Source organism: Hyperolius riggenbachi, chromosome 11 (genome assembly GCF_040937935.1).
Source record: "Hyperolius riggenbachi isolate aHypRig1 chromosome 11, aHypRig1.pri, whole genome shotgun sequence".
NCBI classification, from domain to species: domain Eukaryota; kingdom Metazoa; phylum Chordata; class Amphibia; order Anura; family Hyperoliidae; genus Hyperolius; species Hyperolius riggenbachi.
In genome coordinates this window covers 2914773-3042272 of record NC_090656.1, presented here as the reverse complement: position 1 = coordinate 3042272, position 127500 = coordinate 2914773, and the positions used below count along the sequence as shown (strand labels likewise).

The 127500-nt window shown below is 48.8% G+C and overlaps 2 protein-coding genes across 3 annotated transcripts in view; both read left to right on the top strand.

The window, feature by feature from the left end:
- Window positions 1-24300, top strand: part of CFAP263 (cilia and flagella associated protein 263) — a 28857-nt gene extending 4557 nt beyond the window's left edge. The window contains exons 3-9 of one of the 2 annotated variants that reach the window (XM_068259424.1): window positions 5322-5486; window positions 8629-8787; window positions 12775-12855; window positions 14360-14515; window positions 16554-16661; window positions 22479-22634; window positions 23902-24300. In XM_068259424.1, coding sequence (XP_068115525.1) covers window positions 5322-5486; window positions 8629-8787; window positions 12775-12855; window positions 14360-14515; window positions 16554-16661; window positions 22479-22634; window positions 23902-23961 — 885 coding nt within the window. In that variant the 3' untranslated portion in view covers window positions 23962-24300. The remainder of the gene's footprint in view (window positions 1-5321; window positions 5487-8628; window positions 8788-12774; window positions 12856-14359; window positions 14516-16553; window positions 16662-22478; window positions 22635-23901) is intronic. The other variant, XM_068259425.1, reaches the window with a different exon arrangement.
- A 27349-nt stretch (window positions 24301-51649) lies between these two features.
- On the top strand, window positions 51650-113842 carry CSNK2A2 (casein kinase 2 alpha 2). Its single transcript, XM_068259565.1, has 12 exons — window positions 51650-51900; window positions 54522-54633; window positions 75580-75681; window positions 80980-81030; window positions 86422-86481; window positions 87964-88047; window positions 89413-89523; window positions 95370-95471; window positions 97322-97422; window positions 97507-97655; window positions 104321-104410; window positions 112502-113842. Exons 1-11 carry the CDS (start codon window positions 51797-51799, stop codon window positions 104392-104394), a joined length of 1050 nt encoding a protein of 349 aa, XP_068115666.1. The 5' UTR covers window positions 51650-51796; the 3' UTR covers window positions 104395-104410; window positions 112502-113842.
- The last annotated feature ends 13658 nt before the right edge of the window (window positions 113843-127500 follow it).

Sequence of the window (127500 nt, the reverse complement as noted above, 5' to 3'; positions counted from 1 at the left end):
CGTGTTTACCAGCTAGGCATTCGGTGCCGACCTCAGTTCTACATATACATCTACAGGGGCGTAGCAATAGGGGGTACAGAGGTAGCAACCACATCGGGACCCTTGAGCCAGAGGGGCCCCGAAGGGCCCTCCCCCAACTACAGTATTAGCTCTTTATTGGTCCTGTGCTCATAATAATAATCACTTCTATAGATACATTGAATAGTGATAATCAGTAACAAGCTGCTCCCCATCCCCTTCTTGCACCTCTGACACTGTAGTTGCCATTGGCAGGGATTGCTATGTATAGAGTGCTTGGGGGTAATCAGTAACAAGCTGCTCCCCATCCCCTTCTTGCACCTCTGACACTGTAGTTGCCATTGGCAGGGATTGCTATGTATAGAGTGCTTGGGGGTAATCAGTAACAAGCTGTTCCCCCATCCCCTTCTTGCACCTCTGACACTGTAGTTGCCATTGGCAGGGATTGCTATGTATAGAGTGCTTGGGGGTAATCAGTAACAAGCTGCTTCCCATCCCCTTCTTGCACCTCTGACACTGTAGTTGCCATTGGCAGGGATTGCTATGTATAGAGTGCTTGGGGGTAATCAGTAACAAGCTGCTCCCCATCCCCTTCTTGCACCTCTGACACTGTAGTTGCCATTGGCAGGGATTGCTATGTATAGAGTGCTTGGGGGTAATCAGTAACAAGCTGCTCCCCATCCCCTTCTTGCACCTCTGACACTGTAGTTGCCATTGGTAGGGATTGCTATGTATAGGGTGCTTGGGGGTAATCAGTAACAAGCTGCTCCCCATCCCCTTCTTGCACCTCTGACACTGTAGTTGCCATTGGCAGGGATTGCTATGTATAGAGTGCTTGGGGGTAATCAGTAACAAGCTGTTCCCATCCCCTTCTTGCTCCTCTGACACTGTAGTTGCCATTGGCAGGGATTGCTATGTATAGAGTGCTTGGGGGGTAATCAGTAACAAGCTGCTCCCCATCCCCTTCTTGTACCTCTGACACTGTAGTTGCCATTGGCAGGGATTGCTATGTATAGAGTGCTTGGTGGTAATCAGTAACAAGCTGCTCCCCATCCCCTTCTTGTACCTCTGACACTGTAGTTGCCATTGGCAGGGATTGCTATGTATAGAGTGCTTGGGGGTAATCAGTAACAAACTGTTCCCCATCCCCTTCTTGCACCTCTGACACTGTAGCTGCCATTGGCAGGGATTGCTATGTATAGAGTGCTTGGGGGTAATCAGTAACAAGCTGCTCCCCATCCCCTCCCTGCACCTCTGACACTGTAGTTGCCATTGGCAGGGATTGTTATGTATAGAGTGCTTGGGGGTAATCAGTAACAAGCTGTTCCCCATCCCCTTCTTGTACCTCTGACACTGTAGTTGCCATTGGCAGGGATTGCTATGTATAGAGTGCTTGGGGGTAATCAGTAACAAGCTGTTCCCCATCCCCTTCTTGCACCTCTGACACTGTAGTTGCCATTGGCAGGGATTGCTATGTATAGAGTGCTTGGGGGTAATCAGTAACAAGCTGTTCCCCATCCCCTTCTTGCACCTCTGACACTGTAGTTGCCATTGGCAGGGATTGCTGTGTATAGAGTGCTTGGAGGTAATCAGTAACAAGCTGTTCCCCATCCCCTTCTTGTACCTCTGACACTGTAGCTGCCATTGGCAGGGATTGCTATGTATAGAGTGCTTGGGGGTAATCAGTAACAAGCTGCTCCCCATCCCCTTCTTGCACCTCTGACACTGTAGTTGCCATTGGCAGGGATTGCTATGTATAGAGTGCTTGGGGGTAATCAGTAACAAGCTGTTCCCCATCCCCTTCTTGCACCTCTGACACTGTAGTTGCCATTGGCAGGGATTGCTATGTATAGAGTGCTTGGGGGTAATCAGTAACAAGCTGTTCCCCATCCCCTTCTTGCACCTCTGACACTGTAGTTGCCATTGGCAGGGATTGCTGTGTATAGAGTGCTTGGGGGTAATCAGTAACAAGCTGTTCCCCATCCCCTTCTTGTACCTCTGACACTGTAGCTGCCATTGGCAGGGATTGCTATGTATAGAGTGCTTGGGGGTAATCAGTAACAAGCTGCTCCCCATCCCCTTCTTGCACCTCTGACACTGTAGTTGCCATTGGCAGGGATTGCTATGTATAGAGTGCTTGGGGGTAATCAGTAACAAGCTGTTCCCCATCCCCTTCTTGCACCTCTGACACTGTAGTTGCCATTGGCAGGGATTGCTATGTATAGAGTGCTTGGGGGTAATCAGTAACAAGCTGCTCCCCATCCCCTTCTTGTACCTCTGACACTGTAGTTGCCATTGGCAGGGATTGCTATGTATAGAGGGCTTGGGGGTAATCAGTAACAAGCTGTTCCCCATCCCCTTCTTGCACCTCTGACACTGTAGTTGCCATTGGCAGGGATTGCTATGTATAGAGGGCTTGGGGGTAATCAGTAACACGCTGCTCCCCGCCCCCTTCTTGCACCTCTGACACTGTAGTTGCCATTGGCAGGGATTGCTATGTATAGAGTGCTTGGGGGTAATCAGTAACAAGCTGCTCCCCACCCCCTTCTTGCACTTCTGACACTGTAGTTGCCATTGGCAGGGATTGCTATGTATAGAGTGCTTGGGGGTAATCAGTAACAAGCTGCTCCCCATCCCCTTCTTGTACCTCTGACACTGTAGTTGCCATTGGCAGGGATTGCTATGTATAGAGTGCTTGGGGGTAATCAGTAACAAGCTGCTCCCCATCCCCCTCTTGCTCCTCTGACACTGTAGTTGCCATTGGCAGGGATTGCTATGTATAGAGGGCTTGGGGGTAATCAGTAACACGCTGCTCCCCGCCCCCTTCTTGCACCTCTGACACTGTAGTTGCCATTGGCAGGGATTGCTATGTATAGAGTGCTTGGGGGTAATCAGTAACAAGCTGCTCCCCATCCCCTTCTTGTACCTCTGACACTGTAGTTGCCATTGGCAGGGATTGCTATGTATAGAGTGCTTGGGGGTAATCAGTGACAAGCTGCTCCCCATCCCCTTCTTGTACCTCTGACACTGTAGTTGCCATTGGCAGGGATTGCTATGTATAGAGTGCTTGGGGGTAATCAGTAACAAGCTGTTCCCCATCCCCCTCTTGCACCTCTGACACTGTAGTTGCCATTGGCAGGGATTGCTGTGTATAGAGTGCTTGGGGGTAATCAGTAACAAGCTGCTCCCCATCCCCTTCTTGCACCTCTGACACTGTAGTTGCCATTGGCAGGGATTGCTATGTATAGAGTGCTTGGGGGTAATCAGTAACAAGCTGCTCCCCATCCCCTTCTTGCACCTCTGACACTGTAGTTGCCATTGGCAGGGATTGCTATGTATAGAGTGCTTGGGGGTAATCAGTAACAAGCTGCTCCCCATCCCCTTCTTGCACCTCTGACACTGTAGTTGCCATTGGCAGGGATTGCTATGTATAGAGTGCTTGGGGGTAATCAGTAACAAGCTGCTCCCCATCCCCTTCTTGCACCTCTGACACTGTAGTTGCCATTGGCAGGGATTGCCATGTATAAAGTGCTTGGGGGTAATCAGTAACAAGCTGCTCCCCATCCCCTTCTTGCACCTCTGACACTGTAGCTGCCATTGGCAGGGATTGCTATGTATAGAGTGCTTGGGGGTAATCAGTAACAAGCTCCTCCCCATCCCCTTCTTGCACCTCTGACACTGTAGTTGCCATTGGCAGGGATTGCTATGTATAGAGTGCTTGGGGGTAATCAGTAACAAGCTGCTCCCCATCCCCTTCTTGCTCCTCTGACACTGTAGTTGCCATTGGCAGGGATTGCCATGTATAGAGTGCTTGGGGGTAATCAGTAACAAGCTGTTCCCATCCCCTTCTTGTACCTCTGACACTGTAGTTGCCATTGGCAGGGATTGCTATGTATAGAGTGCTTGGGGGTAATCAGTAACAAGCTGCTCCCCATCCCCTTCTTGCACCTCTGACACTGTAGTTGCCATTGGCAGGGATTGCTATGTATAAAGTGCTTGGGGGTAATCAGTAGCAAGCTGCTCCCCATCCCCTTCTTGCACCTCTGACCTCCGACACTGTAGTTGCCATTGGCAGGGATTGCTATGTATAGAGTGCTTGGGGGTAATCAGTAACAAGCTGCTCCCCATCCCCTTCTTGCACCTCTGACACTGTAGTTGCCATTGGCAGGGATTGCTATGTATAGAGTGCTTGGGGGTAATCAGTAACAAGCTGCTCCCCATCCCCTTCTTGCACCTCTGACACTGTAGTTGCCATTGGCAGGGATTGCCATGTATAGAGTGCTTGGGGGTAATCAGTAACAAGCTGTTCCCATCCCCTTCTTGTACCTCTGACACTGTAGTTGCCATTGGCAGGGATTGCTATGTATAGAGTGCTTGGGGGTAATCAGTAACAAGCTGCTCCCCATCCCCTTCTTGCACCTCTGACACTGTAGTTGCCATTGGCAGGGATTGCTATGTATAAAGTGCTTGGGGGTAATCAGTAACAAGCTGCTCCCCATCCCCTTCTTGCACCTCTGACCTCCGACACTGTAGTTGCCATTGGCAGGGATTGCTATGTATAGAGTGCTTGGGGGTAATCAGTAACAAGCTGTTCCCCATCCCCTTCTTGTACCTCTGACACTGTAGTTGCCATTGGCAGGGATTACTATGTATAGAGTGCTTGGGGGTAATCAGTAACAAGCTGTTCCCCATCCCCTTCTTGCACCTCTGACACTGTAGTTGCCATTGGCAGGGATTGCTATGTATAGAGTGCTTGGGGGTAATCAGTAACAAGCTGCTCCCCATCCCCTTCTTGCACCTCTGACACTGTAGTTGTCCTTGATTGGTTTTGGTGCACCATATAAGTTGTTATATACATAGCACTTGGGGGGCCCCGTGTAAAACTTGCACCGGGGCCCACAGCTTCTTAGCTATGCCACTGTACATCTAAAAAATATTATTATTCAGTATTTATATAGCGCTGACATCTTCTGCAGCGTTGTACAGAGTATACAGTCACAATCTAGTCCCTACCATAGTCCTATATCTATGTCTGTATCATGTAGTGTATGTATCATAGTCTAGTGCCAACTTAGGGGGAAGCCAATTAACTTGTGGCAGGAAACCGTAGTGACCAGAGGAATCCCATGGGGAGGACCTACAAACTCCTTGCAGATAGTGCCGTGTCTGGGAAATAGACGTGTGTACGCCCAGCATAAAGGTTACATCCTTAGAGAAAGTAGTGTTGGATAACAGGGAGGTAACAGGGAAATCCTCTGCAGGGTCTTTCCTTGTTTAACCCTCTCTGAACCCTCCTCCATCAGATGCGTCTCCGCCGCAGGTCGAAGTCGCGCAGCACAATCTCCGAGCGTTTGTATAGTCTGAGTGTGGAACAGAAGAGTGAGCTGGTTCAGCGGGAACTGGAAGATTCCAAAGAAGAGGCGCAGAGGGACGCCGAGAGCACTGAGCGCACCCTGCAAGGCTACAAGGTACGATCCGCTGACCGCCACCGCTAAAGCTGCCCATACACCTATAAACGGCCACCCAATGGCAAACCAATCAACTCCTCCCTCATTGGAATCAATACAGAGAGGAACTGAGCATGCATGGAAAAAGGACGTGCGGTGATTTGTACGCCGGGTATAGCTGCTAGTATATAGGTAACATTACTGATATTCTGCTATTGGGCTCTATGTAATTATTTTACTAAAATATCGGTCATTTTTAACTGATCCCCAATGTCATAATCTCGCCCTCCGCTCATATTCACACTGCCTAATTACAATAATTATCAGGCACCAGCGGCGCTCAGATTACCACCTGTGTGCCGGCAGAGCGCTCCATGGGGCGTTCATGATACCGAAGCGCTGCCAGGCTGCCCAAATTACCTGCTGCTGAAATCGATTCCTGGCACACTCAGCAGGGAATCTATTGAAGATTGATCGAACCAATGCAGAGCTATAGGCCGTCGATCTACCGCTGCTCACACCCAGCCCCTGATCTATGCAAATCTTCCAGCCTGTCCGACCGATACAATTGATCAATTCCAAGTAACAACAATTGATCGAAATTCAAACAATTAGACATGTTGGAGAAATAGAGTCTACAAGAAATCAAACAGGAAAATTGATAAGTGTATGGCCACCTTTAGGTTTTATATCTGTCTGCTGTATCTAGACATTATTTATTATTATTATCTGAGGCCTCATTCCTTTAAAGGGGGATTGTCACAATAGAAATCACATTTCAACAGAAACTGAGTGTATTAAGTGATAAAGATGCTAATCCTGCATTCAAAACTTTCAAAACTTTGTCTGCTGTTATGGTTTGGAGTTATCACATACTTTAGGAGCACTGGCCCTTTAGTAGTCAGTGCCAAACAGTTGCATGCTGGGGATTCTTTTTATCTATAATATATTCCTCCTCTTCCCTTTATTTCCCCCTACTTCTAGTGACATAAGGCAGTGCACTTCCTAGTATAGGCCTCAGTGGGAGTGTCTGAAGACTCTGGGAGGAGGGCGGGTAACGAATACACAATTAGCAAGAGGAGAAAAGCAAGTAAGGGAGGAAATGATGTCAGGATTAGCTTCATTCAAAGGTAACCAAGATGGAAACTGTCTAGAATAGGATTCTCTGCTTTTCCTTTATAAAATTCACAGGAATCATAACGTGGATAGCACAATACATGTGTTATGTAAGTAGAACTAGTATTTATCTACTTATATATGTGTTTTTTATTTCTAGGTTAGCATGGGTGTCACTTGTTCTTTAAAGAGGAGCTGTCAGCTATACTATCTCAGAAAAACACACATATAAGTAGATAAATACTTGCTCTACTTACATAACACATGTATTGCACTGTCCACATTTTGATTTTAGTGATTTCTCTACATTAATAAAAAGAGAAAATCATTCTTAGCATTTCCCATTTTAACTGTGGCTATTTTGAAGCCAATCCTGATGTCATTTCCTTCCTTACTCTCCTCTGACTGTCCCAGCCGCGCACCTCCCTGTCCCAGCCGCGCACCTCCCTGTCCCAGCCGCGCACCTCCCTGTCCCAGCCACGCACCTCCTTGATAGCACTCCCAAGGCCATGAACGCCATTGAGGGGGACCGCAGCCCGCAACATCGAATGCGCAGTAGCCTCTGGGTCGAGGCCTTTAATTTTTTCTGCAGCAGCACAATGCATCAGAGCAGGAGGACACAGAGGGAGCTGGAAGAAGCCCCCGCCTAAGGATTACTTTAGGTTTCCATAACTTATACATCACCTCGGAAATATTAGCGGCTCATTTTACCATCTCTAGTAATGTGTGGAGTAGTGGGGGTGTCTCTAGTGAAACAGACACAGGAGACAAAAAATCGTGAGCCCAATAGCGCAATATGTTTTCATATACGGGATATCAACAGGTCTGGTAATTGTACTACTCACAAAGGCGGGTTGCAGAGGGGCAAGCGATCACAGGAAGTAGGCGGAGACAACAAACCCGACTCCACTCGGGGTAGTCCGGCCGGACCTGGCTGTGGTCGCTCCCCTTGGTAACAGTGACAGATTATCTCTGTGGATTAAACCATGTGTGGTCTGTCTAGACCACACATGTCAAACTCCGGGCCCGCCGGCCAAATTTGGCCCTCAAGTGATTTCCCCACTTTGCATTGTGTTTGGCCCACTCTAGACCACCAGGGAAGCTATATTGGAGGTGAAGCCCTAGACCACCAGGGGAGCCATATGGGGGAGATAAGAGGAAATCTCTAGACACCAGGGACCTGTATAGGGGAGGGAGGACCACTAGACACCAGGGAAACTATATGGGGAGGTAAGGGAGAAGTGCTAAACACCAGGGAACTGTATAGGAGAGGGAGGACCACTAGACACCAGGGAACTGTATAGGGGAGGGAGGACCACTAGACACCAGGGAACTGTATAGGGGAGGGAGGACCACTAGACACCTGAGAACTTAATAAGGGAGGAAGGTGGCCAGTAGACATTGAGATTGGCCTGCGACTAGGTCCCAGTATACAGTCTTCCGCCCACTTTATATTTCAGTTTGACACCCCTTGTCTAGACCCCTCCAACAGGGTGTGTTGGGGGTATGTAAAGCACAATTTGGGTAAAGAGGCAGTGTGAATAAAATTGGATTAAAAAAGATAAGATAAAAAAAAAAATGAGGTGTCTAAAGGTCCGTACACACTCCGGACTGGAGGCAACGACGGGTTTGTCGTCACCTCCCGCTGGGTGGGCGTTCCAACGACAGTCCGGCGTATGTACGCACTGTCTGCAGACTGATAAGGCTGGTAGATCCGCCGGGCGGATCGCTCAGAAACAGCCGTATCAGTCCGCCGACAGTGCGTACACACGCCGGACTGTCGTTGGAACGCCCACCCAGCGGGAGGTGACGACGGACCCGTCGTTGCCTCCAGTCCGGCGTGTGTACGGACCTTTAGACCCGTGAAACGCGTTGTCTGTGCTAAATAAATATCTCTGTGTCTGTACAAAGATCTCGTCATTGAGATAAGCCACCTCATTTTTTTTATTTTCTCTTGTTTTTAATCCAATTTTACTCACACCGGGGCGCCTCTTTACCCAAATTGTATCTCTATTGATGAGCTGACATCTCCTCCTCGGTTTATCAGGCCACCATGGAAGAAGCTGAGATCCGCAGCGCAGAGATTAAGAAAGCCGTGTATGAATTTGAGCGAGACATCGTGAAACCAGCTCTGGGTAGTAAGAAGGGGGCTGGACTCTCCCCGGAGAAGGTTCTGCGCTACTTGGAGGAAAAGACCCGAGCGAGGGTGAGTCTCCGCATTCTCTGTATACATTTGTAGAGTATATTTAATTATTCATTGTGTTTATAAAGCGCCAACATATTACGCAGCTCTGGACATTAATTTAGGTTACAGACAATATTTAGGGGTGACATACAGCAATATGACAATACAGGAATACATGAAAACCAGATCACACAGCACAGTATGAGGTAATGCTTAGTCACTGGAGGGGAGCATGGAGATCACACAGCACAGTATGAGTACAAGGTAATGCTTAGTCACTGGAGGGGAGCATGGAGATCACACAGCACAGTATGAGTACAAGGTAATGCTTAGTCACTGGATGGAGCATGGAGGTCACACAGCACAGTATGTGTACAAGGTAATGCTTAGTCACTGGATGGAGCATGGAGATCACACAGCACAGTATGAGTACAAGGTAATGCTTAGTCACTGGAGGGGAGCATGGAGATCACACAGTACAGTATGAGTACAAGGTAATGCTTAGTCACTGGATGGAGCATGGAGATCACACAGCACAGTATGAGTACAAGGTAATGCTTAGTCACTGGATGGGAGCATGGAGATCACACAGCACAGTATGAGTACCAGGTAATGCTTAGTCACTGGATGGAGCATGGAGATCACACAGCACAGTATGAGTGCAAGGTAATGCTTAGTCACTGGATGGAGCATGGAGATCACACAGCACAGTATGAGTACAAGGAAATGCTTAGTCACTGGAGGGGAGCATGGAGATCACACAGCACAGTATGAGTACAAGGTAATGCTCAGTCACTGGATGGAGCATGGGGATCACACAGCACAGTATGAGTACAAGGTAATGCTTAGTCACTGGATGCAGCATGGAGATCACACAGCACAGTATGAGTACAAGGTAATGCTTAGTCACTGGAGGGGAGAATGGAGATCACACAGCACAGTATGAGTACAAGGTAATGCTCAGTCACTGGATGGAGCATGGGGATCACACAGCACAGTATGAGTACAAGGTAATGCTTAGTCACTGGATGCAGCATGGAGATCACACAGCACAGTATGAGTACAAGGTAATGCTTAGTCACTGGATGGAGCATGGAGATCACACAGCACAGTATGAGTACAAGGTAATGCTTAGTCAGTCACTGGATGGAGCATGGAGATCACACAGCACAGTATGAGTACAAGGTAATGCTTAGTCACTGGAGGGGAGCATGGAGATCACACAGCACAGTATGAGTACAAGGTAATGCTTAGTCACTGGAGGGGAGCATGGAGAACACACTGCACAGTATGAGTACCAGGTAATGCTTAGTCACTGGATGGAGCATGGAGATCACACAGCACAGTATGAGTACAAGGTAATGCTTAGTCACTGGAGGGGAGCATGGAGATTACACAGCACAGTATGAGTACAAGGTAATGCTTAGTCACTGGAGGGGAGCATGGAGATCACACAGCACAGTATGAATACAAGGTAATGCTTAGTCACTGGATGGGAGCATGGAGATCACACAGCACAGTATGAGTACAAGGTAATGCTTAGTCACTGGATGGGAGCATGGAGATCACACAGCACAGTATGAGTACCAGGTAATGCTTAGTCACTGGATGGGAGCATGGAGATCACACAGCACAGTATGAGTACAAGGTAATGCTTAGTCACTGGATGGAGCATGGAGATCACACAGCACAGTATGAGTACAAGGTAATGCTTAGTCACTGGAGGGGAGCATGGAGATCACACAGCACAGTATGAGTACAAGGTAATGCTTAGTCACTGGAGGGGAGCATGGAGATCACACAGCACAGTATGAGTACAAGGTAATGCTTAGTCACTGGAGGGGAGCATGGAGATCACACAGCACAGTATGAGTACAAGGTAATGCTTAGTCACGGGATGGAGCATGGAGATCACACAGCACAGTATGAGTACAAGGTAATGCTTAGTCACTGGAGGGGCGCATGGAGAACACACAGCACAGTATGAGTACAAGGTAATGCTTAGTCACTGGATGGGAGCATGGAGATCACACAGCACAGTATGAGTACAAGGTAATGCTTAGTCACTGGATGGGAGCATGGAGATCACGCAGCACAGTATGAGTACAAGGTAATGCTTAGTCACTGGAGGGGAGCATGGAGATCACACAGCACAGTATGAGTACAAGGTAATGCTTAGTCACGGGATGGAGCATGGAGATCACACAGCACAGTATGAGTACAAGGTAATGCTTAGTCACTGGAGGGGCGCATGGAGATCACACAGCACAGTATGAGTACAAGGTAATGCTTAGTCACTGGATGGAGCATGGAGATCACACAGTACAGTATGAGTACAAGGTAATGCTTAGTCACTGGAGGGGAGCATGGAGATCACACAGCACAGTATGAGTACAAGGTAATGCTTAGTCACTGGAGGGGAGCATGGAGATCACACAGCACAGTATGAGTACAAGGTAATGCTTAGTCACTGGAGGGGAGCATGGAGATCACACAGCACAGTATGAGTACAAGGTAATGCTTAGTCACTGGAGGGGCGCATGGAGAACACACAGCACAGTATGAGTACAAGGTAATGCTTAGTCACTGGATGGGAGCATGGAGATCACACAGCACAGTATGAGTACAAGGTAATGCTTAGTCACTGGATGGGAGCATGGAGTTCACGCAGCACAGTATGAGTACAAGGTAATGCTTAGTCACTGGAGGGGAGCATGGAGATCACACAGCACAGTATGAGTACAAGGTAATGCTTAGTCACGGGATGGAGCATGGAGATCACACAGCACAGTATGAGTACAAGGTAATGCTTAGTCACTGGAGGGGCGCATGGAGATCACACAGCACAGTATGAGTACAAGGTAATGCTTAGTCACTGGATGGAGCATGGAGATCACACAGTACAGTATGAGTACAAGGTAATGCTTAGTCACTGGAGGGGAGCATGGAGATCACACAGCACAGTATGAGTACAAGGTAATGCTTAGTCACTGGAGGGGAGCATGGAGATCACACAGCACAGTATGAGTACAAGGTAATGCTTAGTCACTGGAGGGGAGCATGGAGATCACACAGCACAGTATGAGTACAAGGTAATGCTTAGTTAGTCACTGGATGGAGCATGGAGATTAGGCCAGTCAAGCTCACTCAGATCCATAGGATGGGTGTACGGTAATGGAGGTGCATGATCAGGTAGGAGACACAAGGAGGAGCCTGCCCGAAGGCTTACAATCTAGAGGGAGAGGTAGGGACACGAAAGGTAGGGGACCAGAGCTCTGCTATGGGTTTAGAGCACTTGGGGGGGGGGGGGGGGGGGTAGGCCAGAGTAAAAAGGTGAGTTTTGAGGGCTTTCTTGAAGATGTTGAAGGAGGGGGCCGCCCTAATGGGTGGAGGTAGGGAGTTCCATAGTGTTGGAGCAGCTCTTGAGAAGTCCTGGAGGCGTGCATGGGACTGGGTGATGTGGGGGGCGGTCAGGCGAAGTTCATTGGAGGAGCGGAGTGAGCGGCTAGATGTGTACCTTTGAGTTAGATCGGAAATGTAGGCTGGGCAGGTTTTGTGGACAGATTTGTAGGCCAGACTATATGCGCAGTAATCCGGGATTAAAGGCTCTCTCTAGGTTTTAATGTTATCCTAAACCTGTGCAGCACTTAGTGGCAGAGCTTGTTTGTGTCTATGTATGAACTTTTTGATGATCTGATATCAAATAAATCACCTGGCCACTTCCTGCCTCACAGACTGTCTGTGCTATAGGCTGCAATATTCTCAGACAAACTCAGTCTGTGCCTTCCCCCTTGAACAATTCAGGTATTAGCAGCAATATATCCCTCATGCCTGCCTGTGATACCCGCTTCCTTTTACTGCACCAGCAGCTGTTGCTTTATTGTATCTTATACTGTAATGATTTTATCTTATTTACTGGCGCGAGTTGACAACGGTTTCCTATATGTGACATCACAACCGGCTGTGGGATTGTTCTGGTCCTGAAATATGTCCTTCTCCATCTGACAGGACAGCTTGGTAGATAAACTGCGACTCAAAAACGCAGCATTAAAGATTCAGAAGAAGAAACTGCAAATGCAGCTGAAGCAGGTAAGAAACAGGCTGTACTCCAGGCCAGATCTGTTTGAAGGCGATATACCTGGGGGCACTATGAGGAGAGCGATGTGCCTGGGGGCACTATGAGGAGAGTGTTATACCTGGGGGCACTATGAGGAGAGTGATATACCTGGGGGCACTATGAGGAGAGTGATATACCTGGGGGCACTATGAGGAGAGTGATATACCTGGGGGCACTATGAGGAGAGTGATATACCTGGGGGCACTATGAGGAGAGTGATATACCTGGGGGCACTATGAGGAGAGTGATATACCTGGGGGCACGATGAGGAGAGTGATATACCTGGGGGCACTATGAGGAGAACGTTATACCTGGGGGCAGTATAAGGAGAGTGATATACCTGAGGGCACTGTGAGGAGAGTGATATACCTGGGGGCATCATGAGGAGAATAATATACCTGGGGGCACTATGAGGAGAGTGATATACCTGGGGGCATCATGAGGAGAATAATATACCTGGGGGCACTATGAGGCGAGTGATATACCTGGGGGCACTATGAGGAGAGCGATATACCTGGGGGCACTATGAGGAGAGCGATATACCTGGGGGCAATATGAGGAGAATGATATACCTGGGGCACTATGAGGAGAGTGATATACCTGGAGGCACTGTGAGGAGAACGTTATACCTGGGGGCACTATGAGGAGAACGTTATACCTGGGGGCACTATGAGGAGAACGTTATACCTGGGGGCACTATGAGGAGAACGTTATACCTGGGGGCACTATGAGGAGAACGTTATACCTGGGGGCACTATGAGGAGAACGTTATACCTGGGGGCACTGTGAGGAGAACGTTATACCTTGGGGCACTGTGAGGAGAACGTTATACCTGGGGGCACTGTGAGGAGAGTGATATACCTGGGGGCACTATAAGGAGAGTGATATACCTGGGGACACTGAGGAGAGTGATATACCTGGGGGCACTATGAGGAGAGTGATATACCTGGGGGCACTATGAGGAGGGCGATATACCTGGGGGCACTATGAGGAGAGTGATATACCTGGGGGCACTATGAGGAGAGTGATATACCTGGGGGCACTATGAGGAGAGTGATATACCTGGGGGCACTATGAGGAGAGTGATATACCTGGGGGCACTATGAGGAGGGCGATATACCTGGGGGCACTATGAGGAGGGCGAAATACCTGGGTGCACTATGAGGAGAGTGATATACCTGGGGGCACTGTGAGGAGAGCGATATACCTGGGCGCACTATGAGGAGAGTGATATACCTGGGGGCACTGTGAGGAGAACGTTATACCTGGGGGCAGTATAAGGGGAGGGCTATCGCCAGGGATGCTGTAAGAGAAGCCCTATAGCTGCTGATCGCATGCTTCTCCATGAGCTCAGCTACACATGAGCACCTATCTCTACATGTACATAAGCGTCCCGTGTTTGAGTGTATACTGAAGGCCAGGACTATGCACAGAATCTGCCATGGTGGAATTGGTTGGAGTTTTTTTCTCTTGCAGAAGGAAGAGATGGGCGAGGTTCTAAACGAAGTGGATTTCCAGCAGCTGAAGATAGAAAATGCCCAATTCCTGGAGAGAATCGATGAGAGGAATCAGGATCTGCTTCAGCTGAAGTTAACCACAGGAGAGACCCTGCAGGTCCTCAACTCCTACAAAGTAAGGCCAAGAGACGGCGGGACGGGCCTTGTGCTGTACTCAGGTGCAATGATATGGTGGTGAAGGCCTCAGTGTCCTTCCTGCAAAGTAAGGCCAAGAGACGGCGGGGCGGGCCTTGTGCTGTACTCAGGTGCAATGATATGGTGGTGAAGGCCTCAGTGTCCTTCCTACAAAGTAAGGCCAAGAGATGGTGGGGCGGGGCTTCTGCTGTACTCGGGTGCAATGATATGGTGGTGAAGGCCTCAGTGTCCTTCCTACAAAGTAAGGCCAAGAGAGGGGGGGCGGGCCTTGTGCTGTACTCAGGTGCAATGATATGGTGGTGAAGGCCTCAGTGTCTTTCCTACAAAGTAAGGCCAAGAGACGGCGGGGCGGGCCTTGTGCTGTACTCGGGTGCAATGATATGGTGGTGAAGGCCTCAGTGTCCTTCCTACAAAGTAAGGCCAAGAGACGGTGGGGCGGGCCTTGTGCTGTACTGAGGTGCAATGATATGGTGGTGAAGGCCTCAGTGTCCTTCCTACAAAGTAAGGCCAAGAGATGGTGGGGCGGGGCTTGTGCTGTACTGAGGTGCAATGATATGGTGGTGAAGGCCTCCGTGTCCTTCCTACAAAGTAAGGCCAAGAGATGGTGGGGCGGGGCTTGTGCTGTACTCGGGTGCAATGATATGGTGGTGAAGGCCTCAGTGTCCTTCCTACAAAGTAAGGCCAAGAGACGGCGGGGCGGGGCTTGTGCTGTACTCAGGTGCAATGATATGGTGGTGAAGGCCTCAGTGTCCTTCCTACAAAGTAAGGCCAAGAGACGGCGGGGCGGGCCTTCTGCTGTACTGAGGTGCAATGATATGGTGGTGAAGGCCTCAGTGTCCTTCCTACAAAGTAAGGCCAAGAGACGGCGGGGCGGGGCTTGTGCTGTACTCAGGTGCAATGATATGGTGGTGAAGGCCTCAGTGTCCTTCCTACAAAGTAAGGCCAAGAGACGGCGGGGCGGGCCTTGTGCTGTACTCGGGTGCAATGATATGGTGGTGAAGGCCTCAGTGTCCTTCCTACAAAGTAAGGCCAAGAGACGGCGGGGCGGGCCTTCTGCTGTACTGAGGTCAGGTGCAATGATATGGTGGTGAAGGCCTCAGTGTCCTTCCTACAAAGTAAGGCCAAGAGACGGCGGGGCGGGCCTTCTGCTGTACTGAGGTCAGGTGCAATGATATGGTGGTGAAGGCCTCAGTGTCCTTCCTACAAAGTAAGGCCAAGAGACGGCGGGGCGGGCCTTGTGCTGTACTGAGGTGCAATGATATGGTGGTGAAGGCTTCAGTGTCCTTCCTACAAAGTAAGGCCGGGAGACGGCGGGGCGGGGCTTGTGCTGTACTCAGCTGCAATGATATGGTGGTGAAGGCCTCAGTGTCCTTCCTACAAAGTAAGGCCAAGAGACGGCGGGGCGGGGCTTGTGCTGTACTGAGGTGCAATGATATGGTGGTGAAGGCCTCCGTGTCCTTCCTACAAAGTAAGGCCAAGAGATGGTGGGGCGGGGCTTGTGCTGTACTCAGCTGCAATGATATGGTGGTGAAGGCCTCAGTGTCCTTCCTACAAAGTAAGGCCAAGAGACGGCGGGGGCGGGCCTTGTGCTGTACTCATGTGCAATGATATGGTGGTGAAGGCCTCAGTGTCCTTCCTACAAAGTAAGGCCGGGAGACGGCAGGGCGGGGCTTGTGCTGTACTGAGGTCAGGTGCAATGATATGGTGGTGAAGGCCTCAGTGTCCTTCCTACAAAGTAAGGCCAAGAGATGGTGGGGCGGGGCTTGTGCTGTACTGAGGTGCAATGATATGGTGGTGAAGGCCTCCGTGTCCTTCCTACAAAGTAAGGCCAAGAGATGGTGGGGCGGGGCTTGTGCTGTACTGAGGTGCAATGATATGGTGGTGAAGGCCTCAGTGTCCTTCCTACAAAGTAAGACCAAGAGACGGCGGGGCGGGGCTTGTGCTGTACTGAGGTGCAATGATATGGTGGTGAAGGCCTTAGTGTCCTCTCTCATAACAGCCTCTGGTCTAATTAACAGAAAAAGCTCCAGAACACGATGGCGGAGGCCCTTCATCTGACCAAAGAGATCTCTACAAGGAACGAGATGCTGCAGAAGATCGAGCAGGAGACAGAACTGGTGGAGCAGGTACTGAACCTCACAGGAGAATATGAGAGGTTCTGCTATTGCTGGGCGGACATCATTGGCTTTTCATGTTACAACTTGTTCATGAGCAGAGGTGTAACTAGAAATCACTGCCCCCATGGGAAACTTTGCAGACCCCCCCCCCCCCCCCCCCCCCCCTTCTACCCCCTCATCACAGAAATTGGAAAGGCAGGCCAGGCATGCAAGACACAAACCATTAAAAATGCCAATCCTATACAGTACAATATTATAACACCAAGTTCAAGTCTAATATATCCCATTCAACATGAACATTAATGTGAGCCAACAGCTGTGGACCTGTTTTTTAAATTACCTGTGCAAAATGCAAATTATACAGTGCTGCCCATAATTATTCAAACCCCTGGAAAATTTTGCTTTTAAGTTACTTTTATTCAACCATTTAGTAACTTTTTGACAGGAAATGACAGAGTTGTCTCCCAAAAGATAATAAGACCATGTACAAGAGGCATTATTGTGGGAAAATAACATTTCTCAGCTTTTATTTACATTTGAGCAAACAGTGTCTAGTCTAAGAATTTTCATACCCTTCTCAAACTGTCACATTCTGTGAGAAAATCCAAAGTTCTATACCATTCCAAATAGTCCAAGCTGTTCTAAAGCATCCTAATTACCGTGATTCTTTCGGAACAGCTGTTTTTAATCAACATAATAGGTACTGTATGTGAGACAATGCAAGAATTTTTGAATCAGGAATGATGCCATTTATTGGCTAACTTAAAAGAATAAAAGTAAGCTTTTGGCTGTGCAGCCTTCTTCAGAGTTCAATCAATTGATTGAAGTCTGAAGAAGGCTGCACAGCTGAAAGATTACTATTATTATTTTAAGTTAGCGAATAAATAGTATCATCCTAACTCAAAACTTCTTGCTTTTACTTCATAGGCAAAAGCAGCGGGGGGGGGGGGGGGGATTACAGCTGCCCAGAATGCCCCCCTCAGACCAGGGCCGGTGCAGTGTCTGGGGACAGGCACAAGTTGCGACACCAGAATATCTGCAGGCATCCTGCAGCTCACAGCACTGCCCCCTTTCTTTCTCTGCTACAGTTGACTTTGGATGGAGTAGCAACATGTGTACAGAGCATGGAGCAGCAGGGTGTGTACAGAGCATGGAGCAGCAGGGTGTGTACAGAGCATGGAGCAGCAGTGTGTGTACAGAGCATGGAGCAGCAGTGTGTACAGAGCATGGAGCAGCAGCGTGTGTACAGAGCATGGAGCAGCAGTGTGTGTACAGAGCATGGAGCAGCAGTGTGTGTACAGAGCATGGAGTAGTAGCGTGTGTACAGAGCATGGAGCAGCAGCGTGTGTACAGAGCATGGAGCAGCAGCGTGTGTACAGAGCATGGAGCAGCAGCGTGTGTGCAGAGCATGGAGCAGCAGTGTGTGTACCGAGCATGGAGCAGCAGCGTGTGTACAGAGCATGGAGCAGCAGCGTGTGTGCAGAGCATGGAGCAGCAGCGTGTGTACACGGCATGGAGCAGCAGCGTGTGTACACGGCATGGAGCAGCAGCGTGTGTACAGGGCATGGAGCAGCAGCGTGTGTACAGAGCATGGAGCAGCAGTGTGTGTACAGAGCATGAAGCAGCAGTGTGTGTACAGAGCATGGAGCAGCAGTGTGTGTACAGAGCATGGAGCAGCAGCGTGTGTACAGAGCATGGAGCAGCAGCGTGTGTACAGAGCATGGAGCAGCAGCGTGTGTACAGAGCATGGAGCAGCAGCGTGTGTACAGAGCATGGAGCAGCAGCGTGTGTACAGAGCATGGAGCAGCAGTGTGTGTACAGAGCATGGAGCAGCAGTGTGTGTACAGAGCATGGAGCAGCAGTGTGTGTACCGAGCATGGAGCAGCAGCGTGTGTACAGAGCATGGAGCAGCCGCGTGTGTACAGAGCATGGAGCAGCCGCGTGTGTACAGAGCATGGAGCAGCCGCGTGTGTACAGAGCATGGAGCAGCCGCGTGTGTACAGAGCATGGAGCAGCCGCGTGTGTACAGAGCATGGAGCAGCCGCGTGTGTACAGAGCATGGAGCAGCCGCGTGTGTACAGAGCATGGAGCAGCCGCGTGTGTACCGAGCATGGAGCGGCAGTGTGTGTACCGAGCATGAAGCGGCAGTGTGTGTACCGAGCATGGAGCAGCAGCGTGTGTACAGAGCATGGAGCAGCAGCGTGTGTACAGAGCATGGAGCAGCAGTGTGTGTACAGAGCATGGAGCAGCAGGTTGTGTACAGAGCATGGAGCGGCAGTGTGTGTACAGAGCATGGAGCAGCAGCGTGTGTACAAAGCATGGAGCAGCAGCATGTGTACAGAGCATGGAGCAGCAGCATGTGTACAGAGCATGGAGCAGCAGCGTGTGTACAGAGCATGGAGCAGCAGTGTGTGTACAGAGCATGGAGCAGCAGCGTGTGTACCGAGCATGGAGCAGCAGCGTGTGTACAGAGCATGGAGCAGCAGCGTGTGTACAGAGCATGGAGCAGCAGCGTGTGTACAGAGCATGGAGCAGCAGTGTGTGCAGAGCATGGAGCAGCAGCGTGTGTACAGAGCATGGAGCAGCAGTGTGTGCAGAGCATGGAGCAGCTCTGGGGAACTTAACAGAGTCAGGTATGAGCAGAGCCCTGTGCCTTGCTGTGTGAATGTTTCACTTTCCCCTTCATTAGCAATGTTGGCTGTCCTCATTATTATCTGTATCCAAACTGCTCCTGATCGATCCCCTTGTTGATCGGGAGCAGATCGGACATTTAGGAAATAATTGTCAGATTCTGTCAGTCGGATGGGAAATTGCATTGTGCATTGTACCCAGCATGATGTCCTACCATATTGGGCAGCACGGTGGCGTAGTGGTTAGCGCTCTCGCCTTGCAGCACTGGGTCCCTGGTTCGAATCCCAGCCAGGTCAACATCTGCAAGGAGTTTGTATGTTCTCCCTGTGTCTGTGTGGGTTTCCTCCGGGTACTTCGGTTTCCTCCCACATTCCAAAAACATACAGATAAGTTAATTGGCTTCCCCTAAATCGGCCCTAGACTATAATACATGCACTGCATGATACTTACGTAGACATATGACTATGGTACGGATTAGATTGTGAGCCCCTCTGAGGGACAGTTAGCGACAAGACAATATATACTCTGTACAGCGTTGCGTAATATGTCGGTGCTATATAAATACTTAAAATAAATAATATTATTACACTGTCTTGTGCCTGGCTGAGGGAGACCTTTCAGGAATCCCCGCCCCCCTTGAAAAGCCTGGGTTTGCCCCTGTACTTATGGCTGACACGGTACAATGCTCTAATGCTACTACTATGTGAGACAATATTATACTAACACCAAATGCAAGTCTAACAACAACAAATCTCCTCCCAAATGGCTCAATGCAAAATGACCTAAACATCAACAACTGGTGTGCACGATAAGCCAAAAATGGTAGAAAACGACCGTGCTGTCCAGCGATTGTGATACACAGCGCACCTGAGAGTAAGATCCCCGGCACCAAACTGCACCGGCCACCCTCGGGCCTAAGATAGGATTTGCATTTTGCACAGGACACTTTACAAAGAGGTTTACAGCTGCTGGTCCACATTTTTGCTTATGTTGGATGTGTCCTGATTTTGTATTACCTTGCTGAGTCCCAGTAATCAGCCCATTGCCCCCTCTCCCCTGTCCCATTTCTCTAGTTTTCAATGTTTTGTGTCTTGCATTTGTTGTTCAATAATAAATGTCTGCATGTTTGAAATTTAGTGCAACATCCTTGCTTCTTTTTCCTTGAGGTTTAATGTTAATTTATTTTACCTGTTGACCCTCAACAAATCTAATCGGTAACCTTCTAATTGATTTCCGTCAGTTTTTCAGTCTGGTGCGGCAGCAGATTTTGATTGAGCAGGCGAGTGGACGAGTGGCGAGAGATCATCAGTGAGCAGCTGTTCAACAAAAGTCCCGTTTCCACTGTTTGTGGATTCCAAACGCTAAACGTGCACAAAACGCCTTACAACTGACAGCCCACTCAAAAATCATTGGATTGGTTCAACCTGATGTATTTGGCGCGCATGTTAGTGTCTGGAGAAAGGTGACAACGTTTAGCAACTTTCCACACAGTGCACGGATTCGTACATACACAACAGCACGGTGGCGTAGTGGTTAGCGCTCTCGCCTTGCAGCGCTGGGTCCCCGGTTCATATCCCAGCCAGGTCAACATCTGCAAGGAGTTTGTATGTCCTCCCCGTGTCTTTGTGGGTTTCCTCCAGGCACTCCGGTTTCCTCCCACATCCCAAAAACATACAGATAAGTTAATTGGCTCACCCCTAAATTGGCCCTAGACTACAGTACTTACACTACATAATACAAACATAGACATATGATAATAGTAGGGATTAGATTGTTAGCTCCTTTGAGGGACAGTTAGTGTCAAGACAATATACAGTATATATATACTGTACAGCGCTGCGTAAGATGTCGGCGCTATATAAATACTAAATAATAATAATAATAATAACACTGCACCACCCTGGACAACGCACACGTGTATCGCACGTGAACGTATACATTAACCGGAAAACATGGCCGCATCCGAAACCACTGCCACAAGTGGAAACAAGCCCTGATTCTCTTCTGAAATTATTGAGATCAAGTGGAGGAGGTGATAGTATTGATCACTACTACCTGATGGATTTCCCATTGGAGGGTGAACGACTGTCCCTTGCATGGGGCTGCTATAGATTATTATTATTGATTTAAAGCACCAACGTATTCCATGGAGCTGTACAGAGTAAGAACTGTGGATCTGTGTGCGGCTATTGGATAACTTTACTTCTCTATGTTGTATCCTTAGTAAGTCCGGCCCAATGTTTCTGCTTCAGCTGTGCCCAGCAGTGATGTCAGCGATACATTATTTTTATTTTATTTAAGTATTTATATAGCGCAGACATATTACGCAGCGCTGTACAGAGGATAATGGCTCGTCACTAACTGTCCCTCAGAGGGGCTCACAATCTAATCCCTACCAGAGTCCTATGTCTATGTATCATGTAGTGTATGTATAGTCTAGGGCCAATTTGGGTGGAAGCAAATTAACTTATCTGTATGTTTTTGGGATGTGGGAGGACACCAGAGTGCCCGGAGGAAACCCACGCAGATATGGGGATAACATACAAACTCCTTGCAGATGTTTACCTGGCTGGCGAAGGAATCGGGGACCCAGCGCTGCAAGGCGAGAGCGCTAACCACTACACCATCGCGCTGCCCACTACATTACCGTGCTGCCCACTACGCCACCGTGCTGCCCACTACGCCACCGTGCTGCCCACTACGCCACCGTGCTGCCCACTACACCACCGTGCTGCCCACTACGCCACCGTGCTGCCCACTATGCCACCGTGCTGCCCACTACGCCACCGTGCTGCCCACTATGCCACCGTGCTGCCCACTATGCCACCGTGCTGCCCACTATGCCACCGTGCTGCCCACTACGCCACCGTGCTGCCCACTACGCCACCGTGCTGCCCACTACGCCACCGTGCTGCCCACTACACCACCGTGCTGCCCTACATCATTAGAAGCCTCTACTCTGCAGTATCCTCCGGCCTTATTCAATGAGCCCCTTTGCATCAGCCTCAGAGATGGATTAAGATGTAACGGGGCCCCAGGCAAGGTAGTAGATTTGGGTCCCCCTAGTGGTCTTTTTGGTAAGCTGAAGTGCAGAGAGGTCAGAGAAGGTGGCAGGTGGGCCCCTTGAGACCCGGTATGCCCCAAGCATCTGCCTAGGTTGCCTGGTGAACCATCTATGTACACTTGTCTCTGCAGGAACGGGCGAAGGCTGAAAGCCTGAACAAGAAGCTGAGGAAGCAGCTGAGTGATTACCGGGTCCCGGAAGTCCTGCAATATGTGCAGGAGAAGATGGAGCAAGAGGAGCTGGAAAAGAGTATCCGAGCCTGGGAGAGGAAGGTGGAGATTGCAGAGGTAACCAGCACTGACTGCTGCCACTAACATGGAGAAACCCGCCCTCCTCCCTCCCAGCTCCCAATCCCTCCCAGCTCCACCCTGGAGCACTCAAAGAGAGACTGTAACCAAGGACTGAACTTCACCCCAATCAGTAGCTGATACCCCCTTTCCCATGAGAAATGTATTTCTTTTCACAAACGGACCATCGGGGGCGCTGTATGGCTGATATTGTGGTGAAACCCCTCCCACAGTGTGATGTCAGGACCATGGTGCTGACATCACACTGTGGGAGCCTTGTTGCATTGTGGGAAATAACAGCTGTTTCCAACTGCCAAAGAAACAATCAGCATCTCCTTCCAGTGACATCACCTGCCAGCAGTAAAAATGTCACCATTTGATAAATGTCAGAATGTAAATCAGGGAGAGGAAAAATTTTACAATGGGCTAACACTGACTAAATCATTTATAGCTAATTATTGTAAAAACGAAGCACTTTTTTATTACATTATTTTCACTGGAGTTCCTCTTTAAGTGTTCCATTGCAATAAATACGGTGCCAGAGCTAAGACCCTGAGATTAAAGCAATCCTGTAGAGTTCTGTATGACTGATGGGAAGGCTCTGTACTATACAGCACTCTATACAGGACATTCCCCTAGCAGGAAACCAGGCAAAGCACCAATCTTCTACTTAGGCAATTAATTAAGTTAATCGACCCTGGAAGCCACATGTAGCATCCGGGGTCACCAGAAACAAAGGGGGAAATTGGGATGGGAACTCCGCGCGATACCCGCCTGATACATATTTACCAATGAGTTCCGGACGCTGGCGGTAAACGCCCACCAAGCGTCCGTGTGAACCGGCCCTTATGCGGATATGCTGACATATTCCAGTTAAAATCGTTCAATGCCATTCTCGATTCAATAAATCTTTTTTAAAATTGATGTGAACTATAGATTAATTATGATCAGCTTCGATTGGATACAGTTTTTATTATTGAATAGATGAAATGGAAAATCTAGATATGATTAAACTGAATGTATTGTCTTCAAACACTTGGTGGACAGCTATACAGAGACCCATTGCCATATTTCATTCTTACAGGCCGTGCTTCAGTTCAGCTTGGACACAACAAATTCAAATTAAGGGCTATACCCTCTACACCTTAAACTTGTTGAAGGGTGCATCCACCTCTACACAATGGGTGCTGTAAAACAGTGTTTGCCATAGGCGGTGTTTTCTCCAGTTGTGCCGCTGCTAAAGCTTATGTTTGTGTCTCACCCGCAGCTCTCTCTGAAGACACAGCGCAGGTCCTGGGAGCAACTGAAGACCTCTAGCGTGATGTAGAACCAGTCCCAGGTCTGTGGAGTGAGCTGTAGACCTCCAAGATTATGTATAACCTTTCCCAGGTCTGTGGAGTGAGCTGTAGACCTCCAGGATGATGTATAACCTTTCCCAGGTCTGTGGAGTGAGCTGTAGACCTCCAAGATGTTGTCAAACCATCTCCAGCTCTGTGGAGTGATCTGTAGACCTCCAAAAGGATGTAGAACCTTTATCAGTTTTTTGGAGGAATTTGAAGACCTCCAGGATGATGTATAACCTTTCCCAGGTCTGTGGGGGGATCTGATCACTGCTTCTCTATGGAACAGGAGATGTGTCATCCTCTGAATAAAGATTACAATACCAGTCTCTTGTGTGTTTTATCCAGTACTGGTCACACTGTTCAGAATATTAAGCATGATTTTACAAAGGTGGAGGGATATGAAGGTCTCCAGAATGATGTAGAACATGTTCCAGGTCTGTGGAGTCATCTGTAGTCCTCTAGGACTATGTAGAACCTTTCCCAGGTCTATGGAGTGATCTATAGACCACCATGATTATATAGAACCTTCTCCAGGTCTGTGGAGGGATCTGTAGGCCTCTAGGATGATGTAGAACCTTTGCCAGGTCTGTGGAGTGATCTATAAACCTCCATGTTTATATATAACCTTCTCCAGCTCTGTGGAGTCATCTGTAGTCCTCTAGGATTATGTAGAACCTTTGGCAGGTGTGTGGAGGGATCTGTAGACCTCCAGAAACTTTTTGTCAGTATAACAAAACTTGCATGTCAAATAGTAAGCATAAACTCAGCACCTGATGACATATGCATTTGTGGAAACAAATTTAAAAGTGAGCAGAGAGTGGGTCCACGGTCTCTTCTCCTGAAGCCAAAAGGTCACACAGTAGCAGGTTATGCAAATTGTGTGACTTTGAAGGAAGCAAACATGACCAGTGATGAAAGAGAAGAAGGGAGTACCAACCTGTTATTTGACTGCTTTATTACTAATCAAGCAAAGCTTCAGCCACCTTGGACCTCCACCTGACTGGGGCTCTCGGCTCTTCACCTGTAACCCCTGGTCTGGAGGTAATAAAGCAGTTAAAGGGACTCCGAGCAGTGCAGAAACTATGGAAAGATGCATATCATTTTAAAGCTCTCTTTCCAATGATATATAAAAGAACTGGCAAATATAATTTACGATTTTTTCCAGGGGCACAGATGGCCACAAGAACATATCCTACAAGCTCTTGTTGGTTATGTTGAGAGGGTCCGTGCACAGCAATGGTGGAGGTGAGGAGGACATGGGAAGCCCCTGGCCTTCCCTGGGGAGTCCCCCTACCTAGGAAAGTTTAGGTTCACTTTAAAAACAACCACAGATTAACCACTTCTGGATCTTGGTAATTGAAATCTACGCCATGTGCCGGACCTGTTATTCCTGCCAGGGCGTTCAGTTACCACACCGCTCTCCTGTCACTGCAGCCCACTCACCTCCTGACCGGCTCACATAGCTCTGCTGTCATGCAGACAGCAGAGCGACTGGGCTGCAGCGACAGGAGAGAGACGGGTCCGTGCGGAGTGACGTCGGTGAGCCACGTTTTTTAACCGAAAAGTCTCTGGTTAAGGGGCCAGAGTCTACTGGTACGGAAGGGGTTTGAATGCCAACAGACCTGAGAGCGAGTGATATGGATTGCTGTTTTCCTTTTAGCCACTCCACCCCAAGGCGGTTTTTACCCCAACGGACAAGAGCGATTTTCACCTTTCAGTGCTCATCCCTTTCATTTGCCAATAGCTTAATCACTACTAATCACAATGAAATGATCTATATCTTGTTTTTTTCACCACCAATTAGGCTTTTTGGGGTTGATATTTGTTCTCAGTAATTACTTTATTTTCTATGCATTTTAAAGGGAACAAACAAGGAAAAAACAATGAAAAAAATAATGTCTCCAATTTCATCCCCTATAGTTTAATATAAACACAGCTACTGTACATAAAACCCACACATTTTATCTGCCCATTTGTCCTGGTTATCACATGATTCTAATTATGTCCCTAGTACAAAGTATAGTGACAATATAGTATTTGGAAATAAAGGTGTATTTTTTCTGTTGTGTTGTTTTTTGTTTTTTTTTGTAATTGATCTCACGTACACTTGCACGGGAAGCACGGGCACGTGTGGGGGTGAGTGGGAGCGCGCGCGCGCAGATGGTACACAGCGGCAGCAGCGCTGCTTGACTTATAAAAACCTCCTGGAGCCTTTAAGAGGCTCTAGCAGGACGGTTTAATACGCCGCCTTGTCTTTAAGTGGTTAAACAATACCAGTTGCCTGGCATCCTGCTGATCTCTCATAAATCAGTAGTGTGTGGATCCCACATGTGAAACAAGCATGCAGCAAATGCAGTCAAATTTCAATCAAACCTCTGATCTGCTGCATGCTTGTTCAGGGGCAATGACTAAATGTATTAAAGGCAGAGGATCATCAGGGCAGCCAGGCACTTTGCATTGTTTAAAAGGAAATAAATATGGCAGCCTCCATATCCTTCTCAGGTCAGTTGTCCTTTAGTGGCCACCCGAGGTGAAAATAAACAAATGAAATAAACAATTGTATCTATCCTCCCTCTCCTAAAAATGTTTTTTTTAAAGATATTCTACAGTTTTATATTTAATTTACTTTTTTAAGTTTTATTGTTTTTGCTCAATGACACATTCATTGAAGTATGACAGAGCTAAAATCTATGAACTATTAGCCTTTTTATCTCTTTCCTGCTCTCCGAAGCATTTTCTTCTAGGAAAGTGGTTTATAGTTGGAATTTCTTATCAGTGAGAGTTACACTGTAGTCTGACTCAGTCCTGACTCGGACAGAAACTGCCACTTAAATACCTGATGTTTTTTTAAAAATTATTTTTTTTTTATCAACAAGAATAGAAAAATTGTACAAACAGTACGGCTCCTGCACATTGCAAATCCATTTTGCGATTCTGATTTGCAATTCCGATTTTCCCTGAATGCAATCAACAGAATAACAGAGGAAAATATGCAGCATGCATTAACGATTAAAAATCGTAATCGCATGCAGTGTGCAGGGAGCCTCAGGGGAATTTTGCACAAACAATCCAGAACGAAACATACAATCTCTGGTCTTGCATACAGAAAAAGCTCATACATCAAAAGGAGGACACTTTTTTTGTGGTGCCAAACCAGCGTCACCAACTGCAGAACAAAAGGTAACATAAGGTAATAAGGTATACTGACAGCAATATGGAACAAGCTGTGTGTTGATGGGCTATCCTGTTCCCCTTGCCCTGGTAAGCAGGTTTTATAAATCATAGGACTCTTGAGCCCAGAGGGATCATACATCCAGAGGCCTAACTACAGCAGCAATTGGTCTCAGGAGAGGGGGGCAGGAAAACTTTCTAAGGGGGCTTGCCTAAGCACTCCAACTGCTATGCCATCAATCATACAGCACCAGAGACTGTTAGCATCAAGATTACATTAAATCCCATAGTATAGAGAGTCATATTTAAAGCAGTAGGATTAGCTATACTATGCCAGGAAAAAAACACATATAAAAGTAGATAAATACTTGATCTACTTATTTAACGTATTGCAATGTCCACGTTTTGATTTCAGTGAATGTTATGTAGTAAATGGCGAGAATTCTGTTCCTGATGGGAACCATGTCTTTTGCCCACAGTTTACTCTAAATCCTGATGTCATTTCTGCCCTTTACTTTTTTTTTCTCTTCTCCTCCAATCGCTGAGTCACCTCAGCAGAGAACAGAACACATTGGTGTCCATATAGTCAATACAATTCTATGACAATTATTAATACAACATGCAATATCCAATGTGACAAATATGTCCCAGCACCACACATACAATGGCATAAATAAAATGCAAACACCGCCTCAGCTCACTTTAACGGATCACTATAGCGAAAAAAGTAACCATTTGAAATCTGACAGAACCAGCAGGTTTTGGATTAGTCCATCACCTCATGGGGGATTCTCAGGGTTTTCTTTGTCCCTGAACAGCAAGATACTAGCCAGCCTCCCTACTCACTTGTGGGGAGGTGTGTAGTCCAGAGGAGTCCCAAGACTTCCTACGCATACAGGAAAAGCGCAGAGCGAGACCAGGAGCCCCTTATGGTGGAGTATATTAGCGTCAGGTTCTGGATAAATACAATGTGATGAGGTACTCACAAAGGTGGGTTGCAAGACCAGCAACCACAGTATAAAAACCAGTGAGGAAATCCCGTCCCCACTCGGGCTCTTTGTCTTCAAATGTATGGGTCACACGCCAGAAAAAACGATTGTTCAGTTACACAAAACAAACAATTGACAGCAACCTCTAATAGCTAGGGGGTGTAAACAATATCACTGGGAGGGAGAAGGCGTCCCAAAAAATAACCATGGATGTAATAAATGTAAAATGGCTTACCTCTAAGAAGAAGGGGCAACGCCAATATAGGAAAGAAATTTTAATCATCAGACACAAAAACGATAACGCATTTTGCGGAGCACAGTCCGCTTCCTCAGATCAAATAAACCAGTGCCTGGGTAGCCAAGGTGCAAAGCTTGGAGCGCCTAAAAGGACCTACTCACTTGCACACTATTTTGTCACTTAGGGTCCTTTTACACTTAAAGGATACCCGAGGTGACATGATGAGATAGACATGGGTATGAACAGTGCCTAGCACACAAATAACTATGCTGTGTTCCTTTTTTTCTTTCTCTGCCTGAAAGAGTTAAATATCAGGTATGTAAGAGACAGTTCCTGTCTGAGTAAGGACTGGGTCAGACTACAGTGTGACCCTCACTGATAAGAAATTACAGCCATAAAACACTTTCCTAGCAGAAAATGGCTTCTGAGAGCAGGAAAGAGATAAAAGAGGGGTTGGGGGTGTGGCTGATGGGCGTGGCTGGTTTCAGGGGGAGGGGCTTTGGTCGGATGCAGCAAAGGTAGCCAGGTACAGGTATGGTTTTATCTAGGTATAGTTTCCCCAGTGTAGGGAGTATAGTTACCCCAGTATAGGTAGTATAGTTACCCCAGTATAGGGAATGTAGTTACCCCAGTATAGGGAGTATAGTTACCCCAGTATAGGGAGTATAGTTACCCCAGTGTAGGGAGTATAGTTACGTCAGTATAAGGAGTATAGTTACCCCAGTATAGGGAATGTAGTTACCCCAGTATAGGGAGTATAGTTACCCCAGTATAGGGAATGTAGTTACCCCAGTATAGGGAGTATAGTTACCCCAGTGTAGGGAGTATAGTTACGTCAGTATAAGGAGTATAGTTACCCCAGTATAGGTAGTATAGTTACCCCAGTATAGGGAGTATATTTACCCCAGTATAGGTAGTATAGTTACCCCAGTATAGGCAGTCTAGCTGCCCCAGCATAGGGAGTATATTTACCCCAGTATAGGGAGTATAGTTACCCCAGTATAGGGAGTATAGTTACCCCAGTATAGGTAGTATAGTTACGTCAGTATAAGGAGTATAGTTACCCCAGTATAGGGAGTATAGTTACCCCAGTATAGGGAGTATAGTTACCCCAGTATAGGTAGTATAGTTACCCCAGTATAGGTAGTATAGTTACCCCAGTATAGGGAGTATAGTTACCCCAGTGTAGGGAGTATAGTTACGTCAGTATAAGGAGTATAGTTACCCCAGTATAGGTAGTATAGTTACCCCAGTATAGGGAGTATATTTACCCCAGTATAGGTAGTATAGTTACCCCAGTATAGGCAGTCTAGCTGCCCCAGCATAGGGAGTATATTTACCCCAGTATAGCTGCCCCAGTATGGCAGCATAGTTACCCCAGTATAGGTAGAATATGCCCCAGTATAGCTAGTACAGTTGCACCAGTATGGGGATTATAGTTGCCCCAGTATAGGTAGTTACCCCCCGCAGGCACCGCTGTTATACTTTAGCTGGCGGCCGCTTCCTCTTTGATATTGCGCTGTCCGCTCCTCTCCTCCTTGCCTGTATTCTTCATTCACGCGTCTCCCGGCTGCTGTGCACAAGCAGGAAGCAGGCAGCGGTTCCCCTGGTAATGGCGATATACATCACTGCTGCAGGAAGCCACTTCCTGCTTGTTCCCAGCAGCCGGGAGACGCGTGAATGAAGAATACAGACATGGAGGACAGGGAGCGGACAGCGCAATATCAAAGAGGAAGCGGCCGCCAGCTAAGGCAACACAGCGGCGGCCGCGGGGGGAGCGAGAGGCCCGCAGCCCAGCCAGAAACTGCCCACGGACCGGCAGTGGGCCGCGGCCCGGTGGTTGGGGACCCCTGCTTCTAACCGGCATGCAGCCACACCAGCACTTCTCAAATCAGAATGCATCCAAATACTCAGGGCCGGATTTACCATAGGCACTGTAGGCACGTGCCTACAGGCGCCTGATGATGGAGGGGCATCTCACTCCTCTCCCCCAGTGCCTCCCTCCCTCCTTCCCTATGCAGAGCCCCGAGCAGAGTGTAAATGAGAGGTTACTTACCCTGCTCTCTGCATTCCACTGATCAGATCTCCCTTCAGTCAGGGGCACATCTAACTACCTAATACTGAGGGTGCCTCTGGCTACCTAATGCTAAGGGGCAGCTGTAGCTACCTATGACTGGCAAGGGATGTAAGGGAGAGAGGTGACAGCTGGGACAGCCAGTACACTTGCGGTGCGGTTTGGTGGGGTTTTTTTAGGTTTATGGAGGGTGGAGTCTAAGGTGCCAGGACATCTGTGCCTATAGGCTCCTGGGAGGTAAATCTGGGCCTGCATGCATGGAGGGCAGAGTCTAGGGTGGCAGGACATCTGTGCCTATAGGCTCCTGTGAGGTAAATCCGGGCCTGCATGCATGGAGGGCGGAGTCTAGGGTACCAGGACATCTGTGCCTATAGGCTCCTGTGATGTAAATCCGGGCCTGCATGCATGGAGGGCGGAGTCTAAGGTGCCAGGACATCTGTGCCTATAGGCTCCTGTGATGTAAATCCGGGCCTGCATGCATGGAGGGCGGAGTCTAGGGTGCCAGGACATCTGTGCCTATAGGCTCCTGTGATGTAAATCCAGGCCTGCATGCATGGAGGGCGGAGTCTAGGGTGGCAGGACATCTGTGCCTATAGGCTCCTGTGATGTAAATCCAGGCCTGCATGCATGGAGGGCGGAGTCTAGGGTACCAGGACATCTGTGCCTATAGACTCCTGTGATGTAAATCCGGGCCTGCATGCATGGAGGGCGGAGTCTAAGGTGCCAGGACATCTGTGCCTATAGGCTCCTGTGATGTAAATCCAGGCCTGCATGCATGGAGGGCGGACTCTAGGGTGCCAGGACATCTGTGCCTATAGGCTCCTGTGATGTATATCTGGGCCTGCATGCATGGAGGGCGGAGTCTAGGGTGCCAGGACATCTGTCTCTATAGGCTCCTGTGATGTAAATCCAGGCCTGCATGCATGGAGGGCGGAGTCTACGGTGCCAGGACATCTGTGCCTATAGGCTCCCGTGATGTAAATCCAGGCCTGCATGCATGGAGGGCGGAGTCTAGGGTGCCAGGACATCTGTGCCTATAGGCTCCTGTGAGGTAAGTCCGGGCCTGCATGCATAGAGGGCGGAGTCTAGGGTGCCAGGACATCTGTGCCTATAGGCTCCTGTGATGTAAATCCGGGCCTGCATGCATGGAGTGCGGAGTCTAGGGTGCCAGGACATCAGTGCCTATAGGCTGCTGTGATGTAAATCCGGGCCTGCATGCATGGAGGGTGGAGTCTAGAGTGCCAGGACATCTGTGTCTATAGGCTCCTGTGATGTAAATCCGGGCCTGCATGCATGGAGGGCGGAGTCTAGGGTGCCAGGACATCTGTGCCTATAGGCTCCTGTGAGGTAAGTCCGGGCCTGCATGCATGGAGGGCGGAGTCTAGGGTGCCAGGACATCTGTGCCTATAGGCTCCTGTGATGTAAATCCGGGGCTGCATGCATGGAGGGCGGAGTCTAGGGTGCCAGGACATCTGTGCCTGTAGGCTCCTGTGATGTAAATCCGGGCCTGCATGCATGGAGGGTGGAGTCTAGAGTGCCAGGACATCTGTGCCTATAGGCTCCTGTGAGGTAAATCCGGGCCTGCATGCATGGAGGGCGGAGTCTAGGGTGCCAGGACATCAGTGCCTATAGGCTGCTGTGATGTAAATCCAGGCCTGCATGCATGGAGGGTGGAGTCTAGGGTGCCAGGACATCTGTGCCTATAGGCTCCTGTGATGTAAATCCGGGCCTGCATGCATGGAGGGCGGAGTCTAGGGTGCCAGGACATCTGTGCCTATAGGCTCCTGTGAGGTAAATCTGGGCATGCATGCATGGAGGGCGGAGTCTAGGGTGCCAGGACATCTGTGCCTATAGGCTCCTGTGATGTAAATCCGGGCCTGCATGCATGGAGGGCGGAGTCTAGGGTGCCAGGACATCTGTGCCTATAGGCTCCTGTGAGGTAAGTCCGGGCCTGCATGCATGGAGGGCGGAGTCTAGGGTGCCAGGACATCTGTGCCTATAGGCTCCTGTGATGTAAATCCTGGCCTGCATGCATGGAGGGCGGAGTCTAGGGTGCCAGGACATCTGTGCCTATAGGCTCCTGTGATGTATATCTGGGCCTGCATGCATGGAGGGCGGACTCTAGGGTGCCAGGACATCTGTGCCTATAGGCTCCTGTGATGTATATCTGGGCCTGCATGCATGGAGGGCGGAGTCTAGGGTGCCAGGACATCTGTCTCTATAGGCTCCTGTGATGTAAATCCAGGCCTGCATGCATGGAGGGCGGAGTCTACGGTGCCAGGACATCTGTGCCTATAGGCTCCTGTGATGTAAATCCAGGCCTGCATGCATGGAGGGCGGAGTCTAGGGTGCCAGGACATCTGTGCCTATAGGCTCCTGTGAGGTAAGTCCTGGCCTGCATGCATAGAGGGCGGAGTCTAGGGTGCCAGGACATCTGTGCCTATAGGCTCCTGTGATGTAAATCCGGGCCTGCATGCATGGAGTGCGGAGTCTAGGGTGCCAGGACATCAGTGCCTATAGGCTGCTGTGATGTAAATCCCGGCCTGCATGCATGGAGGGTGGAGTCTAGAGTGCCAGGACATCTGTGTCTATAGGCTCCTGTGATGTAAATCCGGGCCTGCATGCATGGAGGGCGGAGTCTAGGGTGCCAGGACATCTGTGCCTATAGGCTCCTGTGAGGTAAGTCCAGGCCTGCATGCATGGAGGGCGGAGTCTAGGGTGCCAGGACATCTGTGCCTATAGGCTCCTGTGATGTAAATCCGGGGCTGCATGCATGGAGGGCGGAGTCTAGGGTGCCAGGACATCTGTGCCTGTAGGCTCCTGTGATGTAAATCCGGGCCTGCATGCATGGAGGGTGGAGTCTAGAGTGCCAGGACATCTGTGCCTATAGGCTCCTGTGAGGTAAATCCGGGCCTGCATGCATGGAGGGCGGAGTCTAGGGTGCCAGGACATCAGTGCCTATAGGCTGCTGTGATGTAAATCCAGGCCTGCATGCATGGAGGGTGGAGTCTAGGGTGCCAGGACATCTGTGCCTATAGGCTCCTGTGATGTAAATCCGGGCCTGCATGCATGGAGGGCGGAGTCTAGGGTGCCAGGACATCTGTGCCTATAGGCTCCTGTGAGGTAAATCTGGGCATGCATGCATGGAGGGCGGAGTCTAGGGTGCCAGGACATCTGTGCCTATAGGCTCCTGTGATGTAAATCCGGGCCTGCATGCATGGAGGGCGGAGTCTAGGGTGCCAGGACATCTGTGCCTATAGGCTCCTGTGAGGTAAGTCCGGGCCTGCATGCATGGAGGGCGGAGTCTAGGGTGCCAGGACATCTGTGCCTATAGGCTCCTGTGATGTAAATCCTGGCCTGCATGCATGGAGGGCGGAGTCTAGGGTGCCAGGACATCTGTGCCTATAGGCTCCTGTGAGGTAAATCCTGGCCTGCATGCATGGAGGGCGGAGTCTAGGGTGCCAGGACATCTGTGCCTATAGGCTCCTGTGATGTAAATCCGGGCCTGCATGCATGGAGGGCGGAGTCTAGGGTGCCAGGACATCTGTGCCTATAGGCTCCTGTGATGTAAACCTGGGCCTGCATGCATGGAGGGCGGAGTCTAGGGTGCCAGGACATCTGTGCCTATAGGCTCCTGTGATGTAAATCTGGGCCTGCATGCATGGAGGGCGGAGTCTAGGGTGCCAGGACATCTGTGCCTATAGGCTCCTGTGATGTAAATCTGGGCCTGCATGCATGGAGGGCGGAGTCTAGGGTGCCAGGACATCTGTGCCTATAGGCTCCTGTGATGTAAATCCAGGCCTTCATGCATAGAGGGCGGAGTCTAGGGTGTCAGGACATCTGTGCCTATAGGCTTCTGTGATGTAAATCCGGGCCTGCATGCATGGAGGGCGGAGTCTAGGGTGTCCGGACATCTGTGCCTATAGGCTCCTGTGAGGTAAATCCGGGCCTGCATGCATGAAGGGCGGAGTCTAGGGTGCCAGGACATCTGTGCCTATAGGCTCCTGTGATGTAAATCCGGGCCTGCATGCATGGAGGGCGGAGTCTAGGGTGCCAGGACATCTGTGCCTATAGGCTCCTGTGATGTAAATCCGGGCCTGCATGCATGGAGTGCGGAGTCTAGGGTGCCAGGACATCTGTGCCTATAGGCTCCTGTGAGATAAATCCGGGCCTGCATGCATGGAGGGCAGAGTCTAGGGTGCCAGGACATCTGTGCCTATAGGCTCCTGTGATGTAAATCCTGGCCTGCATGCATGGAGGGTGGAGTCTAGGGTGCTAGGACATCTGTGCCTATAGGCTCCTGTGATGTAAATCCGGGCCTGCATGCATGGAGGGTGGAGTCTAGGGTGCTAGGACATCTGTGCCTATAGGCTCCTGTGAGGTAAATCCGGGCCTGCATGCATGGAGGGCGGAGTCTAGGGTGCCAGGACATCTGTGCCTATAGGCTCCTGTGAGGTAAATCCAGGCCTGCATGCATGGAGGGCGGAGTCTAGGGTGCCAGGACATCTGTGCCTATAGGCTCCTGTGATGTAAATCCTGGCCTGCATGCATGGAGGGTGGAGTCTAGGGTGCTAGGACATCTGTGCCTATAGGCTCCTGTGAGGTAAATCCGGGCCTGCATGCATGGAGGGCGGAGTCTAGGGTGCCAGGACATCTGTGCCTATAGGCTCCTGTGAGGTAAATCCAGGCCTGCATGCATGGAGGGCGGAGTCTAGGGTGCCAGGACATCTGTGCCTATAGGCTCCTGTGATGTAAATCCGGGCCTGCATGCATGGAGTGCGGAGTCTAGGGTGCCAGGACATCTGTGCCTATAGGCTCCTGTGATGTAAATCCAGGCCTGAAAATAGCTCTAGCCGTGCTATGCATGTGTGGGGCGATTTTTTGCAGCTGACCATCCATCCTTTTCCTTGCACATGCAGCATATTGATTTTAATAGGCTGCATTTCCCCGCCCAAATTCGCATAATCATGCAGGAAATGTTGCAAATCGCCCCTAGTGGAAACATGCCCATAGACTTGCATGTTTTTTCTGCTATGATTAAAATAAAGGTTCTTTTCCACTGGGCACAATGCGATCCGAAGATTAGATCGCACCCGTTTTACTGATAGGAACCGCACTGCGATTAACAAGTAAATCATGGTGCTGTTTTTGCCCTAATTGCAATCGCCGGCCTGCATGATTTTTGTGTGTTTCATACGTGACGGAGAGCGATTAGCGACACAGCTGCAGGTAGTAGAAAATGGCGGAAATGCCATCGCATTGCAGTGCAAGGCCGTATGCAATCTCGTTTCCTAGTGTAGAGGGAGCCTAAATGTGCTCCCAGTCACAGTACATGTGCAGCAAAAGAATTTACAGCGGACTGAACTCAGAACTTCCTCTCTCCTCTAAAAGATAAGCAACAGCATAATGACCTTTACAGAAAAACATTTATCTGTTACAGCTGATACAAATCCTGCAATAACTCTGCAGTGTGTATACTTCCTGCTTTCATGGAAGCAGACATATTGTTAACATCCTGTGCTTTAAATGAGCTTATCTGCCTTGTCAGTCAGCTGACACAGGGAAGAGATTAAATTGCAATTTGTGATTAGCCACAGATGAGGGGGGATTAGACAGGCTACACTCTTTAAATACACACAAGGTGTATGTCTGTATGTTTTCCTTCTGTCCTGTGCAAGAGTTCCGCTCCACAATGGGCTGCCTTTCCTGAGTACATGTGAAATCGGCGCCGGTAGACTTGGGCGCAGGATACAGCTGTTATATGGCTGGTCCTGCTTCTGCACAAGTCCCAGAGGCATATATGGGAGATCAGTGCCGGTAGACTTGGGCGCAGGATACAGCCGGTATATGGCTGATCCTGCTTCTGCACAAGTCCCAGAGGCATATATGGGAGATCAGTGCCGGTAGACTTGGGTGCAGGATACAGCCGGTATATGGCTGATCCTGCTGCTGCACAAGTCCCAGAGGCATGTATGGGAGATCAGTGCCGGTAGACTTGGGTGCAGGATACAGCCGGTATATGGCTGATCCAGCTTCTGCACAAGTCCCAGAGGCATATATGGGAGATCAGTGCTGGGAGACTTGGGCGCAGGATACAGCTGGTATATGGCTGATCCTGCTGCTGCACAAGTCCCAGAGGCATGTATGGGAGATCAGTGCTGGGAGACTTGGGCGCAGGGTACAGCCGGTATATGGCTGATCCTGCTGCTGCACAAGTCCCAGAGGCATGTATGGGAGATCAGTGCCGGGAGACTTGGGCGCAGGATACAGCCGGTATATGGCTGATCCAGCTTCTGCACAAGTCCCAGAGGCATATATGGGAGATCAGTGCTGGGAGACTTGGGCGCAGGATACAGCTGGTATATGGCTGATCCTGCTGCTGCACAAGTCCCAGAGGCATGTATGGGAGATCAGTGCCGGGAGACTTGGGCGCAGGATACAGCCGGTATATGGCTGATCCAGCTTCTGCACAAGTCCCAGAGGCATGTATGGGAGATCAGTGCCGGGAGACTTGGGCGCAGGATACAGCCGGTATATGGCTGATCCTGCTGCTGCACAAGTCCCAGAGGCATGTATGGGAGATCAGTGCCGGGAGACTTGGGCGCAGGATACAGCTGGTATATGGCTGATCCTGCTGCTGCACAAGTCCCAGAGGCATATATGGGAGATCAGTGCCGGGAGACTTGGGCGCAGGATACAGCCGGTATATAGCTGATCCTGCTTCTGCACAAGTCCCAGAGGCATGTATGGGAGATCAGTGCCGGGAGACTTGGGTGCAGGATACAGCCGGTATATGACTGATCCTGCTGCTGCACAAGTCCCAGAGGCATATATGGGAGATCAGTGCTGGGAGACTTGGGCGCAGGATACAGCCGGTATATGGCTGATCCTGCTGCTGCACAAGTCCCAGAGGCATATATGGGAGATCAGTGCCGGGGACTCGGGCGCAGGATACAGCCGGTGTATGACTGATCCTGCTGCTGCACAAGTCCCAGAGGCATATATGGGAGATCAGTGCCGGGAGACTTGGGCGCAGGATACAGCCGGTATATGGCTGATCCTGCTGCTGCACAAGTCCCAGAGGCATATATGGGAGATCAGTGCTGGGAGACTTGGGTGCAGGATACAGCCGGTATATGGCTGATCCTGCTGCTGCACAAGTCCCAGAGGCATATATGGGAGATCAGTGCCGGGAGACTTGGGTGCAGGATACAGCCGGTATATAGCTGATCCTGCTTCTGCACAAGTCCCAGAGGCATATATGGGAGATCAGTGCCGGTAGACTTGGGTGCAGGATACAGCCGGTATATAGCTGATCCTGCTGCTGCACAAGTCCCAGAGGCATATATGGGAGATCAGTGCCGGTAGACTTGGGTGCAGGATACAGCCGGTATATGGCTGATCCTGCTGCTGCACAAGTCCCAGAGGCATATATGGGAGATCAGTGCCGGGAGACTTGGGCGCAGGATACAGCCGGTATATGGCTGATCCTGCTTCTGCACAAGTCCCAGAGGCATATATGGGAGATCAGTGCTGGGAGACTTGGGAGCAGGATACAGCCGGTATATGGCTGATCCTGCTGCTGCACAAGTCCCAGAGGCATATATGGGAGATCAGTGCTGGTAGACTTGGGTGCAGGATACAGCCGGTATATGGCTGATCCTGCTTCTGCACAAGTCCGGGCCGATTTAAAGGGAAGGTCCAAGCAAAATAAAAAAATGGGTTTTACTTACCTGGGGCTTCTACCAGCCCCATGCAGCCATCCTGTGCCCTCGTAGTCACTCACTGCTGCTCCAGTCCCCCGCCACCAGCTAGTTCTGCTTCTACCAGCCCCATGCAGCCATCCTGTGCCCTCGTAGTCACTCACTGCTGCTCCAGTCCCCTGCCACCAGCTAGTTCTGCTTCTACCAGCCCCATGCAGCCATCCTGTGCCCTCGTAGTCACTCACTGCTGCTCCAGTCCCCCGCCACCAGCTAGTTCTGCTTCTACCAGCCCCATGCAGCCATCCTGTGCCCTCGTAGTCACTCACTGCTGCTCCAGTCCCCCGCCACCAGCTAGTTCTGCTTCTACCAGCCCCATGCAGCCATCCTGTGCCCTCGTAGTCACTCACTGCTGCTCCAGTCCCCCTATGCCAGCTAGTTCTGCTTCTACCAGCCCCCTGCAGCCATCCCGTGCCCTCGTAGTCACTCACTGCTGCTCCAGTCCCCCGCCACCAGCTAGTTCTGCTTCTACCAGCCCCATGCAGCCATCCTGTGCCCTCGTAGTCACTCACTGCTGCTCCAGTCCCCCACTGGCAGCTTTCCGACCTCGGAGGTCGGCGGGCCGCATTGCGTACATTTTTGTGCATTCCCACTAGTGCAGGAACATTAACACATACATTTTTACGCATTACTGGTTCAATGCGTAAAAATTTACGCATTGAACCAGTAACGCGTAAAAATGTATGTGTCAGGGCTTGTTTCCACTGTTGCGACGCGATTTCGGCCGCATTCCGACGCTTGTAAAAACGCATGCGGATGCGTTTCCACATGCGTTTTTACCCGCGATTTCGCATGCGATTTCGCATGGCAGGGTGCCATGCGAAATTAACCATGACACTGCCAGGGCTAAATAAAATTGAAAAAGGTGCGAAATCGCACGCGAAATCGCGGGTAAAAACGCATGTAACAAACGCATGCGTTTTTACTATTAAATACATTAGCGGCGATTCGCACGGATTCCCGACGCAGGCGAAATCGTTGGCTCTTTTGTGCGTTTTTTTCACGCTGAAAAAAACGCACCTCAACAACGCTACAGTGGAAACAGGCCCATCCACTTGTATTACATGTGCGGATCTGCATGCGTTGGACGCATGCAGATTCGCGATAGTGGAAACGAGCCCTCAATGTTCTTGCACTAGCGGGAATGCGTAAAAACGTGCGCAATGCGGCCCGCCGACCTCCGAGGTCGGCAAGCTGCCAGCGGGGGACTGGAGCAGCAGTGAGTGACTGCGAGGGCACAGGATGGCTGCATGGGGCTGGTAGAAGCCCCAGGTAAGTGAAACTCATTTTTTAATTTTGCTTGAACCTTCCCTTTAATTACTATTCCCCCTCCAGGCCGCCATGGATAGTGGGGGAATGAAATAATTTGGCTTCCAGCGATTGCTGGAGGCCAAATTAATATGTTTTTAAGCAACTTCGGCTCCGTCTTCTGACAGTGCCGACGTTACTCACTGAGCGCCGCTATAGGAGTGATTCCTATTGTAGTCTATGGAGGCGCCGGCTGCGCCCAAAGCTAGCAGCGCTGAAAAGCACTGCTCCGCAGGGCCAGATTTGTACTTCTTACCGCCCAAGGCCGACTATTACCAGCCGCCCCAACCGAAACCGTATCCTATCCTACCACCTCTCTCCACACACACACCCAAAAAATTTTGGGCCGCTGGTGTCCACTATTGTGGCTAGTGCCGAGGTCTCCATGGCAACGTGAAGTGAATCAATCACGTCACACGGGGGAACTGGTCAATCAAGCGATCTACAGGTGATGGGCGTGGTGGGAGCCGTCCACCACACACACATTGTCAAAAGTGGCTCACAATTGGACATTGGGTGGGGTCAGCAACACGTAAAAGTGAGTCCTGTACCCACTGCTGTCTCCAGGGTAACAGCGCTGGCCAATCAATAATTAAGAAATGGGTACTGTGAGAGGCTGCCTTCTGTATTCTGTACTATTTGCTGGTGCTGCCCCTGGTCCTTTCATCCCCCACACCAAGTGTATGAGACCCGGCCTTCTGTAACTGCTTGGAGCTGCTGCTATGTCATTGGACAAGGTCTGGCTTTTTGCTAGTCACACACTGTTCACAAATGTTTAATTAACGGACTGCAGCTGCCTGTAGCACAGCACAGGCAGATGCCAGCTGGTACTAATAGTGCAGTTATCCTGACCCCTTTCATTTGTTTGGACACTTGCAAATAATGCCCTGCAAATAAAGCCCACTTTCTGCAGGCCGCCCCTACTTTACCTGGTGCCCTAGGCCATGGCCTATGCGGCCTTGCCAGAAATCCGGCCATGCTGCTCCGGCCTTTCCTAGCCATGTCAGTATAGGTGTAAAGGCTGCAGTTCCTACTCGCGTCCAGCAGGTGTCGCTGGTAGACATGTATATAGCACTATAGGGCGGTACGTGCTGAGCGCAGGCTGCAGTTCCTCCCCGCGTCCAGCAGGTGTCGCTGGTATACATGTATAAAGCACTATAGGGCGGTACGTGCAGAGCGCAGGCTGCAGTTCCTTCCTGCGTCCAGCAGGTGTCGCTAGCAGACATTTATATAGCAGTATACCGCTGTACGTGCAGAGCGCAGGCTGCAGCTTCTCCTCGAGTCCAGCAGGTGTCGCTAGTAGACATGTATATAGCACTATAGGGCGGTACGTGCAGAGCGCAGGCTGCAGCTCCTCCTCGCGTCCAGCAGGTGTCGCTGGCAGACATGTATATAGCACTATAGGGCGGTACGTGCAAAGCGCAGGCTGCAGTTCCTTCCCGCGTCCAGCAGGTGTCGCTAGCAGACATTTATATAGCAGTATACCGCTGTACGTGCAGAGCGCAGGCTGCAGCTTCTCCTCGCGTCCAGCAGGTGTCGCTAGTAGACATGTATATAGCACTATAGGGCGGTACGTGCAGAGCGCAGGCTGCAGTTCCTCCCCGCGTCCAGCAGGTGTCGCTGGTATACATGTATAAAGCACTATAGGGCGGTACGTGCAGAGCGCAGGCTGCAGCTCCTCCCCGCGTCCAGCAGGTGTCGCTGGTAGACATGTATATAGCACTATAGGGTGGTACGTGCTGAGCGCAGGCTGCAGTTCCTCCCCGCGTCCAGCAGGTGTCGCTGGTATGCATGTATAAAGCACTATAGGGCGGTACGTGCAGAGCGCAGGCTGCAGTTCCTTCCTGCGTCCAGCAGGTGTCGCTAGCAGACATTTATATAGCAGTATACCGCTGTACGTGCAGAGCGCAGGCTGCAGCTTCTCCTCGCGTCCAGCAGGTGTCGCTGGTAGACATGTATATAGCACTATAGGGTGGTACGTGCAGAGCGCAGGCTGCAGCTCCTCCTCGCGTCCAGCAGGTGTCGCTGGCAGACATGTATATAGCACTATAGGGCGGTACGTGCAGAGCGCAGGCTGCAGTTCCTTCCCGCGTCCAGCAGGTGTCGCTAGCAGACATTTATATAGCAGTATACCGCTGTACGTGCAGAGCGCAGGCTGCAGCTTCTCCTCGCGTCCAGCAGGTGTCGCTAGTAGACATTTATATAGCAGTATACCGCTGTACGTGCAGAGCGCAGGCTGCAGCTCCTCCTCGCGTCCAGCAGGTGTCGCTGGTAGACATGTATATATCAGTATAGTGCGGTACGTGCAGAGCGCAGGCTGCAGTTCCTTCCCGCGTCCAGCAGGTGTCGCTAGCAGACATTTATATAGCAGTATACCGCTGTACGTGCAGAGCGCAGGCTGCAGCTTCTCCTCGCGTCCAGCAGGTGTCGCTAGTAGACATGTATATAGCACTATAGGGCGGTACGTGCAGAGCGCAGGCTGCAGCTTCTCCTCGCGTCCAGCAGGTGTCGCTAGTAGACATGTATATAGCACTATAGGGCGGTACGTGCAGAGCGCAGGCTGCAGCTCCTCCTCGCGTCCAGCAGGTGTCGCTGTGTCATGTATATAGCACTATAGGGCGGTACGTGCTGAGCGCAGGCTGCAGTTCCTCCCCGCGTCCAGCAGGTGTCGCTGGTATACATGTATAAAGCACTATAGGGCGGTACATGCAGAGCGCAGGCTGCAGCTTCTCCCCGCGTCTAGCAGGTGTCGCTGGCAGACATGTATATAGCACTATAGGGCGGTACGTGCTGAGCGCAGGCTGCAGTTCCTCCCCGCGTCCAGCAGGTGTCGCTGGTATACATGTATAAAGCACTATAGGGCGGTACGTGCAGAGCGCAGGCTGCAGCTTCTCCTCGCGTCCAGCAGGTGTCGCTGGCAGACATGTGTATAGCACTATAGGGCGGTACGTGCAGAGCGCAGGCTGCAGTTCCTTCCCGCGTCCAGCAGGTGTCGCTAGCAGACATGTATATAGCACTATACCGCTGTACGTGCAGAGCGCAGGCTGCAGTTCCTCCTCGCGTCCAGCAGGTATCGCTGGTAGACATGTATATAGCACTATAGGGCGGTACGTACAGAGAGCAGGCTGCAGTTCCTCCCCGCGTCTAGCAGGTGTCGCTAGTAGACATGTATATAGCACTATACCGCTGTATGTGCAGAGCGCAGGCTGCAGTTCCTCCCCGCGTCCAGCGGGTATCGCTGGTAGACATGTATATAGCACTATAAGGCGGTACGTGCAGAGCGCAGGCTGCAGCTCCTCCTCGCGTCCAGCAGGTGTCGCTGGTAGACATGTATATATCAGTATAGTGCGGTACGTGCAGAGTGCAGGCTGCAGTTCCTCCTCGCGTCCAGCAGGTGTCGCTGGTAGACATGTATATATCAGTATAGTGCGGTACGTGCAGAGTGCAGGCTGCAGTTCCTTCCTGCGTCCAGCAGGTGTCGCTAGCAGACATTTATATAGCAGTATACCGCTGTACGTGCAGAACGCAGGCTGAAGCTTCTCCTCGCGTCCAGCAGGTGTCGCTGGTAGACATGTATATAGCACTATAGGGCGGTACGTGCTGAGCGCAGGCTGCAGCTCCTCCTCGCGTCCAGCAGGTGTCGCTGGCAGACATGTGTATAGCACTATAGGGCTGTACGTGCAGAGCGCAGGCTGCAGTTCCTTCCCGCGTCCAGCAGGTGTCGCTAGCAGACATTTATATAGCAGTATACCGCTGTACGTGCAGAGCGCAGGCTGCAGCTTCTCCTCGCGTCCAGCAGGTGTCGCTAGTAGACATGTATATAGCACTATAGGGCGGTACGTGCAGAGCGCAGGCTGCAGTTCCTCCCCGCGTCCAGCAGGTGTCGCTGGTAGACATGTATATAGCACTATAGGGCGGTACGTGCAGAGCGCAGGCTGCAGCTCCTCCTCGCGTCCAGCAGGTGTCGCTGGCAGACATGTGTATAGCACTATAGGGCTGTACGTGCAGAGCGCAGGCTGCAGTTCCTCCCCGCGTCCAGCAGGTGTCGCTGGTATACATGTATAAAGCACTATAGGGCGGTACGTGCTGAGCGCAGGCTGCAGTTCCTCCCCGCGTCCAGCAGGTGTCGCTGGTATACATGTATAAAGCACTATAGGGCGGTACGTGCAGAGCGCAGGCTGCAGTTCCTTCCTGCGTCCAGCAGGTGTCGCTAGCAGACATTTATATAGCAGTATACCGCTGTACGTGCAGAGCGCAGGCTGCAGCTTCTCCTCGCGTCCAGCAGGTGTCGCTAGTAGACATGTATATAGCACTATAGGGCGGTACGTGCAGAGCGCAGGCTGCAGCTCCTCCTCGCGTCCAGCAGGTGTCGCTGGCAGACATGTGTATAGCACTATAGGGCGGTACGTGCAGAGCGCAGGCTGCAGTTCCTTCCCGCGTCCAGCAGGTGTCGCTAGCAGACATTTATATAGCAGTATACCGCTGTACGTGCAGAGCGCAGGCTGCAGCTTCTCCTCGCGTCCAGCAGGTGTCGCTGGTATACATGTATATAGCACTATAGGGCGGTACGTGCAGAGCGCAGGCTGCAGTTCCTTCCCGCGTCCAGCAGGTGTCGCTAGCAGACATTTATATAGCAGTATACCGCTGTACGTGCAGAGCGCAGGCTGCAGTTCCACCCCGCGTCCAGCGGGTATCGCTGGTAGACATGTATATAGCACTATAAGGCGGTACGTGCAGAGCGCAGGCTGCAGCTCCTCCTCGCGTCCAGCAGGTGTCGCTGGTAGACATGTATATATCAGTATAGTGCGGTACGTGCAGAGCGCAGGCTGCAGTTCCTCCTCGCGTCCAGCAGGTGTCGCTGGTAGACATGTATATATCAGTATAGTGCGGTACGTGCAGAGTGTAGGCTGCAGTTCCTTCTCGCGTCCAGCAGGTGTCGCTGGTAGACATGTATATATCAGTATTGTGCGGTACGTGCAGAGCGCAGGCTGCAGTTCCTCCCCGAGTCCAGCAGGTGTCTCTGGTAGACATGTATACAGGGTGTATTAGGGTGTTACATGTGCAGAACGCAGGCTGCAGCTCTTCCTCGCGTCCAGCAGGTGTCGCTGGCAGACATGTATATAGCACTATAGGGCGGTACGTGCAGAGCGCAGGCTGCAGCTCCTCCTCGCGTCCAGCAGGTGTCGCTGGCAGACATGTGTATAGCACTATAGGGCTGTACGTGCAGAGCGCAGGCTGCAGTTCCTCCCCGCGTCCAGCAGGTGTCGCTGGTATACATGTATAAAGCACTATAGGGCGGTACGTGCAGAGCGCAGGCTGCAGCTTCTCCTCGCGTCCAGCAGGTGTCGCTGGCAGACATGTGTATAGCACTATAGGGCGGTACGTGCAGAGCGCAGGCAGCAGTTCCTCCCCGCGTCCAGCAGGTGTCGCTGGTATACATGTATAAAGCACTATAGGGCGGTACGTGCTGAGCGCAGGCTGCAGTTCCTCCCCGCGTCCAGCAGGTGTCGCTGGTATACATGTATAAAGCACTATAGGGCGGTACGTGCAGAGCGCAGGCTGCAGTTCCTTCCTGCGTCCAGCAGGTGTCGCTAGCAGACATTTATATAGCAGTATACCGCTGTACGTGCAGAGCGCAGGCTGCAGCTTCTCCTCGCGTCCAGCAGGTGTCGCTAGTAGACATGTATATAGCACTATAGGGCGGTACGTGCAGAGCGCAGGCTGCAGCTCCTCCTCGCGTCCAGCAGGTGTCGCTGGCAGACATGTGTATAGCACTATAGGGCGGTACGTGCAGAGCGCAGGCTGCAGTTCCTTCCCGCGTCCAGCAGGTGTCGCTAGCAGACATTTATATAGCAGTATACCGCTGTATGTGCAGAGCGCAGGCTGCAGCTTCTCCTCGCGTCCAGCAGGTGTCGCTGGTATACATGTATATAGCACTATAGGGCGGTACGTGCAGAGCGCAGGCTGCAGTTCCTTCCCGCGTCCAGCAGGTGTCGCTAGCAGACATTTATATAGCAGTATACCGCTGTACGTGCAGAGCGCAGGCTGCAGTTCCACCCCGCGTCCAGCGGGTATCGCTGGTAGACATGTATATAGCACTATAAGGCGGTACGTGCAGAGCGCAGGCTGCAGCTCCTCCTCGCGTCCAGCAGGTGTCGCTGGTAGACATGTATATATCAGTATAGTGCGGTACGTGCAGAGCGCAGGCTGCAGTTCCTCCTCGCGTCCAGCAGGTGTCGCTGGTAGACATGTATATATCAGTATAGTGCGGTACGTGCAGAGTGTAGGCTGCAGTTCCTCCTCGCGTCCAGCAGGTGTCGCTGGTAGACATGTATATATCAGTATTGTGCGGTACGTGCAGAGCGCAGGCTGCAGTTCCTCCCCGAGTCCAGCAGGTGTCTCTGGTAGACATGTATACAGGGTGTATTAGGGTGTTACATGTGCAGAACGCAGGCTGCAGCTCTTCCTCGCGTCCAGCAGGTGTCGCTGGCAGACATGTATATAGCACTATAGGGCGGTACGTGCAGAGCGCAGGCTGCAGCTCCTCCTCGCGTCCAGCAGGTGTCGCTGGCAGACATGTGTATAGCACTATAGGGCTGTACGTGCAGAGCGCAGGCTGCAGTTCCTCCCCGCGTCCAGCAGGTGTCGCTGGTATACATGTATAAAGCACTATAGGGCGGTACGTGCAGAGCGCAGGCTGCAGCTTCTCCTCGCGTCCAGCAGGTGTCGCTGGCAGACATGTGTATAGCACTATAGGGCGGTACGTGCAGAGCGCAGGCAGCAGTTCCTCCCCGCGTCCAGCAGGTGTCGCTGGTATACATGTATAAAGCACTATAGGGCGGTACGTGCTGAGCGCAGGCTGCAGTTCCTCCCCGCGTCCAGCAGGTGTCGCTGGTATACATGTATAAAGCACTATAGGGCGGTACGTGCAGAGCGCAGGCTGCAGTTCCTTCCTGCGTTCAGCAGGTGTTGCTAGCAGACATTTATATAGCAGTATACCGCTGTACGTGCAGAGCGCAGGCTGCAGCTTCTCCTCGCGTCCAGCAGGTGTCGCTAGTAGACATGTATATAGCACTATAGGGCGGTACGTGCAGAGCGCAGGCTGCAGCTCCTCCTCGCGTCCAGCAGGTGTCGCTGGCAGACATGTGTATAGCACTATAGGGCGGTACGTGCAGAGCGCAGGCTGCAGTTCCTTCCCGCGTCCAGCAGGTGTCGCTAGCAGACATTTATATAGCAGTATACCGCTGTACGTGCAGAGCGCAGGCTGCAGCTTCTCCTCGCGTCCAGCAGGTGTCGCTGGTATACATGTATATAGCACTATAGGGCGGTACGTGCAGAGCGCAGGCTGCAGTTCCTTCCCGCGTCCAGCAGGTGTCGCTAGCAGACATTTATATAGCAGTATACCGCTGTACGTGCAGAGCGCAGGCTGCAGTTCCACCCCGCGTCCAGCGGGTATCGCTGGTAGACATGTATATAGCACTATAAGGCGGTACGTGCAGAGCGCAGGCTGCAGCTCCTCCTCGCGTCCAGCAGGTGTCGCTGGTAGACATGTATATATCAGTATAGTGCGGTACGTGCAGAGCGCAGGCTGCAGTTCCTCCTCGCGTCCAGCAGGTGTCGCTGGTAGACATGTATATATCAGTATAGTGCGGTACGTGCAGAGTGTAGGCTGCAGTTCCTTCTCGCGTCCAGCAGGTGTCGCTGGTAGACATGTATATATCAGTATTGTGCGGTACGTGCAGAGCGCAGGCTGCAGTTCCTCCCCGAGTCCAGCAGGTGTCTCTGGTAGACATGTATACAGGGTGTATTAGGGTGTTACATGTGCAGAACGCAGGCTGCAGCTCTTCCTCGCGTCCAGCAGGTGTCGCTGGCAGACATGTATATAGCACTATAGGGCGGTACGTGCAGAGCGCAGGCTGCAGCTCCTCCTCGCGTCCAGCAGGTGTCGCTGGCAGACATGTGTATAGCACTATAGGGCTGTACGTGCAGAGCGCAGGCTGCAGTTCCTCCCCGCGTCCAGCAGGTGTCGCTGGTATACATGTATAAAGCACTATAGGGCGGTACGTGCAGAGCGCAGGCTGCAGCTTCTCCTCGCGTCCAGCAGGTGTCGCTGGCAGACATGTGTATAGCACTATAGGGCGGTACGTGCAGAGCGCAGGCAGCAGTTCCTCCCCGCGTCCAGCAGGTGTCGCTGGTATACATGTATAAAGCACTATAGGGCGGTACGTGCTGAGCGCAGGCTGCAGTTCCTCCCCGCGTCCAGCAGGTGTCGCTGGTATACATGTATAAAGCACTATAGGGCGGTACGTGCAGAGCGCAGGCTGCAGTTCCTTCCTGCGTCCAGCAGGTGTCGCTAGCAGACATTTATATAGCAGTATACCGCTGTACGTGCAGAGCGCAGGCTGCAGCTTCTCCTCGCGTCCAGCAGGTGTCGCTAGTAGACATGTATATAGCACTATAGGGCGGTACGTGCAGAGCGCAGGCTGCAGCTCCTCCTCGCGTCCAGCAGGTGTCGCTGGCAGACATGTGTATAGCACTATAGGGCGGTACGTGCAGAGCGCAGGCTGCAGTTCCTTCCCGCGTCCAGCAGGTGTCGCTAGCAGACATTTATATAGCAGTATACCGCTGTACGTGCAGAGCGCAGGCTGCAGCTTCTCCTCGCGTCCAGCAGGTGTCGCTGGTATACATGTATATAGCACTATAGGGCGGTACGTGCAGAGCGCAGGCTGCAGTTCCTTCCCGCGTCCAGCAGGTGTCGCTAGCAGACATTTATATAGCAGTATACCGCTGTACGTGCAGAGCGCAGGCTGCAGTTCCACCCCGCGTCCAGCGGGTATCGCTGGTAGACATGTATATAGCACTATAAGGCGGTACGTGCAGAGCGCAGGCTGCAGCTCCTCCTCGCGTCCAGCAGGTGTCGCTGGTAGACATGTATATATCAGTATAGTGCGGTACGTGCAGAGCGCAGGCTGCAGTTCCTCCTCGCGTCCAGCAGGTGTCGCTGGTAGACATGTATATATCAGTATAGTGCGGTACGTGCAGAGTGTAGGCTGCAGTTCCTTCTCGCGTCCAGCAGGTGTCGCTGGTAGACATGTATATATCAGTATTGTGCGGTACGTGCAGAGCGCAGGCTGCAGTTCCTCCCCGAGTCCAGCAGGTGTCTCTGGTAGACATGTATACAGGGTGTATTAGGGTGTTACATGTGCAGAACGCAGGCTGCAGCTCTTCCTCGCGTCCAGCAGGTGTCGCTGGCAGACATGTATATAGCACTATAGGGCGGTACGTGCAGAGCGCAGGCTGCAGCTCCTCCTCGCGTCCAGCAGGTGTCGCTGGCAGACATGTGTATAGCACTATAGGGCTGTACGTGCAGAGCGCAGGCTGCAGTTCCTCCCCGCGTCCAGCAGGTGTCGCTGGTATACATGTATAAAGCACTATAGGGCGGTACGTGCAGAGCGCAGGCTGCAGCTTCTCCTCGCGTCCAGCAGGTGTCGCTGGCAGACATGTGTATAGCACTATAGGGCGGTACGTGCAGAGCGCAGGCAGCAGTTCCTCCCCGCGTCCAGCAGGTGTCGCTGGTATACATGTATAAAGCACTATAGGGCGGTACGTGCTGAGCGCAGGCTGCAGTTCCTCCCCGCGTCCAGCAGGTGTCGCTGGTATACATGTATAAAGCACTATAGGGCGGTACGTGCAGAGCGCAGGCTGCAGTTCCTTCCTGCGTCCAGCAGGTGTCGCTAGCAGACATTTATATAGCAGTATACCGCTGTACGTGCAGAGCGCAGGCTGCAGCTTCTCCTCGCGTCCAGCAGGTGTCGCTAGTAGACATGTATATAGCACTATAGGGCGGTACGTGCAGAGCGCAGGCTGCAGCTCCTCCTCGCGTCCAGCAGGTGTCGCTGGCAGACATGTGTATAGCACTATAGGGCGGTACGTGCAGAGCGCAGGCTGCAGTTCCTTCCCGCGTCCAGCAGGTGTCGCTAGCAGACATTTATATAGCAGTATACCGCTGTACGTGCAGAGCGCAGGCTGCAGCTTCTCCTCGCGTCCAGCAGGTGTCGCTGGTATACATGTATATAGCACTATAGGGCGGTACGTGCAGAGCGCAGGCTGCAGTTCCTTCCCGCGTCCAGCAGGTGTCGCTAGCAGACATTTATATAGCAGTATACCGCTGTACGTGCAGAGCGCAGGCTGCAGTTCCACCCCGCGTCCAGCGGGTATCGCTGGTAGACATGTATATAGCACTATAAGGCGGTACGTGCAGAGCGCAGGCTGCAGCTCCTCCTCGCGTCCAGCAGGTGTCGCTGGTAGACATGTATATATCAGTATAGTGCGGTACGTGCAGAGCGCAGGCTGCAGTTCCTCCTCGCGTCCAGCAGGTGTCGCTGGTAGACATGTATATATCAGTATAGTGCGGTACGTGCAGAGTGTAGGCTGCAGTTCCTTCTCGCGTCCAGCAGGTGTCGCTGGTAGACATGTATATATCAGTATTGTGCGGTACGTGCAGAGCGCAGGCTGCAGTTCCTCCCCGAGTCCAGCAGGTGTCTCTGGTAGACATGTATACAGGGTGTATTAGGGTGTTACATGTGCAGAACGCAGGCTGCAGCTCTTCCTCGCGTCCAGCAGGTGTCGCTGGCAGACATGTATATAGCACTATAGGGCGGTACGTGCAGAGCGCAGGCTGCAGCTCCTCCTCGCGTCCAGCAGGTGTCGCTGGCAGACATGTGTATAGCACTATAGGGCTGTACGTGCAGAGCGCAGGCTGCAGTTCCTCCCCGCGTCCAGCAGGTGTCGCTGGTATACATGTATAAAGCACTATAGGGCGGTACGTGCAGAGCGCAGGCTGCAGCTTCTCCTCGCGTCCAGCAGGTGTCGCTGGCAGACATGTGTATAGCACTATAGGGCGGTACGTGCAGAGCGCAGGCAGCAGTTCCTCCCCGCGTCCAGCAGGTGTCGCTGGTATACATGTATAAAGCACTATAGGGCGGTACGTGCTGAGCGCAGGCTGCAGTTCCTCCCCGCGTCCAGCAGGTGTCGCTGGTATACATGTATAAAGCACTATAGGGCGGTACGTGCAGAGCGCAGGCTGCAGTTCCTTCCTGCGTCCAGCAGGTGTCGCTAGCAGACATTTATATAGCAGTATACCGCTGTACGTGCAGAGCGCAGGCTGCAGCTTCTCCTCGCGTCCAGCAGGTGTCGCTAGTAGACATGTATATAGCACTATAGGGCGGTACGTGCAGAGCGCAGGCTGCAGCTCCTCCTCGCGTCCAGCAGGTGTCGCTGGCAGACATGTGTATAGCACTATAGGGCGGTACGTGCAGAGCGCAGGCTGCAGTTCCTTCCCGCGTCCAGCAGGTGTCGCTAGCAGACATTTATATAGCAGTATACCGCTGTACGTGCAGAGCGCAGGCTGCAGCTTCTCCTCGCGTCCAGCAGGTGTCGCTGGTATACATGTATATAGCACTATAGGGCGGTACGTGCAGAGCGCAGGCTGCAGTTCCTTCCCGCGTCCAGCAGGTGTCGCTAGCAGACATTTATATAGCAGTATACCGCTGTACGTGCAGAGCGCAGGCTGCAGTTCCACCCCGCGTCCAGCGGGTATCGCTGGTAGACATGTATATAGCACAATAAGGCGGTACGTGCAGAGCGCAGGCTGCAGCTCCTCCTCGCGTCCAGCAGGTGTCGCTGGTAGACATGTATATATCAGTATAGTGCGGTACGTGCAGAGCGCAGGCTGCAGTTCCTCCTCGCGTCCAGCAGGTGTCGCTGGTAGACATGTATATATCAGTATAGTGCGGTACGTGCAGAGTGTAGGCTGCAGTTCCTTCTCGCGTCCAGCAGGTGTCGCTGGTAGACATGTATATATCAGTATTGTGCGGTACGTGCAGAGCGCAGGCTGCAGTTCCTCCCCGAGTCCAGCAGGTGTCTCTGGTAGACATGTATACAGGGTGTATTAGGGTGTTACATGTGCAGAACGCAGGCTGCAGCTCTTCCTCGCGTCCAGCAGGTGTCGCTGGTAGACATGTGTCTAGCGCAGTAGAGCGCTTAGGCTGCAGTTCCCCCTCCCCTCCAGCAGGCGTCGCTGTTCCGCCGGCAGATGTCGGATAAGCGAGTTCCCTGCGTGCAGTTCCCCCTCCGCGCCGCTGGGTGTCGCTGTTCCCCGGAAGGCAGTGGCGGTGGTCCCGGGCCGGGCTGGCTGCGCTGTGTGCCGGGTCTCCCCCGCTCTTCCTCCTCGCGCTGAGAGGTGGGCGGCGGGCCCTGTGCTCCGCCCCTCTAGCAGTCATGCCGGGCCCGCAGGCCGGGAGCAGAGCTCGTGTCTATGCGGATGTCAACAGCCAGAGAAGCCGCGACTACTGGGACTACGAGGCGCACCAGCCGGCCTGGGGGTGACTGACGGGGGCCTCTGGGGGGGATAATATGTGCTCCACCCGCCCTGGGGGTGACTGAGGGGGGTGGGGAGGGGGTATGAGGGGCACCAGCCGCCCTGGGGGTGACTGAGAGGGGGTGGGGGGGCGGGGGGTGGGGAGGGGGTATGAGGGGCCCCAGCCGGCCTGAGGGAGACTAAGGGCCCTCTGGGGAGGCAGGTGGGGGTATGAGGGGGCTTTGGTGGTACAGAGGGGCCTCTGGGGTTAGGGAGGGCTGTATGAGGTACACCAGCTGGCTTGGGGGGTGATTGAGAGGGCTCTGGGGGTATAGGGGGCGGTGTATGAGGGAGTATGTGATACATTAGCCAGCCTGGGGTGATTAAGGGGGCTATGGGGGGTACAGAGGGTGTGTGGAGGGTTACAGGGGTGTAATGAGGTGCACCAGCTGGCCTGGGGGTGATTCAGGGGGTGCGAGATGTGTAGGGTGGATATTGGGGTTCTCCAGGGATTATTTAGGGTGAGTATTGGGGTGCGCAGGGTACTGTGGGGATGTAGGGTGGTTATTGGGGTGCTCAAGGGACTTTAGGCTGGATATTGAGGTGCTTGGAGGTCTTTGGGTGGATATTAGGATACCCAGGGGCTGTAGGGTGGGTATTGGAGTGCCTAAGGAGTGTAGTGTGGATATTGGGGTGCACCAGGGACTGTAGGGGGGTAGGATGGGTATTGGGGTGATTAGGGGACTATAGGGCTGATATCGGAGTACTCAGGGGACTGTAGGGGGTGTAGGGTGGGTATTGAGGTGATTAGGGGACTGTAGGGCTGATATCGGAGTACTCAGGACTGTAGGGTGGGTATTGGGGTGATTAGGGGACTGCAGGGCTGATATCGGAGTACTCAGGAGACTGTAGGGGGTGTAGTGTGGGTATTGGGGTGATTAGGGGACTGCAGGGCTGATATCGGAGTACTCAGGAGACTGTAGGGGGTGTAGTGTGGGTATTGGGGTGATTAGGGGACTATAGGGCTGATATCGGAGTACTCAGGGGACTGTAGGGGGTGTAGTGTGGGTATTGAGGTGATTAGGGGACTGTAGGGCTGATATCGGAGTACTCAGGAGACTGTAGGGGGTGTATTGGGGTGCACCAGGGACTGTAGGGGGGTAGGGTGGCTATTGGGGTGATTAGGGACTGTAGGGCTGATATCGGAGTACTCAGGGGACTGTAGGGGGTGTAGGGTGGATATTGGAGTACTCAGGGGACTTTAGGGGGTGTAGGGTGGATATTGGGGTGCTCAGGTGGCACAGAGCATGAGGTGCCCCAGCTGGAGTCATACGCCTGAGAGGGAGTCTGGGGGTACAGAGGGAATAGTGGTGTGAATGAGCTGTCTTGAGGGCTGATGAGGATACTGGGGTAGAATGAGGTTGTTGGGAGTAAGACGTATGCTAGCCGGGGTGAGGGGGGATTTTTGAGGATGCAGAATAGATTCTAGAATTCAGATCTTTGTTGCTCAAAACAATTCTTTATTATGGCTTTATTTGGAAATCAAGAATACATACAGGTGTCTCTGTTGACATCAGTGGCGTTAGGTTCATCAACTGGCTAAACCAGAAAATCCTTGGCCTATGCAGTTGTTTTGCAGACACCGAGGCACCTCCCGTTCACCCTCCCTTCTCCAAAGCTAAGGGGTGTGTCTGTACAACAATCAGTCCTAAGCTGTCACCTTGATATGATCAGGAATGATCACGTTGGGTGACGATTAACCGAGGTGTGAAAGTAGTTTATGATGGATCAGCTTACCTGAGGGTGATGGAGCGGTTTAATTGTTAGAGGCAGATGAGGATTATAAAGCACTTGAGTTTGTATAAGTAAATACTGGGAGCACAGAGATATAATCAGTCAGTCTAGAGTTAATAAGTAAATATTGACGAGTATCAGAAGTGCTGGATTCACAAGGTACAGCTTCTGGTCCTGGGTAACTACAGGGGAATACACCATGAGATTACCATGAGATAAATGGCAGGTAGAGGGTTCGATAGATAATTTTCAACAGGTCTGATCTGATTTTTCGATCATTTTCTGATCGATTTCTCATAGAAGTGAATGGAAATTGTTAAGAAAAACGATCGTAAAATGGATCAGACACTAAATCTACGGAAAAATGTCATCCTGTATTCCCAGCATAACTACAGAGGAATACTACTATTGTTACAAGCCACAGTGTACAGGCTAAATACTGGGGTACGGTGGGAATACCTATTACTGCAAATCACAGCAAATAGTGTAAATACTGGTGCCGCAGTGAGAATGCAGTTTGTATAAGGCACAGCGGGTGGCGTTGGGGTGCAGGGTAGACACGGGATACTGTTATTAACAAGGCACCCTGAATATGTAGAGGGCGCATACATGTAAAGTGGGATTCCACCTCTGATTGCCGTTAAATTGGCGTACAATCTTACCATTGGGGTCATTTGAACTGTAAAAGATCCGTCCGATAAATATTACACATTGTACAAGACCTGACAGCAGAAACCTTTCCATAGACATTCACAGATCATTATTAGGAATTATTATTATAGATTCTGTAGAACCCCCCCCCCCCCCTCCCCCAGTAACCATGGTGCTGACCGTCGGTGTATGTTGCCGCAGGAACCAGGAAGATTACCAGTTGGTGCGAAAGCTGGGACGCGGGAAATACAGCGAGGTCTTCGAGGCGATCAATATCACCAATAATGAACGCGTGGTGGTGAAGATTCTGAAGGTTGGTGCAATTGCAGCATTTAATCTTTATTTTTTTTTTCTGTTTTACTTTCTCTGTCCCATCCACCCACTGACCATCTGTAAGATTTACTGCTTGTGTACCTGTTCTTTTCCCCATCTGCCAGTTCTTTACAGTCCCCCTTTATATAACTGCATTTTATGTTATTCCCATGATAGATCTGTATTCTCTGTTTTGCACCCGTGTGTATCTTGCTTTATACAGAGTCACAGGAGAGGATGGCGTGTTATAAAATCATGGGTGATTAGGCCACGCTGTATGGTTGAATGGAAGTACTGTTGTGGGCAGCTGATCTCCTGAGGCTGAGATTGGGCAGCAGATCTCAGAGGTGTCCTGCTATTGGGTACCAGAGGAATGCTTTTTTCTGTTCTTTTTTTCACCAGAGGGCTCTTTCATATTGGAAGCAGGACAGCCAACATTTATGAACAGTATTAACCTCCCTAGCAGTTCATTTCTAACTGGATATATGGGTCTGAAAGCAGTACATTTTTTTTTTCAAGAATTTTAGGCCTCTAATTCTTAAAGGACAACTGTAGCGAGAGGTATACGGCGGCTGCCATATTTTTTTCCTTTAAGCAATACCAGTTGCCTGGCAGCCCTGTTGACCCTCTGCCTCTAATATTTTTAGTGATAGCACCTGAACAAGCATGCAGCATATCAGGTGTTTCTGACATTGTCAGATCTGACAAGATTAGCTGCATGCTTGTTTCTGGTATAATTTAGACCCTTCTGCAGCCAAATAGATCAGCAGGGCTGCCAGGAAACTGGTATTGTTTAAAAAGAAATACATATGGCAGCCTCCATATTCTTTCCACTTCAGTCCTCCTTTAAGTCATAACTTACCAAAATATATCAGATTGAAGGTCTTGTACACATCCAGTGTATAATAAGACTAGAGCGCAAAATAGTAATCACAATTGGAGCTGTAGAACCGTGATTCCTTTCTGACTTTTTCCCCTTTGCTATCAGTCTTAGGCGGCAGACAGAGTAGTCAAAATCCAGGCAGAGGTCGGTGCAGGCGGCAGGCAAAGAGTAGTCAAAATCCAGGCAGAGGTCGGTGCAGGCGGCAGGCAGAGAGTAGTCAAAATCCAGGCAGAGGTTGGTGCAGGCAGCAGGCAGAGAGTAGTCCAGATCAAGGCAAAAATTGGTAACAGTAAAGCTTTGTACCCACGTGATTCTGCCGGCGTTTTTTTTTTTTTAGCACCGAACGGTCAATATCACACATGGGTACAGGCGCACGACCACGCAAACGTTGCGCCGCAATAACGACCGTCACGGCGGATCAGATCGCTAAGATCCCTGAAGACTTCTGTGCAAAATTAAAGCGATCGCTTAAAGTCTTGTTCACTCCCAATGTGTAATGTCGTGTGACGTCGCACATTCCCGCTGACAGGAAGAGGCGTCGCTGACGACTGACAAGGGGACGTTGCAGGACTCATCGGTTAAAATCCTATGCTTTCAAATGAGCTTATCTGCCATAGACAGTCATGTGACATGGGAGAGATCAAATTACAACTTGTGATTAGTCACAGATGAGGGGAATTAGACAAGCTAAACTCTTTAATTACATCCCAGCTGTATTGTTTCCCTGCCGTCATGTGCAATAGATCAGGTCCACTTTAATTTTCAGCCCCGCCCCCGATGACGTCCCCCCACTCCGTACCGCCACTGATTGGCCACCGGGATCCTCAGGGAGCAGAGAGGAGATGGGGATCCCGGTAGCCGGCAAGAGAGCCCTGGAGTCCTGCTGGGCAGTGCGAATCACGCGCAGGACCCGGATAACATGCAGGAGCTGCCATATTAGCTAGCCCGAGTGTAGCTTGGCGTACTGCTCCCAGCTGCTAATTCTTAGCAAGAACTACACTCGAGATTACCACCAGGGGGGGTTAAAACTGGCTACTTCAATTCTATTCCTTGTCACCAAATCAGATTGATGTAAGTAAAAATATTTTAATGAAGATTATTTAAAAAACAAAAAACATTGTTTAACTGCTTGCCGACCGCATCACGCCGATGGGCGTGGCCGCAGCAGCCCCAGGACCGCCTAACACCGATCGGCGTAAAGTACTGTGGCTTAATTTTGCAGGAGATCGTACGCACACTGCGTGCGCATCTCCTGCTCGGGAGGCGGAGCTCTGCTTCTCTGAGCTCTGCTCCGCCTTCAGTCTCCCAGTGGCAATCGCCTCTCGGAGAGTGTTAGACGGTAAAACCGCTGTCTTTTTACTTAGTACAGCGCTGCGATCAGCAGCAGCGCAGTACTGGGGACAGCCGTGTGACATGGCACAAGAGAGCGATCGGCTCTCATAGGCTGAAGCCTATGACAGCCGATCGCTATGATTGGCTGGCGGGGGGTGGGAGGGAATCGGAGGGAAGAAAAAAAAACTATTATATATTTATATAATTCTGACATCTTCTGTAATGCCTTAAAGTATATAGTCCTGTCACTGACTCAGAGAAGCTCACAATATCCTCCCCACCATAGTTTTGGTCTAATGTCCTCCTATATTATTATTATTAGTTTTCTGTATTTATATAGCACTGACATCTTCTGCAGCACATTACAGAGTACATAGTCCTGTCACTGACTGTCCTCAGAGGAGCTCACACTCTAATCCTACCATAGTCATAGCCTAATGTCCTACCATATTATTATGTATTTATATAGCACTGACATCTTCTGCAGCACATTACAGAGTACATCACTGACTGTCCTCAGAGGAGCTCACACTCTAATCCTACCATAGTCTAATATCCTACCATATTATTATTATTATTATTATGTATTTATATAGCACTGACATCTACTGCAGCACATTACAGAGTACATAGTCATGTCACTGACTGTCCTCAGAGGAGCTCACAATCTAATCCTGTCATAGTCTAATGTCCTACCATATTATTATGTATTTATATAGCACTGACATCTTCTGCAGCACATTACAGAGTACATAGTCATGTCACTGACTGTCCTCAGATTAGCTCACACTCTAATCCTACCATAGTCATAGTCTAATGTCCTACCATATTATTATTATGTATTTATATAGCACTGACATCTCCTGCAGCACATTACAGGGTACATAGTCATGTCACTGACTGTCCTCAGAGGAGCTCACACTCTAATCCTACCATAGTCATAGCCTAATGTCCTACCATATTATTATTATGTATTTATATAGCACTGACATCTTCTGCAGCACATAACAGAGTACATAGTCATGTCACTGACTGTCCTCAGATGAGCTCACACTCTAATCCTACCATAGTCATAGTCTAATGTCCTACCATATTATTATTATGTATTTATATAGCACTGACATCTTCTGCAGCACAATACAGAGTACATAGTCATGTCACTGACTGTCCTCAGATGAGCTCACACTCTAATCCTACCATAGTCATAGTCTAATGTCCTACCATATTATTATGTATTTATATAGCACTGACATCTTCTGCAGCACATTACAGAGTACATAGTCATGTCACTGACTGTCCTCAAAAGAGCTCACACTCTAATCCTACCATAGTCATAGTGTAATGTCCTACCATATTATTATGTATTTATATAGCACTGACATCTCCTGCAGCACATTACAGAGTACATAGTCATGTCACTGACTGTCCTCAGAGGAGCTCACACTCTAATCCTACCATAGTCATAGTCTAATGTCCTACCATATTATTATTATGTATTTATATAGCACTGACATCTTCTGCAGCACATTACAGAGTACATAGTCATGTCACTGACTGTCCTCAGAGGAGCTCACACTCTAATCCTACCATAGTCATAGTGTAATGTCCTACCATATTATTATGTATTTATATAGCACTGACATCTTCTGCAGCACATTACAGAGTACATAGTCATGTCACTGACTGTCCTCAGAGGAGCTCACACTCTAATCCTACCATAGTCATAGTCTAATGTCCTACCATATTATTATTATGTATTTATATAGCACTGACATCTTCTGCAGCACATTACAGAGTACATAGTCCTGTCACTGACTGTCCTCAGAGGAGCTCACACTCTAATCCTACCATAGTCATAGCCTAATGTCCTACCATATTATTATGTATTTATATAGCACTGACATCTTCTGCAGCACATTACAGAGTACATCACTGACTGTCCTCAGAGGAGCTCACACTCTAATCCTACCATAGTCTAATATCCTACCATATTATTATTATTATTATTATGTATTTATATAGCACTGACATCTACTGCAGCACATTACAGAGTACATAGTCATGTCACTGACTGTCCTCAGAGGAGCTCACAATCTAATCCTGTCATAGTCTAATGTCCTACCATATTATTATGTATTTATATAGCACTGACATCTTCTGCAGCACATTACAGAGTACATAGTCATGTCACTGACTGTCCTCAGATTAGCTCACACTCTAATCCTACCATAGTCATAGTCTAATGTCCTACCATATTATTATTATGTATTTATATAGCACTGACATCTCCTGCAGCACATTACAGGGTACATAGTCATGTCACTGACTGTCCTCAGAGGAGCTCACACTCTAATCCTACCATAGTCATAGCCTAATGTCCTACCATATTATTATTATGTATTTATATAGCACTGACATCTTCTGCAGCACATAACAGAGTACATAGTCATGTCACTGACTGTCCTCAGATGAGCTCACACTCTAATCCTACCATAGTCATAGTCTAATGTCCTACCATATTATTATTATGTATTTATATAGCACTGACATCTTCTGCAGCACATTACAGAGTACATAGTCATGTCACTGACTGTCCTCAGAGGAGCTCACACTCTAATCCTACCATAGTCATAGCCTAATGTCCTACCATATTATTATTATGTATTTATATAGCACTGACATCTTCTGCAGCACAATACAGAGTACATAGTCATGTCACTGACTGTCCTCAGATGAGCTCACACTCTAATCCTACCATAGTCATAGTCTAATGTCCTACCATATTATTATGTATTTATATAGCACTGACATCTTCTGCAGCACATTACAGAGTACATAGTCATGTCACTGACTGTCCTCAAAAGAGCTCACACTCTAATCCTACCATAGTCATAGTGTAATGTCCTACCATATTATTATGTATTTATATAGCACTGACATCTCCTGCAGCACATTACAGAGTACATAGTCATGTCACTGACTGTCCTCAGAGGAGCTCACACTCTAATCCTACCATAGTCATAGTCTAATGTCCTACCATATTATTATTATGTATTTATATAGCACTGACATCTTCTGCAGCACATTACAGAGTACATAGTCATGTCACTGACTGTCCTCAGAGGAGCTCACACTCTAATCCTACCATAGTCATAGTGTAATGTCCTACCATATTATTATGTATTTATATAGCACTGACATCTTCTGCAGCACATTACAGAGTACATAGTCATGTCACTGACTGTCCTCAGAGGAGCTCACACTCTAATCCTACCATAGTCATAGTCTAATGTCCTACCATATTATTATTATGTATTTATATAGCACTGACATCTTCTGCAGCACATTACAGAGTACATAGTCATGTCACTGACTGTCCTCAGAGGAGCTCACACTCTAATCCTACCATAGTCATAGTCTAATGTCCTACCATATTATTATTATGTATTTATATAGCACTGACATCTTCTGCAGCACATTACAGAGTACACAGTCATGTCACTGACGGTCCTCAGAGGAGCTAAACACTGCTTGGGCAAGAGAGTGCTATGTCCTATGTCGCCAACAAATTTTATGTAAAACTTTATACAACCTCCTTGTGCCAAATGCTCCCCCCCCCCCCCCCCACACACACAATCCAACAGTGCGCCCTGTGCCCCCCCCTTCCCCTTGCAATCCTCATTTTCTCCACAATTTGAACTGTACTATGCCCCTCCCACCCGTGGGCAGGACCTTTGAAGCAGTTATACTAGCTTCCGTGCGAGTGAAGCTGGATCCTTGTGCGCTCTGGCCACTTCCTATCTTCACATGCACTGCTGAGAGGGCTTTGAGCACATCCGCCATAATAAGAAAGCTGCCAGAAAAGTGGCGTCCAGGATATTTATTATTACGGTATTTAGTGTTTATATAGCGCCGACCTCTTCCGCAGCGCTGTGCAGAGAATTTTGTCTTGTCACGAACTGTCCTCAGAGGGGCTCACAATCAAATCATCACCATAGTCCTATGTCTATGTACCGTGTTTCCCCCGAAAATAAGACAGTGTCATTGTCATATTAATTTTTGCTCCAAAAGATGTGCTAGGGCTTATTTTCAGGGGATGTCTTATATTTCTATTAGGAAGTGTCTCTCAGCAGAACATTTCCTATTCCTTTGTACTGTGCAGTTCCTGGATTTGAAGGTATGCTTCTGTACTGATCAGGCTCCTGCCCTATCATTCCTACACAGCTGATAATCTTGCTATGTGCTGGGATGACAGGACCGGTACCCAATAGGCACTGCACAGCTGTGTCACCGCTTGCTTTGCGCCTCTTTAACTTCCACTAGGGCTTATTTTCGGGTAGGGCTTACATTTCAAGCATGCTCAAAATTCCAGCTAGGGCTTATGTTCAGGGTAGGGCTTATTTTCAGGGAAAAAGGGTATGTATCATGTAGTTTATGTATTGTAGCTTAGGGAATATTTAGGGGGGAGCCAATTAACTTATCTATATGTTTTTGGTATTTGAGAGGAAACCAGGGTGCCTGGAGGAAACCCACGCAGAAATGGGGTGTACATACTCCATGCAGTTAGTTCTCTGGGCCTAGAACTGGAGACCTGGCGCTACAAGGCGAAAGTGCTAACCACTACGCCACCGTGCTGCCCACATATTGCCAGGGCTGTGGAGACTGAGTCGAGGAGTCTGAGTCAGGGCAATTTTGGGCACCTGGAGTCGGAGTCGTAGATTTCATAAACTGAGGAGTCGGAGTCGGCTGATTTTTGTTCAAAATCCACATCCCTGTTAAATATTAGACTAAGGAGTCGGAGTCGAGGAGTAGGAGCCATTTTGGGTACCCGGAGTCGGAGTTGGAGTCGGAGTCATTATTTCATAAACTGAGGAGTCTGAGTTGGAGTCGGAAGATTTTTGTACCGACTCCACAGCCCTGCATATTGCACATATACAATTAAAAATTATCTCAAAGAAGATTCTGGGTTTAGAAAGTTTATGGCAGATGGGAAAAAGCTGTTTTTCAGCCTGTGTATTCGAATTGAACTAAAACATCTACCTGATTATCAGGATAACACTGTTTCGCCTTTGTCATACACCAAATCTTCTACAAGAGTTTGAGTGATGGCCGTACAGTGGGTCGTATATCCCCCAATATCCACCATAAATGGGGTTTCACCTCTTTCATGCTTCTCCTCTCTCCACCCCCTTGTAGAATTATGTTTTGGTTCCCATAGCAGTGCACGCCACAGGAGAGGGGGGGGCATCTGCGTTCGAACACTAGCAATCCCGCGCAGCAGATTTGGGCTCTGCTCATAGGTACGCTCTGCATTCTCTAAATCAGGCATGGGCAAACTTGGCCCTCCAGCTGTTACGGAACTACAAGTCCCACAATGCATTTGCCTTTGAGTCATGACTGTGGCTGTCAGACTCCTGCAATGCATTGTGGGACTTGTAGTTCCGTAACAGCTGGAGGGCCAAGTTTGCCCATGCCTGCTCTAAATCATCCTGGTAACTGACTGGAGACTCTACATCCTGGCGACTGCTTTGTTCACTGACTGTCAGTGACTAGGGAGCAATGGGGATCATTGTCAGCCGGAGGCCGCTCAGATAACCATGCCTGTGAGATTGCGTGTTCCATGCCTCTGTCTCTTGAGAAGGGCGAGTGCATGGAGGCTGTCGGCTGTGGATGTTCAGGCCCTGGCCTTATGTGATCCATAATGACAATAATAAAATGTTACTTTTAATATCCGTTAGAATTTTATATCTGTCATGTCGTAATAACCACAGCAATGCAGTTGGCCAAGGTATGCAGTGATTGTTATAGACCTTGAAGCCGGCTTCAAAGCATCTGACTGCACTGATTATTTAGACTCGTACATGAACAGTATAGGTGGTCTGTACATGGAATTCAATGAAAAGTGATAAGGGGTGTCTAGCATGCTTCAGACAGGCCACCCCTTCATTTGCGGTCACCTGATTGCACTAAATAAATGGTGACTACATGCACACCCCAAAAAATGACTTACATGTTTCACCCTTAAAGGAGCTTCATCAGGTGAAATCCCCAGTGCAAATGCTTAGTGCTATAATCAGTGATCCTTATAAGGTGCTATAGTAGAGAGTGCTAACGGTGTTAAAATGCAGTGCATGCGTACTAATAAGATGGCCTATATAGATGGCCACCAGATCGCCCATCAGATAGATCCCTCTCTGATTTGAATCTTATCAGAGAGGGATCTGTTGGCTGCCCACAATTTGTGGGGTCGCTGCCGCCCTGGACGCCCGGGTCCCCCCATCTGTGCTCTGCCCCCCAGCCGGCAGTTGGAGCTCTCACTTGTCCTGCTGGGGTGTGTCCTCCCATGTTGAGGGCTTACTCCCTGCCGCAGGTCTCCTCCTCCATGTGTCCCTCCTTCTTCCTCGTCATGTGACACAAGCTGAAGTTCAAACACTAGAGCTCCAGAATGTATGCTGCAGGACCTCTAGTGTTTGACCTTCAGCTTACGTAAGATGACACTAAAGAGAACCGGACGCGGGAAGGAGGAGACCCGGAGCAAGAAGCAAACCACTGGACACAGGAGGATACGCCCCAGCAGGGCAGGTGATGGTACTGGCGTTACTCTGCATCGGTCGCTGCCGAATTGAACTTATTTGCTTAGGGATCACAGCGATCAAATATGCGGTATATTGACGTGAAAGATCAATTAGTGTATGGCCAGCAATGAGCTTGCCATGATGTCTGACTATTTGTGCTTTTCTCCTGGGATCCGTTACACCCGGGCCGCACTTGTCCGAACTATCTTTTTTTTGTCTGGTGCCCTTTTCTGGCAGACCCACCTTTTGTTTGTGCTCGGCTCCGCCCCCTAAAGCCAGGTCATTGATGCTCTGCCCCCTCCAGTGCTAGACACGCCCCCTGCTCTTGACGTTGGGCAGCCCTGAGTTTAAATTTGTATGTTGGAAATATGGCATGTTCTTGAATTTTTTTTATTCTCCGTTTTTATAATTGCACAAGGAATCTTTTGAAATGCTTATATTGGATTAGGAGGTATTGTCAATGTGTAGGGAGCACCCTGCTCTGTGGTGTAGCAACCAACAGACTGGCTTCCCTCCAATGCAGACTGAGATCCACCTCTCTTGTTGCTCCTCACCTGCTGCTCCTCTGTCTGCCAAGCTTCTCACTGGCTGCCAGTTACCCCGAGGATCCAACTCCAGCTTGTAGCCTGCAAAGCTGCTCTGTTATCTTCACACTAATATCCAGCCCAACTGCCACCCCGCTCCGCACACAGCCTTCTGTCCTAGAGTCCTGGGGCGCCCAGCAACATGCAAATCACTCCAAGCTGATCATTATGCAGCTTGGAAACCGACCAATGCTGTTGCAGCAACTTCCCATTGGTCTGTTTCTAAGCCACATACATTTCTATAAACGAAGCATAACGATTGCGTCAGCTTGTCCGTTTTTTTTTTTGTTTTTTTTTTTTTAACAAAATAGAAAAGTTTATCGTGTGGGTTGAAATTACAATATAAATGAAATGCAATTGGAAACTGCAAAATATTGCAACAGCCTATAAACTAAGACAATATAATACAATACAGTCATTTGCACTCATTAATACAGTCAAAGGCAGACGACAGTCAACCAAGTAATTTTGTTGCGTTATACTATGACAATAAATTGCTTGCATTATGTATCCTTAAACATTTCCTTACCACTGGTATGTATATGGAAACTTCACTTAACAACCAGGGGCGTAGATATACGTACTGCTTTATTTACCACGCCGTTCCCCATCGCCGCACCACTGCCATTCGTTTCCATCGGAATCCCGCCATTCTGTGATCGGTGAATGGGAACAGCTGTTCCCAAACACGATCACAGTGCCTGCAATAAATGAAAGCCGGCGTCAGGGAGACACTGGCATTCATTAAGAAAATGAAAGTAAACCGTTACTTAATACCTCCCGTATACGGTTTACAGCACTTGGGGATTTAGTGTAGCACCATTTTGTGGCCAAAAAGTAAAAATGCAGCACAGATCGCCGGCAGTACGGACAGTGGTGAAGGCCAACTTCTCAGACTGTTTGTGGGCTCTGCAGTGCTAAATTTGTACCTGAGCTGAAGCTTCAAGATGAGATGCTTACCTAAAGACAGGGAAGCCTCAGGATCCTATTGAGGCTTCCCTCAGTGCTCTTATGCCCCCCCCCCCCTCGCTGAGCGCATCCCTTCCTGTTCCCCCTCCCCCCCCCCCCCCCCCCCCCCTACCCCTTTGAAGATCTGGTGAGATCTCGCTCCTCTCCATTCCTCAGTGTGTGTTACACAAGGTTCAGTAGAGAGTAGACTGAGGATCTGGTGAGATCTCGCTCCTCTACATTCCTCAGTGTGTGTTACACAAGGTTCAGTGAAGGGTTAGGGTGATGAAGGAAGAGAGTAGACAGAAGATCTGGTGAGATCTCGCTCCTCTTCATTCCTCAGTGTGTGTGTTACACAAGGTTTAGTGAAGGGTTACAGTGATGAAGGAAGAGAGTCGACTGAGGATCTGGTGAGATCTCGCTCCTCTCCATTCCTCAGTGTGTGTTACATAAGGGTTAGTGAAGGGTTGGGGTGATGAAGGTAGAGAGTAGACTTTGTAGATCTAGTGAGATCTCGCTCCTCTCCATTCCTCGGTGTGTGTTACACAAGGCTCAGTGAAGGGTTAGGGTGATGAAGGCAGAGGGTAGACTTTGTAGATCTAGTGAGATCTCGCTCCTCTCCATTCCTCGGTGTGTGTTACACAAGGCTCAGTGAAGGGTTAGGGTGATGAAGGTAGAGAGTAGACTGAGGATCTGGTGAGATCTCGCTCCTCTCCATTCCTCACAGTGTGTGTTACACAAGGTTTAGTGAAGGGTTAGGGTGATGAAGGTAGAGAGTAGACTTTGAGGACCTGGTGAGATCTCGCTCCTCTCCATTCCTCACAGTGTGTGTGTTACACAAGGTTCATTAGAGAGTAGACTGAGGACCTGGTGAGATCTCGCTCCTCTCCATTCCTCACAGTGTGTGTTACACAAGGTTTAGTGAAGGGTTAGAGTGATGAAGGTAGAGAGTAGACTTTGAGGACCTGGTGAGATCTCGCTCCTCTCTATTCCTCACAGTGTGTGTTACACAAGGTTTAGTGAAGGGTTACAGTGATGAAGGAAGAGAGTAGACTGAGGATCTGGTGAGATCTCGCTCCTCTCCATTCCTCAGTGTGTGTGTGTTACACAAGGTTTAGTTAAGGGTTAGGGTGATGAGGGAAGAGAGTAGACTGAAGATCTGGTGAGATCTCGCTCCTCTCCATTCCTCAGTGTGTGCGCTACACAAGGTTTAGTGAAGGGTTACAGTGATGAGAGAAGAGAGTAGACTGAGGATCTGGTGAGATCTCGCTCCTCTCCATTCCTCACAGTGTGTGTTACATAAGGTTTAGTGAAGGGTTAGGGTGATGAAGGTAGAGAGTAGACTTTGAGGACCTGGTGAGATCTCGCTCCTCTCCATTCCTCACAGTGTGTGTTACACAAGGATCAGTGAAGGGTTAGGATGATGAAGGTAGAGAGTAGACTGAGGATCTGGTGAGATCTCGCTCCTCTCCATTCCTCAGTGTTTGTGTTACACAAGGTTTAGTGAAGGGTTACAGTGATGAAGGAAGAGAGTAGACTGAGGATCTGGTGAGATCTCGCTCCTCTCCATTCCTCACAGTGTGTGTGTTACACAAGGTTTAGTTAAGGGTTAGGGTGATGAAGGAAGAGAGTAGACTGAAGATCTGGTGAGATCTCGCTCCTCTCCATTCCTCACAGTGTGAGTGTTACACAAGGTTTAGTTAAGGGTTACAGTGATGAGGGCAGAGAGTAGACTGAGGATCTGGTGAGATCTCGCTCCTCTCCATTCCTCACAGTGTGTGTGTTACACAAGGTTTAGTGGAGGGTTGGGGTGATGAGGGCAGAGAGTAGACTTTGAGGATCTGGTGAGATCTCGCTCCTCTCCATTCCTCACAGTGTGTGTTACACAAGGTTTAGTGAAGGGTTACAGTGATGAAGGAAGAGAGTAGACTGAGGATCTGGTGAGATCTCGCTCCTCTCCATTCCTCAGTGTGTGTGTGTTACACAAGGTTTAGTTAAGGGTTAGGGTGATGAGGGAAGAGAGTAGACTGAAGATCTGGTGAGATCTCGCTCCTCTCCATTCCTCACAGTGTGTGTTACACAAGGATCAGTGAAGGGTTAGGGTGATGAAGGTAGAGAGTAGACTGAGGATCTGGTGAGATCTCGCTCCTCTCCATTCCTCAGTGTGTGTGTTACACAAGGTTTAGTGAAGGGTTACAGTGATGAAGGAAGAGAGTAGACTGAGGATCTGGTGAGATCTCGCTCCTCTCCATTCCTCACAGTATGTGTGTTATACAAGGTTTAGTTAAGGGTTACAGTGATGAAGGAAGAGAGCAGACTGAGGATCTGGTGAGATCTCGCTCCTCTCCGTTCCTAAGTGTGTGTTACATAAGGTTCAGTGAAGGGTTACAGTGATGAAGGAAGAGAGTAGACTGAGGATGTGGTGAGATCTCGCTCCTCTCCATTCCTCAGTGTGTGTTACACAAGGGTTAGTGAAGGGTTAGGGTGATGAAGGAAGAGAGTAGACTTTGAGGACCTGGTGAGATCTCGCTCCTCTCCATTCCTCAGTGTGTGTGTTACACAAGGTTTAGTGAAGGGTTACAGTGATGAGGGAAGAGAGTAGACTGAGGATCTGGTGAGATCTCGCTCCTCTCTATTCCTCACAGTGTGTGTTACACAAGGTTTAGTGAAGGGTTAGGGTGATGAAGGAAGAGAGTAGACTGAGGATCTGGTGAGATCTCGCTCCTCTCCATTCCTCAGTGTGTGTTACATAAGGTTCAGTGAAGGGTTACAGTGATGAAGGAAGAGAGTAGACTGAGGATGTGGTGAGATCTCGCTCCTCTCCATTCCTCAGTGTGTGTTACACAAGGGTTAGTGAAGGGTTAGGGTGATGAAGGAAGAGAGTAGACTGTGAGGATGTGGTGAGATCTCGCTCCTCTCCATTCCTCAGTGTGTGTGTTACACAAGGTTTAGTGAAGTGTTAGGGTGATGAAGGAAGAGAGTAGACTTTGAGGACCTGGTGAGATCTCGCTCCTCTCCATTCCTCAGTGTGTGTGTTACACAAGGTTTAGTGAAGGGTTACAGTGATGAGGGAAGAGAGTAGACTGAGGATCTGGTGAGATCTCGCTCCTCTCTATTCCTCACAGTGTGTGTTACACAAGGTTTAGTGAAGGGTTAGGGTGATGAAGGAAGAGAGTAGACTGAGGATCTGGTGAGATCTCGCTCCTCTCCATTCCTCAGTGTGTGTTACACAAGGGTTAGTGAAGGGTTAGGGTGATGAAGGAAGAGAGTAGACTGTGAGGATGTGGTGAGATCTCGCTCCTCTCCATTCCTCAGTGTGTGTGTTACACAAGGTTTAGTGAAGTGTTAGGGTGATGAAGGAAGAGAGTAGACTTTGAGGACCTGGTGAGATCTCGCTCCTCTCCATTCCTCACAGTGTGTGTTACACAAGGTTTAGTGAAGGGTTAGGGTGATGAAGGAAGAGAGTAGACTGAGGATCTGGTGAGATCTCGCTCCTCTCCATTCCTCAGTGTGTGTTACACAAGGGTTAGTGAAGGGTTAGGGTGATGAAGGAAGAGAGTAGACTGTGAGGATGTGGTGAGATCTCGCTCCTCTCCATTCCTCAGTGTGTGTGTTACACAAGGTTTAGTGAAGGGTTACAGTGATGAAGGAAGAGAGTAGACTGAGGATCTGGTGAGATCTCGCTCCTCTCCATTCCTCAGTGTGTGTTACACAAGGGTTAGTGAAGGGTTAGGGTGATGAAGGAAGAGAGTAGACTGTGAGGATGTGGTGAGATCTCGCTCCTCTCCATTCCTCAGTGTGTGTGTTACACAAGGTTTAGTGAAGTGTTAGGGTGATGAAGGAAGAGAGTAGACTTTGAGGACCTGGTGAGATCTCGCTCCTCTCCATTCCTCAGTGTGTGTGTTACACAAGGTTTAGTGAAGGGTTACAGTGATGAGGGAAGAGAGTAGACTGAGGATCTGGTGAGATCTCGCTCCTCTCTATTCCTCACAGTGTGTGTTACACAAGGTTTAGTGAAGGGTTAGGGTGATGAAGGAAGAGAGTAGACTGAGGATCTGGTGAGATCTCGCTCCTCTCCATTCCTCAGTGTGTGTGTTACACAAGGTTTAGTGAAGGGTTAGGGTGATGAAGGTAGAGAGTAGACTGAGGACCTGGTGAGATCTCGCTCCTCTCCATTCCTCAGTGTGTGTGTTACACAAGGTTTAGTGAAGTGTTAGGGTGATGAGGGAAGAGAGTAGACTGAGGATCTGGTGAGATCTCGCTCCTCTCCATTCCTCAGTGTGTGTGTTACACAAGGTTTAGTGAAGGGTTAGGGTGATGAGGGAAGAGAGTAGACTGAGGACCTGGTGAGATCTCGCTCCTCTCCATTCCTCAGTGTGTGTGTTACACAAGGTTTAGTGAAGTGTTAGGGTGATGAGGGAAGAGAGTAGACTGAGGATCTGGTGAGATCTCGCTCCTCTCTATTCCTCACAGTGTGTGTTACACAAGGTTTAGTGAAGGGTTAGGGTGATGAAGGAAGAGAGTAGACTGAGGATCTGGTGAGATCTCGCTCCTCTCCATTCCTCAGTGTGTGTTACACAAGGGTTAGTGAAGGGTTAGGGTGATGAAGGAAGAGAGTAGACTGTGAGGATGTGGTGAGATCTCGCTCCTCTCCATTCCTCAGTGTGTGTGTTACACAAGGTTTAGTGAAGGGTTACAGTGATGAAGGAAGAGAGTAGACTGAGGATCTGGTGAGATCTCGCTCCTCTCCATTCCTCAGTGTGTGTTACACAAGGGTTAGTGAAGGGTTAGGGTGATGAAGGAAGAGAGTAGACTGTGAGGATGTGGTGAGATCTCGCTCCTCTCCATTCCTCAGTGTGTGTGTTACACAAGGTTTAGTGAAGTGTTAGGGTGATCAGTGTTCTCCCCAGAATTTTTCTCCAGCCGGGTGGCATGAAAAAGTAGCCGGGTGGCGTAAAATGGGCGTGGCTATGACATGGGGCGGAAAATGGGCGTGATCCATCCACCTCGGTACTCATCCCTGCTGATTGCCCGGATTCCTCCATCCTCCTCTGCCAGCCAGTGGTGTGCATGGCAACCACTGTGGGGTGGGTCCACGGCGAGGCAAATTCATTTACATGCAGGGTAATGCTGCAAATAACCCCTAGTGGAAACTAGCCTTCATGCAGAATAAAAACTTTGAATCATCAATTATATATTAAAAAACAAAATTCATTACCCAATAGCTGATTAATCACATGCCTCCAGATTAATGAATCAAGTAGTCACATGAATCCAGGTAAAATAATTAAGTATTCCTTTGCATCAAGATAAAATAGCCAATTTTTTATTAAATAGCTAGGTGCCTCAAGATAAAATTAGTAGCCAAGTGTCTCTATATACAAAAATTAAACAGCCATATTCTGTAAGCCACTGGCTAGTGCGATTTGTCACAGAGATCTGGCTGGTGCTGGGGATCAATTGGCAGCCAGTAACGCTAATTTACTAGTTGGAGGTGTGTGTGGTTAATGCATTCTTTAAAGTGTACCTGAGACTAATCAAAGTGCTGTATTTATACTTACCTGGGGTTTCCTCTAGCCCCCTGTGGACCGTGGGCTCACTGTCCTTATATAGGCATTACAGCACAACTGGGCCACGGAAGGAAGAGACTAGGCCAGCCAGCGGAGGACCAGAGCGGCCCGGGAGGATGGCGTTGGAGCCCACGGACCACAGGTGGCTGGAAGAATCCTCAGGTAAGTATAAGTGCAGCACTATGATTAGTCTCAGATTCTGCATGTTGTTCCCCCACCTGCACTGGTTGAAGACCAGATGGCTAGTGTATTGATATAATACACCATGCTTTTTTGAGAATAGTAAAGCTTCAAGCAGGAAGTCATTTAGCAAATTATAGAGGCGTTCTTAAGGTGTCCATCCATCTAGTGATTTGGATAATTTTATGTAATTAAATTAAAACTGGTGTCACAACAAGCCTGCCCAATCAATGAATCAACAGATTCTGAGCCAAAACCAATATCACAATCGAGCAAGCTGTAACATTTCAGACCAATGTTGTCGATCAGGTGCGTGGAGGAAAAGGCGTGTAACATCACACATACAACAGCCATGTGCAACATGAATGCAGAACCAGGAGCAGCTGCAGGGGAGCAGATTAACATTTGGATGGGACAGCAATGGAGAGGATGAGGCAGTGTCATAAGGTTGTTCAGTAATCAGTCTGCAGTGTATGGGCAGCCAATAGATCTCTCTCTGATCAGAGAGGGATCTGTATCTTGGTCGATCTGCCCATACAGCATAAAGTGGCAGTGCAGCAGTTAATGAAAATAATATAGTAAACGTTGAAACAGTGCAATAGTAAAATACAGTCATACAAGATAAAAAACAAACAAATATAAATCACTGAGCAGCCAAACGGCTGAACAGCGGAGAAAGTGCTATGTACAAATAAAGCAATACCAGCCAGAGTGAGCAATGCAGAAAGCATTGTATAAACAAAGTGAGAACGGTGTGCCGTTACCTGCATCAGGCACAGTGAATGAGAAGCAAAAACGCAATGGAATGTGTGCTCTAAAGAGGAGGGGAGGGGGAGTGCAGAGAAGAGTGTCTTACCAAAAGATTAATGACACCAGACCTCCACGTGCAACATGAGCAGAGCCATGGGCGCGGGACAGAGGCAGAGACAGATGACGTCGCAGCCACTACAGAGGATGAATGACTCGGTACTTAGGCAGCCTGCAGAATACAGCTATGCTGCAAACAGGCTGCGTGCTCGGCTGAACAGACCCTCATGCTATCTAAACAGAGAGCGTGGCTGGGTGAGATATACTGCACTCCTGTAAATACACGTCTGGCAGATACCTCGGTTCTTGTTTGAACGGAACAGAGGCTTCTGTGCGCCGGACCGATCCTCACTGTTCATTAACCGAGACAACACCGAATCCCACCAGCATCATGACTTACCGCCAGAACTACAACAAGGAGAGCAAGGCTGGAGTCAACCACATTGTGAACACGCTCCTCCATCACTCAGGTTCGCCATATAGCAGCGCTAGGACCCTGGTGACACCACACCACGTGACCGAAGTGCGGGTCGGGTCGGCGAGGTCTCCGATTGGCCGGTGGGTGGTGCAGACACGCATTAATTTGTGGAAGACGCTGACTCATCCCGCCCAGTACACTGTGAGCTTGAAAAGTGTCCCCTGCTCATGGCTTTGCGGCGGCCATTTTCTTGAGGATCGCCGCTCAGAGAAAGTGTAAATACTCAGAAAAAAGGCGGTGGTGGGGTTTCAAAACAGGCGGGCGGGGGCTCAAAACAGCCGGGCGGCCCGCCCACTTAATAAGTCCTGGGGAGAACACTGGTGATGAAGGAAGAGAGTAGACTTTGAGGACCTGGTGAGATCTCGCTCCTCTCCATTCCTCAGTGTGTGTGTTACACAAGGTTTAGTGAAGGGTTACAGTGATGAGGGAAGAGAGTAGACTGAGGATCTGGTGAGATCTCGCTCCTCTCTATTCCTCACAGTGTGTGTTACACAAGGTTTAGTGAAGGGTTAGGGTGATGAAGGAAGAGAGTAGACTGAGGATCTGGTGAGATCTCGCTCCTCTCCATTCCTCAGTGTGTGTGTTACACAAGGTTTAGTGAAGGGTTAGGGTGATGAAGGTAGAGAGTAGACTGAGGACCTGGTGAGATCTCGCTCCTCTCCATTCCTCAGTGTGTGTGTTACACAAGGTTTAGTGAAGTGTTAGGGTGATGAGGGAAGAGAGTAGACTGAGGATCTGGTGAGATCTCGCTCCTCTCCATTTCTCAGTGTGTGTGTTACACAAGGTTTAGTGAAGGGTTAGGGTGATGAGGGAAGAGAGTAGACTGAGGACCTGGTGAGATCTCGCTCCTCTCCATTCCTCAGTGTGTGTGTTACACAAGGTTTAGTGAAGTGTTAGGGTGATGAGGGAAGAGAGTAGACTGAGGACCTGGTGAGATCTCGCTCCTCTCCATTCCTCAGTGTGTGTGTTACACAAGGTTTAGTGAAGTGTTAGGGTGATGAGGGAAGAGAGTAGACTGAGGATCTGGTGAGATCTCGCTCCTCTCCATTCCTCAGTGTGTGTGTTACACAAGGTTTAGTGAAGGGTTAGGGTGATGAAGGTAGAGAGTAGACTGAGGATCTGGTGAGATCTCGCTCCTCTCTATTCCTCACAGTGTGTGTTACACAAGGTTTAGTGAAGGGTTAGGGTGATGAAGGAAGAGAGTAGACTGAGGATCTGGTGAGATCTCGCTCCTCTCCATTCCTCAGTGTGTGTGTTACACAAGGTTTAGTGAAGGGTTAGGGTGATGAAGGTAGAGAGTAGACTGAGGACCTGGTGAGATCTCGCTCCTCTCCATTCCTCAGTGTGTGTTACACAAGGTTTAGTGAAGTGTTAGGGTGATGAGGGAAGAGAGTAGACTGAGGATCTGGTGAGATCTCGCTCCTCTCCATTCCTCAGTGTGTGTGTTACACAAGGTTTAGTGAAGGGTTAGGGTGATGAGGGAAGAGAGTAGACTGAGGACCTGGTGAGATCTCGCTCCTCTCCATTCCTCAGTGTGTGTGTTACACAAGGTTTAGTGAAGTGTTAGGGTGATGAGGGAAGAGAGTAGACTGAGGACCTGGTGAGATCTCGCTCCTCTCCATTCCTCACAGTGTGTGTGTTACACAAGGTTTAGTGAAGGGTTAGGGTGATGAGGGAAGAGAGTAGACTGAGGACCTAGTGAGATCTCGCCCCTCTCCATTCCTCAGTGTGTGTGTTACACAAGGTTCAGTGAAGGGTTAGGGGGATGAGGGAAGAGAGTAGACTTTGAGGACCTGGTGAGATCTCGCTCCTCTCCATTCCTCACAGTGTGTGTGTTACACAAGGTTTAGTGAAGGGTTACAGTGATGAAGGAAGAGAGTAGACTGAGGACCTGGTGAGATCTCGCTCCTCTCCATTCCTCAGTGTGTGTGTGTTACACAAGGTTTAGTGAAGGGTTAGGGTGATGAGGGAAGAGAGTAGACTGAGGATCTGGTGAGATCACGCTCCTCTCCATTCCTCAGTGTGTGTGTTACACAAGGTTCAGTGAAGGGTTAGGGTGATGAGGGAAGAGAGTAGACTGAGGATCTGGTGAGATCTCGCTCCTCTCCATTCCTCAGTGTGTGTTACACAAGGTTCAGTGAAGGGTTACAGTGATGAAGGAAGAGAGTAGACTGAGGATCTGGTGAGATCTCGCTCCTCTCAATTCCTCACAGTATGTGTGTTACACAAGGTTTAGTGAAGGGTTACAGTGATGAGGGAAGAGAGTAGACTGAGGATCTGGTGAGATCTCGCTCCTCTCCATTCCTCAGTGTGTGTGTTACACAAGGGTTAGTGAAGGGTTAGGGTGATGAAGGAAGAGAGTAGACTTTGAAGATCTGGTGAGATCTCGCTCCTCTCCATTCCTCAGTATGTGTGTTACACAAGGTTTAGTGAAGGGTTAGGGTGATGAGGGAAGAGAGTAGACTGAGGACCTGGTGAGATCTCGCTCCTCTCCATTCCTCAGTGTGTGTTACACAAGGTTTAGTGAAGGGTTACAGTGATGAGGGAAGAGAGTAGACTGAGGATCTGGTGAGATCTCGCTCCTCTCCATTCCTCACAGTGTGTGTTACACAAGGTTTAGTGAAGGGTTAGGGTGATGAGGGAAGAGAGTAGACTGAGGACCTGGTGAGATCTCGCTCCTCTCCATTCCTCAGTGTGTGTGTTACACAAGGTTTAGTGAAGGGTTAGGGGGATGAGGGAAGAGAGTAGACTGAGGACCTGGTGAGATCTCGCTCCTCTCCATTCCTCAGTGTGTGTGTGTTACACAAGGTTTAGTGAAGGGTTAGGGTGATGAGGGAAGAGAGTAGACTGAGGACCTGGTGAGATCTCGCTCCTCTCCATTCCTCAGTGTGTGTTACACAAGGTTCAGTGAAGGGTTAGGGGGATGAGGGAAGAGAGTAGACTTTGAGGATCTGGTGAGATCTCGCTCCTCTCCATTCCTCAGTGTGTGTGTTACACAAGGTTTAGTGAAGGGTTAGGGTGATGAAGGAAGAGAGTAGACTTTGAGGATCTGGTGAGATCTCGCTCCTCTCCATTCCTCAGTGTGTGTTACACAAGGTTCAGTGAAGGGTTAGGGTGATGAGGGAAGAGAGTAGACTGAGGATCTGGTGAGATCTCGCTCCTCTCCATTCCTCAGTGTGTGTTACACAAGGCTTAGTGAAGGGTTAGGGTGATGAAGGTAGAGAGTAGACTTTGAGGATCTGGTGAGATCTGATGAGATCTCGCTCCTCTACATTCCTCAGTGTGTGTTACACAAGGTTCAGTGAAGGGTTAGGGTGATGAGGGAAGAGAGTAGACTGAGGATCTGGTGAGATCTCGCTCCTCTCCATTCCTCAGTATGTGTGTTACACAAGGTTTAGTGAAGGGTTAGGGGGATGAGGGAAGAGCGTAGACTGTGAGGATGTGGTGAGATCTCGCTCCTCTCCATTCCTCAGTGTGTGTTACACAAGGTTTAGTGAAGGGTTGGGGTGATGAGGGAAGAGAGTAGACTTTGAGGATCTGGTGAGATCTCGCTCCTCTCCATTCCTCACAGTGTGTTTGTTTTTTCACAGCCGGTGAAGAAAAAGAAGATAAAGCGAGAGGTGAAGATCCTGGAGAATTTGAGAGGCGGCACCAATATCATCCGACTCCTGGACACCATAAAGGACCCCGTGGTGAGTGCTGTGGAGTCATGGCGGCTGCTTCCTGTGGGCGGGAGCTTCATAGTCAGAATCTCACAGAAGCCAGGCCAGGCCAAAAACATCTCTATGGAACGATGTGGGGGAGGGGGGTGTGTGTGATATGATGTGGGGGAGGGGTGTGTGTGTGATATGATGTGGGGGAGGGGGTGTGTGTGTGTGATACGAATTAAAGGGTACCCGAGACGGATGTAAAGAAAAGTGCTATACATACCTGGGGCTTCCTCCAGCTCCCTTCAGGCCAATTAGTCCCTCGCTGTCCTCCACCACCCGGATCTTCTGCTATGAGTCCTGGTAATTCAGCCAGTCAGCGCAGTCCGGCCACGTGCCGCTCCTACAGCCAGGAGCGTTCTGCACCTGCGCAATAGTGCTGCACAGGTGTAGTACGCTCCCAGCGGCGGAGTGTGTGCATGCGCACTACACCAGACTGGCTCACGTACCTGGACTCATAGCAGAAGATCTAGGTGGCGGAGGAGGACCGCGAGGGACTGACTAGCCTGAAGGGGCTGGAGGAAGCCCGAGTTATGTATAAAACTTAAATTTCTTCTCTCTCAGGTTTACTTTGTTACACAGTAGTACTATACTCTACATATGCTCTCCCCACAGAGCTGCAGGGAATCCACTGAGAATATTGTGCACATTGAACACAGAGGTGTTGTCTGTCACCCATAAACCTTGTTCAGATTGTGCATGAAGAATGTGTAATAGAGGAAGAATCTCCTCATTCCACTACAGAGTACCAGCACATCACTCTTACATGTGCCCACAGTCACATTGCCTAGGGCCTGATCCATGTTCAGATTGTGGATTGTGCATGAAGAATGTGTAATAGAGGAGGAATCTCCTCATTCCCCTGCAGAATACCTGCACATCACTCTTACATGCACCCACAGTTACATTGCCTAGGGCCTGATCCTTGGTCAGATTGTGCATGAAGAATGTGTAATAGAGGAAGAATAGCCTCGTTCTCCTGCAGAGTACCTGCACATCACTCTTACATGTACCCACAGTTACATTGCCTAGGGCAGCGTTGGTGAACCTATGGCACGTGTAGCCGAATCTGCTGGCACGCCAACGCTGCTGCGCTATGAACTGCATGAACTGGCCGCAGCGTCTACTAGACGCAGCGCCAGTTCATAGCCCGCAGCCCCGCTCCAGCCTGCAGTCTCCTGGGAGGCAGAGCAGGGCTATAGGAAGATGGCGTCCGAAGCCCTGTACTGGAGACTATTTGTGTCTCCAGTACAGGGCTTCGGGCGCCATCTTCCCGTAGCCCTGCTCTCTGCCTGTCAGCGCGGGAGACTGCAGGAGGATCGTCCGGGGAGCTGCGCGAGAGGAGACTTCTGTCAGGTGAGTACATTCCTTTTATTGCAGGTGAAATGTGGCCCACATTGCATTATTTTCTGCTGAAATGTGGCCCACTGTGTTTATTTTCTGCTGAAATGTGGCCCACTGTGTTTATTTTCTGCTGAAATGTGGCCCACTGTGTTTATTTTCTGCTGAAATGTTGCCCACATTGCATTATTTTCTGGTGAAATGTGGTCCACTGTGGTTTTCTGGTGAAATGTGGCCCACTGGTTTTCTGGTGAAATGTGGCCCACTGGTTTTCTGGTGAAATGTGGCCCACTGTGTTTATTTTCTGCTGAAATGCTGCCCACTGTTTATTTTCTGGTGAAATGTGGCCCACTGCATTTATTTTCTGCTGAAATGCTGCCCACTGTCTTCTGGTGAAATGTGGCCCACTGCGTTTTTCTGGTGAAATGTTGCCCACATTGCCTTATTTTCTGGTGAAATGTGGCCCACATTGCATTATTTTCTGGTGAAATGTGGCCCACTACGTTAATTTTCTGCTGAAATGCTGCCCACTGTCTTCTGGTGAAATGTGGCCCACTGCGTTTTTCTGGTGAAATGTTGCCCACATTGCCTTATTTTCTGGTGAAATGTTGCCCACATTGCATTATTTTCTGGTGAAATGCTGCCCGCTGCTTATTTTCTGGTGAAATGCTGCCCGCTGCTTATTTTCTGGTGAAATGTGGCCCACTGTGTTTTCTGCTGAAATGCGGCCCACTGCTTATTTTCTGCTGAAATGTTGCCCACATTGCATTATTTTCTGGTGAAACTACTGTGTTTTCTGGTGAAATTTTGCCCATTGCGTTTATTTTCTGGTGAAATGTGGCCCACTGTGTTTATTTTCTGGGGAAATGTTGCCCACATTGCCTTATTTTCTGGTGAAATGTGGCCCACATTGCATTATTTTCTGCTAAAATGCTGCCCACTGTGTTTATTTTCTGCTGAAATGCTGCCCACTGCGTTTTTCTGCTGAAATGTGGCCCACTGTGTTTTTCTGCTGAAATGTTGCCCACATTGCATTATTTTCCAGTGAAATGTGGCCCACATTGCATTATTTCCTGGTGAAATGTGGCCCACGTTGCATTATTTTCTGCTGAAATGCTGCCCACTGCTTATTTTCTACTGAAATGTGGCCCACTGTGTTTATTTTCTGCTGAAATGCTGCCCGCTGCTTATTTTCTGGTGAAATGTGGCCCACTGCGTTTATTTTCTGCTGAAATGTGGCCCACTGCGTTTATTTTCTGCTGAAATGTGTCCCACATTGCGTTATTTTCTGCTGAAATGTAGCCCACATTGTGTGATTTTTCTGGTGTCCAGGGTAACTGTTGCTGCATTTATTATTTAATGGTCATAGTTGGCTATATGTGCTGCTTTGGGGTTACAGTATACTAATAAATAGCATCACACAGTTTCTGCACACCCATGATGCGAATCGTCGTTTCACCACATCATGGCGGAAACACTGCTTTCTTATGCCTCGCTGTTACATCATTACGTTAGCTCTGCCAATACAATGTCATGGCCTGCACATTTTTCCCCCCCTTTCCACACTCAGTGATAAATAAGTCGATGTTAGGTTGCAGTTTGGGCACTCGGCCTCTGAAAGGTTAGCCATCACTGGCCTAGGGCCTGATCCATGTTCAGATTGTGCATGAAGAATGTGTAATATAGGAAGAATCTCCTCATTCCCCTGCAGAGTACCTGCACATCACTCTTACATGTACCCACAGTTACATTGCCTAGGGCCTGATCCATGTTCAGATTGTGCACGTAGAATGTGTAATAGAGGAAGAATCCCCTCATACCCCTGCAGAGTATCTGCACATCACTCTTACATGTACCCACACTTACATTGCCTAGGGCCTGATCCATGTTCAGATTGTACATGAAGAATGTGTAATAGAGGAAGAATCTCCTCATTCTCCTGCAGAGTACCTGCACATCACTCTTACATGTACCCACAGTTACATTGCCTAGGTCCTGATCCATGTTCAGATTGTACATGAAGAATGTGTAATAGAGGAAGAATCTCTTCATTCTCCTGCAGAGTACCTGCACATCACTCTTACATGTACCCACAGTTACATTGCCTAGGGCCTGATCCATGTTCAGATTGTACATGAAGAATGTGTAATAGAGGAAGAATCCCCTCATTCCCCTGCAGAGTACGTGCACATCACTCTTACATGCACCCACACTTACATTGCCTAGGGCCTGATAGATGTTCTTTGTTCCTGTCTTCTACAAGTGCTTTTACCAAGGACTAGTTTTAGTCTATGACTAACAGTATTAGAGGCAGAAGATCAGCCGGCTAGCCAGGTAACTGGTATTGTTTAAACGGGAATAAATATGGCAGCCTCCGTATCCCTCTCACTTCAGTTGTCTTTTAAAATTGCTAAGCGTTGGCAGTTAAGAGACGAATTTCACGTTACATACTTTCAATCAACAAGATTGTAATATGCAAACTAGAGGAGTCGGAGTCAGTGGAATCCTAAACTGAGGAGTCTGAGTTGGTGCATTTTTGTACGGACTTCACAGCCCTGAGCTCCGCAAGGTGGGACAACATACACCTTTGATCCCTTTTAGGCCTTTTTTTACACTAGCAGGCTAAACCTGCATTGCGTTACTCTATTTTGCTGCAAGGGGCCGCAAAAACAATGAAAGTCAATGGGACATTTCATGCTTAATGCGGTCAGTTGCGTTGCACTGTAAGTGCTCGATCCCCCTGCGTGGCCGACACGGGCAACAGCATGTTACAGTAACTGATACAGCCAGACTTCTGTGGCGGTGGAAGGCATTGAAGTCAATTTAAAAAATGTTGGTGGAGCGGCGCGCATGCACGGACCAACGGAAATACAACGGAATATCCCGGAACTCCCAGTGACATGCTCCCTGTCCAGCAGGAAGTACATCACTGGGGGAGGGGCATGTGGGGGTTGGCCCTATGCATAAGACCCTGTTGTACTTTGCTGCAGGGTGATGATATTATGCGATGTGGCGGGAGCGAGGTATTGCACCGCAAAGCACACTGTAAGTGTGAAACCGACCTCAAAGTAAACGTATCATTAATGGGAGAGAGATTCACATGCTTACCTAAAAGCTTTGAGGAAGCCGTTTAACGGCGAATCGCGATAGCGTCAGGTAAGGGCTCCCTTGGGCTTTCTTGGAAGGATCTGTTACACTCTGACTGTTTATCCTCCCAGCTGTGGAATCGTATTACACTGTTGTGCTATTTTCCTATTCAGATGCACATAGTTCTTTTCATTCAGCGCTGCACTTTAAGGTACGTACTACTGGCGGCAACGACTGGTCCGTCAGACCCTCCCGCTGGGCGGACGTTCAACCGACAGTAGCACATGTGTACGCTGAGCGGATCGTTCAGAAACAGCCTTATCAGTCCGCCGACAGTGCGTTTACACGAGCTGCTGTCGGCTGAACGTCCGCCCAGCGGGAGGGTCTGACGGACCAGTCATTGCCGCCGCTAGTGCGTGTGTACGTGCGTGCCTTTTAGTTTGACTTGTAATAATTCTGTTACACTCTGACCTTGTATGCTGTATCTTGATGTTTTGTATTTCACTATTTATTGTTAAATGTGTGTTTGCTTATGGTCATTTATTTATTTCTTGCACTAGCACTGTGACACTTTATTCCCTCTTTGAGGGCCTTGTTAGGATTGTGATAATTAGATATAATATTGATACGTGTGCCCTACCTCCAGATAGGTTTGATTTTAAGTGTTTTGATGTAACTTTTCAAATAACGATGTGATTTATATTTTGGCCTTATCAGTTTGGTGCGGTGTTCGGTGGTCTTTTTCTTGTATTGTTTGCAGAATTGTCGATCCCGTCAGGAAACGGGAAATTGCTGCGTGTATGGCCTGCTTACTACCCTTTATATAACCCCTGTATTTTGCTCTATTTCCTGCAGTCCAAGACCCCAGCGCTGGTGTTTGAGTACATCAATAACACAGACTTCAAGGTGAGTAAATTGTGTGCCGCAGTTTGGTGTTCCTTCAGTAAAGAGGCCCTGTAGTGACATATAGCAGAATGCAGTAAAGAGGTCCTGTAGTGACATATAGCAGCATGCAGTAAAGAGGCCCTGTAGTGACATATAGCGGAATGCAGTAAAGAGGCCCTGTAGTGACATATAGCAGAATGCAGTAAAGAGGCCCTGTAGTGACATATAGCAGAATGCAGTAAAGAGGCCCTGTAGTGACATATAGCAGAATGCAGTAAAGAAGCCCTGTAGTGACATATAGCAGAATGCAGTAAAGAGGCCCTGTAGTGACCTATATCAGAATGCAGTAAAGAGGCCCTGTAGTGACATATAGTAGAACGCAGTAAAGAGGCCCTGTAGTGACATATAGCGGAATGCAGTAAAGAGGCCCTGTAGTGACATATAGCAGAATGCAGTAAAGAGGCCCTGTAGTGACATATAGCAGAATGCAGTAAAGAGGTCCTGTAGTGACATATAGCAGAATGCAGTAAAGAGGCCCTGTAGTGACATATAGCAGAATGCAGTAAAGAGGCCCTGTAGTGACCTATATCAGAATGCAGTAAAGAGGCCCTGTAGTGACATATAGTAGAACGCAGTAAAGAAGCCCTGTAGTGACATATAGCAGAATGCAGTAAAGAGGCCCTGTAGTGACATATAGCAGAATGCAGTAAGGAGGCCTTGTAGTGACATATAGCAGAATGCAGTAAAGAGGCCATGTAGTGACATATAGCAGAATGCAGTAAGGAGGCCTTGTAGTGACATATAGCAGAATGCAGTAAAGAGGCCATGTAGTGACATATAGCAGAATGCAGTAAAGAGGCCATGTAGTGACATATAGCAGAATGCAGTAAATAGGCCCTGTAGTGACATATAGCAGAATGCAGTAAGGAGGCCTTGTAGTGACATATAGCAGAATGCAGTAAAGAGGCCATGTAGTGACATATAGCAGAATGCAGTAAATAGGCCCTGTAGTGACATATAGCAGAATGCAGTAAATAGGCCCTGTAGTGACATATAGCAGAATGCAGTAAAGAGGCCCTGTAGTGACATATAGCAGAATGCAGTAAAGAGGCCCTGTAGTGACATATAGCAGAATGCAGTAAAGAGGCCCTGTAGTGACATATAGCAGAATGCAGTAAAGAGGCCCTGTAGTGACATATAGCAGAATGCAGTAAATAGGCCCTGTAGTGACATATAGCAGAATGCAGTAAAGAGGCCCTGTATTGACATATAGCAGAATGCAGTAAATAGGCCCTGTAGTGACATATAGCAGAATGCAGTAAAGAGGCCCTGTAGTGACATATAGCAGAATGCAGTAAATAGGCCCTGTAGTGACATATAGCAGAATGCAGTAAGGAGGCCCTGTAGTGACATATAGTAGAACGCAGTAAAGAAGCCCTGTAGTGACATATAGCAGAATGCAGTAAAGAGGCCCTGTAGTGACATATAGTAGAACGCAGTAAAGAGGCCCTGCAGTGACATATAGCAGAATGCAGTAAAGAGGCCCTGTAGTGACATATAGCAGAATGCAGTAAAGAGGCCCTGCAGTGACATATAGCAGCATGCAGTAAAGAGGCCCTGTAGTGACATATAGTAGAATGCAGTAAAGAGGCCCTGTAGTGACATATATAGCAGAATGCAGTAAAGAGGCCCTGTAGTGACACATAGCAGAGTGCAGTAAAGAGGCTCTGTAGTGACATATAGCAGGATGCAGTAAAGAGGCCCTGTAGTGACATATAGTAGAATGCAGTAAAGAGGCCCTGTAGTGACATATAGCAGGATGCAGTAAAGAGGCCCTGTAGTGACATGTAGCAGAATGCAGTAAAGAGGCCCTGTAGTGACATATAGCAGAATGCAGTAAAGAGGCCCTGTACTGACATATAGCAGAATGCAGTAAAGAGGCCCTGTAGTGACATATGGCAGAATGCAGTAAAGAGGCCCTGTAGTGACATATAGCAGAATGTAGTAAAGAGGCTCTGTAGTGACATATAGCAGAATGCAGTAAAGAGGCCCTGTAGTGACATGTAGCAGAATGCAGTAAAGAGGCCCTGTAGCGACATATACAGTGATGTGAAAAACTATTTGCCCCCTTCCTGATTTCTTATTCTTTTGCATGTTTGTCACACTTAAATGTTTCTGCTCATCAAAAACCGTTAACTATTAGTCAAAGATAACATAATTGAACACAAAATGCAGTTTTAAATGATGGTTTTTATTATTTAGTGAGAAAAATAAACTCAAAACCTACATGGCCCTGTGTGAAAAAGAAATTGCCCCCTGAACCTAATAACTGGTTGGGCCACCCTTAGCAGCAATAACTACAATCAAGCGTTTGCGATAACTTGCAACAAGTCTTTTACAGCGCTCTGGAGGAATTTTGGCCCACTCATCTTTGCAGAATTGTTATAATTCAGCTTTATTGGAGGGTTTTCTAGCATGAACCGCCTTTTTTAGGTCATGCCACAACATCTCAATAGGATTAAGGTCAGGACTTTGACTAGGCCACTCCAAAGTCTTCATTTTGTTTTTCTTCAGCCATTCACAGGTGGATTTGCTGGTGTGTTTTGGGTCATTGTCCTGCTGCAGCACCCAAGATCGCTTCAGCTTGAGTTGACGAACAAATGGCCGGACATTCTCCTTCAGGATTTTTTGGTAGACAGTAGAATTCATGGTTCCATCTATCACAGCAAGCCTTCCAGGTCCTGACGCAGCAAAACAACCCCAGACCATCACACTACCACCACCATATTTTACTGTTGGTATGATGTTCTTTTGCTGAAATGCTGTGTTACTTCTACGCCAGATGTAACGGGACACGCACCTTCCAAAAAGTTTAACTTTTGTCTCGTCGGTCCACAAGGTATTTTCCCAAAAGCCTTGGCAATCATTGAGATGCTTTTTAGCCAAACTGAGACGAGCCTTAATGTTCTTTTTGCTTAAAAGTGGTTTGCGCCTTGGATATCTGCCATGCAGCCCGTTTTTGCCCAGTCTCTTTCTTATGGTGGAGTCGTGAACACTGACCTTAATTGAGGCAAGTGAGTCCTGTAGTTCTTTAGATGTTGTCCTGGTGTCTTTTGTGGCCTCTCGGATGAGTTTTCTCTGCACTCTTGGGGTAATTTTGGTCGGCCGGCCACTCCTGGGAAGGTTCATCACTGTTCCATGTTTTTGCCATTTGTGGATAATGGCTCTCACTGTGGTTCGCTGGAGTCCCAAAGCTTTAGAAATGGTTTTATAACCTGTACCTGACTGATAGATCTCAATTACTTTTGTTCTCATTTGTTCCTGAATTTCTTTGGATCTTGGCATGATGTCTAGCTTTTGAGGTGCTTTTGGTCTACTTTGTGTCAGATAGCTCCTATTTAAGTGATTTCTTGATTGAAACAGGTGTGGCAGTGATCAGGCCTGGGGGTGACTACAGAAATTGAACTCAGGTGTGATAAACCACAGTTAAGTTATTTTTTAACAAGGGGGGCAATCACTTTTTCACACAGGGTCTTGTAGTTTTGGAGTTTTTTTTTCTCACTAAATAATAAAAACCATCATTTAAAACTGCAGTTTGTGTTCAATTATGTTATCTTTGACTAATAGTTAACGGTTTTTGATGAGCAGAAACATTTAAGTGTGACAAACATGCAAAAGAATAAGAAATCAGGAAGGGGGCAAATAGTTTTTCACATCACTGTAAATAGCGTCGGCACCAATCGACGATACTGAAGAATAATTAAGTGTGCAGAAACAGATCCAAAACACCATACATGTAACTTAAAGTGACCCAGAGATGAATAAAACCCCCTTTTTTTTCTTTTACTTACCCGGGGCTTCCTCCAGCCCCAGAAGCATGGATGCGTCCCTCGCTGTCCTCCGTTAAGGCGCAATCTGCTCTGGTAAGCGGCTGTGTGACATCAGCAGGGGGCTTTCCGCGCATGCGCAGACCTTCTGCACTAGCGCAGGAGGCCCTGGCTGATGTCACTCACTGACTGAGCCGCGTACCGGGGTTTCGTTGTGGCTATATGGAGGATTCCAGGCGGACCGTGGGGGGGGGGGACGCATCCATGCTTCTGGGGCCGGAGGAAGCCCCCCGGTAAGTAAAAAAAAAAAAGGGGGGGGGGGGGTTATTCATCTCTGGGTCACTTTAAGAAAAGATTGATCTGGACAAAATTGCACCACTATAATGTAAGCAAAAATGATTCATCTTTATTACATAGCAAAGGTCAATAACAAAATAAAGGGCGGCGCACTGGTACAACAAGTCTGACATCAAATTTGTGAAATAGTACAATAGTCCGCTACTAGCTCATGAATATTCATATTAAGCAATGTACAAACTGCATATTGGATGCAAAAACTAAGCTCAGAAATACCCCACAGTGATGAATAATATTATTGCACATTTGATCAGTAAAGGTACCCAACAAACAAGGCGACCGTGAGAGGAAAGGTGACTAGATAGGAAGAGTGTATAAAGTGTGCCCGGAAGGGCCAGTGAGAAGTATCTGAACCACGGGGTATAGCGTGTAGGACTGGGCTGGAAAACTCTCTGCCCAGCAGGAAACACAGTGTTTGGGATAAGACAGCGTGTGAAGGAGGGTGAGAATGGGTGGAGCTTACCAGAGGACGAGATACATAGAGCACAGCGGGCCACCCGACGCCATCGCGATTCGCTGCTACACATCAGCTTCCAGCTTCTTCCGGTCCGAAGAAGCTGCTGTATAGCGGCGAATCGTGACGGCAAACATTTAAAACTTCATGCGATTCCTGCAAGTTTCCTCCTTGTGTTCCTAGCGCCCAGCGAAAATCTGATCTCGGTTGTGATTTGCAGTGGAGTCGGTACAAAAGTCTTCCGACTCCTCAGTTTATGAAACCTCTGACTCCAACTCCGGGTTCCCAAAATGGTTTCCGACTCCGACTTCTTAGTCTAATACTTACCAGGGCTGTGGAGTTTGTATAAAAATAATCCGACTCAGACTCCTCAGTTTATGAAATCACCGACTCCGGGTACCCAAAATTGCTCCGACTCCTCGACTCCACAGCCCTGGTGTAGAAGAAGCGTAAGACACTATTGCTGCACAGATCCGCGGTTAGGTTAATCACTCACCCGTGATCCAGTAATGTCAAACTCCACCCCCCTCTCAGCAAAACCGCCGTGGCTTCAAGCTGTGGCCACCCGAACCTGTGTCACCTCTGCCTGCCCCACCTCAGCAGCCGTGGCCTAAAAGAAATAGTTGCGGCTGTCATACAGATGAAGGTATAGGGGGAGGAGTTTCTGACCATTAATTGCAGGTGAGTGATTAGCCCTACCACCCGCTGATCTGTGCAGCAGTAATACAGGAGTAATCCGCAATTCTCTAACAGACCTTTTTATTCTCTTTACAGCAATTATATCAGATCCTGACAGATTATGATATTCGATATTACATGTATGAGCTGCTAAAGGTGAGCGTCTGCCTGTCTTATGTGCTGATAACATTGTATGTATTGCTTTATTACAGCTCGACTCTCATGTATGTGGTCAGTGGAGGATTGAAGTGTATGGACACCTGCTCCACCACCTGCACCATCTCACGTTTATGGAAATTAATCTACCCAGCTGCTGTTCTGTAGTCCCCGAAGTCCTGGTCATATGGCCTGTGTGTCTGTGTGCAATACCTCTATAGGTCAGCTCCCCTGAGGTTCCCTGATGACCCCCCACACTCCTGGGCAGATCTATTCTCCTGGGTGGCTGAGGGTGATTGTCTAGGACCACTACATCATCAACGCCTCTGCTGTGCAAGCTGTTATCCTCCTGCTCAGCCACAGTTTGGAGATAAGACATGTTTTGAAAGAGATCTTGAGGCGGGTATTTAAAATCTTAAGAGCCCACAGAGGCGTGTCCTGTGCATGATGACATGCCTTTGTGTCTCTGTATGGCCGCCTCTAGTTGTCGTCCCCCCCCCCCCCCCCGGTTGAAAGCGCCAGTCTAGCGACAATCTCCTTGTCGCTAGCCTTCTGTTTACCTGCAGCCTGTCATTCATTCTTGGCTCCCCCGCCTCTGTCCCAGCCGCTACCCTCCTCCTGTGAGTTTCCTCCAATAGGAAGCTAAGCCGCAACCTGGGAGGTACTTCCTGGATCACGGCTTAGCTTCCATTTGGAGGAAACTCACAGGAGGCGGGCAGAGGCGGGGTCAGAGGCTGGGGAGCGCGCATTGAATGACATACAGAAGGTAAATAGACAGCAAGGAGACTGTCGCTAGCTGGGCACTTTTTACAGGGGGGGACAGCAGACGAGGGAGGGGGTGGCGGGACTAGAGGCAGCCATAGCGAGACAGGGGCATGTCATTGTGCACAGGACACGCCTCTGTGGGCTCTTAAGATTTTAAATACCCGCCTCAGGTTCTCTTTAAAGCTGACCTGAACTCAAAACTTCCTCTCTGCTCTAAAAGACACGCAACAGCATAATAACCTTTACAGAAAAACATTTATTTGTTACAGCTGATACAAATCCTTAAATAATTCTGCAGTGTGTCCACTTTCTGCTTTCATGGAGGCAGACAAATGTAATGTCCCAAATATGTATGTAAACCTTTTTTTTTCTAAAATAGGTCCCTATATTTACCCCATTTTTTTTTTTCTTTTTACCTGCTCTGCGTGCCTTTGCCTAACTCAGGAACTGTGCTGTGCCCGCGAGATTGGGGGAAGTTTTGTTTTTTGGTTAGCTATAGTATCAAGCTTATCTTAGCATGCAAATAACAGAAAGCTTCCTATATTGGATAAGATACAAATACTTTCATGTATTATAAGGATACCATTAACGGCCTACTTTTTATTTTATTTTTATTTTTTTTATAGGGAATCTGTAAAATGTAAAGTAACAGACATGTACCTGTTGTGTAAAGTTGCATGAAGTAGTTATTATAACGTTGCTTATCATTTGTCTCAGGCTCTGGATTACTGCCACAGTCAGGGTGTCATGCACCGCGATGTGAAACCACATAACGTCATGATTGATCACCAGCAGAAGAAGGTACTGTGACCTTTCCGGCCTTATCTGTGAATATCTGATGTCACGGGCCTTAAAGTGGACCCAAATTAAAAATACAAGATTTCAGAAATAAAATCTATTTTCTAAATTATAATAATAATAATAGCAGCCTTTTTTCAGCTGCATGATGACAAATATAAAATATTTTACATTTATTGGAGGAACCCCTCCCTTCCTTTCATATTGCCGGGACAGAATCCGGCAGACTGGTGGAGTAGGAGGTGTCTGGCAATGGAGGAATTGCTAATGGCTGCCACCTGTATAACCCTAGCTATGAAAAGGGAAGGGCGAAAAGCATGCACTGAAATGCTCATAGGCCTGAAGGAGTGTTTATTTATCTTTGTATGTGTCAGAGTGCTGCAACTAAATATTTTTAATTAAAAAAAATGTTTGGTTTGGGTCCGCTTTAATGTGCGTACACACGCCGGACTTTCTCAAACTCCCGTGGGGCGGTCGTTCTGATGACAGTTGCACATGAGTACAGGCTGTCATCGGACTGATAAGACTGGGTTTGACTGATCCGCCGAGTGGATCAGTCTGATGACAGCCTGTACTCGTGTGCAACTGTCATCAGAACGACCGCCCCGCGGGAGGGTCTGACGACCAGGAGTTTGAAAAAGTCTGGTGTGTGTACGCACCTTAAAGAAACTCTGAAGCCAATCTAAAATCTCCTTTCTACCTTCTATTTATGTTAAGCAGTATTAGTAGACCAAAAACGCCACATTCCCGCGGCAAAAGGAGGGGTTTAGACCCCCCCCCCCCAAATCCTGGGGAAAACATCTACAACTTTCAAAGTCGTGGGTTTTGCTGCCTGCAACTCTGCCTCTACTGACGTCGAACTGCTCGCGGATCTCCGCCCCTCTCTGTAAAGGAAGATTGAGAGGGGCGGGGGAAAGGCGCCGATTTGTGCAGATTGACTACAGTAGAGGCAGAGCTTCAGCGCTAAGCTCTGCCTCTTACAGGAAGTGCTGCCTGAAATTTGCGCTGAGGATTTGGGGGGGGGGGGGTCTAAACGCCTCGTTCTGCCGCGGGAATGCGGTGTTTTAGGTCTAATGATACTGCTGGCTGGATGGTGTACTGGTAACGGCTCTGCCTCTGACACAGGAGACCAGGGTTCAAATCTCGGCTCTGCCTGTTCAGTAAGCATGCACCTATTCAGTAGGAGACCTTAGGCAAGTCTTCCTAACACTGCTACTGCCTATAGAGCGCGTCCTAGTGGCTGCAGCTCTGGCGCTTTGAGTCCGCCAGGAGAAAAGTGTGATATAAATGTTTTGTCTTGTCTTTTTAACCTGGGTACAGATTCCATGATAAACGAACATACTGAATTTGGGGTTTTGTATTTTCTAGCTGCGGTTGATAGACTGGGGTCTGGCAGAGTTCTACCACCCAGCACAGGAGTACAATGTGCGCGTCGCCTCTCGTTACTTCAAGGGTCCCGAGTTGCTGGTGGATTACCAGGTAAAACGCAGCACATAAACCCATGGCATGGTCTCTAGGGCTGGTCCTCCCGAGCCATTCCCTGCAGTGGAACGTCCACTTAACATGAGTTTGGCAGCGGTTCTACTCTGTGTGACCTGCGGTGTGAGGTCTGTGATACGTGTGTCTTCAGTGCTAGATCAGGAGAATCCTAACATCCCATCTAGGGACATTTTCATGCACTATACAGAGTACCCAGACAGCCCATGACCTGGAACCACTAGGAAAATATAGAAGGGGCTGAAAGGCTGAAAACCCTTCTTACTAAAAAACAATGCTGAACATAAAGTTGCCTTCTTAAAACAGAAGGTATTTGTAATAAATCAGCTGTAATTGAGCAACTGTGGTTTCCCATGATGCTTCACTCCAAATAGGCAAATCATCTCTTTATGCCCCAGAACTGCTGGTACGGTATATAGCAAGCCTATAGCTTATACATGTTACAGAGCCGCTGGTGTATAGTGAGCCTATAGCTTATACATGTTACAGAGCCGCTGGTGTATAGTAAGCCTATAGCTTATACATGTTAGAGCTGCTGGTGTATAGTGAGCCTATAGCTTATACATGTTAGAGCCGCTGGTGTATAGTGAGCCTATAGCTTATACATGTTACTGAGCCGCTGGTGTATAGCGAGCCTATAGCTTATACATGTTACTGAGCCGCTGGTGTATAGCAATCCTATAGCTTATACATGTTACAGAGCCGCTGGTGTATAGTGAGCCTATAGCTTATACATGTTACAGAGCCGCTGGTGTATAGTGAGCCTATAGCTTATACATGTTACAGAGCTGCTGGTGTATAGTGAGCCTATAGCTTATACATGTTACAGAGCCGCTGGTGTATAGTGATCCTATAGCTTATACATGTTACAGAGCTGCTGGTGTATAGCAAGCCAATAGCTTATACATGTTACTGAGCTGCTGGTGTATAGCAATCCCATAGCTTATACATGTTACAGAGCCGCTCGTGTATAGCAATCCCATAGCTTATACATGTTACTGAGCTGCTGGTGTATAGCAATCCTATAGCTTATACATGTTACTGAGCTGCTGGTGTATAGCAAGCCTATAGCTTATACATGTTACAGAACCGCTGGTGTGTAGTAAGCCTATAGCTTATACATGTTACAGAACTGCTGGTGTATAGCGAGCCTATAGCTTATACATGTTACAGAACCGCTGGTGTATAGCAAGCCTATAGCTTATACATGTTACAGAGCCGCTGGTGTATAGCAATCCCATAGCTTATACATGTTACTGAGCTGCTGGTGTATAGCGAGCCTATAGCTTATACATGTTACTGAGCTGCTGGTGTATAGCAAGCCTATAGCTTATACATGTTACAGAACCGCTGGTGTGTAGTAAGCCTATAGCTTATACATGTTACAGAACTGCTGGTGTATAGCGAGCCTATAGCTTATACATGTTACAAAACCGCTGGTGTATAGCGAGCCTATAGCTTATACATGTTACAGAGCTGCTGGTGTATAGCAAGCCTATAGCTTATACATGTTACAGAACCGCTGGTGTGTAGTAAGCCTATAGCTTATACATGTTACAGAACCGCTGGTGTATAGCGAGCCTATAGCTTATACATGTTACAGAACCGCTGGTATATAGCGAGCCTATAGCTTATACATGTTACAGAGATGCTGGTGTATAGCAAGCCAATAGCTTATACATGTTACTGAGCTGCTGGTGTGTAGTAAGCCTATAGCTTATACATGTTACAGAACCGCTGGTGTATAGCGAGCCTATAGCTTATATATGTTACAGAACCGCTGGTGTATAGCGAGCCTATAGCTTATACATGTTACAGAACCGCTGGTGTATAGCGAGCCTATAGCTTATACATGTTACAGAACCGCTGGTGTATAGCGAGCCTATAGCTTATACATGTTACAGAGCCGCTGGTATATAGCGATCCTTTAGCTTATACATGTTACAGAGCCGCTGGTGTATAGCAAGCCAATAGCTTATACATGTTACAGAGCTGCTGGTGTATAGTGAGCCTATAGCTTATACATGTTGCAGAGCCGCTGGTGTATAGTGAGCCTATAGCTTATACATGTTACAGAGCCACTGGTGTATAGCAAGCCTATAGCTTATACATGTTACAGAGCCGCTGGTGTATAGCGAGCCTATAGCTTATACATGTTAGAGCCGCTGGTGTATAGTGAGCCTATAGCTTATACATGTTACAGAGCCGGTGGTGTATAGCAAGCCTATAGCTTATACATGTTACAGAGCCGCTGGTGTATAGTGAGCCTATAGCTTATACATGTTGCAGAGCCACTTATGTACAGGTCCTTCTCATAAAATCAGCATATTGTGATAAAGTTCATTATTTTCTGTAATGTACTGATAAACATTAGACTTTTATATATTTTAGATTCATTACACTACAACTGAAGTAGTTCAAGCCTTTTATTGTTTTAATATTGATGATTTTGGCATACAGCTCATGAAAACCCAAATTTCCGATCTCAAAAAATTAGCATATTTCATCCGACCAATAAAACAAAAGTGTTTTTAAAACAAAAAAAAGTCAACCTTCAAATAATGATGTTCAGTTATGCACTCAATACTTGGTTGGGAATCCTTTTGCAGAAATGACTGCTTCAATGTGGCGTTGCATGGAGGCAATCAGCCTGTGGCACTGCTCAGGTGTTATGGAGGCCCAGGATGCTTCGATAGCAGCCTTAAGCTCATCCAGAGTGTTGGGTCTTGCGTCTCTCAACTTTCTCTTCACAATATCCCACAGATTCTCTATGGGGTTCAGGTCAGGAGAGTTGGCAGGCCAATTGAGAACAGTAATACCATGGTCAGTAAACCATTTACCAGTGGTTTTGGCACTGTGAGCAGGTGCCAGGTCGTGCTGAAAAATGAAATGTTCATCTCCATAAAGCTTTTCAGCAGATGGAAGCATGAAGTGCTCCAAAATCTCCTGATAGCTAGCTGCATTGACCCTGCCCTTGATAAAACACAGTGGACCTACACCAGCAGCTGACATGGCACCCCAGACCATTGCTGACTGTGGGTACTTGTCATTGGACTTCAGGCATTTTGGCATTTCCCTCTCCCCAGTCTTCCTCCAGATTCTGGCACCTTGATTTCCGAATGAAATGTAAAAGTTGCTTTCATCCAAAAAAAGTACTTTGGACCACTGAGCAACAGTCCAGTGCTGCTTCTCTGTAGCCCAGGTCAGGCGCTTCTGCCGCTGTTTCTGGTTCAAAAGTGGCTTGACCTGGGGAATGCGGCACCTGTATCCCATTTCCTGCACACGCCTGTACACGGTGGCTCTGGATGTTTCTACTCCAGACTCAGTCCACTGCTTCCGCAGGTCCCCCAAGGTCTGGAATCGGTCCTTCTCCACAATCTTCCTCAGGGTCTGGTCACCTCTTCTCGTTGTGCAGCGTTTTCTGCCACACTTTTTCCTTCCCACAGACTTCCCACTGAGGTGCCTTGATACAGCACTCTGGGAACAGCCTATTGGTTCAGAAATTTCTTTCTGTGTCTTACCCTCTTGCTTGAGGGTGGCAATGATGGCCTTCTGGACAGCAGTCAGGTCGGCAGTCTTACCCATGATTGCGGTTTTGAGTAATGAACCTGGCTGGGAGTTTTTAAAAGCCTCGGGAATCCTTTGCAGCTGTTTAGAATTAATTAGTTGATTCAGATGATTAGGTTAATAGCTCGTTTAGAGAACCTTTTCATGATATGCTAATTTTTTGATAGGAATTTGAGGTTTTCATGAGCTGTATGCCAAAATCATCAATATTAAAACAATAAAAGGCTTGGAACTACTTCAGTTGTGTGTAATGAGTCTAAAATATATGAAAGTCTAATGGTGGCCATACATGGTTCGATAAAAACGTTTGATCATCCCGTTTATTCAATCTAAATGATCGAATCGACTGAAAGTTGAATATATATTTTTTTTCGAGCAAGAAATTCGAGCGATTATCCCGTTTTTTTTTTACAAAAATCAGATCGGACATGCTGGAAAAATCTGTATATTCGATCTCAATTTACCCGGGGGCCGCAGGAGGCAAAGTCAGGATGAGGCTGGGCCGCATAAGGGAGTTCACGTGTCCCCGCCGCAAAACGAGGGCTGCAGAGCCCCCAAATCGCCCGGGGGGCAATCCGCCGGCATTTCCTGGAAGGGGCAGAGCTTTCAGCTTCAGCTCTGCCCCTCCTGATGTCAATCGTGGCGGATCGCCGCCTCTGCCCGCCCCTCTCACTCTTCCTTCACAGAGAGGGGCGGGGGAGAGGCGGCGATCCATTCGGCGATTGACGTCAGGAGGGGCAGAGCTACAGCTGGAAGCTCTGCCCCTCAGCACAGTCGTGGATGTTTGCGCGGGGGATTTGGGGGGTCTGCAGCCCTTGTTTAGCGGCGGGGATGCGGCGGATTACTTGGGAGCACTGAAGCGAACTATAAGGTATGGACCCCCTGGAAACCCCGTCAGGAAATGTATTGCTCTTTCGTTTGATGCATGTAAAATTACACTACTGTTAGGTTTGCTACTAAAAGTGACATTTACCGCATTTAAAAGTATACTATTTTCCTTCGAAACTTTAAAATCGATTTTCTCAAAATCTATAAGGTCTTTTTGAAAAATTGTTTTTTCCTCTTATTCCTAATGATCTCCTTAACATATCCTGCAAATTTAGGGTTTCTAGCATTTAAGGTGGATTTGCTATTAACCATTAAAGTCGGCGGGTTTTTAAATGTGTATTTTTTTCCTTTGCAACTTTAAAATTGATTTTCTCAAAAACTATAAGGCCGATTTGAATTTTTTTTCCTCTTGTAGCCACTGGGGACCCCTACAAGCTCTGGGGCCACAAAATATTGTATCGAGGGCCGCAAATGGCCCGCGGGCCGCGAGTTTGAGACCCCTGATCTAACGGAATAATCGAACTACATTATCTAATCAGGAAAAAAAAAGGAAAATTGTACCATGTATGGCCACCTTAATGTTTATCAGTACATTACAGAAAATAATGAACTTTATCACAATATGCTAATTTTTTGAGAATGGCCTGTAAAGTAAGCCTATAGCTTATACATTAGTATTCAACAGAGGAAAAAAAGTGGTCGCGCATCTAACCAAGATGCACCTGACATTGCATAGGGCTACGTACCCTCTTAAAGGCAGGTGCATTAGAAATAATGCATCTCACAATACAAATAATGGAAGCAAATCCATGCGTTACACATTATTAACTTGTTAGGGGACCTTACCCTTGTCTTATTGAGACATCAGTTCAGTAGCAGGGACGGCTCATGCAGCCTTCTCTCGGGGTCCCCGCCCTAACCTACGTTTCATATCACCCGCCCACGCCACGCCCCTTCCCTTTTATATGGCCTGTTGCTCCCAAGGAAATGCTACTAGCATGTTCCCATATTGCTGGGTGATATGTAGCTATTGGTGGAGCTGTGTGCATCTCTGCCCGGCTCATTAACAGTCAAAAATATGCACTGCTAGTCGTAGATTCTGCCAATCAGTGACTCTTTGTGACGGGGCGGCGGTAGGCGGAACCATGCGGCCAAGAGCAGCGAGCGCTGAAAAAGACCGAAGGTACTGATGATCTGAAGATCGTCTGCACGTGAATCGCGGTTTCGGTTTTAAACCCTATTATACATGTTACAGAGCCGCTGGTGTATAGTGAGCCTATAGCTTATACATGTTACAGAGATGCTGGTGTATAGCGAGCCTATAGCTTATACATGTTACAGAGCCACCTCCCCCCAGCATGCAGACGCCTGTGAGTGATGGTTCAGCAAGCTATTGTACATTGTGTGAGTAATGTGTGTGTTCTCCTCCTCAGATGTACGATTATAGCCTGGATATGTGGAGTCTGGGCTGCATGCTAGCCAGTATGATCTTCCGCAAGGAACCATTTTTTCATGGTCAGGATAATTATGACCAGGTAAGCCGAGAATGATTATACATTGATATCTGAATCATCCATCATCAGCACAAATTACTCTGCATCCTCCTGTGTTCCCACAATCTACTCCTTACATTTCCCGGCCCCAAATTCCCTTCCCCAGCCTTTTCTTCCCTCATTCCCATTCTTCTATTACACGACTGTACCTGTGCTATCCCCCTTTCCTCCTGCACCTACCACTCTTATCTTCCCAGTCACTTGTTTTTAACTCACTCATTTCCCTCCCCCCCCCCCCCCCCTTTTCTAATACCTCATTCTCCCCCCATTTTTCCTGCTGTCCACTCAACATCATTCTGTTTCCTTCTCCTACCTTCTCTTAAAGCGAGCCCAAACTCTTGCACAGCACACAATGAAAACTTTTTATTCCACATATAGTAGCTCAAGAAATTCACTGCTCTGTGTTTTGGTTTTTGTTTAGCCACATCAGAGTGTCCAATTAGTTCTTATCAGCAAGGGGGGGCACTGCAGAGGTCAGAGGGGACAGAGAGGCCCAGAGAAGGGACTCCGAGTTGTGTGACTGACTATGTAATATGCTTCTGTCCCATTTATGAGGGCAATTCTGCCACTGGTACACGTTAACCCTTTTAATGCTCCCAGGAAAGTGAAACCAAGTTAACCGCTTCCGGACCGCGCTGATTGGCGTTCCAGACAGTGCGTAGCTTTCAATCCTGCAGTTTTCTCCGCTGCAGCCCCCTCACTCTGCTGTCTGACAGCAGAGCTCTGTGAACCAGTTAGGAGCAAATTTCATTGGCTTCTGACCCTGGCTCACATTGATGACACGGTCAGGAGTCAATGAAAGGGCTCCTGACTGGCTCACATGACTCTGCCGTCATAGAGACAGCAGAGCGAGGGGGCTTCAGCGATGGGTGAACGGTGCTAGCGCCAGGTCAGTGCGGCGTGACCTCGGTAAAAGCCATTTTTTAAAGGGGCCAGAGACCGGTACGGAAAGGGTTAAACTTCAGGTTTTTGTTTTTTTTTTCTGTCTGTTTTTGGTTTTTGTTATCATGCTGTGACTAATCTTTTAAGCCCAATGTACACGATACGATTCTTTGTACGATTCGATTACGATTCTATTTACGTTTCGATTAAATCAGACATGTCCGATCGGGATTCGATTCAATGCAATTCGATTTGCCATTGTTTTGCAATTGCAAATCGAACTGAATCGAATCCCGATCGGACATGTCAGATTTAATCGAATCGTAAATCGAATCGTACAAAGAATCGCATCGTGTAGATTGGGCTTAAAGAGAACCTGAGGTGTGTTTAAAGAATGTTATCTGCATACAGAGGCTGGATCTGCCTATACAGCCCAGCCTCTGTTGCTATCCCAAACCCCACTAAGGTCCCCCTGCACTCTGCAATCCCTCATAAATCACAGCCGTGCTGTGAGGCTGTGTTTACATCTGTAGTGTCAGTCTCAGCTGCTCCCCCGCCTCCTGCATAGCTCCGGTCCCTGCCCCCATCCCTTCCCTCCAATCAGCAGGGAGGGAAGGGATGCAGGCGGGGACTGGAGTTCTGCAGGAGGCGGGGAGAGCAGCAGACTGACACTATAGAGATAAACACAGCCAGCTCTGACAAGCTGTTTGTCAGCAGCGTGGCTGTGATTTATGAGGGATTGCAAAGTGCAGGGGGACCTTAGGGGGGTTTGGGATAGCAACAGAGGCTGGGCTGTATAGACAGATCCAGCCTCTGTATGCAGATAATATTCTTCAAACCCACCTCGGGTTCTCTTTAAGAGCAGAGCGGAAGTTCTGAGTTTAGTTGCAGTAACGTTAGGAATGTAGCTTCTGCCTAAACCCGGACACTGAGACTTTTTGTTTGTGCAGCTTGTCCGTATTGCCAAGGTCCTGGGCACAGACGACCTGTACGGTTACCTAAAGAAGTACCACATTGAGTTGGATCCCCACTTTAATGACATCCTGGGACAGTGAGTATAAATGACATCGCTATCGCCAGCACTGTGACCTTTTCAGGCTCCACCCCTCACGCATTTTCTCCCGCTCCCCCTCAGACACTCGCGGAAACGCTGGGAGAACTTCCTGCACAGCGAGAACCGCCACCTGGTGAGCGCTGAGGCGCTGGACATTCTGGATAAATTACTGCGCTACGACCATCAGCAGAGGCTGACCGCCAGGGAAGCCATGGAACACCCCTATTTCTGTGAGTCCTCTGTCAGCTTCTATGTGTCGCCCGGATATTGTGCATTGCCCCAACTCATTTGTCTGTGTGTACGCTGGCATTAATCTGGACCCCTTCCACGCAAATTGGAATCTTCCGATCCTATATTACACGGCAAGTCCTGCCAAGTGACCTCTGTAGAATGTTTGTTTACAGAGAGTTATAAAGCCAGTGAATATAATGACTGGTCTTAAAGGGCACATCAGAAGAGTTGTCCGGGGTCCCCTCTGTTGCAGATGCTGACCTCGCCAGGTCTGCATCTTCTGCGTGAGCTCAGTACTTCTGTGCAGAACGCTCCAGGACACGTGATCGCGAGCGGCTCTCGCGCAGACGATGCCGGCATCTGCAACAGAGCGGATCCCAGGACTTGGGAACTGCGGCAAGGGACAGATAGGCTGCCAGGGGCTGGAGGGAGCCCCAGGTAAGTAGATCTTGGTTTTTTTTCTTCTCGCACCAGTCCTTTAAATGCAACTATCATTAACTGTGCAAGCATAAAAAGAAAGAGTAGTCCTAAATATCTAAAAAGTAGGCGGGTCGCACACTGCAAAAGCTAAATAGTGCGCACTCTGGCTGTAACATTACAGAGCCTAGGCTAATCACAGTCCACATAAGTTCCAACACATCCAGTAATCACTACTGCTTATACTGGGAATACACAATGAGGTTTTTTGGCAGATAGACGGCTCAATAGATAATTTCCGACAGGTGCAATCTGATTTTGATCGATTTTCTCATAGAAGTGAATGGGAATCAAATGGAAAAACGATTGGAAAGTTGATAGGAATATCAATAGGCCAGTAAATCTGCTGAAAAAACTCATCGTGTATTCCCAGCATAAGGTGTCAGTTATCCAGGCTTGTCTGTCAACACATACATATGAAGAAGCTAGCGCAGTGATCTGCAACCTTGGCTATCCAGCTATTAAGGAACTACAAGTCCCACAATGCATTTGCCTTTATGAGTCATGACTGTGGCTGTCAGACTCCAGCAATGCATTGTGGGACTTGTAATTCCTTAACAGCTGGAGGGCCAAGTTTGCAGACCACTGCGCTAGCACATCCCGAGAATTATCCTTATTGTTTTCTTGCAAATAAGCCAGCGTTTCAGAGCCACACAGGGCCCCTTTATCAAGGCTGCCTGCTGGGTGCACGTCACACCTGTGAGTGTGAAGAGGAGCAGAGACTCCCCACTTAAAGGAACTCCAGTGAAAATAATGTAATTAAAAAGTGCTTCATTTTTACAATAATTATGTATAAATGATTTAGTGAGTGTTTGCCCATTGTAAAATCTTTCCTCTCCCTGATTTACATTCTGACATTTATCACTTGGTGACATTTTTACTGCTGGCAGGTGATGTCACTGGAAGGAGATGCTGCTTGCTGTTTTGGCAGTTGGAAAGAGCTGTTATTTCCCACAACGCAACAAGGCTCCCACAGTGTGATGTCAGAACCATGGTCCTGACACCACACTGTTGGAGGTGTTTCACTACAATATCAGCCATACAGAGCCACCTGATGATCGGTTTGAGAAAAAGAATCGATTTCTCATGGGAAAGGGGGTGTCAGCTGCTGATTGGGATGAAGTTCAATTCTTGGTCACGGTTTCTCTTAAACCTTTTAGCTTTACCCTGAAACGGCAGACAGATTGTTGCCTAGAGCGACGCCTTGATAAAAGGGCTCCGAACCCGTGGCTTTCATTTGCAAGATAACCATAAAGAGAATTGTCAGATGTGCTGCTTCTTCATATGCATGTGTTCAACAAGGAGCGTCATCCCCTTTTACAGCTTCAGCACTCCCTGTATAAACTTAAATGGGAACCTTTAGTGTGAGACAAAAACCTTGCATATTGTCTGTCAGCACACCTCAAAAGAAACACAAATAAAGCATCAATAGTGTAAAACCTTTAGGTAATGGCCACCGGTGTGTGCACATACAGAAAACCAAACGGTCCTGATGCTGTCACCACGGTAACATCCACTGATTGGGCAAATCTACATAAAGAGTACACAAGCTTCTCATAGCAGAAAACTGTGGCTTTAATAAACAAGCCCCTAATGAATTACCGGGGAGCAGGTGTGTATTATAACCCCACCAATTACCGGGGAGCAGGTGTGTATTATAACCCCACCAATTACCGGGGAGCAGGTGTGTAATATAACCCCACCAATTACCGGGGAGCAGGTGTGTATTATAACCCCACCAATTACCGGGGAGCAGGTGTGTAATATAACCCCACCAATTACCGGGGAGCAGGTGTGTATTATAACCCCACCAATTACCGGGGAGCAGGTGTGTATTATAACCCCACCAATTACCGGGGAGCAGGTGTGTATTATAACCCCACCAATTACCGGGGAGCAGGTGTGTAATATAACCCCACCAATTACCGGGGAGCAGGTGTGTAATATAACCCCACCAATTACCGGGGAGCAGGTGTGTATTATAACCCCACCAATTACCGGGAAGCAGGTGTGTAATATAACCCCACCAATTACCGGGGAGCAGGTGTGTAATATAACCCCACCAATTACCGGGGAGCAGGTGTGTAATATAACCCCACCAATTACCGGGGAGCAGGTGTGTATTATAACCCCACCACCTGCCAGTCTGTGCAGCAGTAATAGAGACTTAAGGTGCGTACACACATGCGACTATGGTCGTTTGAAACGATCGTTCCCCGATCGTTTCAAACAACGATCGTTTAACCTTCTGCCGCCCGCGTCACGCCAGTAGGCCCAGGACCGCCTAACGCCAATTGGCGTAAAGTCCTGGGGCTCTGTTTTGCATGAGATCGCGCGCATCTCATGCTCGGAGGGCGGAGCTCCGCCCCGCCTTCAGTCTCTGAGCGGCTATTGCTGCTCGGGAGACTGTTAGACGGCGATCACGCCGTCTATTTACTAGGTACAGTGCTGCGATGAGCAGCAGCGCTGCACTGGGGACAGCCGTGTGACACGGCTGTCCCCATGGGGGACAAGAGACAGATCGGCTCTCATAGGCAGAAGCCTATGACAGCCGATCGCCATAATTGGCTGGCTGTGGGGAGGGAGGGAGGGAGGGAATAAACTTAAAGAAACAGGGGTTTTGAACAAAAAAAACAAACAATAATTATTTTTAAAAAAATAAACATGGGGGGAGCGATCAGACCCCACCAACAGAGAGCTCTGTTGGTGGGGAGAAAAGGGAGGGGGGGAATCACTTCTGTGCTGAGTTGTGCGGCCCTGCAGCTTGGCCTTAAAGAGAATCTGTATTGTTAAAATCGCACAAAAGTAAACATACCAGTGCGTTAGGGGACATCTCCTATTACCCTCTGTCACAATTTCGCCGCTCCCCGCCGCATTAAAAGTGGTTAAAAACAGTTTTAAAAAGCTTATTTATAAACAAACAAAATGGCCACCAAAACAGGAAGTAGGTTGATGTACAGTATGTCCACACATAGAAAGTACATCCATACACAAGCAGGCTGTATACAGCATTCCTTTTGAATCTCAAGAGATCATTTGTGTGTTTCTTTCCCCCCTGAGGGGGGAGTGCATAGCAGAACCACAACACTGAAGAACTTGGCAGCCTTCCAGACACAGGCTGACAAGTCTGACAAGGGAAAGATACATTGATTTATTACAGAGACTGTGATAGTACAAAGTGCTGCAGTAAGCCAGAACACATTAGAATAGCTTTTGGAACTTGTAGGATGATAAAAAACAGGATGCAATTTTTGTTACGGAGTCTCTTTAAAGCTGCAGTGGCCAATTTAGCTAAAAATTGCCTGGTCACTAGGGGGGTTTAGCCCTGCAGTCCTCAAGTGGTTAAAAAAAAGCAGCCAACGACCATGCAGTCTGACGGTCGAGCTAGACCGTTAAAAACGAACGATATGGCTTGGCGTCTTTTTTCCAACGACGATCGTTTGCAAAAGTAGTACATCGTTGGAAACGATCGTTCGTACTAGGCTTGACAATGCGCATTTCGCTATTTCTCCATGGAACTTTTCATTTTTATGCGCAGGCGCAATAGTTGCTTTACGTGATGTAACGTTCGTTCTAACGATCAGATCGTTACACACTTTTAAAAGCTAACTTTACTTAGATCGTTCTTTCTTCAATTAAAAGATCGTTCGTCCACAACGAACGATCGTTGTCACATGTGTGTACGTAGCTTTACAATGAAGCCTTTTGCACATATTAACCACTTAATGACAAGCTGCTGCCGCTGTGCATGTGCGCGCTCCCGCACGTGTGTTCCCAGGAGCGTGCACGTGTGTTCCCACGAGCGTGCACGTGAAAATAGTGAGGAAAAAAAAACAAAGAAAAAATACAGCTTTATTTCCTAATACTATATTGTCACCATACTTTGTACTAGGGACATAATTAAAATCTTGTGATAACCAGGACAAATGGGCAGATACAATGTGTGGGTTTTATTTACAGTAGCAGTGTTTATATTAAAACTGTAGGGGATGAAATTGGAGAAATGTATTCTTTTTTTTTTTTTTTTTTTTTCCCTTGATTTTCCTCTTTAAAATGCATAAGAAATAAAGTAATTACTGAAAACAAATATTAACCCCAAAAAGCCCAATTGGTGGTGAAAAATATGAGATATAGATCATTTTATTGTGATCAGTAGTGATTAAGCTATTGGCAAATGAAAGGGATGAGCACTGAAAGGTGAAACATCGCTCTTGTCCTTTTAGGGTAAAAAAACGCTTTGGGGTGAAGTGGTTAAAATCTGGTTTTTTTTGTTTACCGTATATACTCAAGTATAAGCCGAGTTTTTGAGCCCAGAAAAGTGGCACTAAAGTGGGGGTCTCGGCTTATAATAAGCACAGAGAGGCCCCCCCAAGTGCCCCCGCCGCAATATGAGATCTGGAAGTGCGCGGTAACTGCTTTCCGTGTAGTCCTCAGCGTGTGCAGTGTGCGCGAGCAGAACTTGGGAGAGACTTCTGTGCTGCCCATCCCCGTACCTTTGTGTCTCCCCGGCATATGTAGTGCTGGTGCGTCCCGTTACTCACCCCCTGGTGCCCAATTGTCTCCCTGGCAAGTGCTGCATATGCAGCAGTGGTGGGTCTGACTGTCACTCACCGGTCTGCGCCACTTGGAATCCCTCTGCCTCTCGTAGCTGTGGTCTCATTGCTATGACGTGATTGCAGGTGTCACTAGATGGCGCCATAGCAATGAGACCGCGGCTACGAGAAGCAGAGGGATTCCAATTGGCGCAGACCGGTGAGTGACAGTCAGACCCGCCACTGCTGCATATTCCCCACATGCTAGGGAGACAATCAGGCACCAGGAGGTGAGTAACTGCTGCACCAGCACCGTATATGCGGGGGGGGGGGGGGGGGGGGAGAGACACCCACAGGAACTCTGGTATGGGGGTGTGCTGCTGTACAGAAAGAGGGGTGGGAATGCATGAAGCTATACTCTGCAGGAATTTCAATTGAAGATCTTACAAGAAAGTTAGTGGATCCGAGATAAACTTTTACACATTGCATAATTGGGTTCCTTTCCTATTGTTTATAGGGCATTCCTCAAGCCAAATACATTTTTGTTTTAATACTCTAATTCCTTATAAACTAAACAAGCCACACCCACATGTTTTCAGAGAGCCAAGGCATTTTCAGACAGTAGCAAGGGCTCATGGGAGTTCAGTCTGGGCAGGAGGAGGGGGAGGTATTACTAGCCAGAGATTTCAGAGGCAGAGGGGATGAGGGAGGAGGAGGGGGGATTAGTTTTTTTTCCACAGGCTGAGTGCTGAAGATGCAGCTAAGCTTGCCTGTGTGTAATGTTTACAAACATGGCTGCTGTCATTGTATCACAGGAAGAAATAATCATTTTCTATTGAAGCTGTTTGCTGCTAGATTTGCTGTGTAAACTATCTAAACTTTAGATAAGATATATAGACAAGTTACTTGTTATATTTAGTTTTTCATCTCAGATCCGCTTTAAGTAACTGCGGATCAATGAACTGACCAGGAGGGTTGCTGCAGGTGGGTCCAGCAATATCAGGAGACACCTGTATGCACTTTAGAATGTCAGGGGCACAAATGTCAGCTACACACACCATTCCAGTCTGCCATTTTCCACTGTATATGTACTTTCTACCCCCTCCAATCCATCTATATTCTCCAAACAGTGCTTTCATCTGCACCATTGGACCACTGCATTTCCTCCCCTCCCCTTTACTTGAGTCAATCATTTTTCCCAGTATATTTAGGTAAAAGTTAGGGGGTTGGCCTATACTCGGGTCGGCCTATACTCCACTATATACGGTATTTTGACTCGGTTATCGTGTAATGACTGGCAGACCATCCTTTTCTGCTGGTGCTGCCAGGCTTTGATTCGCACTGGGGGTGGTCAGTGGGTTGCAAATAATTCTGAGCTGAAATGTTATGAGCCATGGAAATGGTGAAAGAAGTGCAGCAGCTGTGTTTGATTCCTTCATTTCAAAACTGCCTAAGCGCCCTTTCCCACTACCCTGCAATTTGCGATCTGATTCCGATTGCTAACAGATTGCTCCCTCACCTTAGAGGAAAGGGGGGTAGAGGATAGTACTAGATTTTGTCTTTAAATTTATGAAATCTGCCTGTACGGTTATGGAGATTTTTGGATTTGGCATGCCATAGTGTCTCTCTCTCATGGCTTGTTTCCTCCTCCTCAGATCCAGTAGTAAAGGAGCAGCAGGCACAGACAGACACCAATCTGCTCCCCGGCAGCCTGTCGACAGCTCGATGAGGTCTGGGCACTGTGGGTAAGTATCCACCAATGTCACCGTCTTTGGCCGTATTGCATTTGGACACGTTTGACCCCTCCCTGTGAGGTTGGATGGCTTTCTAACCCTTTTCCCTGTCATTTAAAGTCATGGCAATATCCTTATCCCAGAGTGATTCATTTTAGCTGTATATTATTTATTTTGTACAAAAATTGAATAAATATATGTAACGGCTATTGTGCTGGAATTACAGATGTTTTTGAGTAGTTATAATGGGGTGCAGAGGGTAGCACAGCTTGAGTTGCTTGGGCTGGTATCAGGACTCTGGAGTTGGTACAAAAATCCTCCAGCTCCAAATTCATCTCCACTAATTTAGATATAACAATCTTGTTGATTGAACATCTGTAACGTAAAAGGCATTTCAATACTTAGGAATGTCAACGGTATATTTAGATGGCCTCTGCTTTTGGGAACCAAACAAAGTTTCTTGGCAGGAAGCGAACATTCTATCCTGTCAGCCATCCTGGCCTGTCATTGCCAACGTTAATGCCCCGGCACATTGTCTGTATAAGATTCAACGGAGCCCAAGATCAGCCGGGTTCCAGTGTGTAGCCCTGCCACCCTGCAGAAAAAGCCTCTACCTTTTCTGTATCTGATATAGGCCAGGGCCATATACTGCTAGGGGCAGAGCTATGCACAGGAAACCAGCTGATGTGGGGTTCCAGTGTGTAGCCCTGCTACCCTGCAGAAAAAACCTCTACCTCTTCTGTATCTGATATAGGCCAGGGCCATTTACTGCTAGGGGCAGAGCTATGCACAGGAAACCAGCTGATGTGGGGTTCCAGTGTGTAGCCCTGCCACCCTGCAGAAAAAGCCTCTACCTCTTCTGTATCTGATATAGGCCGGGGCCATATACTGCTAGGGGCAGAGCTATGCACAGGAAACCAGCTGATGTGGGGTTCCAGTGTGTAGCCCTGCCACCCTGCAGTAAAAGCCCCTACCTTTTCTATATCTGATACAGAAAAGGCCAGGGACACTTTCCGCAAGGGGGGCGGATCTGTGCACGGAATCCAGCAGATATGGGGTTCCAGTGAATCTTCTTAAACAGACAATGTGTTGGGGGTATTCTAACTTTTAAGAATTAGCATAACTCTTTGTTTTTTATGTACACCAGATATGCATTTTAACAAAACTTTGGATATAGCTGTAGAGTTGCTGTTGAATAGAAATCAGACATAGTCCTTGGTAAGAGTACTTGTAGTGGGTGCAGACAGGAACAAAGAATATCGATCAGGCCCTAGGCAATGTAACTGTGTGTACAGCTAAGAGTAATGTGCAGGTACTTTGCAGGAGAATGAGGGGATTCTTCCTCTATTACACATTCTTCATGTATGATTTGAACATGGATCAGGCCCTAGGCAATATAACTATGGGTACATGTAAGTGATGTGCAGGTACTCTGCAGGAGAATGAGGGGATTCTTCCTCCATTACACATTCTTCATGTACAATCTGAACATGGATCAGGCCCTAGGCAATGTAACTGTGGGTACATTTAAGAATGAGGTGCAGGTACTCTGCAGGGGAATAAGGGGATTCTTCCTCTATTACACATTCTTCGTGCACAATCTGAACATGGATCAGACTGTAGACAATGTGACTGTGAGTACATGTAAGAGTGATGTGCAGGTACTCTGCAGGGGAATGAGGGGATTCTTCCTCTATTACACATTCTTCATGCACAATCTGAATCAAGTTTATGAATGATATACAACACCTCTGCAATTAGTGTGCACAACATTCTCAGTGGATTCACAACAGCTCTGCGGGGATAGCATATCTAAAGTATAGCACTACTGTCTAACTTAATTTGTTGTCACCAACCTCTAATTTAACAGTATTTCAAAATAATTGATTTTGTGAGCAAAGGAAGTTTGAAAATCATGTAGAATCGGTACAGGAGCTGACAAATAGCTAAAAGTGCTTAAAGTTCAAATCTAATTTTTCTTTTTATTGGATAAAACTCCTCAATAAAAACCTCAATTACTTATACCAAATATTGCACTTTAAATAGTCACTCATTCAACCTGCACCACTCTTTCATGCACATACTAGAAGGGCCCTTCTGAAAAAAGTCCGATGAACTCTTTAAAAATCAAAGTCAAATTGGTCAAAACAAATTAAGTGAAAAAAGATCAAAGAGATATCAGATAATGTATGGAGAACAAAAATTTTGCTTTCGCATGTAAAAGATATTGCTCAGTGTTGTCCTAGAGCAATATCTTTTACATGAGAAAGCAAAATTTTTGCTTTAAGCGCGTGTAGACACATTTTTTGTATTTTCTGGCTGTTTGAGGTTTTAAGGGACCCCTCAGTACTACACGCTGCTCGTTGTAATAGCTGATCCCCTCCAAGCGCCTGGTAAAACTTTATTCAAATAGCTACAAGTGTTGACCCAAAAGTACTTGTTCAAACAAATATAGCTCATATAAAATTATTAGTGTTTTGTGGTGTACTAAACTACATATTAAATGATATATAAATGTCAGTTTGCATAATGGCACAGCTGGATGTCGCACTAATGACCAGGGTAACGTCAGTGAGATGTGAATAATTGAGTTAATGCAGGATTATGCAAATTTTGTATAAAAATATTTGCAAAATTTTGAAAAAAAAAATGGACTAATCAGCTCATGTAAAGGTGGAATTTGGTCCATTTTCAGCTTGCATACGTTTGTACACACAATTTGCAATCTTACTACTAAATACTGCTGCAATGTTTATTTATGGCCACTTGTCACTACGGGAACAAAGTAGCTTTCAGTTTCTGTATAGTCTGCTAGTAGAGAGAGATCAGATCATTCCAAGAATTTACAGCATCAGTTCTGCTGACTGAGGATAAAAGCAGAGCACTTATCTTAAACCAGATAACTCTATAGGAGCTGCTAATGAGTTAAGAGTCAGAGTTGGTGCATTTTTGTAGGACTCTGACTCCAGGTACCCACAAAATTACTCTAACTCCGACTCCACAGCCCTGGTTGGCTGGTATAGCCTGAGCTTGTTGGGTTGGTCATGTCCGTTTCTGTGCTTGCTTTTGAACCTCCTTGTAGTTTCAAGGGACTCCGAGCACATCTCATGGGCATTCCATTAAGACTCCGACCAGTACTGCAAAGTGCTTAAAGATGCATACCTTTCTGTAGCTTGTGCTCTCCTCTTTCATTTGATGCCTGAATTGCCGTTCTACACCAAATAGTTTTCGTTCGATTTCATTTTAAAAATCGCGGCTGCCATCTTGGCTATGTTATAACCTCCGGGTCACCCCTGTCTTCTCTGTTAGAGAAGTGCATCACTGAATGAAGCAGGAAGAGGAAGTGACACGCATGGCCATTACAAGAGGCTCCTCCAGAGGGGTCATAGCACGACTTTGCTGGAAGTCGTCTGGCTTAAAGGCATGCCCGTGTGAGGTGCTCGGAGTCCCTTTCAGTACAACACAGTTTAGTATTTAGGATTGGTACACACAGCTATAGAACAAAAAATGCTTTTGCCATCGTCCTGTTACTGAATACTGTATATTACAAGGGGCTAATGACTGTTACCAGTCCCTGTCCCTGTGCCAGACGGAGCTGATAAACAAAATGTAGGTAATGAATCTGAAATGGCTCTGTTAGTCTTGTATATAGACCCATGTGACCTGTTCCTGTACCATTGTTTAATGTTGTAATGTCTCCCCTATTTATTATACAGTGCTGCAGAATATCTACGTGCCTTATAAATAAAACAATAGTGCACCAATATTCTCCTGCAGACCAGACCTCCTGGCAGCTTCAGCTTAGTGAGACTCCTCTCCAGTGAGACAAACTGCCACCTCACTCTATGAAATGGGCAGTCACTCTTTGTATTGCTTTGTATTGACCCCCCATGGGTCAGCAATGCATCTGGGGTCATCAGGCTCCTCCCCCTCCCCAGCCTGGTCTGGAGCGTTCTCCTGATGAGTCGCAGATAGCTGCCGAACTAGTAGGGCTGGCGGGGACACAGACATTGGACACTAGTGAAGCCGGGGGACGGCCCCTTTTAGTGCGGTTTGGACATCAGTCGGGGAGAGCCTGGAAAAACTCTGTGATTTTAAAGAGAATTTATGTGAGTGCACGTTCTTTTCAATAGATTTTACATACAGCTCTATGCTATGGTGGGTGTGAATTTGTCCCATTTGAGGTGTATTGGCCAATGAGAGTATTTTGCAAGAGTGAAGGCAGACAGAGGACTAGTACGTGGCAGGGGGGCCGCCTGATGATCCCAAATGCATTGCTGACCCACCTGAGGGTCAATAAAAAGGGGGGGTGCCCATTTCGTAGAGTGAGGCGGCAGTTTTTGTCTCACCTGAGAGGCGTTTTACTAAACCTGCAGCTGCCAGGAGGTCTGGTCTGCAGGAGAATATTGGTGCACTATTGTTTTATTTATAAGGCACGTAGATATTCTGCAGCACTGTATAATAAATAGGGGAGACATTACAATGTTAAAGCAGCAGGGACAGCCATACTATCCGGGGAGAAGAAAACACATTTATAAATACTTATTCTACTTGCATATGGATTGTACTGTCCACATTTTGATTTTAGTGAATTTTATATAGTAAATAAAGAGAAAACTCAGGCATTTTCCATCTTTGCTGCCTTTGACTGAAGCCAATCCTGATGTCATTTCCTTTCTTACGCTTTTTTTTTCCCTCCTAGAAACTGCACTGTCATATCTAGCTGGCTTTGTAACCACGTGAGTACAGCATGTATATTTCAGCAGCTTCTGCAGAGGGGTGAGGTGTATTTCCCTTCTCAGCCTCTTGTCACACTGAACTGCCCTCAGCCAATCAGTGAGGAGCAGCAAGGTGGGAGGGGAGATAACAAGCTTCCCTCTCCCTGGCAATGTACCAGAATAGAGCCAAGCTGACTGAGATAAGATTCATTACAGCAGAAACATTTATGATTATATTGGAATGCTTGCAATGCAGGGGCTGGATGTAGACTACATAATAAACACAACAGCAGTGGGTAAATGGAATTTGATTTGATGGCTGACAGTCCTGCTTTAGGCCTCTTTCACACTGGAGCGTTTTACTCGTGATTTCAGCTTATCTATAAATCACTGGAGCTTGAAAAAGCGCTGTGGCAATGCAAATCAGTGGCAGCGTTCACACTGTAGTGATCACCATTGATTAGCGATTTGCTGAAGTCTCAGACCTGTTGCGTGCAGCGATTTTGGAGCGATTGCATCTCAATGTTTAAGAATCACAAAACGCAATCACTCCAGAATCACTTTCCTGTGCAGTGAAGAAATACAGGAAAATATCTTTCTTTTTTCTAGTGTTTTCTAATACCCAGTGAAAATGGAGCCTTAAAGCGGGACTGTCAGGCATAAGATCAAATTCCATTTATCCACTGCTGCTGTGTTCATTATGCAGCCTGCAGCCTTACCCAGCAATGTAAGTTTTCCAATATAATCAGAAATGTTTCTGCTGTAATAAATCTTCTCTCAGCAAGCCTGGCTATATTTTTTTTACATTCAGCAGTTGGCTGATGGTGTAATGGTTAAGGGCTCTGCCTCTGACACAGGAGACCAGGGTTCGAATCTCGGCTCTGCCTGTTCAGTAAGCCAGCACTAATTCAGTAGGAGACCTTTGGCAAGTCTCCCTTACACTGCTACTGCCAATAGAGCGCGCCCTAGTGGCTGCTGCTCTGCTCTGGCGCTTTGAGTCCGAAAGGAGAAAAGCGCAATATAAATGTTATTTGTCTTGTCTTGTCTACATTGCCAACGAGAAGGAAACTTGTCCTCACCCCTCCCACAATCCTCCTCCTCACTGATTGGCTGCGGGCACTTCATCGAGCTGCTGAAATCTAATCTATGCCGTGTTCACTTGTGTTTACAAAGCAAGCTAGATATGACGGTGCAGTTTCTAGGGAAGAAATGACATCAGGTTTGGCTTCAGTCAAAGGGAATCAAGATGGAAAACAGTATTCTCTTTATTTACTATACACAACTCACTGAAATCAAAACATGGACAGTACCTTGCATCTGTTATGGAAGTAGAACTTCTAGTTATTTACTTATCTATGTGTTTTTTGTTTTTTCCTGGGATAGTATGGCTAACCCTGCTGCTTCAAACAATAGTACAGCTATGGGTCACATGGGTCAATAAACAATACTTACCTACGTCATTTCAGATTTATGCCTACATTTTGTTAAAGGAGAACTGTAGTAAGAGGTATATCGTGGCTGCTATATTTATTTCCTGTTATGCAATACCAGTTGCCTGGCTGTCCTGCTGATCCGCTGCCTCTAATACCGTTAGCCATAGCCCCTGAACAAGCATGCAGCATATCAGGTGTTTCTGACATTATGGTCAGATCTGACAAGATTAGCTGCATGCTTGTTTCTGGTTCACACTACGGCAGGCAGATGGCTCTACAGGACAGCCAGGTAACTGGTATTGTTTAAAAGGAAATCAATATGGCAGCCTCCATATCCCTCTCACTACAGTTCTCCTTAAACAGCTCCATCTGGTGCAGAAGCTGGTAAGTCATTAGCCCCTATGTAATATACTCTCGAAAATCTCCAGTAACATGAAGATGGAGATCTGGTTTCCTGGAGAATTTGTGCAGTATTGCTTGGTGTATAGCAAGCCTATAGCTTTACATTTTACACAGCCACACCAACCCCACATGTAGACAGCCTGTTTCTGACTTTTGGTCCTCATCAGTGTATGGCAGGGATTGATATTGCTGTATGAGATAGGGCTTGGAACAGTACAACAGAGTAACCAAGCAGCTCAGGGTGACCCAAACCACTAGGAATTTAAAGCTATAGGCTCGCTATACACCAGCGGTTCTGGCTGCTTGCCTGGCTTACAGGGGCGAAAATGGATAATTTGCATATTCAGTAGTGGTGCATTGTGGGTAACCACAAATGTTCACTAAAAGCTGAATTCTTGCAAGTTTCCTTCTGTTTTAAGAAGGCAAATCCCACCAAGCATTGCTTGTTAGTAGGAGGGCTTGTCGGTCTCTTTTAGCCCCCTATACATTCCTTTGGTTTGGGTCACCCCGAGCTGCTTGGTACTCTGCAGTATTGTATGACATCCTATTTGGAACTGATATGCTGTCTAAATATTTGTACTGCTCAAGGCTTCTGTAGCAGCGCACCACTGTTCACCCTGGTGTCTTGTCAGCACAAGAAATAGTCTGAATATGCTTTATAAAGGTAATAATGTCCTTGTATAGGAGTGCAGGCAGCGACTTGTTGCCCAGCATTTGCTTTTGGGTGTGAAGGGGACATGGCCACGCCCCTCACCTTGCCCGGCTTCCTGCTCATAGGTTTGTTGGTGCGGTTGTGATTTTTGTTTTCCCCCCCCCCCCTCACTTCCGCCCACCTTACTGAAAGAAACTGCTTCATTGCAAAGGCAAAACTATGGACAGGTGGGCAAGTGAGGGGCGGGGCTTTGGCTTTAAAGAGAACCAGAGAGGAGAAAAGTAAAGCTGTTATACATACACCTGGGGCTTCCTCCAGCCCCATACGCACGGATCGCTCCCACGCCGCCGTCCTCCGCTGCCTCTATCGCCAGTACCGGGTCCTGTCATTACCGCCAGTCGCCGGCGGATGCGGCCAATTCTGCACATCACAGGGGCTCCCTCAATACACGTACGCTTGCGGCTGCCTACTGCACAGGGGCATGCATATGGGTATGGAGGGAGCCCCTGTGATGCAGAGAATTGCCCGTGTCTGCCGCAAGTGACGGGCCCGGTACCAGCGGATCCAGGAAGCGGAGGACGGCGGCGTGGGAGCGATCCGTGCGTATGGGGCTGGAGGAAGCCCCAGGTATGTATACAATCTTTTCCTTTTTTCACCCTCCATTATTCCTCTCTGGTTCCCTTTAAATGTGATCGTCTCCCTTGTGCCAGGGCTACAGATGGCATTTTGACCACTTCCTGCATACTTGCATTTCAAAACCAGCACAGTGGAAAGGGTGGCGAGGCTGCAAATAATGTGATCTCCCACCATTAGTGGGCGCTGTGTCAGGTCTCACTGGTTGATAAGTGGCTTGGAGAGTTTCCTCTGTGCACTGACCGCCCTCTTCTCCTCTCCACAGGACGCCGCTGCTGTTTTCACCTTGTTTTCGGGAGAAAGCACCAGAACACTTCCTGCCCCCCCTGCGGCAGCGAACGCGGACATTGTGTGACCGATCCCAGCGGCACCAGAACCCAGTAACCTTCCCTTTACTAACTGACACTGCGATCAACAGGCAGGAACAGCCGTCATGTGTGAGGAGGGGCCCAAATCCTCGCCCTTCCCCGCCCTTCCTCCTCCTCCTCCCGAGGACAGGAAGCTTCTCTGTACCTTGATTTAACCCTCTGCCTTCTGGACGGAGCTTCCTCATAGGGTTTGTCAGGTGTAAGCAGGGTGAGCTGAGCCTCTGACTGGCCCAGCCATATGTAAGAATTTGGAGGTAGGTGCCCCAGGGGGGGGTAATCCAGTTACTAGTTGTGCTGTTACAGGGTACACCCACCTCTCTTCAAGCAGCAATATCCCCTCCAAACGTTGCTTTTTTCTCTTTCTTTTTTGTTAAAAATGACCAATATCCAGGGAAACTTTTAAGTTATGATGCCAAGATTCGAAGCTCTGGGCCGTTACCAGTCTTAATTTTGTGTTTTCTGAGTGATATGACTTGGCGTCTGTGGCGGTGTCACTGCGAGCGGAGGGGATTTAGGGGGGTCACTGGGGCCCCCTTTAAGTGCTGAACAAGAGCTCCTGATTGGATGTGGAGGCGCAGGGCGTCGTGTTCGAGGGGCTTACTATAGCTGAATGTCTAGTATCCTTAGTAGCTCCGTGTCACCTCCTGTCTACGTCACATGACCTCTCTCTGACCAGTCCGGCGTGGCCCCGCCCTCCAGTGACGCGTTACGTCTTTGTTCTATAGCTACCTCGGAGACCAGGCCCTGGCGAATGCTCAGTTCTGCTGCCTGTGCAATGCAAGCTACACAATCCAGTCCTCTGGGTGACAGTGTTTTTATATGTTACATGAACAAACATGGAAGACAGTGGGCGGTGCCAGCGGCCTCTTACTGTGGAATTGTGGGAAATCAGTGTTATATGGGGCTCTTATGGGGATAAGGGGGGGGGGGGCTGACTCTCCTTCTAGATGTTTTGCAGTAATGAGGGCTGGCTGGCCTGGTACAGGGCGTCGGAGGGAAGGGGTCAGCTTTGTGTTACGGTTACTCGCTCACAGTATTGTCGCTGTACACATGACACAGCCGTCAGGTTGTGTCTCAGCTGTAGCCGTGTTTGCTCCTCTGTTTCTCAGGTGGGTCGGTGAGACCCATTCTCTTCCCCTCCCAGTGCCCAGCAAGGTGAGGTGCGAGGTACAGACTGGCCCTTGCTGCGTGCTCTGCCACCCACTTGGAATCCAATCTATAAATACCTCTGTTCAGCAGACTTGTGTCCGACTCCTTTTGTTCTGTGTGTCTGTGGTCATGTGTGTTTGTGATAGGGTGCAGGTGCAGCACATGGTTGTGTGTAGTAGGTGCTGCAGGTGATAAGGTGCAGCAGATGGTTGTGTGTCCTGCAGGTGATGGGGTGTAGGTGCATCAGATGGTTGTGTGTCCTGCAGGTGATGGGGTGTAGGTGCATCAGATGGTTCTGTGTGTAGGTGCTGCAGGTGCTTGGTGTGCTGTGGGGGGCTGTGTGTAAGTATGTGCTGCAGGGTGCGGCACATGGTTGTGTGTCCTGCAGGTGATGGGGTGTAGGAGCTGTCACAGGGGCTCTAGTGGCCGGACCGCACAATGCCTTCCAATCGGTTTCAGCACACAGACCATGCAAGCTGTGGTCGCAATCGGTGCGCAGAAACCACTGGAATTTTGGCAGCAGACCGACTAGAAGGGAGCCTGTCAGTTACAGTAATTACAAATTACACACCATTTCAGGGTATAACTGCCACCACCTCTGTTACCATGGGACAGAGGAGCCCACTGACTGGCTGATTCTAGACCTGCAAATAAAAACGGTTAAACACACACTATTCTGTCTAGCTAGCGACAATAGTAGCGACTCTTCAGAGACCAGGTTCAGTTTGTGCGGCTGAATAGCAGGGTAACTGAATACACAAATGACGTTAGCGTCGTTTATTAAAACGCAATATAAATCATATATACAGAAAATCATTAAAATCAACAACTATAGAAACATTTATAGCCAGTATGAAAATAAAAGGGAGAGAATACTTAGAGTTTGTGGAAATATGTCCTTCTGGGAAAACTCATAAAGTTCTTGGTTTCAGTTCAGTAGCAAAGTCCAAACAAACTAGGTGCCAGCATTTCCTCAAGCTGGCAAGGATGTAATCGGGATAATATTTCAAAATGGAGGACATTGATTTTGGCTCCTCTGCCATTCTTATGCCCCTGATCCAGTAGGAGGGAGTGAGGGCGGGAACCGCACACCCCCTTAGAACATGAGTCCTCCCCTTCCCCTGGGGACTAAAAATCATATCTAACCATATATGGGCTCTATCTCACAGAACCGTACAGGTCAGGGCAGATTTACTAACATTTCCAGGTCCGTCCCGATTTACCCAGCACCCTGATACCAAACATTAGGGGTAGGACCCCTGTGGTATCATCAGGGCACTTTCGAGCTGCCTAACTGGCAGCCCTTTCCTCAGAATGTTCTGAAACTTTCTCAGTACCAGCGCCAGGCAAGGCCCGGCATGCTCTGTGAGTTTGGAGGGCCGGCCAGCCTGGCAACACAGGAAGACACATATAGCAGCTTATGGAATATTATATACATCTAGGAGTAACAGCAGGTCAGTTCTAGGTGAAGGCTCTTTGAAGCTGGGACAGCAGGCTATGTGTCTGCTTCCCTGCTGGGATCGGGGCCGGGGAGTCTCACTCTCCTTCCTCTAAATTGGTTCTGTCAGGCTACTTATCTGATGTATGGGCCCTTAGCACAGCTGGGTGCCTGGGACACTTCTGCTGAAGCTTCCTGACATTTGGTGAAAGGAGAAAAAAAAACTGTCTCTTAAAAGAAGGAATGTCATTTTCTGATAGCTGCAATGACTGGGCAAATCTAACCAAGAAGCGATCAGAAAATTGACTGCGCAAATCTTCCTGATTCGCCTGCGTTTCTCACGGCTGTTCCATGACGGGGGCATGAAATGGTTGTGTGTGTAGTAGGTGCTGCATGGTGTAGGTGCAGGTGGTTGTGTGTAGTAGGTGCTGCAGGTGATGGGGTGCAGGTGCAGCAAATGGTTGTGTGTGTAGTAGGGCCTGCAGGTGGTTGGGTGTAGGTGCAGTAGATGGTTGGGTGTAGGTGCAGTAGATGGTTGTGTGTCCTGCAGTTGATTGGGTGTAGGGGCAACAGATGGTTATGTGTGTGTGAAGTAGGTGCTGCATGGTGTAGGTGCAGCAGGTGATGGGGTGTAGGTGCTGCGGATGGTTGTGTGTGTAGTAGGTGCTGCAGATGATGGGGTGTAGGTGCAGCAGATGGTTGTGTGTAGTAGGGGCTGCAGGTGATGGGGTGTAGGTGCTGCAGGTGGTTGTGTGTAGTAGGTGCTGCAGGTGGTTGTGTGTAGTAGGTGCTGCAGGTGGTTGTGTGTAGTAGGTGCTGCAGGTGGTTGTGTGTAGTAGGTGCTGCAGGTGGTTGTGTGTAGTAGGGTCTGCAGGTGATGGGGTGTAGGTGCAGCAGGTGGTTGTGTGTAGTAGGTGCTGCAGGTGATGGGGTGTAGGTGCAGCAGATGGTTGTGTGTCCTGCAGGTGATAGGGCGTAGGTGCAGCAGATGGTTGTGTGTAGTAGGGGCTGCAGGTGATGGGGTGTAGGTGCAGCAGGTGGTTGTGTGTATTAGGGGCTGCAGGTGATGGGGTGTAGGTGCAGCAGATAGTTGTGTGTAGTAGGTGCTGCAGGTGATGGGGTGTAGGTGCAGCAGATGGTTGTGTGTAGTAGGGGCTGCAGGTGATAGGGTGTAGGTGCAGCAGATGGCTGTGTGTAGTCTGTGCTGCAGGTGATGAGGTGTAGGTGCAGTGTGTGTGTGTGTGTGTAGTAGGTGCTGCAGGTGATAGGGTGTAGGTGCAGAAGATGGCTGTGTGTAGTAGGTGCTGCAGGTGATGGGGTGTAGGTGCAGCAGATGGTTGTGTGTCCTGCAGGTGATAGGGTGTAGGTGCAGCATATGGTTGTGTGTAGTAGGGGCTGCAGGTGATGGGGTGTAGGTGCAGCAGGTGGTTGTGTGTATTAGGGGCTGCAGGTGATTGGGTGTAGGTGCAGCAGATGGTTGTGTGTCCTGCAGGTGATGGGGTGTAGGTGCAGCAGGTGGTTGTGTGTAGTAGGTGCAGCAGGTGGTTGTGTGTAGTAGGTGCTGCAGGTGGTTGTGTGTAGTAGGTGCTGCAGGTGGTTGTGTGTAGTAGGTGCTGCAGGTGGTTGTGTGTAGTAGGTGCTGCAGGTGGTTGTGTGTAGTAGGTGCTGCAGGTGGTTGTGTGTAGTAGGTGCTGCAGGTGGTTGTGTGTAGTAGGTGTGTGTAGTAGGTGCTGCAGGTGGTTGTGTGTAGTAGGTGCTGCAGGTGGTTGTGTGTAGTAGGTGCTGCAGGTGGTTGTGTGTAGTAGGTGCTGCAGGTGGTTGTGTGTAGTACGTGCTGCAGGTGGTTGTGTGCAGTAGGGTCTGCAGGTGATGGGGTGTAGGTGCAGCAGGTGGTTGTGTGTAGTAGGTGCAACAGGTGATGGGGTGTAGGTGCAGCAGATGGTTGTGTGTAGTAGGTGCAGCAGGTGATGGGGTGTAGGTGCAGCAGATGGTTGTGTGTAGTAGGGGCTGCAGGTGATGGGGTGTAGGTGCAGCAGATGGTTGTGTGTAGTAGGGGCTGCAGGTGATGGGGTGTAGGTGCAGCAGATGGTTGTGTGTAGTAGGTGCAGCAGGTGATGGGGTGTAGGTGCAGCAGATGGTTGTGTGTAGTAGGGGCTGCAGGTGATGGGGTGTAGGTGCAGAAGATGGCTGTGTGTAGTAGGTGCTGCAGGTGATGGGGTGTAGGTGCAGCAGATGGTTGTGTGTCCTGCAGGTGATGGGGTGTAGGTGCAGCAGATGGTTGTGTGTAGTAGGGGCTGCAGGTGATTGGGTGTAGGTGCAGCAGATGGTTGTGTGTCCTGCAGGTGATGGGGTGTAGGTGCAGCAGATGGTTCTATGTCCTCCAGGTGATGGGTTGTAGGTGCAGCAGATGGTTGTTTGTAGTAGTTGCTGCAGGTGATGGGGGGCAGGTGCTCCGGATGGTGTTGTGTTTGGGTGTCCTGCAGGTGAAGGGGTGTAGGTGCAGCAGATGGTTGTGTGTTGTAGGGGCTGCAGGTGATGGGGTGTAGGTGCAGCAGATGGTTGTGTGTAGTAGGTGATGGGGTGTGGGTGCAGCAGATGGTGTGTGTAGTAGGGGGTGTAGGTGCAGCAGATGGTTGTGTGTAGTAGGGGCTGCAGGTGATAGGGTGTAGGTGCAGCAGATGGTTGTGTGTAGTAGGTGATGGGGTGTAGGTGCTGCGGATGGTTGTGTGTAGTAGGTGCTGCAGGTGATGGGGTGTAGGTGCAGCAGATGGTTGTGTGTAGTAGGTGCTGCAGGTGATGGGGTGTAGGTGCAGCAGATGGTTGTGTGTAGTATGGGCTGCAGGTGATAGGGTGTAGGTGCAGCAGATGGTTGTGTGTAGTAGGGGCTGCAGGTGATAGGGTGTAGGTGCAGCAGATGGTTGTGTGTAGTATGGGCTGCAGGTGATAGGGTGTAGGTGCAGCAGGTGGTTGTTTGTAGTAGGGGCTGCAGGTGATGGGGTGTAGGTGCAGAAGATGGCTGTGTGTCCTGCAGGTGATAGGGCGTAGGTGCAGCAGATGGTTGTGTGTAGTAGGTGCTGCAGGTGATGGGGTGTAGGTGTAGCAGATGGTTGTGTGTAGTAGGTGCAGCAGATGGTTGTGTGTCCTGCAGGTGATAGGGTGTAGGTGCAGCAGATGGTTGTGTGTAGTAGGGGCTGCAGGTGATGGGGTGTAGGTGCAGCAGGTGGTTGTGTGTAGTAGGTGCTGCAGGTGATGGGGTGTAGGTGCAGCAGATGGTTGTGTGTCCTGCAGGTGATGGGGTGTAGGTGCAGCAGATGGTTGTGTGTCCTGCAGGTGATGGGGTGTAGGTGCAGCAGATGGTTGTGTGTACTGCAGGTGATGGAGTGTAGGTGCAGCAGATGGTTGTGTGTCCTGCAGGTGATGGGGTGTAGGTGCAGCAGATGGTTCTATGTCCTCCAGGTGATGGGTTGTAGGTGCAGCAGATGGTTGTTTGTAGTAGTTGCTGCAGGTGATGGGGGCAGGTGCTCCGGATGGTGTTGTGTTTGGGTGTCCTGCAGGTGAAGGGGTGTAGGTGCAGCAGATGGTTGTGTGTTGTAGGGGCTGCAGGTGATGGGGTGTAGGTGCAGCAGATGGTTGTGTGTAGTAGGTGATGGGGTGTAGGTGCAGCAGATGGTGTGTGTAGTAGGGGGTGTAGGTGCAGCAGATGGTTGTGTGTAGTAGGGGCTGCAGGTGATAGGGTGTAGGTGCAGCAGATGGTTGTGTGTAGTAGGTGATGGGGTGTAGGTGCTGCGGATGGTTGTGTGTAGTAGGTGCTGCAGGTGATGGGGTGTAGGTGCAGCAGATGGTTGTGTGTAGTAGGTGCTGCAGGTGATGGGGTGTAGGTGCAGCAGATGGTTGTGTGTAGTATGGGCTGCAGGTGATAGGGTGTAGGTGCAGCAGATGGTTGTGTGTAGTATGGGCTGCAGGTGATAGGGTGTAGGTGCAGCAGATGGTTGTGTGTAGTAGGGGCTGCAGGTGATGGGGTGTAGGTGCAGCAGGTGGTTGTGTGTAGTAGGTGCTGCAGGTGATGGGGTGTAGGTGCAGCAGATGGTTGTGTGTTGTAGGGGCTGCAGGTGATGGGGTGTAGGTGCAGCAGATGGTTGTGTGTAGTAGGTGATGGGGTGTAGGTGCAGCAGATGGTGTGTGTAGTAGGGGGTGTAGGTGCAGCAGATGGTTGTGTGTAGTAGGGGCTGCAGGTGATAGGGTGTAGGTGCAGCAGATGGTTGTGTGTAGTAGGTGATGGGGTGTAGGTGCTGCGGATGGTTGTGTGTAGTAGGTGCTGCAGGTGATGGGGTGTAGGTGCAGCAGATGGTTGTGTGTAGTAGGTGCTGCAGGTGATGGGGTGTAGGTGCAGCAGATGGTTGTGTGTAGTATGGGCTGCAGGTGATAGGGTGTAGGTGCAGCAGATGGTTGTGTGTAGTATGGGCTGCAGGTGATAGGGTGTAGGTGCAGCAGATGGTTGTGTGTAGTATGGGCTGCAGGTGATAGGGTGTAGGTGCAGCAGGTGGTTGTTTGTAGTAGGGGCTGCAGGTGATGGGGTGTAGGTGCAGAAGATGGCTGTGTGTCCTGCAGGTGATAGGGCGTAGGTGCAGCAGATGGTTGTGTGTAGTATGGGCTGCAGGTGATAGGGTGTAGGTGCAGCAGATGGTTGTGTGTAGTATGGGCTGCAGGTGATAGGGTGTAGGTGCAGCAGGTGGTTGTTTGTAGTAGGGGCTGCAGGTGATGGGGTGTAGGTGCAGAAGATGGCTGTGTGTCCTGCAGGTGATAGGGCGTAGGTGCAGCAGATGGTTGTGTGTAGTAGGTGCTGCAGGTGATGGGGTGTAGGTGTAGCAGATGGTTGTGTGTAGTAGGTGCAGCAGATGGTTGTGTGTCCTGCAGGTGATAGGGTGTAGGTGCAGCAGATGGTTGTGTGTAGTAGGGGCTGCAGGTGATGGGGTGTAGGTGCAGCAGGTGGTTGTGTGTAGTAGGTGCTGCAGGTGATGGGGTGTAGGTGCAGCAGATGGTTGTGTGTCCTGCAGGTGATGGGGTGTAGGTGCAGCAGATGGTTGTGTGTACTGCAGGTGATGGAGTGTAGGTGCAGCAGATGGTTGTGTGTCCTGCAGGTGATGGGGTGTAGGTGCAGCAGATGGTTGTGTGTCCTGCAGGTGATGGGGTGTAGGTGCAGCAGATGGTTCTGTGTCCTGCAGGTGATGGGGTGTAGGTGCAGCAGATGGTTCTGTGTCCTCCAGGTGATGGGGTGTAGGTGCAGCAGATGGTTGTTTGTAGTAGTTGCTGCAGGTGATGGGGGCAGGTGCTCCGGATGGTGTTGTGTTTGGGTGTCCTGCAGGTGAAGGGGTGTAGGTGCAGCAGATGGTGTGTGTAGTAGGGGGTGTAGGTGCAGCAGATGGTTGTGTGTAGTAGGGGCTGCAGGTGATAGGGTGTAGGTGCAGCAGATGGTTGTGTGTAGTAGGTGATGGGGTGTAGGTGCTGCGGATGGTTGTGTGTAGTAGGTGCTGCAGGTGATGGGGTGTAGGTGCTGCAGATGGTTGTGTGTAGTAGGTCCTGCAGGTGATAGGGTGTAGGTGCAGCAGATGGTTGTGTGTAGTAGGGGCTGCAGGTGATAGGGTGTAGGTGCAGCAGATGGTTGTGTGTAGTAGGTGCTGCAGGTGATGGGGTGTAGGTGCAGCAGATGGTTGTGTGTAGTAGGTGATGGGGTGTAGGTGCTGCGGATGGTTGTGTGTAGTAGGTGCTGCAAGTGATGGCGTGTAGGTGCTGCAGATGGTTGTGTGTAGTAGGTGCTGCAGGTGATGGGGTGTAGGTGCTGCAGATGGTTGTGTGTAGTAGGTGATGGGGTGTAGGTGCTGCAGATGGTTGTGTGTAGTAGGTGCTGCAGGTGATGGGGTGTAGGTGCAGCAGATGGTTGTGTGTAGTAGGGGCTGCAGGTGATAGGGTGTAGGTGCAGCAGATGGCTGTGTGTAGTAGGGGCTGCAGGTGATGGGGTGTAGGTGCAGCAGGTGGTTGTTTGTAGTAGGGGCTGCAGGTGATAAGGTGTAGGTGCAGCAGATGGTTGTGTGAAGTAGGTGATGGGGTGTAGGTGCAGCAGATGGTTCTGTGTCCTGCAGGTGATGGGGTGTAGGTGCAGCAGATGGTTGTTTGTAGTAGGGGCTGCAGGTGATAGGGTTTAGGTGCAGCAGATGGCTGTGTGTAGTAGGTGCTGCAGGTGATGGGGTGTAGGTGCAGCAGGTGGTTGTTTGTAGTAGGGGCTGCAGGTGATAAGGTGTAGGTGCAGCAGATGGTTGTGTGAAGTAGGTGATGGGGTGTAGGTGCAGCAGGTGGTTGTTTGTAGTAGGGGCTGCAGGTGATAAGGTTTAGGTGCAGCAGGTGGTTGTGTGTAGTAGGTGATGGGGTGTAGGTGCAGCAGATGGCTGTGTGTAGTCGGTGCTGCAGGTGATGAGGTGTAGGTGCAGCAGGTGGTTGTGTGTGTGTGTGTGTAGTAGGTGCTGCAGGTGATGGGGTGTAGGTGCTGCGGATGGTTGTAGGTGCAGGTGATAGGGTGTAGGTGCTGCAGGTGCTTGAGGCTGTGTGTAAGCATGTGCTGCAGGGTATAGGTGCAGGAGATGGGGTGCAGGTGCTTGGTGCTGTGTGTAAGCATGTGCTGCAGAGTGTAGGTGCAGGAGATGGGGTGCAGGTGCTTGGTGCTGTGTGTAAGCATGTGCTGCAGAGTGTAGGTGCAGGAGATGGGGTGCAGGTGCTTGGTGCTTTGTGTAAGCATGTACAGGGTGTAGGTGCTGCAGGTGCTTGGTGCTGTGTGTAAGCATGTGCTGCAGAGTGTAGGTGGAGCACATGCAGATGCTCGGCCATATATGGTTGTATACTGCAGATGCTTTGCTGTGTGTAGGTGTGTGCTGCAGATGCTTTGCTGTGTGTGGTTGTGTAGGCGTACATATTAGAACGCTGTCGGTGAGTACGGCGCTGGGAGAGACAAATGACATCTCCCCCTGCTGCCGATAAACTCCCCAGCAGCGTTCATTACCATTCCCCCTCCCAGTCGCACCTCGAAGGGAGGTGTAATTTGGGGTCCAGCAATCGCTGGAGCCCCAAATTACTCTTGCGCGCCCTGCTCAGCATACCATTGCTACTATGGGGTGCCTGGGTTTGGCACCCGACGCTGAGCGCCATGCGCTGAAACTACCTGCTTCGATGTGTAGGTGCTTGGCTGTGTGTAGGTGGTGCAAGTGCTTTTGACCGTAAGTGTTTGTGTGCAGGTGCTTGGCCGTAAATGGTTGTGTGTAGGTGGTGCAGGTGCTCGGCCGTAAGTGGTTGTGTGTAGGAGTGTCCGCTGCAGTTGCTTGGGCCATAAGTGGTTGTGTGTAGGAGTGTCCACTGCAGGTGCTTGGCCGTAAGTGGTTGTGTGTAGGAGTGTCCGCTGCAGGTGCTTGGCCGTATGTGGTTGTGTGTAGGTGGTGCAGGTGCTTGGCCGTATGTGGTGGTGCGTAGGAGTGTCCGCTGCAGGTGCTTGGCCGTATGTGGTGGTGCGTAGGAGTGTCCGCTGCAGGTGCTTGGCCGTATGTGGTGGTGCGTAGGAGTGTCCGCTGCAGGTGCTTGGCCGTAAGTGGTTTTGTGTAGGAGTGTCCGCTGCAGGTGCTTGGCCGTAAATGGTTGTGTGTAGGAGTGTCCGCTGCAGATGCTTGGCTGTAAGTGGTTGTGTGTGTAGGTGCGTGTGCTGCAGTTGCTTGCATATTAAGCACTGCTTAGAAACAGTGGTGAAGGTGTAAAGAATATGGTGCAAGCTTTTTACAGGAATTCAGCATATTCATTCACTTGAAGAATTCTATGAAGGTTTGTCAGATTAGGTCTTCAGTAGGAACAGCATTTGAAAATGTGTGCAACTTAAATGCAAATGTATTCAAACCACCAGACATCAGTCACACATTGTATCAGTGAGCGAGTTTGCTGACTGAAAGAGATCTGCAGACTTCCTGGCTGTATTGTTTACACACACTCTCCTCCTCGGTAGTCTGTACACTGCATGCTTTTACACCAGCTCTAGCATGTCTGCCCTGGTGCCTTGTAGATCAGGTCTGATCATTGCTCTAGTTCTTTTGATTGTTCCTCCCTTCTGCTTCCCAGGCTCTGACAGGAACAGGAAGTGATATAGTGAGGATCAGACCTGACTTGAGATCACAGATGTGTGTTGGGAAGCAGAGGGAGATTTACAGGAAGGAGGAATGGCCGGGTATTGGGATAGTAGAACTGATGTTCAGGCTGCTATACAGAGGAGTTTGTGAATAATACACAGCCAAGGGCGTCCCCAGATCTCTGCAGGGAAGAGAATCCGTTCTACATTATTGTTGATGTATTGATTGTATTTCTGACTTGTCTCAGGTACAGTTTAAACAAACCCGTCACATTGGTTTATACTTACGTTGGGATTCTTTGGCCAAAAATTGGTCAGATCATTGATCAGGCATGCCTTTGTTGGCACCGACTTTCATCCGATTTGATAATTATCTAATTGGATGGTCGATCGTCTGCCAAATTGGTAGATATATGGGCACCTTAAAGGGGCCCTGAGCAGAGGCATACAATTTAAATCTGGACTGTACCTAGGGGTTTCTCCAGTACCCCGTAGCCCACGAGGTCTTCCGTCAAACTCTGGGTCTCATTCGCGGTCATGCTGGTCTCTGGTAATCTGGCGACTTTGGCTGAAATCGTGCATGTGCGTACCCGGCATCATAATGCCAGTCCCCGTAAGCCTCCTGCACCTCAAATGTTCAGTCTTTAGAGAACAGCGCAGGACGCTTACGGCAACCGGCGTGATGACATGGCCAAAGCCACTGCATTACCAGAGCTGCCAGCGGGACTGCGGAAAGGACAGAGGATGACGGAAGACCTTGTGTGATACCGGGATGGGGGGGGGCTGGGGGAAGCCCCAGGTAGGTCCAGATTTTGATTTTATGCCTCTGCACAGGTCTCCTTTAAATGATCAGTGATTGCATAGCTGGGTATAGATACTGTGCGCATCAAAACAAAGATGCCTTCCTGTAGCCATTTAAAGACAAGGAAATGTTCTACCACACAAGAGCTCGAATGATCTAAAGAGTCCTTATTGAAGGAGCATCTACCCCAGAACATAAACACAGACTAATGCTGGGAATACACGATTCGTTTTTGCCTTCGTTTAAACCTTCGATTCGTTCGGTAAACGAATCGAGTGTTGAAAACGTATGTGAAAATAGTCATAATCTCATTATAGTTTCGATTAATAGACCCCAAAAACGAACGACTAGTGATCGAACATGTTTGATATTATCTCTCTTTATCCATCTAATCGAGCCATTGGTCGGCTTGATGGCTGTTCAGATCGATTATATATTCGTTTATGCTAGTCCGTCCCTGTAAAAAGGGATTTTCGTTTCGTTTCTTTGCAGCCTTCGATCATTGGAAAAACGAAACCATCAGAATCGGAAAAAAAAACGAAACCGTGGGTGGTGATATTAACCGTATGACCGATTATTTCAGGATCGAAAAGGACAAAAGGCACAATCGAAACGAAGGTTTAAACGAAGGCAAAAACGAACCGTGTATTCCCAGCATTAGGGGAGGTGGACGTATTTACTGGGGTCAGAATTAGATAAGTGGATAACCACATGTGGCCGGCCGTATAATGCAACCAATGAATGCAGGCAGTGCAACAATGGATGCAAATAATGAGCACGATAGCTACATGAGCTGAAAGAGACTATAAAGCTGTAAAGAAGCTCTGTAGTGAAATTCAGGCTACTGGGATATCCTGGTAGCAAGTCTGTAATAGGAAGAGCAACACCTGTTAAGGTGGCCGTACATTGGAAGACTTGGCGGCCGATCGACCTGCTGATTCGATTGTTATAATCTGATGAAAATCTGTGCCGCCAAGTGCATGCCCGACTGATAATGCGACCAATTCCAGGGCATACTTAGATCGCACATGCTGCAAGATGTCGAGCCAACTTGCTCGATTGGGTGTGTGGTGGTAATGTTATGCAATTACGGGGACAATCAATGAACGCAGTGAAACCCCTGGCGCTGTGTTCCTCCCCCCCCCCCCATGTTAAATGCCCCCTCCGGTGCCCAGTGCAAGTTCTACATTACCTGTTTGCAGTCTCCGGTGGCTCCGGACGCCACTTGGTTGCCTTGTAAGCACCCGCGTATGACGTCAGATGTCACACATGCAGCCACGTTACTAGGCAACCACGTGGCATATGGAAAGTGGAGTGTGCCCGGAGCCTGCGGACAGGTAATGTAGAACTGGCACTGGGCACCAGGGGGGGGGGGGGGGGCATTTATCATTATGGGGAAGCGGACGGATACGGCATTACAAGGCCGATTGGCCTGCAGTGTATAGGCAGCTAACAGATCTCTCTCTAATCAGATTCAGTCACAGAGATATGCCTCTTGGTCGAATCTGCCCATCATCGTTAAATGTGTGGCTACCTTAAAGAGGAGCTGTCAGCCATACTATCTCAGAAAAAAAACAACACATATATAAATAGATAAATCCTTGCTCTACTTACATAACACATGTATTGCACTGTCCACGTTTTGATTTTAGTGATTTTTCTACAGTAAAAAAAAAAAGAAATTTCTTAGTATTTACCATTTTAACTGTGGCTATTTTGAAGCCAATCTTGATGTCATTTCCTCCCTTACTCTCCTCTGCCTGATTGTGTATGCATAGCCCAACCCCCCCGCCCCTTCACTATAGAAAGTGCATTGTCTCAGCATGAGAAATACTGGCCAATCAGAGAGGAACAGAGATGTGGGAGGGGAAACAGGAGGGAAAGTGGCTTCAGCCAATCAGGCTGCATTAGTTAAGTCTGAGGGGAAGTGGAGAAGAAAAAAAGGAGAGCCCAGCATGCCCTGCAACTTCCTTTGTCTGGCAATGTACCAAATAAGAGTCAGGTAAACTGGGGAATGATCATTTATCAACAAGAAAAGTAATAGTGATTTTAACGTTTGGATTGCCTGCTTAGCATCCTTATTACTTGTTTACCAGATAAAAATAATTGATTTTGATTTTATGACCGACAGTTACACTTTAAGAGGGCCAGGAGTTCTGGATCCAGAAGCTGAATACATCAGCCCGCAGGGTACACAGTTGTGATTTTGATCTATATTCTTATAGCTCACTGCTGTCTCCTTTGTACAAAGTGACAAGATGCTGTTTTGATGCATTTCTTGTTTGTTTCCTTTTCAGGGGCTTATTTAGTCATTGAGTGTTGGATATTATTTTGTTGTTAGATTTGTTTTCCCCTGTTGCTCAGTTACACTGATGTCACCTCCTGCTGGCCAGGGAAGTCATTGTCAGTAATAATGGTGAGCCGGATATCTTAATTTTGGCTGCCCCAAAATAGTTCACATGTGAATACAGCACCGTTTACTGAGCACAGGATGGCTGGCGATTAATGCCCCAGGTGCAAATCCCGTCCGCATCACAATCTCCAGGGAGTGGCCATCTTCCAGTGTCTGTGTCCTGTATGCCCTCCAGTTTCCTCCAACATCCCAAAACATACTCAGGTTAGAGGTGAGCTGTAGTGACATATAGCAGAATGCAGTAAGGAGGCCCTGTAGTGACATATAGCAGAATGCAGTAAAGAGGCCCTGTTAGTGACATATAGCAGAATGCAGTAAAGAGGCCCTGTAGTGACATATAGCAGAATGCAGTAAAGAGGCCCTGTAGTGACATATAGCAGAATGCAGTAAGGAGGTCCTGCAGTGACATATAGCAGAATGCAGTAAAGAGGCCCTGTAGTGACATATAGCAGAATGCAGTAAAGCGGCCCTGTAGTGACATATAGCAGAATGCAGTAAGGAGGCCCTGTAGTGACATATAGCAGAATGCAGTAAAGAGGCCCTGTAGTGACATACAGCAGAATGCAGTAAAGAGGCCCTGTAGTGACATATAGCAGAATGCAGTAAAGAGGCCCTGTAGTGACCTGTAGCAGAATGCAGTAAAGAGGCACTGTAGTGACATAGAGCAGAATGCAGTAAAGAGGCCCTGTAGTGACATATAGCAGAATGCAGTAAGAAGGCGCTGTAGTGACATATAGCAGAATGCAGTAAGGAGGCGCTGTAGTGACATATAGCAGAATGCAGTAAGGAGGCGCTGTAGTGACATATAGCAGAATGCAGTAAGGAGGCGCTGTAGTGACATATAGCAGAATGCAGTAAGGAGGCGCTGTAGTGACATGTAGCAGAATGCAGTAAAGAGGCACTGTAGTGACATAGAGCAGAATGCAGTAAAGAGGCCCTGTG

Coding starts and splice junctions, on each gene's coding strand:
- CSNK2A2 (XM_068259565.1), top strand. CDS start 51,797: ATGCCGGGCCCGCAGGCCGGGAGCAGAGCTCGTGTCTATGCGGATGTC. Junction 88,048..89,412: donor TTGATCACCAGCAGAAGAAG/GTACTGTGACCT, acceptor TGTATTTTCTAG/CTGCGGTTGATAGACTGGGG. Junction 97,656..104,320: donor CATGGAACACCCCTATTTCT/GTGAGTCCTCTG, acceptor CCTCCTCCTCAG/ATCCAGTAGTAAAGGAGCAG.